Source organism: Zosterops lateralis (assembly GCF_965231275.1).
Source record: "Zosterops lateralis genome assembly, chromosome: 3".
NCBI lineage: Eukaryota > Metazoa > Chordata > Aves > Passeriformes > Zosteropidae > Zosterops > Zosterops lateralis.
The window spans coordinates 3,570,320-3,704,397 of record NC_139764.1 but is presented as its reverse complement, the minus strand read 5'-3'; the positions used below and the strand labels follow the sequence as shown (position 1 = coordinate 3,704,397).

Sequence of the window (134,078 nt, the reverse complement as noted above, 5' to 3'; positions counted from 1 at the left end):
TTTTTGTAGTACCTGAAGAATGGCCATTCCTGCAGTCATGTTGCGGAAAATATCTTGCCTATATGGTGTGTCTCTAAAGGTTGGGGTGTTGTCATTTTCATCCAGCAGCTCTATGTTGATTGTGGAGTTCACCTCTTTGTTAGGTGGCAAACGATCTCTAGCAGTGACCTGCAAGAACGATGCAGTGAGAAGACTGTGTTGTTCAAAGGCATTTTGTGGAAGCAGTAAAAAGGATGAATGAGAGTTACAAGCTGAGGAAAGTGGTATCAGCAGTGGCATTTCCCTCCAGATAACATTGCTGTCAACGTCTGCATTTATTTCTTCAACTAAGCTGCTGATCCATACTCAAGGCTCGGCCTCCTGCCAGGACAGATCAGGTCTCACCTGTTGGCCTCAGGTTACCTTGGGAAAGGAGCAGGCCTGTTTTTAATACCTGTAGGTGAATAGAGGGTACTCTCTCCCTGTCCAGCAGCGTGGAGTTCCTCACAGTTAGGATCCCATCTGGAGTCAGCTGGAAGGGACTGTCCTCTGGAGTGAGACTGAGTGTTCCCTGGAAGCCACCCTGCAAATAGGAAAGACATTTGTTATTAAATAGGACAATCACTGAGCTACTCCCTTAGGATGCTTTCTTCTTATTTTTAACATGGAGAAGATGAAATTTCCTGGTTTAATTGGAACACAGTTCCAAAAAACCAAAATTTAAAAAAGATAGAGAAGCAAATAACATGGAAGAAATAACATGCAGGCTGAGAATGACTTGCAGCTTTGTGTTCATTTTGCACTTTTCAGCAGTTCCAGATTTGGGACCTTATGCAAACCAGAGGAGTGCTAAAGAGAAACAAAATTTATTCTTTATGTGCAGTACTCTACTCCTTAAAGAAATGAAACTAAGTTTGTTTTGCTTAAGTATATTTAGGTAGCCAGAAAAAAAAAAATCCATTCACAATAGCTGTATAACACAAATGCATTTTATATTATATTTCAGAAGTGCAGTATTTGTAGCAGTCATAAAACCACTGTCTTTTTACCTCATCTTGGTCAGTAGCTGTTATTTGAAGAATTTCCATCCCATTTGGGAAATTTTCTGGAAGTGAGATATTGTAACTTGGTTGTGACAGTACTGGATCATTGTCATTCTCATCTCCAATAGTGACCAGAACTACTGCATCAGCTGTTTTGAAAATCTTGTCTTGCTGAGCTGCCTAGAAAACAGTTTGCAGCTGTAAATTCCATGCCCTGATAACAACAAATTTAACACAAGGATATGACAACTGCCTGTTTATAGTTGATTCATTTTTCTTTTATTTTGATTTTTAACTGGCAGGATGGAGCCTTGATACCAATGACTATGAGAAATACTATTAACAGCAACTTGGATTTATGTATTATTTTCTGAAATTGAGACAAAAATACCAAAACAATCTCTACCTGAATGCCCACCACAAGGTTTGGACATATTTCTCTGTCAATTGAGGTCTTGACTTCCAACACTCCAGCATCATTGATTGAAAAGCTGTTGTTATAGGCTGAGGGGTTCACTGAAAAGCAACAAATTGGGAAGGGTTAATGAGAATGAACCAGAACTGGAAATCTGATCTGTCCTTTGTGTGAGTGTTAACTTCTCAGCTACAGCAAAAAGGAACATGAACGTGAAAGGCTATTTTTCATACACTCTGTCCTCAAAACAATTCCTAGGAAATTCTCTCACACTTCAAGGGCCTCAAATCAATCATTAAATAAACTGTTGGCAATTTCTTCAGGAGGAGGAACAGCTCCTGATGGAATTCTCTCTCTAGATGGTCCTGAATGGAAATTCTTTGATCAAATTGAAGCCTCTAAAGTGGCTTCCACTTGAAATCAGGAATCGATTTTTGTTCCTTGGAAGGAGGGTAAGAACATCCAAACATTTTAGAAGTAGCAGGACCCTGAAGAATGACTGAGATCAGGCTGATTTAGCCCATGGAGTAGCACTGCAGTGAAGCTGTGGGCACTTTAAGACATCTAAATGGACCCTGCACTTTCTTATCAGTCCCTCCAGTAATAGGTAAATGAATCATCCTGAATTACTGTGTCAATGTCTAGAAGAAAAAAGGCACTTACCTTGTCTGATGCTGTAAATTATTTTTTCATTTATACCTTTGTCTCCATCTTGAGCCAAGACCTCTGGGAGAACAGCCAGAGGACCCACCTAGAAAACATACATTAACCTGAATATCTTGAAAAAGATATTTGAAAAAAACGCACACATTAACTTCAAATTTTTCAGTAGATAAATGACAGTTGTGATTAAAGAAACATGTATTTTAATCAATGTGATCCAGAAAATAAATCTTTTTTTGCTGTATGTGCTTTGCAGAGGAAAATTATGACCAAGATACTTGATGGGTACACCATGTTTAAGAAACACCAGATTATGAAGCTGCAGTCATAGATGGACTTTATGTTAAGAACATTGACTATTTCAGTTCCATTTCTCTCCTGGAAAACAACACACAAGTCTATACTGCAGGCCACAGAAAAATAGTAATTTAAAAGATAAAAAAAATTTAGAAGGGCTAAAATTATTCCTTTCAGAGAATTAAAGATGAACAAAAGGGACACTGAAGGTGTAACTCTAAAGGTATTTGAGATTTAAAATACATGAAGATAATGACATAGAAATAGGGATAATAATGAACATTTTTAATTTTAGTGGATTACTCTGATAATACTATACTGTTTCTTTTCCTTCATGCATACAGAAACCTGAGTCCAACAAATACCTTCCACCAAGAAATCTCTACTCTATACAGTAAAAGAAAGATAGTAAAGTAATAAAAACCATGGATTGCCATCCAGATCCTTATTTTTGCCTACTTGATTGTAATGCTGTATGAAGGAATTATACTAATTAAAACTAATTTCAGGATGGATAGCCAGTTGCCCTTTGAATTTTACATTAAAAGCCCTGTTTAAACAGGAGTTTGGGTGGGTTTTTTTCCTATTATTTCTTTAAAAAAAAAAATCCCCCAAAATATAAAATTATGTGTTTCTATCAAAAATTCTATGTTTCTTATAATACATGGCCTGTTTATCTTGTAGTTGGAGATCTACACCTGACATCTTTTTCACTGGTCAGCACAGAGGAAAGCAGCTCCATCCACCCTAAGCTGCTCAGGGAGGAAGAATCCTTGGAAGAAAAGCCCTATGGATAGGGTTAACCTATTCACAGCAGCATTCAGTGAAGAGTTTTTACCTGGTTTTCACTGATATACCCATTGTACATGGATTGACTGAAGTAGGGGTTCAATGTATCATAATCTTGCATATTAATTATTAATGATGCAGTGGCACTCTGGTTTCCAAATTTTTCCTGCAACCCAAGGGAAAGAAGAAAATAAGAACCACTGTCATGAGAAAAACCCCATATCTCAGTGGAAAATACAGAAGAATATTATTACATATATTTTGCAGCATTTTTAACCTGAGAACTCTCAGCCAGTCAGATCTTTCCATTTCTGGAATCCAGTTCTAGGAACGCAACTATCAACAGGTAATATTTCTTTAGTTTCTCACTTTCTATCAGGTAAGTAGAACATGGAATAGAATATTTGCTACAGCTGTACCATTTGCTAGACACCACAATAATCCTAGCAAAACTATTTCTTTTTAGATTTAAAAGGAAATAAAGGCAAATACATACTCAAATCTGAAAAAAGACAAACAAAAAATCTAGTAAGACACAGCACAAATATGAGAGATCTGCTAGGATGAAATGGTGAATATGTGTGTTACAATAGTTACAATGGATACGTACGTATTATACTTGGAGAAATACAGAAAGAAACTTGGGCTGGTATTTGAGAAGAAAGAAACAATGGTTGAAATATTAAGAATGTGCTACTTTGTCTCCAGTATAAACCAAGTTGCAGACACAACTTTTGGGTGGGGATTCCCAAAGCCGAATATTTGTAGAGACTGGGATGCTATAAAACAAAGGAACTGTCATTGTGGGTCTCATTCTTCCTTTAATTTGTATCATACCTTTGCTTGGACTGTTAAATTGAAAAAGTTGACCTCATTGTAATCCAGTGTTTTTTTCACCATGATGTTTCCATCTCCTTCCCTTATAGAAAAGTAATCAGAGTCTGGGCCCTATTAAATGGAAAAAACAAGTATTTTATATTATTGATGATGAAATACATTTTTTTCTCTCTTTTTTTTCACCTTTATTATTGGACTGTTTTCATAAAGGTGCAGGAATGCCTCAACCACCACCAATGGAAAGAAAAAGGCTGATCCTCTTCCACACATTCTACTGCCTCCCCTGTCAGTGCAAATAGAATTTCCATCTCATTTATCTTGTCCTATGGCACACAGGGGAATGGCATCAGCTTCTCTTCACCAGCTATAAAAGGAGCAGAGACAAACTCAGATGTGAAGATTTCCACTGCAGATATCTAAATTTAGTTGAAATGATCTTACTTCAGTTGGCTTGAGGACTGGAGACCCACAGCAAATCAAAAACTTTTAAAAGAGGGGAAACAGCTCTCCCTCCTGCTACTGCAAAGGACTACTGAGTTCCTTAGCTGTAGCTGAAGAGTGCCATAGATCATTCCACAAACGTTAAGAAACAGGATTCAGGTCTCACTGCATGCCAGGCTGATCCTGTGGTATAATCTGAAAGGTCCCTTGGATGTTTTGCAGATTTTTAATCTTCACAGTGCAAGGGAGCACGCTGGGATCAAGTCCCAGCCTATGGATCTATGAAATTCAATCTGTTGTTCACAGCTCCCAACTGACAGAGGGCACTCACCCAAAGACTGTAAGTAAGGAGGCTGAATTGTGGTGAAAGGTCCTTATCCTCAGCTTCCACTTTTACCACCGTGGAATTAATTTCAGCTACCTAAGAGGAAATAAAGGTCATCAAATACTCAGTGACAAGCCCCTTTCCACATCCTTCCTAACTTGGGGCAGGAAAGTTGTGCCATCTGCTCAGCAAATCAATTCCCATTGCCATTTTTGGCTGGGAATGTTTCTCCATCACCCCACACTCACAGCTGCTGGTGCAGCCCAGCCTTTCTTTTCCACATCCACGGGAAGCATCAGGAAAGTCCTGTAAGGCTGCAGGTAATGAACTAATCTCAGAGTGATCACATTAGAACCGCCCCAAAAAGTAATTTAAAAGTATCCCAGGAAAAAAGTATCAGCACTTGCCATAACCCACCTCTGATACTGAAGCACTGTAGTTAGCTTGTTGAAATTCTGGAGCATTGTCGTTTACATCTATTAATTCTACGTTCCGGATGTTCTCTATTGCATCAACCTTGGTAGTGGAAGAAATGACAACAGTGAGGTGGCAGCATTCTGCTAACATTTAATTTCATCTAAGATGAGGTCCTCAAAGAGAACACCCTTCATTAAAATACCCTTTAGAATTAGAGAATAGAGGGAATTAGACTACCAGTCCTAAAATTAACTTTTTAAATTTTATCTTAGTTTTCTGTAAACAAAAACACTCCTTTCAATCAGCATATTTGAACAGATTATCTTTTACAAGGTACTCTGAACTCCCTGCATCATAGTTTTCAGTTAAATAGTATTGCAGAAAATAATAATTTGCTTTAAATGAGACAATAAATACAATTAATAAAGCATGGTGTGTACTCACTGCTCCAATCCTTTGGCAAACAACAGCATACCAGATCATGTTACCCTAAAATTGAACAAATAAGCCCATAAATAATATAATTGGTGAACTAATAATATGATTATCAAAGACTATTTTTGCCACAATTATACAAAATTACTTATAGTACTTGAATCCTCAGGTGTGTTGTACCATAACAGTCTGCTTAAAATTAACACTTTGCAATTACTTACATCTATATTACAAAGTTTGACTGCCATTTCTCTACTACTGATACCCACCCATCCAGATCTCACCATCCCCCTGTACCTGACTGCTCTCCCCAACAAAAAGTTGACAGAGAATAGAGGAGAACATGTGCAAGAAGCATAAAAAGGTGTTTTCATCCATTTGTGAAATGTCCAAATGAGAAATGCAAATGTAAAAAAAAAAAAAAAAAACAAAAAACAAACCACCACAAATCGTAAGCACATTTTCATCCATTACAAACACTGATTGTAACCTAGTGCAGGTGGCTCAGGTACAGTGCTTCTCTGAGATGGCACTGTCCAAAACACAAATCCAGTGCTGCTCTGAAATAGCACTTGTATGATAAATTGTCTCCATTTACTCTGCAGTACTACAACATTTTCATATTCAGAGGCAATTTCAGCCAGGAAAAACACCAATATTGCTTTCTAAATTCCTGGCAATCCTCCAAAGCCAGAATTGCCTATGAAGAAGGAGCTAACCCTTTGTGCATCAAGCAATAGAGACCCATAAATCCTTTAGTGAGTGAAGTGCTTATGATTAAGGATTATCTTCTACCAAGTTATATCTGCTCAATCTCACTGATGAAATAATTCATGCTCCTGAGAGGTGAGTTGTAAGGCAAGTGGCACCTGTCCTAATGCATGTTTACAGCTCTCAGTACAACACACCACTAGGGAAGAACCTTTCTGGCTGTCAGATGACAGGAGAGTTTAGTTATAGGAAACTGAAGGCATTTAACAGATATTAGTGAGAGGTAGATACTGAATTCTATTCAGACAAATAATTTTTTTGAAATACCAACCTGTATTGAGAGAGAATCAAAAAATTAAAATGCATTATCCTAATTCTATTTCTTTTTTACTTGTCAAGAAAACCTTTCTCTCTAGGCTTTATATGCAGTAAAAACAATACCTCAAGAGCCTCAACATCCAGTGCCATAGTAGTCCTCACAGTTGCAGTGCTAGCTCCAGAATCATGTACCAGCTGTACATAATCCAAATGTTCAGGGAATACATACTCTTGTAATTTCAGGTGCACATTGGGTGGGATACTTGTAATCTGTTCTATATCACCTGTAAGAGAAAATGCAACAAAATTAGTTTGCTTTATGGAAAAGAAATCCACAGGTTCATTTCTTATGCATTGACAACTTAATTACTGGTGACTTTTGGTTACATTTTATATCATTTTGGCATTTTCAGCTAAACTGTAAGATCTGTTAATGTCCCCTTAAATACCCTACACAAGCGTATTTATGCGTTTTCAAAACCACATAATCCCATTTTTTCCAATATATTCACACAACAAGTATATCAAGAATTAAAAAGCTTGGCATAATTTACACCTAAATTTCCACCTTTTTTTTTAAAAACAACTTTATGCTGCAAAGCCTTTTATCCCCACTTTTACTGTGAAAATATAATTAAAGTCAGCCAATGTAATCAAAATCATCGAGAGGCTGGATAGGGATCATTTCAGTATTTTCCAAACAGAAGGGCCTTTCATATATTTTAGATGGATCTATCAGGCAGTTGAATCCAGTGTGAATCTCCATTCAGATGAAAAGTAATGTGGCCTTTCCCTTAATGAGTTTCTGTTTCTACAGAACACAGACACAAAACCCGGCAAACTTCAAATCGATTCTTATGAGACTTTCTACAACCAAGCTTTTAGGAACTATTCTCCTGAAAAGAAGATGACTTGTTGTTTGTAATGATCAGGATTCCTGTTAGACTGAATGTGTACTACTTGCTTGGTTAAACACCAAATCTGTTTGAAATTGCATTGGTGCTATTAAACCACCCAGCATGGTGTCACTGGCAATTTTATTAAAGTTGTCTTAGTCACGTCACCAAGGCACTTGTGTTTATGTAATCATACTTATCTTCTCATGGAACACATTATCTGGATTGCAAATCCATAATCCCCTCTCCTTTCCAAAGTCTTTCCTGAACAGCCCAAATATTTTCCATGATCTTCAGGAAACTTCCAAGCTCTGTTTCTTCCTTATCCACTAGTTTTGCACTCCATCACTACTCATTTAAGTTAGTAAATACTTTCTGTAACAGTCCCATCTCTAATCTCTGTGCACAGCCTTGTACTCTTGGTCTCCAGTTGCTTCAGGAACATAACCTTAACTTCTTCCAGCAGCTGGGAGTGTCTGGAATGCTGTCAGCTACCAGCCCAGAGACACTGGACTTTATTTGTGTGTGAGGAGAAAGTCCAGGCAGCTGACAGCAAGCAGAGAACCTCAAGGCTGGCTCTCAGAGACACAGCTTTGTGTGGTACCACCCTGCTGCCTGCAGTGCTGAAAACCCTTCAGGAAAACAAAATCCAGCTTTGCCTGCTGCCATAGGCTGTGCAGTCCTCCATGCAGAGCTAGATACACTCAGCCAAGAAGTATCAAGGAGCAGCCTAGGAAACAGCATTCCTTCCAGAGGAGAAAGCCCAATAAAAGAAGTAATGAGGAAAAATTAAAGCTGGTTGCCCCTCTTGATTTTTCATCAGATATGTCAGCAGGTTCATTCACACATACAATGCACACAGAAGGCCAGAGTTCTTGCTGGCTGATTAAAAATCAAATGGAATCAGAGTGAAATGTAGTTATCTTCTTTTCTAACTCCATGCAAGAGTCAGACACAGCAGCTAAGCTTCCACAACTCAAAAAGAAATGTTTCAACATCGATTGTAAAAAAAATCACTGCTCTGGATCATGTGTATTTTCTGTATGTTGTTGAAAGCCAGAAGAAGTGAAGTTTGCCTGTGGACAGTCAGCATGAGATCCTAAGGATTATGACATATCCCAAAGGGAAGGCTTTGGCCATAACTTAACACTTTTCCTTGTAAAACTGCTGGTTATCCATTAGGGGCATCAAATATTGGCTGGACAAGGTGAACTGAGAACATTTTCTGTACTTGTTTTCTTTCTCATTGCCTGATGTGTCTGTTCAGATAATGAGATCCTTGGATCAGGGAATTTGGGGGTTATATTTATTTATTGCACTAAGTAGTAGTGGAATAAATAAATATAGTTTCATGTAGGCAGCTGCTGCATCCAGCCATGAAGACTGTTGTAAATCAATTAATAATACAGACTCATTATAAAATACACTGACTACATGAGGCAATAAAGTGCATTTGGGAGACCAGACAATTCTAGGTTAGAATCCTGATTTTACCTGTATATCCATCCAAAAAGCTTGAGATCACCAGTGGGCTGGGCGGTACATCACAGTTGATAGTTGTGGTTTCTAAAAAGAAACAGAAATGTCATGTACAGAGAACACAGAGGGACTGTGTCCAGAAATAGCAGAAGGTAAATAAGCTGACGCTATGTAAACCCAGATGCACACAGGGGTTCAAATTAAGCTCCAAGATATTTATCATGGTGCCACCTTGAAAAGTTTAAAGCAATACACAAGGGGAAGTAAGCAAACATTGGTGTCCTGGAGCCTATCTAGGGCTTTACTGCCTGACAAGAGTGAGTCACTGCTCAGGTGTCCTGATGAACCGCTTGTGGAAATCATAACCAAAACTACTCTTGTACCTTGGCCCTGAGATTGTTTTCTGCTCCCAAGACAACTAGAAACACAAAGCTATTCCCCACAGAAACATTAGCAAGAATCCAGGAGCTTAGGGTGAAGGCACATTTACCTAAAATTTACTCTCAAACTTTTAGAGAAAGAGCCCTTTGGGAGTACATTTTTTTTTTTCATGAGAAGTGGCTAAGTGGTTTCTTGTATCTCAGTCACCTCTACATTTTCTCTGCGTAACAAAAGTGACAGTTTTTGGGGGTTTTTTATCATTAAGATCTACAAACTATATACACAAATATCCAGAAGTCTACCAAAATTTCTCCCCCTTCTCTGACTAGAATTCAGCAGCAAAGCTTCCAGAGTGCAATCCATGCTCTTACCTGTGCAACTCTTGTGGTCTTACATGGGTTTCCACCAATGTTGAAAATACCTCCACTCCTCATCCTTGCCATCCTTATGGGTGTTCAAAGGGACATTTGGTATAAACGAGTAGTGAGCTATTTTTCCCTAGCTAGGTAGATGCCTTCGTGTCTGCATCACTTTAGATGATCTCATTTAGAAGCAAGCAGTGGGTAGATTTCTACACAAGTCACTGAATAGAATCCTAATGACTATTTCTAGTCAGAAGCTGCTGGTTATAGGTTTCATTCATCACCTCCATCTCTGAGTATGCTAAAGGCTAGGCTCTGAACCAGGGAAAAAGATAAAAAATTGGCAGTTTTCACTTTCTGGAAGCCTCAATACATCAAACAGAATTTTAGTGAAGTACTTATCGCCGTGAATAGCAGAAGTAACAATAGTAACTACTCCAATCTAATTTAGCTGAGCAGCAGTGCAAGAAATTCAACTGATTCCAACTTTAAAATTATCCATCCTCAGACTCAGCTTCAGCCTAGGTATTTAATTTATAGACAACTGCAGATATAAAATAATCAACCCCCAAAAGTTAAAGAAGACTTGTAAAAACCCTTATATATACAAGAGCATGGTTTTCACCTGTTGATCACTCAGTCCCTGAAAGCCCACACACCACTTCCAAGGGCACCAAGATTCCTTGTTTAGATATTATTTTATCAATAAATCAAAGCATTTGAAACTTCTAGATTTGTGATTTGTATGAATTTAATAAATTTTATTTTGATCCATTTCAATAAAAGCAGTAAAATACTCTGACATTTGTAAACATAACAATACTCACGCTGTGCATCGAGACAGAGGAACGTGACCCAGCTGACCAAAGCAAAAACCAGAGCTCTGGAGAGAGCCATGATCACTGCAGGAAGAATATCCAACTCAAGGCAAAACCAGATGGCTGTTTCTCATATAGAGTTCTTGCAAAGAATCATTTCATTTGCCATATCATAGGTTAGTTATTATCCTGACAAATGCTTCACCAAGAACGAGGCAAAACACAGGAATAAGCCTCTGAGAGCAACCCACAAACTATATAATGTGCTTATCATTTTCAGCTTGTGAGATCAAAGTCCTTTTGGGCAATAAAAAAATAAACCAACAAGGAATGCCACGTTTGTGCTGTGACACAAACTGTGACAAGTGCATTTTTATTTTATCGTTCCAACTGAGAATAAATTAGCAACATGTCCTGGCCAATGTGAGAAATGTACCTATTCCCTGGAGAAGAAAATTAATGGGCTGTGTCAAAAGGCAAAGGGACCAGCACTGCCCCTTTTATTTCATAGTGATGGCTGAGTATCTTCACATAACTGTTCCACAAGGAATAAATCCAGAATTCCTGTTTGACAACTGGTTACTATTTGATGTCATGAAAGCAAACACCTCTGAAGCATGCCTAGAATTTTACAAATACTATACACTGAAAATAAGTTTAGCAGGCAGCTAAAATATTTTACCTCAGTGAAGTTACCAAAAAAAAAACCCAATCCAAACCACCAATATTTTAGGCTTGTAGAGTACTTCAAAGATTACAAATGATGGAAAAAACCCTACATGATTGAATGTATCACTTGTAGGTAAATATACCTTTAATTGGAAGGAGCAACTGATTACACAACAAGGAAACTGCTGCCAGCAGTTTTTGTGATTGTGCCAGCATGTTTAGTCACCATGGACACTAAAGTAATTACTGTAGGCTGAATGAGAAGACAAAATACAATAAAATTGAATAAACCAACTAAAAATAAAATTACCATTATACTGTCATAGCCTTGAATAAATAAAACGTGGAAGCAACTCAAGCAGAAGCAATTAAAGAAATCTTAAAAGAAGTTCAAGCATGGGCACTGTGTTTTCTGAACAAAGGCCACATGCAGCAGTGATTATGCCTTCAGTGGTGTTATTTATTGCTAGTGCCAATCTCAGGTAGGGAATTTTCCTCCCTGATTTTTCTCCATGTCTACAATGGCCAAGCTTTTGCAAGTTTATATGGCAAAGTAGGAAGGCAGGTCTGTGCACAAGATGCCTCCCGTGAAGAAGGAAAAGGAAAAAAAGTTCCCTTACCTAATTCACCAAACACCTTGAGGTTATCACAGCCACACCAGAGCCCTCACAATCTGATATTTGTGCCAAAAAATTCTAGCAAATGCTCTAGCAAATACTTCCACACAGGAAGTATTCTTGTGCTAGATACCTTAATCCACTAATGAACACCTACTTTTGGATATCCCAAACCAGAGGGAAGGCAATGCTGCCTCAGTTCCCTGGGAGCTCTCTCAGCAAGAGGCCTCCCAGAGAGCTGGAAGGTCAGCCATGAGAGGTGGGCATGAGACCTTAGAGGATCAAACTCAAGCAAGATCTCCCACATTATCCATGGGCAAGCAGCCCAAAAGCTGAAGGAAGAAGGCCCCATGTGTACACAACCCCCTACAGGCAGGTGTAGTAGGATGAAAACTGCTGCTGTGATGCAGCACAACTCTGTAAATTTTCTTTTTGGAAGTTGCAAGAGTGGTTGTGCTGCGAGGGTCTTGGTCCAAAACAACAGTAGCACCTCCCAAAACTTAGCATTCAATGCCCCTGTGATTCCCAAAGTAGAGGAGCTCACAGTCCTGCTAAATTTTGCCAGTTGCTGTAGCCTTCCAACGGGCTGATGGAGCCTTCAGCCTCCACCACAGGAGGAGACCCTGGCTTCAGACACAGCCATCCTGTGCTGCCACTTGGCCTCAAGCCTGGAAAAGCCTTTGGCTGCTTTTATTTATAGATCCAGCCAGAAGGGGATTCAGCAGTGAATCTATTCCTGTGATAGGATAAATTTAGCATGAGTCAAGTCTTCTTTACCTCCTCAAAAATGGGACTTGATCATGCAGGTCTTTTCCAACCTGAAGGATTCTGTGATTCCCTAATTATTAAGAAATAGAGAGAAAAGCTCAGAAAGCAGTGGTATAGTGCATGAATGTTGGTTTTCATTAGGCTGCAGGAGAAATGTCTGGAGGGTCTGTGTGTGCTGCTCTCTTGGACATCAGGAATAACTCAAGGTGTTACACTGGCCTGGAGTGGGGAGGGAGGTGCCTAAATGAAAGAAATTTCATATATTGGCTCAAGAAAACATCTGATGCACAGGAGCAGTTTCCCAAGACAAACTTGTATTTCTGAGCATTCAACAAGAACTGGAAACAATGTTTTTTTTAAAAAAAATTGTTTTTCCTTCTGGCCAAGAGAGAGGTGTTACTCAGTCACATCAAACATGCCCACGCTATTCATAGACTGGGACAACCATATGTCCACACTTCTCCTAACATAACATCTTTTTCCCTTGGAGCCATCACTGAATTTGAAATTCTGTCCCTTTCTCCAAGATTTCTGGGCATCCAGGAAACAGGCACAGCTCCAGAGTGCAGAAAGTTCATGTATACCCACATGTGACAGCAAGATGTACACTGTAAGCCTTCCCAATATCCCAACTGTGCATCCAAGACATCCATATAGCAATTCCCAGAAACAGAATCAAGGAAATTAATTGTATTCACAGATTCACCATTTAAACAATCTGCACTGTGGCAGTGCAAAGCAAAGTTAAATGTTTTTTTTAAACATAGCTTAGTCTGACATTTTTTGCATACTTGGGTCAGTTGTAGTACAGCTCACTGAGGAATTTTTAATCCAGCTTCAAAATTTGATGCAGATAAAAATTCTTTTAAGTTCTTGTAGATTTGGAGTAACTCTGCATTTAATGATATCCTGTTCTTGACAGATAAAAAGACTGTATGAGGAGGCTGCAATTTAATCACAAATACACATGCATGATTGAGACCATCAAACAACATTTATGCACATACTTAGCTCTTAAAAGCATCTATAAAAACTCACACACTTCTTAAATTAATTATGTTTATTTCCATTAAATCAAGACAAATTTTCAAAATTAATACAAGATAAAAATTCAAGGTGGTTGGCATGGGGAAAAAAGGTAAGACTGCACATCATGGATATTACTTTTGCTCAAAAATATTTTTGAGCAAAACAATATTGGCATGTAGAACTGGCACTTTCCCACAGAACAAAACCAGCAGAATTTTCTTTTCTCTTCTAGTCAGTAGTTCTATGAAAACTAAACACACACACATGCAACCTGCAACTTTCATAGCCAGATTTATCATGAGAATTTGGAACAACCCTCTATTAGAAGTCACAAAATTGTAGCAAAACACTTTTTCTACTGCATTTTCATACCTGATGGGTTTTATAATACTTTCAACAAACAACAATCAGTTTTCCAACATTGACCACAAGTGCTTCAAACTGCATTAGTACGTGCAAGCAGGCCTGAGGCATTCACAAAACCTTATTTATTTGATACAGATTAAAGCACTCCTGCAAAGTTACAGCTCCTGCCTGAAATCAAAGCCACCGAAATCCAATTTTTCTTGTTGGTTTCATTAGGCTCCAAATTTGCTACAGCACTGGACAAAACACACATGTAACACTGATTTTAATTGTTTCAATAAAAATCTTCCACCTCTACAGCAGGATTTTCAAGTATTGCTATCCTAGTCTTCTAACGCCTACCAAAAATCATGACAAACAAAAAAAAGCCAAAATGGAGGGAAGATAATTTAAACAAATCTCCCTCTCCTTACCGCACCCCCACCCTCTCACCCAGGAACTTGCTGACTTAATTCCAAACTCAGAATTTACTGTATAGCCAGGAGTTGGATTAAGCTTTCCCTGAGCTCTCTTTCCACCTGTTTCAAAAAGTCAGAACATGTTTCCTTGAATTCACTATCATAATCATTATTATTATTATTGCCATTTTCTTTGCTAATATACAACATATTCTCTAGGCAAGTTATTTCATTTTGGTAGCCCTGGATTTGTATTTTATTGTTCCAAATACAGAACTTGAAAGTGCATCTGACTTCTAAACAGTATTAATCAGGCAGGTTTCAGGGAGTAACTAGACCCAGAAGATCTACAAGCCTTTGTAATGATATGTGTCTGTTGAAAGATGCAGAATTAATAACAGACCTTCTCAGAAATTTAGTGGCATAGCATCAGTTAGAGATAGAACTGCTTTGCATCACAAGGTTTGGGGTTTTAGAAGGGAACAAAGCACTGTCCTGTGCAGGAGGGGTCAGGAATGGGGATGGGTACAGATTTCATATACAAGAAAAGCAAATTGTTCACACACAAGATGCAATGCTGCACCATCATGGCACTGAGAGCACCTTTGGAGGTCTAGTCCCTACCTGCTACCCACCTTTAGAGGAGGGGGAGTTGTGTGATGTACACAAGGAAGCCTCAGAACTGCATGAAAATTTTGCTTAAACTAAGTAGTCTAAGGTATTGTCATGGACCTTAAATGCAAATCCCCAGAAGACTGACCTAAAATGTACCATCAAATACAACACAATATAAATACACAAGGAGACTTGGGTTAATGCTGCTGACTGCATTCAGAATTCAGTAGTCTTGCTTTTCCCTTTTCAGTATTTCTAGCATACCAAAAGGCATATTTGTGTCTTCCCCATAAATAAAGTTAGTCTGATAATTTAATTCTGTAGATTTATAAAATATTTTCTATGCAACTTAACACAATAGCCTAAAAAAAGCAATTAAATTTAACTTTAGGAAATCGTATATTTACAATTAAAATAAGTACAGACCTTATTGGGTTTGCATTCATTTATAGCACAAAATAATTTACAAGGCCTAAAGTAATAAATACTGGAAAGCTTTCAGAGACATGCGTTCTCCATGTGTCAGAGTGCAGTGGAGTTTCAGGATGCAGTAATGAGTCCTGGCTAAAGTGTATCCATGACTCCTTATGCTGGACGGCCTTGACCAAAACGGGCTTTTGACCTGGGTTAAAAACACATGAGAAACACCTTTACATTATTAATGTAGAGTTTTTTACATTATTAATGCAGCTTTTAATGTGTGGGGGTTTCCTGGTTTTGTTTTACAAGGTGGACAAAGAACAGGCTAAAAGTATTGGCCAACACTTTCAGTTTTCTGTAATTTCACAAAAAAAAATGATGTTGCAGCTGTACTGAACCTCCCCCCAGCATGGCTCCAAGGGTTTCACTCTCCCAGCTCTACTGGGAGACAAAGGGAAGCTTTCACACCTCATATGGCTTAACCTGGTGGAAGCTGATCCATAAGAAGTGTGTGAAATGAGGCATGTTTTTCTTTAAAATATTTCTTTAAAACCCACCACCCCAAAACCCACAAGTTTTTCTTGCTGTTGTTTTAAATTCTTACCTGGGATTCTTCTCAGCATTGCTCTGTCGTGCACTGACCTGTGCTGAGGCTTTTATCTGAGCTTCAAGTCTAGAATAAATGCCTCCTGCATACTGAAAGCCAGAAAAAAAATCAAATTTTGACATTATTTCAGTGTAATCAGTGACTTTCCATAAAAATCAGTAATATTCAGCACAATCTATGGCATACTTTTGTCCATTATCACAACCCAGTACCGAATTTTTTTTTAAACCCATTCTATTTTCCATGAGCAGTTTTTAAAAGCTTTAAATATTATTTTAAACTCTGATCCTCAAAAAATCATGCTTGGAACAAAATGAGGATTGGTAAAATTCGTTCTTTAGCTTAAGTATTGAATAGATGTTATTTTCGTTTGTGTTTAATGTTTTTATTAACCAATTCACTTCAACTCTGCAAAGACTACATTTTGCCAGGACAAATCTTACTTCTTTGCTGTCTTTGGACTTGACTCGATCAAGGTCTCCCAGTCTCAATTTTATTAAGTGCCCTGTGATCTCAGACATTCTTCTCTGATCTGTAAGAAATAAGGAAGGATATTTAGAACAAAGGTTTTCATTGCTACTGAACACAAGAATGATTAGACACAGACTTTAGTGATACTGGATTTGTAATTTTTTTTGGTTCATATATAAACCTTGAATAACCAAGATCCTAAATCCTGATGTAACCTCAACAGCCTTGGCAGATACCAGGATCAGCCTGAGGGACTAAACTGAGATCAAAATCTCAGGAAATGGTTTTGAGGCAGAGGTTTTTAAAACAGCAAAATCACACAAGAGTCCCAGGAGAGATTTAAAAAGGGAGAACAAATTAATACAACTTTGAGTATTTTTAGTCAGAGTGACTGGGAAAGAGATGGAAGTGGATGTTTCTCTGTTTATCTGCACAGACAACAAATGCCACAGGGATGCATTAAAAAAAAGTGTCTGCATACTTTTATAATCATGAGATGACAACTATAATCTCTGTAGGTTCTGTGCTGACATCCCAAATAAAGCACATAAATCATACAAACACCCCAAATCCCATTGCTGCATCTGAGATTAAATTCACCCTACAGGGGGTGTAACTAACTAAATTTTAAGAAAATTAGCTGGATCGTTTTCTTTGCATAATATTAACTTTATGAAAGCTAAACTCATGCAGGAACAGACCATCTTCTCTTTGAGCATCTTGGTTGAATCTCAGGGACCTGGAGGCATCCCATTTGTTCTGCTGCATGCTCACACTGCAAGAGAAAGGTGCACACATTCCTGTTAGCAGGGACAGCTTAAAAGGGGGTTTTAAAAGGGGGAACAGCTAAAATAGATTCCCAAGGGCTTTGAAAATTACTTACATGAACGGGGAAGCATCTCGGGAATTTGACTGTTGAAGAAAAAAAAAAACAACACATTTAATGTGGTTTTCTAAGTCCAAAATTTAGAGAAAATTCCTCATTATTTAAGCCAGCCAGAGAGCCTGGATTCACAGCTGTGATTTTACCTTATCAGATGGCTTCTCCCTTTTCTGAACACTAGGTGAAGAAACTGCTTTCTTTGGGTGCCTGTAGGATTTCTTTAATTTCTCCTTTCTCCCTGCTAAGGAAGAAATATCTATTCATACCCTCAGATACTTGGAATCTCTCAACTACAGAGCTGCTAAAAGTATTTTTTCCTCTCTTGCTTAACAAATAGTGTAAATCAACAGGGTTTTTTCCTTTTATTAGTGTTGCAGGCATGCTAACACACATTACTCAAATGCTTTTCTATGAGAAATATACGGAAACTCAAGTATGCATTTAAAATATAGAGTGATTTCATAACAGCACAGATTTTTTACATTTAAAAATAAGTGCACATACAAGCTACATTTTTGATTGTATTAATTCAATTACTAAATTCTGAGCAGTATCAGATCAAACAACTTTAAATTTAAATTACAAAAATTTTCTTTCAGAATTTATATTCTTTTTTTAAACTGGTACAATTCCAATTGCCCTTTGAGTAAAGACAAAAAGAACAAAGAACTGCCTCTCTTCCAATGGATCATTAGTAGGGTGAAAAGGAGAAGTTGCTTTTTGACTTTCCATGTTCCTAAACCCATAATCACATCAATAAATGAATAAAAGTCTTTTTAGATCATATAAAGCTTAGCTTCAATGCAGACACAATTTTAGCTACATTAACCAGTCATTCCTCTATATAATCAAAAGACAAATCTGCAATTCTTTTTTTTTTTGCATGTAAAAGTAGTCATGTAATTGCTGCCTTTTCTTCCAACATTTATTATGTGAAATTTCATTAATTTGAGAGTTTCCTGCAAAATAAGTGCTTGATAATTCCAGGGACTTCTCACACATGAATAGTTGCAGCTTTTCTTGTTTGCCAGTGATTTTTGATGGCACTGAGCAGTGGGGTAATTTGTACCTAACCACAGGAAAACTAGGGATAAAATCCAAATTACTTAGGGTTTTATTTTTGAAACACCTAATATTCAAAACCTGCTTACAGAGGACTTCTGCTGCCTCAAATCCCTGTCTGATAACTCCAGAGAGGAGGACTGTAAAGGATTGATGTACCTGGTTTCTTGCACACTTCTTCTTCATCCCCCACTTCATCCTCAGTGACCTCTGAGCCCGTGGTGTACTCCTCCTCCTCAGACAACAGCGATTGCTGCTTCTAACCAACACCAGGAGAAGTCAGAGATTAAAAGTCAGGCAAGGTTTCTATTAAATGATATATTAAATCTGTTTTGCAGGAGCTGACATCCAGCAGAGTTCCCTACCTCAGTGAGGAAACAGTGAGTAATTCCTAACAGATTAGGAATTACTAATAACAGCACAGAATTATGTTAACGTTCAGTAATGTGATGTTTACATTGTTTGAATATACACATATATCTAAATTAAGTGATAAGTGCCTTGTAATGAGAAATGATGAAGCTTAACAATGAAGACATGAAGCACCTCAGACCAGCCAAGAGAGAGAGAGCTACTCAAAACCTTGGATTTTGATTTATGTTTCTGCCAGCCTAAAAAACTATTAATAACTGATGCATGCAGTGCTAGTGTGGCTTGTTGCCATTTATAAAAACATTCAAAGGATCTTCTCATTTCTATTAAGGCCAAAGTAGTACTTCATACATATCATACTTTCTTGTAAAAACTGTTGCTACACTGCAACCTCCAAGTTAAAGCAAAAAATACATTTTTTGTCTCAATTATTAGAAAATAAGACAAAAATCAAAGCTAGTTCTTTGCTAGTACAAAAGACCAAATATTTTAAATCAGTAAAATATTTTACTAACCAGCTGCAAAGTCCAGTTCTTCAGAGACAAGAACTGTAGTCACAAAGAGAGAAAAAGACATATAAGTTAAAGAAGTAATAATAATTAAAATAAAGAAGTCAGAGGAATTCTAAAAATAGGGGTGGTATGTTACAGTACAGCACTCTACGCTGATAACTCCTCCCATCCTGAACTCTAAATTTTGGTGGCATGACTAAACCCAAGCAGGTTGAAAACCACTGACCAATTAAATGCAGTCAATTAATGTGTTAGTGAAAGTAAGCTTAGCATTAAAAATATCTACACCTGATTTTTTGATCAAAAAATCAGTCCAGGGCAGGAGGGAAGTTATGTACTGAAATATTTCCAGCAGACATGGGAGAAATTTTGCCTTTTCACCAACCAGGTATTTTGTACCTATCCTATCCTACAATGCTCAGCCAGTCTTTATTTTTAATAAAAGTTGTTCAAGAACTTTTTCAAAGGATCGTCATTATTAGAGAAAAAGAAGGAAAAGCATCAGCACTCACAGCATTGATTTCTCCAGTTTTGGGGCGCCAGGCTGTATTTGGTTCTACAAGCACATCACATTCAAGGCCCTTGTCATCACCAAGCCCAAAAACAGAATCACTTCAAGAGAAATACATAAACCAAAAATATTTCTATTCCACTACTTCAGAATCAGTCTCAATTTACTCAACATGTGTCAAGAGAGCAGACCGACCTCCAAGTCAGCCACATGACATTTTGATAGCAATAGATTAAAATATAAAGATATCAGTGAATGCTTATGGAGGTTGAGTGACTAAAAGCCTGCTTGAAAAGTAAAAGGAAAACGTACTTGTTCTTCACTTCCCAATTTTCAAGTGAACAACCAGAAATAAGTTACCCTTAGAAAGTCCTATGACTCATTTTGAAATTGGAGAGAACTCAAATATAACAAGCACATGTGTTCACTGTTGAAGGCTAAATTATTTCAGTAACACAATACAATGTTCTTACCTATTCTCATCCTTAGTGAAAGGAACAACTATAACATCCCTATGATGCAGCAGATCATTCAAGATCTGAGCAGTTTGAGATGGCAAAGCATCCCTCTCTTCACTTTGAGATAGCAAAGCATCCCCATCTTCACTTTCTGGAGGTAACTCCACCATGTGATCCCTCACTTTGCAGCCCTGCAATACACAGAGGCAGAAGAGCAAATATTGGAGTTAATGAGAGGAACTGATTTCATCAGTATAATAACAAAAGTTCTACAACCCTTACTTTGGAAAAAGATCCGTTTTCCTAACACACTGCTGCCCACCCCACCCATGTGTTTTGCTTTTTTCAAGGAAAGCTGCAGTACCTTTGGCAGGGTTGTAGGGTCAAACCGAAGAACTTTTTGGTTACAGCAGGGATACACTCCTGTGCCAGTCGAGCCCAGAGCACTGGCTACGCCTGGATAAAGAACTGGCTGCGGATGGTACTGGCAGTGGGAGAACTCAGTGCACAGGAAAGACTGCATTAGCAAAGAGACAGAGAACGAGAGGTGAGATGACCTGTGGAAGTAAAAATTGTGCACTGTAAAGAATATGCGCTGAGCTTTATTACCACATATTTTCTAAACTGCTTTAGTCCCTGCTTCACCCTCCAAAAGTCACCCCCCCACAAGGCAAAGTGAAATCAGACTCACCTGGTTACACCTTGAGCAGGTCAGCCAGTTGACAGTCCCCCAAAGACGCCAATAAACATCCCGCCAGGATTTCAGCTCCTCGTGAAGGCCAATTAAATACTCATGCACTTCCCAGATTTTGTCTCTGAAAAAGCCAAAAAATCAGAGTCTTGACTCTCTGTTTTGATCCTCCCACCAGAAACACGACGTGGAGAAAGAGCAGAGAACACACTGGTGAAATGCCTCCAATAGTTACAACAGGAGGGATACAATGTGAGACAATGATTACTAAATTCAGAGCATGACAGAAGAGCCTTTGTTTTTTCAGAACAACCTAAACTCACTCCTAACAAAGAATTAGAGCTTGATTCATCTCAAGATCCATATACTGCAAATTTATAAGCTAAGATAAACATCTTCTATCTATCTGCAACATAACAATAATTACTTAGCTAAAAAATACAGTTTGAAAGCTCCTGCCCTTTTGATGAAAGTACATACCTGGCAGTTCTAGTATTAAAATATAGGACTTTGTTCCTTCCTTGCGGTCAAATGAGACACACTTCAGAATTCAAAAGAATGCAGTGGGGCATGTTATCTTCAGAAATAGCAGATAAAATTTCTTCCCAATTTTAAGCCCTGGCCTGAACCATTTTTGTTAAATATGTGCCTAACCTAGGCTAAGCAAGCAGTACTTCCAGTTGGAAGTTAGTTCTAGGCACCACTAGAGGACCAATAAACAGAAACTTATTTTAAAATTACTAAAGATAGAACTGTATTCGCTCCTGAGTCTGAATTCATTAGTGGCCAGCATCACTTCTCAGTAAACATATTCTGTGCACCAAAGCATCACAAGTAGCACAAGGCAAATAATTAAAATCTAGATAATCCTCTGAGTAACTTGAAAGCCCTGCGCATTCATCTGCTGGGAATTGCAGAGCAGCCACATACACTCAGCTTAAGTGAAGTAACACAATTAATGAATTTCATGTGACTAATCACCAATGATCTTAAAATAGGTCAGGACAGGGGCACAAGATTTGGTTCTGTGTAGATGTTAATCAGATCTTAACTCCACCTTGGAATAACTGGTGGGAGCTGATATGGATCTGTTTTGGTTGTTCTGAACAAAATGGATCTGGCTGAGAAAAGTCTCCTGTCATTAATCTCCCACCAACCTCCTTAAAAGGGGCAGGAGGGGAGGGAGAGAACCGCAGTTGATCATGGACTGATCTTCATTAACAGGAGAATCCAACTGTTCACAGCCATTGATCAGACAGACAGAATTCAGTTAAACATCTGTGCCAAATGAATCAGACTTACAAAGGGAACAGGTCCTGCAAGCTCCTATGACAATTACTTCAGGAACAGAGAAACAACTGGTAAAGTTTATTTATAGCAGTCTTTAAGCAGGTTGAGCATTTGATTTGACAGAAGAAAGTCAGACTAGAAAATACTCTTTAGCCTTTCTTTGCTGGTAGGGTGGGGTCTATCCTTCACTAAAAAACCTTGCAGAAATGCAGCATTTAATTCAATCTGTCATCAACTGCATACATCTTAAAACCATCTGATGAAAGAATTAGCTGAGTATTTTCTATTTAAAGAAGTGCAACCCAAAAATATCCCTCTCAGTAATCATAGCTGCAGTTTTCCCATTTCCATTCTGCAGCAGCACTGCTGAATGAATTTCAGCAGTATACATCATCATAATCACACTCTCTCTGTTTTTGTTTGTTTGTTTGTTTTTTGTTTGTTTGTTGTTTTTTTTTGCTAGGTAATACAGGAAGTTGAGATGCTTCATACACTCTTCACATATCTGTGACTTAACTTTGTCATGTATCTGAGTATGTAGTACTTCTAAAATCACCCAAAATCAGAGTTGAAGAAACATTTTATATGTGTACATACTCACTACCTTATATGAACATAGACAATATTCCCATGTTGGTCTATGTTGATTTTTCCTGGTACACAAGGAATTCTCCTTTCAGTTTCTTTGGTTAGCAGCTTTTTACATAAACAACACCTAGATGAAAAAGAGAAAGAAGGAAAGAAAGCACTGGAGTAAGAGCAGGACTTCTAAACACAGGGATTGTCCTTGCTATTGAAGCAGCCATATAAAAAGACCATACCTGTATAAAGTTGCTGCATTTCCTCTAGAATCTGGATTTACATACTCCGGGTCAAAGAGTCTCTCAATCTTCTTGCAGAAAAGTTTACTATTAATGACAGCAACACAGCTCACCCATTAGAAAAACAACTGAAAATTGCTTTATGTATAGTGAGATTAACAATCACATTCTGATAAGCAAAGTCACTCATAGAATCCAGCTTTTAATATAATTTCCCTTTACATTATCCTGTTCATCTCATTTTTACACAAGTGTGACAAAAGTGATACTCTGATTTTTTCTTTATTAAAATGCTTGCCAATATTAACTGCCAGCTTCTACCTTGACTAAAAGACCTTTTATTAGTGAATATTGCTGTGAAATTGTATTTCATTCTAAAATTAAGCCTTCATCCCTACAGACTAAAATCCTCCCTGACTTTCACTTTGTCTGTCAGTCTGCACTCCTATAATTGGCCCCTTATCTTGATACTAAGCTGGGGTCCTGATGTATGAAAGAACATATCATCACAACTCTTCAGCCTCCCAGTCATTCTGAATTGTAAGTCCAAACATCTGGGTTCACAGGATGAGGCCAAACCATTCCCTACCCACTAGAAGCATGTCATCCCATAAAACATTTCTCACCCTAATCCTGTCTCCCATGTGAGAATTCATGAATTATTCACCCATGCCATGCTCCTAGTGTGGCCTTTCCTTTTGCTCATTTCTTATAAAAGCTCCTTCATTTTGCTCATAATTTTAATATAAAATTCTGAAGTCACACCATTATGTTCTGCATTAAAAATACATTCCATGAGAATTTATATAGCATATCATTTCAAACTGCACAGTCTTAGCTGCTATGAAATATGATCCCAAAGGCCAACAGCACTTCAGAAGTGTATTACAGGGCAAAAAAGTTACCTCTTAAATTTGTCTCTTTTGTCTTTCAGCTCTTCCACCTCATTGTGCCTGAAGAGATCAGCAATGTGCGTAACAAGATTAGCGTTGATACAGTTCATGTTACATGGCGTGGCTACAATGGCATTCATATTTTCGTAACAATAATGAATGCATTTCTCTACCTAGGAAAAATAAATATGAATGTTAAGGAATTCTAGACCACCCCCACTCCCAATTTTTATTGTGGGGTTTTGGAAAACTATTTCATTTTGACATAAAAATAAGAAAACGAGCCTCAGATTTGCCAAAAGGAGAAACTGAATTAAAGTGATTTAGTTTATGTTCTCCTCCAAAAACTTCAGTAACCTTCCAATTGCTTGTTAAAATAGAACCAAAAAACACGTGGATCTCAACTTCAACAGCTGTGCTTTCCTGTGGGTTACCCCAATGACAGAACTTTTGACAAACATTTTAACAAAGTCAGCAGGTATTCCTTATGCAGAGCTGGAAAATCAGATCCTAAACTGCAGACATATCATTCATGTATCAAAAGATACAAAACAAGCACCCTAGATCACACTATCACATTTAGAAATAAGTTACTCCACATTTTATTGCATTGAGATTCTGCAAATATTGGATTACTGCACTGAATAGGAAAAGTGTTAAAAATCTCAATGTTCTCATTGCAGCACCTGTTGATGTAACAGCCAAAGCACAACAAACAAGCTGTTCAGACACCTGGTAATTAACTGTGCCCTCATGCCAGAAAATCAATATTTCTTACTACTTACTAATGAATCCATCTTCAAAAACTCAGAAGAAATAAGGATTGAGATGACATTTGATGGTTCTAGAAGGCAACAGAACAAAGGCAGGGTTTTTTACATAGATTTTTTTGTAATTTCGTATCACATCCCTCCCTCTTCATATTTAGCATCTGCGTTAGCTATTATTTTAGCAATCAGCTTGTCATTCCATCTGCTAGTATATAGAACCTTTTAACCATCTTCAGAAATAAATTTTTGGTTTATCATTTCAGTGACCAGAGTACAACTATACCCTGGAAAAATTATTAAAATTGGAAAAGGAGACTTCACAATTACACAAGATTAACTTCCATCTGTAGCCATCACACCCAGCTGAGGTTTTTTTTCAAAATAACCTTCACATTGCAAGTTATAAACAAACCAAGAGAATAAAGTTGTATTTTAAGAAGTGGTAGCAAAGACTCATTAAAAAATTAAAAATTTGCCTCAAAACCTGCAAAGGCTCTTCTACAATTGTAATGGATTGCATTGAAATTGTAGAAAACATTGCAATTGTACCAACAGGGTGCAGAGGAGAAATAAACAAACCAATCATCAGCATGTAAAATCTACCACTGTGTCCTTGGTCAGATGAGGTCTGAACAGTCTTAATTAAAAACATCACATCCCAAAATATATTAGGGCTTTTTTATTGCTTCAACTTTCAGCATGTTTCCTCAAGGCTGTCAGTGCTGGCAAAGCAGAGCCATCTGCTGAAATGACCAGAAGATCTCTGTTGCAACATTCTTCTGACAACTGACAACAGTCGGAAACAGACTGGAGCTGAACTGCATCAAAACCATTCATCTTCAACTAGTCCAGAACACAATGAACCTAAAAGAAATGATCTGCTTTTACCTAAAGTGGGCATTTCGTTATCCTCAGACTCTTTGGAGTTCCTTTTGACGTATCTTATCAGCCAGTCAAAGATGTGAACATCACAGTGCACGGAGATGTCCACCTCCTCCCAGCGCTGGGCGTCCACTGACAGGTACTCAGCAAAGTATTTCATCTCCGAAATCAAAAGGTCTCGGGGACACACAAAATCTTCCCTGAGGTTTTTGGCTTCGTCGCACACGTGGATCACCATGTTCGGCCTCAAAAGAGAAAAAGCCACAAAGCAAATTAAGAGCCGAAGCCAATTAGGACATCAAAGCCCAGCGACCTCATTTCCAACTCTGGGTCATGCATTGCAACACTGATGTCACCAACAGGGTTTTATTAACAGAGGGAAAACAAATTGCAGTTATTAACTACTAATAGGAACTATAGTTGGATAGGTGAAGAAGACAGAGGCACATCCTCTACAAATAATCAGAGAGATTAAATTAAAGGAGCAGAAATAGAAAATTTCTAGCTCCATTCCCCAATTTTCTCAGCTGTTTGTTATAGGATACTACCTGAATTATATGGAGAACTTATTCGTTCTCCCTTCTTAATTTTCTTCAAAGAATAACCAGATAGAAATGCCTAAATCACTGAGGCACCATGTAACAGCAATTTTCATCAGTGGAAATTAAGATTTGGTTTATTGCCTATTAAAAATCTCTATTTCTTAAGAAATGCTCAAAGCTAGAATCACTAACTGCTCTCTCTACAGAAAGGTGCTTAGGTTTCAAACAAACATTATTCTATGTGTAATTAAATAGTGTGGAAAACAGGGAATAAATGCAATGGAATAAAGTGACCTGGAGGGTTTTTGGGATTCATGGGAAACCTTTTCATTTACAGCTTTCTGTTCCTGCTTTTACATAGGACAAATCTATGTTCAAGACTATTTTTTAAAGTGTAATTGAGCATCAGTCTTGTTTCATTCCTTTATAAAACCAGGTATGTTCCTCACTCCTGCCACAGCAGTGATCAATCACCCAGAGGAACAGTATGCACAGATTTATAAATATCTTACTGCACACAACACATTCTTAAACCAACTCCTTGAATTTCTGTAGCAACAGAAGGTTTCCAGATTTCTTACAGCAGTTGTTAGGCTGTTTCCAGCTGTTTTCTTTCTGGTAGTAGATAAATTTCAGCAATTTAGACATCTTTCTGTCAACTTTACGATCCCCTAGACAACAAACACACAAAGCTCTTCTTACCCCTGGGTTTCATCAGTGCTTTCTCCACTGTTATGTACAGGACCCTTCTCAGATTCTGAAGAACAGCTCCTTGTGGAGGCTACACTGGGCCTTCCTTCAGTGTAAGGGAAAAAGGCTGTATTAGAACAAACTCCTGATCTTCTGCTCTTCAGCATCTTGGAAATGCAACTGAAGTATGGCAGTCATGGTGGAGCAATGGCACACCTAGCAACAAATCTGCTTCCATAAGGGCTACTAACAATCCAGATTCCTGCTCTGAGTGCCACACATGGGAACTCACAGCAACACCACTGCTGGGCTGCCCAGACTCTTGGCTACAAACCCAAATGACTCCTGGCTGAACACTGAGCATGAGACTCACTGCCTTCAGCACTCCCTTCTGAGAATGTGACCCATTCCTTTACTCTTCTGGTCTGCTTTGTGGGATGTGGCTCCTGAGACCCCGCCACATCAAAGCTTCTGCCAGGACATGACTTGAGACCAATCCCCCTCCTTACCCATCACGTGCCAGCTTTGGAAATAAGCAGCTTCCAAAGAGAAGCACAGAAGACTCTTAGGATGTGCTTGTTTTTCCCAAATTTCTCACACATGTGGCTTAAATCAGCTGATCATATCAAACAAGGTTCAGAGAGAGCAGACCATGAAATCTGCCTGGTCCTCATCAGTGAGGTTGTTCCAGGAATAAAGAACAGATGCACTTCAAATAGCTGATCTTCACAAAGGTGCTACAAGCAGTGGAAAGTGCACACAACAACCTAGTGAAGTTCAGTCACCAAATCCACTGAGTTCTGGATCGAGGGTTAGAACAATGGATGTCTTTTCCAGCTGTGAATAGATTACTGCAACGTGAAATTTCAATGATCTTGCTTGAAAGTTGGAAAGATCATTATCTTTTTTTAACAATGGAAGGGCACATATCTGTCTTTTACTGCAAACCCATCAGGTGGTGATTTTCCATGATTATGCCATTCTCTCTGATTTCTGGGAGTTCCAGAAACATCATCTCCCTCCTGAGTAATGTAAGAGGCTGAAGAAAATTAAGACAGACCTCTTCATCTAATGGCTAAACAACTACAGCAGGCTGACAGCAAAAATGATATATAGTTCAGAACACAGCAGTTATTCCCTTCAGGAAAGCAAAATTACTGCATGGGAGGCAGAAGAAACAAAACTTTCTCCAAAGGTGCAGCCAAAGGCCTCGCACAGTTAAGTCTTAGTAAGGCCTTAATAGAGGGAGCACAGTTAAGAGAAGGGGAAGATTCACTCCCTGTAAAACCTTGGAAACGGCTGGCTCCAGCTTTCTGGGCAGCCATTCTCACTGCAGGTGAGGTGGGAACCCTGGGTTGGAATCAAAGGTGTGAGTTTTAAAAGAAGGGACTGTGGAAATATGTGGTATGAAAGAGTTCTGCCTGCAAGCATATTAACAAGTTCATTGTGAACACGGTGATTTATTGAAGGCAATAATGTTGACAACAAGAATATGCAACACAGCCAAATTAACGGGGACATCTGAACTTCACCATACATTTCTTCCTACCTTTTTTTCCTCCCAGCCAAAGCTTACAAATTGATTAACTTTTGAAACCTTGTAACAAATACTTTGGGTAAAAGGCTATCCTCTGTGCTTGTTCACTGTCATGAGATGCAATCAGAGGGACTTACCAGCAGTTTCCCTTATAATTAGCAATAAAGAAAGTAATAAAGCTTTTATAACTCAGCCAAAACCAGAATCCAGCTCAGAATGAGTATGGTCTGATTTGCTTTTTCTTGCTGTAACTCATGACTACAAACAAATGCAAACAGGCCCAAAATTCTTGATCCTGGCAATAAGCTAATATGACTAAATACACTAGGAAGCAATTAATTAAACAAAAAACATTTCCAAATAGGATTGACTCAAATCCCCAATTCTGAAATGTAGAAATGAAGCAAATACTAAGGTGAGTTCACCCAAACCCGTGAGAAAAAAAGATTAATCACTCTAATTCCATATCAACAAATTACACTCAAACAGGGCAAATGATTTATCCAAAGTCACAAAGAAAACAGAGAATAATCTCAGGCTGGGATCTTGTTGAAAATAACATTACATTACTGTACTTAACTGTATTAATACTCATTACATGTATTACCCTGTTAAAAAGAAAACATGCACTAATTGTCTAAGGCATTCTAGAAGCAGAGTTAGCTCGTTAACTGCCTTCTGGGAAGCTGCTAATCCTGTAAACAGGGACCTGTGGGTGCCAGCAGCATTTATCCCACATCAGGCATGGAACCCTAAAGTTGAAAGCCGATGGGAAGAACTTTCAGTCTTGACACTCCATATACAGTTTTCCAGTATCATCCCTTGATTAGAATTATTAAAAATGCTTTATTCAAAGTTCAAACAGCTGCTCTTCTGCTGCAAAGAGGACAGTGAAAGCTGCAGTGAAGGACATTTTAACAGAGAACATGTTTAAACACTTCACTGTCATCTTAAGTTTTAACACAGAAATTACTTATTCATCACTGAAGCAAATTTCTCATGCAAACAAATTTACCAACTTCTAAAGTCACTGGAACATCTCTGTACTGAAAATCAGAGAATAACACTCACAAATTTAATTACAACTTCTGACAGAAGTAATACCAAAGGAATTGTTAACAATATTTAATTGTGCTATGATTGAATTTACAACTATTGGGTTTGGTCCTCTTCTGCCCAATAATTACTGGGACATGTAATTGACTAAGACACATTTTATGTCTTATCAAGACTGTCTTGAAGCAAAAATTAGCTACATTTTGCTCTGTACCCATCCATGGCAAACACAGGGCTTGCAGCTGGGAGAGGAAGGTTTGCCTTTGAGGGATCACCTCCTCAGCTTCCTGCAGCTTTTCCTCACAATATTCTCCAGTTATTTTAATAACGCTGCTTAACGTGACTTCAAATGGCTGTAGGGTTAATAGCACACCACCAAAAATGCTAAACAGAATTCAGCAGAAGGATTTATGCCTCTTGGAAGGACAAGTTACCAAAAATACCCAAGCAAACATTGATTCTTAAACTAAACTAATGGCAAGTGCCTTGTCGTATGCATTAAATCCATACTTAACTCTCCAAGGATGAATGACTGTTATCCCTGGGTGGACTTAACCACTCAGGACAAAAGCATGCACATACTGATTATGAAAGCCAATATATTTCAGAATGACTGAAGACATACCAGTTATAGTAATGGAATCCTGCCCAATAGCAGGCTCCTGAAACTCTGTCTGTGAATCGAGCAAGGAGGATTTGATGTACGTAGCTAAAGATTCCACAGGACTCCCACCAGCAGCCATCAGGGAATTATATTGGTTGTCAACAGGTGAACTTCCACTGCTTTTTAGTTCATCAAACCTTTTTGCACACTGTCACAAGATTAAATGATAGGACAATGAAGCAGTAGCTTTCAGCACATTTTTAATAACTGTGATTTGATGGACACTGTATTGCACATTTTTGCACGGGAATAGTTACTGATATCAAACTCATAAATGCTTCCTATGTAGTTAGTGGTACCAGTATATAAAAACACAGTAAAATAATAGCTACCATAATTATATATTCTAACACAGAGAGAAAAAAATTAAGTAGAACCTGTTTCAACTTTCATTTCCTGAAACTCTGTGATTTTGAGCCCAGTTTTCAAAGTTACGGGGATAGTTTGAATTCTCGCTTTGTAACTAGTTATTTTACTATAAACATGGTCAAATGTTATTAAGGGTGGCTATAGAAACCAACTCACAATTATTATTATTTTAGTTTATGACCTCCATTCCAACATGGACAAAAGGGACTGCTGCTTTCTACTGCAATTCTATAAACTTCTCATTCCCTGTTTTGAGGAACTAGACAGTCTTTCCATTTTATAAATTTGTACCAACACAATCCTAACAAATAGGTTTGGTTCAGCAAAGTCCTACACAGAGGTAACTTGCACATACAAATAAATCTACTTAAATTCTACAGGTGCTCCTTCTGTGACACAGGTGTTGGGCTCCATTGAGAGCTGTTTTTATTTATTTATTTGGGGTTGAGTTAACAGACACTGCTTGGTGGCAGTGCCCCTTTGGGCCAGGGGCACACAGGGCCATCCTTCCGATATTCATTTTCTCAAACTTGTGATGCCTGTCACACACATACAGGAGATAAATAAAGGGACATCTGTACTTTTGTGTCACTGCCTTAAACGGGGACTCCACATATTTGTGACATTTAGTTCTTTAAAAACAGAGTAGTCAGACACGCACTAATTAATCCTATGAATTAATATGAGGAGAGGGCTCACTGATGTTGTTATTTTAGTTGCTTAACAAGCACAGTGCTGTCTGCACATTGAAAGGTGACCAGTAGAGACATCCCCAAGCATTCTTGAAAGGCAGTAACATGCCACAGAAGCTTCTACACCCAATCCTTCATTTTTATGTTCTAAATACAAGGTTACAGCACCACCCAATAGCACTGCTATAAATGTGAGCTGACACACTTGATTAGGTTTGCAAGAAAGTCAAGACCACTGGCTTTTCTTTCAGCTTTGCTGAATCACAAGGGTAAAAGACATTTTTCTTTTCTTAGCTTACAGCCTCTCAGAAATCAAAAAGTCAAAATTATTACTAAAAAAACCACCCAAAACCAAAAACAACAACAACAAAAAAAACAAAACCAAGAGCATTTCATCAGGAAATTCAGCAATCCAGAAAGAGAAGTAAGTATACAGAGGTTCTTCCAGATCTATTCCAACCAGAGAAAGAAAAATCCACATCTTGTAGGATCAACAAAGAAGCAACTGCACTCTTTACCTAATAGAGATCTGCAGCCCCTCCTTGTTTAGAGTTGTTACGGCAAGTATAGAGTAGAGAGTTATTAGGTTCCCTGGTAAGGATACTACAGGGTTAGTGGGTATGGCATTCTTTCCATCTAAGTCTTAGCTATGGAGTATGGAATGCAGTAGCACAGCTACCTTTCTTAAATTCAACTTTTTAATTTTTCCTTTCCAGAAACTTTAATTCTTATTCTGTATAAGTTCTAACAAAGTACACTGGAGAATGTATTTCTCAATTTAAACACTCAGGTTCTGTAGAAATAAAACAAAATCCCCTCACCTCTTTTCAATCTACTGCTCATTTAACATTTTCAATTAGGTGCAAATTACTTTAGGTAAAAAACCCGAAAAACCTTAATTTCAATTTCCCTCCCTCCTCCCTGAAATGTTTTCTTCTCCATAAAGCATTGCTTAGAGCATACAAATTCTTTCATTAGTGAACTCACTTCTTTGGATGTATATCTTGGAACCAGCCTTGCCACACTGTCCCAGTTGATAGGCTGAGGAACACCAATTAGGGAACACAGGATCATATCCAAAACCATCTGGTTGTTGTCATAGGGGAAGTTATTGTTTTCTGAGAATCCACGACTCATCTTTGGCTACTTAAGCCTAGAAGAGAAAGAGTTTTTAGCAAGTCTCACTGCATGGTTTACTAAAGCTTGATCTACTTTACCTGCAGCACTCCATAAATTACTGGGAGAAGTGTTTACCACAGCATTAAAGTCAAGTACTGTGGCTTTTTTGAACAAAATTTACATATACTCAAAACCCTGAGGGAGAAGCAGACATGCAAAACACACCCAACCCAAGAGCAGCAGGTATTATCCCCCACTGCTCTGAGCTGCCTCTTTCCAGAGGGGAAATCACACCTCTGAGGCCTCTAATACAAGAGAAAGGCTTCCAGAAATCTCAGAATAAACTGCTTAACTTACAGATGGGCATTTTAATGTAAATTTACTTATATTCAAATACAGTTGTCTGTTCTCACAAACTACCTACTCTCAGCTTTGCTGGCCTCTCTCTCAGCACACCTGACTACCATTATTTAGAAGCCAAGACAGGACACCAATTTAAGGGCCATCAACATTTAGGAGCCAGGAAACAGCACTGGAATCTCGTTCAACTCTCATCCCAAACACCTGACATTCCCAACTCCTTATTAGCCAGGATGAACAATTACAAAAACCTCTTACTCTTCAGCTTCAAGCTGAACACCAGAACAAAGCATATAAGGACAGCAGAAAACACTTTATAAAACAGGATTATATTCAGGTTTTCTTCTTTTTCCAAATTGATTTTGTGTATAACAAACAGGGAACAGAGTAAAAGTTCAAAGTACTGATTTAGTTTATGCTGGGAAAGAACTGCAGGCATTAATGGAGACTTTCATGTTCAAGTGACACATGGCCAAAGAACTCAGGAGGGACTTAGAAATACTTAATAAAAGAACTTTAAGGCCACAAGCAAATTTTTGACTTATAAAGCAAGAATTATAGGGAATTTGAGAGAAAATACACCTAGATAAGACCTGATAACTTGTTACTAAAAGCATACTATACATAGATGTTCCTTTTGCACCACCTTCTTTCTAAAAGAAAAGATGCTTAAAATACACAAAATAGCTCTGACTTTTTTCCCTCTATAGAAGCTGTCCCAGCCCTTTTTTCTGCTTGTTTTGTTGGTAGAAGCAGAAATCACAGCAGCAGGTAACTGTAAGCTTTCATCCTCTCAAAAGAGTAGCTGAATTAAATCAGAAGGAAAAAAAACCCCAGAACTCACCGAGAGAATTCTTTGGTTTCCCACAGTCATGAGATTTAAAAAGAAAAAAAGCCACAAAACAGAAGTCCTATAGAAAATTCCATACCATTGTAGCAATTCTATCTAAATTAAATCCGCTGCAAGACATGCCAAATAGCCTGTTCTAAAAAATAAAGGTCCTCACAGACAACACAAGCCCAAAATTCCAAGTAAAATAGATGCCACAATCAGGTAAAAGTGGATCAGCCCCCAAAGTCACCGTGTCCTTATCCCTCACCCTGAGAGCACTTCCAAGCAGTGTCACTGTGGTGATTCTGTGCTGGAGACTCCTCTCTGTCAGTGTGCAGACAGATGTCAGCAGCAATCACATTTCAGCCCCTGAACCTCTCCTGTTTCTGCTCTCAGGAGGAGGAGAAATAACCAGGCCAGAACGGGTCAGCACTGGTGGCAAAGCCCAGCAGTTATGAAACAACACTGAGCGGACTTCTCCTGCCAGCTCACACACATGGTTTAAAAATATGTTTGGATGAGATAAGTAAATGATGGAGTATTATAATCCCCCTGGTTTCCCACCATAAAATAGGCTTAATGTGAGTAAAATTACCAACAGTGTCAATATTCCATAAATCACCCTTCTGAGGGCTAGTGCTATGGGATGGTTACACTGGGCAATCAAAGAAAGGAAGAGAGAAGGAAAACCTTTTATTTTGTGAAAAAACAGGAGTCTGTAATTTACAGGGAAAAAAAAAATCTGAGTGCTTCAGTGGTAACAAGTTTACTACATATCAGCCCTGTGGACCATGAAAGGATGACAGGTGCTCTAAAACGTGATGACACATTCAGAGAGAATCAAGTCTTTGTCTCTCATACAGGTCCCTTAATTTGCTTACTCTGCGCATCAAAAGGCAGTTCTGTAAATGCTTATCACTGCAAAGACAAATGAAGGAGGAGACTTAATTACAGGCATACAAAAGTATTTTTATTTATATTCTAGAAAGAACACGGGACTCCTCTTTTGTAGCTTTATATGTGACATGCAATATTTGCCTTTTCGTCCTTTAGGAAACCCTGTTGGAAATATAAAGACACGTGTGCAAGATTCTGTCTCGTGCAAGAACTCTCTAAAAGCAGCAACATAAAGCCTGTAATAAATCACATTCTTAAAGAGAAAAAGCAACTTCTACAGTTCTCCGCTCTGCTACTGCAAGGAAAGCTCAAGTTAACCCCCTTCTTCAACTATGAAAATTGGAGGGGGAAAAAAAAGTTTCCAAATTATTAAACTCTGAACAACTCTTTGAGACGCATAACACAGAAAGAGACGTGCGAACAGGAATTCCTATCCATACTCAGAATTCCAAATAAAGCGGTAAAAAGGATTCCTAAGAGTGAATTCATTGTGGAAACGCACGATCTGATTAGACTTTTTTATGATTTAGAGCAAATCACTAACGTAGAAATGAAGGATTACCGCCCCTTGCCTGCGCAGGGCCTGAGGGAAGGTGAAGATGGTGGGATGGGCACGAGGTTTTCCATCCACAGCCCCGAACGCAAGGAAGTGATGGTGCAAAATGAGCCGCGGGAGAGGAACAACAGCAACTTTGTAGCTTCCCCACGTACCAGCCAGCATTAAAAACTATAAAGCGTTAAAGTTAAAAAAAAAAAAAAAAAAAAAAAAAAAAAAAAAAAAAAAGACCCAGTCTAAGATACCCTACAAGTGCAGCAGCCTCAGAGCGGGGACCCCGCCGGCCCCCCTCGGGCGCTCTCCGCCGGGACCCCTCCCGGGTTTACCTGGCGGTTCCCAGGCCAGCGGGACGGGACAGGACGGGCAGGGGCTCCTTCGGGGGACGTGCCGGGGCAGCGGAGGGACGGGGGCTCGGCTCCAGGGAGGAAGAAGGGGCGCCCTCGGCCACTCGCACCGCGCCCGCCGCGCCCTCATCTGCCGGCGCCGTCCGGCCCGACCCTCAGGGGAGGGGAGGGAACTCCGCGAGGGGGGGCGGCCCCGGCCAATGGGTGCGGGGCGGGTGACGAGGCCCCGCCCCCTCGCGCCGGGCGCAGCCAATGGAGCGGCGCGAAGCGCTCCCGCCCCGGGCGCGCAGCGGCCCCGCCTTGCCGCAGTGCAGCGGCGGCGGCGGCGCCTCCCGCCCTGCGCGCGGCGTCCGGTCGCCCCGGCAACGCCCCGCCCCGCGTGCGTCACCGTGACGTCACGGCACGCCCAGGACAAGCTCTTTCGGTCCCACTCGCCGCGCGGGGGGGGAGGGTGCCACAACGTGACGACACGGCGCCCCTCTCCCTCCGCTGCTGCGTGCCCATGGCGCCCGGCTCAGTTTTCCGAGCAGAGCCCGCGGCAGTGACTCGGCTTTCCGCAGACACAAAGTGACCGCAGCGCTCCCGCCCGCCGGAACCCCCCCGCAGGGAAGGAAAAGCCCGGCCGCGAGAAGTTCTTACTGCCCCCCAAAATAATGTACCAGACACTAGAATTAGGCTCGCGATGTAAGTACAGCTAATTAATTAAGCAGCCATGTGTTAATGCGCTCCGTGCTCCTACCAAAGACGAGCCTCAGTAAGCTTTTCCCAGGTTTTCAGCTCATGTAAATATATTCCATACACTGTTGGCCATAAAGAACCAATAGGAGAGCATTGAAATTAGAGCTAATTGCACAGAACAGCCCAGGCACTGGGAGTGGTTCACCAGAGTTACTCTGCAAAGGCTCAGACAGTCCCAATCCTGTTATTTCACCCACACAGTTTGATTCCTACTGTATCAAGTATTCCCAAACATTTTAAAATTACTTCCTGTGGGAAGCCACCCGCGGCTGATAAAGACCAGCCCCAGATCCCCATTTCCCACATAACAATCCTTCCCAATCCCTCTGAGTAACTTCTGTTCCTTCGTGGTAGTTTGGCAAAAATCAGGGATATTAATAATTTTCTTTTCAAAAACCCCACCTGTAAACTCTGGAATAGTACAATGAGGACAGAGAATGAAAAAAAAAAAAAAAAAAAAAAAAAAAAGCACAGAAAAATTCAGGAAAAAAAAAAGATTCCACCAGTCTAGAGAAGTATCTGAAATCTACATTCTCTAAGTCAGTCTGAAAGCTTCCTTTAGGTCTCAGGGAAAGCAAAACACACCGATTTCATACCACCCGACAGCCACCCACAGAATAAACTAAGGCTGGAATATTGCTGCATTTTGATGGCATCCACATATTTCATGATGAATGGAAATTTGATGGTATGTCAAGAGAAAAGGAACATGTTTTTTTCATTAATCTGTGCTGACAGGCAGAAGTTCAGTTCCCACTCCTGTTTATTTTTTCAAATAAGAAAAAAAAAAATCAGTATTTGAGAATAAACAAAAAATCACTATCTTAAATTTTACATATTTGCTGTTCTAGAGCCTGTGCTAGATCAGTTACAATAATTCAAAGGTAGTAGAACTGTCTCTTTATAGTTTTCATTTCTAAAACCACAAGACTGTGTTTATACTCTGACAGCATAAATAATCCCTGTCACTTGCTGGAGTCTGATAGTTTTTGTGACTATTGTGAAATTCAGGGAATTGCTCAAAGCAGGTAAGAAGGAGCCAGGTGTGCCCTGCACTGACGTCATGCCTCTGTCACCAGTCAAACCAGTTACACCAGTACACTTGCTCCAAGGAGGGATTATCCATCTGTCCAAAGGCTGAGCTCTACATGGCCACAGAACTCAGGGGACAGATTTATCAGCCCAAAGCTGCTTCCAATTTCTCTGCAAAGGAACCAGTCCAAGACATGAGGAGAAGAGAACAGGATGTGTCTCATCACCTGTGGGCACACACAATTACTACTTTTCTTTACAGCCCAAAAATGTTCACCAATCTCAACACTTGGGCCACACCTGCACGGATAAAAATCTGGAAGGAGTTACATAAGAAGATAACTTCTCTGTTATGTTTTGTAAAATGAGTACAGTTCTGCTATGATTGCACACATGAGTATTTCTGCACCGGTCTGTCAAGAAATCCCTGTGCTGGTTTCCAAGTTTGCACCTCTTCTGGAAGGTTTTCATTACCAGCAGATGAGATTTCTAAGAAACTACATTTGCCTTGTATTTAGCTCAGTAGCAAATTCCACCAAGACCACCAAGTGAGTCAGAACAACCTTAATATCTCAGATGGACCCTAATTCCACACAAGAGTTTTTGAACCTGTGCAAAGTGGCCAATTTACTTCTACCAGACAGAGGATTTTAAATTTATTATTCAGAAAGCTGAACAAAGCTCTGACCCTGTGCATGTTCATGTTCTGTTTGCACCCCAAGAACCACTCAGCAGTGGCATCTGTCAGCAGCTCACATATTCCAGCAGAAAATGGTTGATCTACTCAACAGTATCAGTAAGATTTAAGTAAGAATAAACTAAAATCTTATATAAACAGATGTCAAAGTTCTGTAACAGACTTCTAGCTCTGCTACAGCTATATAAATAATTCCAAAGAATAGCAAAGTTATTAGTATGTACAGACCTCAAAATAAGAGCTCCTTGCCCAATGCTTAGCTTAAGCAGTATTTCAACAACTTTTCTGATCTCCTTTTCTACTCTCCTGTTGCAGCCACACCTGCTCCTCTAGGTCTCCTCCCCTTCCTAAAGTTGTGCAAGTCTTGAGCAGTCTGTCCACCAGCCTCCCTTTCCACCCAGTGCTCATTTAGGTCTTTTTTCTGTAGCCTGAAACACAGACAGAAACAGACAGTGTATTGTAGTGTCTATTTGACTCCAATGAACTTTAATACCCTTCTGCAATCAGTACAATTAATTGTGAGTTAAATAACTGACTTCATTTCCTCAGAGCCTTCTTTTCCAATTAAGATAATTGTGAGATTAAAAGGATCAAAATTCTTGTTGAAATTTAACACATACAATAGTGACTTGTAGGCTAAGTCAAACAAATATAAAGACAACTCGGGTAAGAATAACCTATCTTCCTACTAAATGAATTGTTGTCAAAATAGTAAGACCTGAAAGTGAAATTAAATTTATCTTTCTAAAAATAAGACTTAAAACATTCCAACAAGCATCACGGCATTGTCTTCTCAACTTGTTCTGAGCCAGAAAACGGAAAAAAAAAATCTAATAGCCAGAAAAAAAAATTACCTGAATGGATACTCTTGCAAAAAGAAAAAAAAACAAAACAAACTTTGGGGTTTATTTATTCATTCATTTAAAGACCCTTCCTCTGATTGAAATCTTTCACTGACAGGGGAGGCTGATAGTCCATTAATTACATCTCAGAACAGTAAATTAATTCCCTCCAGGGACACTCTGCACACAGAACTGAACACTTGATACACCCCTCCCCCCTTTTGCCTCTCTGTGTTTTAGATTTCACTTTTTTTTTTTTTTCAACAACAGATATAATTTTCAAATACACATCATTTTCTTCTATGCCCTGGTACACAGGGCAATGTTTCAGGAACATGTTTTGTGTTAAACCCCAAGGTTTTCATGTGCCCTTTAACTACTTTTTCCTTTACATCTGCACTTGAAAATCTAACAATTTACTATAAATTATTCTAACCACCATCTCCCAATACCTGAGAACAACCACTTAAAATCATGTTCTATTTATTAACAACAGGCATTCAGGGATTATTTTACAATCAAGGTTCCAGCATAATATTTGTCTTTTCAGCCACTCTACCTCAATAAAACTGTGCTCATTTCAGGTTTTTTTAGAGTTTTGTTGTGTTGAATAGACTTCTAAGAGCCCAAGGGCAGCAAATGCAATTAAAATACAAATACTGAAAGCTTTGGTAACACATACTGGGTGTTGAAGATCCCTGTAGGAACGGTCAAACTGAAACTACTCAATCAATTGAGCAAAGGCTGGTGCCCTACTTATATTTTCAAGAAACTTTAAAATAAAACAGCTATTTTAATGATTAAGACAAACTTGGTTATTTAATCCACTGATGCAACCTTTAGAAGTTCAACATGTTATACATACATTTTACAAGGGAAAAAAAAAAGTTTTAATTATCTTTGCTTCATTTAACAAAAAAACCAAGACAGTATTTCAAGACAGAATTCTCAAACACCCACATGAAGAAAATACTCTGAAGAGTCTTAATATTTTTATGGCTTTTGATAAACTGGAGCCCTCAAATTTTATGGGCAGATGCAAAATTTACCACCTGAAAGGCAGCATAAAAAATTTGTCCAACTCCAAGGCCTTCTCTAACTGAGACAATTAAGCAAGAAACATTACTTTTTCTTTGATGCTCCAATTACTTTCATCTTCCCCCAACTCAAGGCCTTCCTACTGCTCAAAAACACAGGATAGATATTTTGACACTCATATGAAATTGATAAAGGACAGAAATCAGTTGAGATGCAGATGGTAGCTGATAGGATAGGCAGCTAACAGGCTACAACACAAAATGGCTGAGTGATTAGCAAAGTTAGTTAAGGGAGTAACAACTGATGAGTGCCTGACTGCAGAATACTCTTTATTCTAAGGTCCTTTTAATAAACAAAACAAAACTGCTTGGAACTACTGGTGATGCCCCACTGCTCTCCCTTTGCAAACTCTATTTCTCCTCCCTTCCTCCAAGTCCCTCTTTGCCTAAGAGCTGTCCTTTATGACAGAACCCTACTTCTTAGGAAAAGCAACTTAAACCTTCTAACTATTCAGTTGTGTGCATCTCCTGCAACCCTCCCTCCTTTCAGAGGGAGACAATGTGCCACTACTCCTTTATGGTCCTGAGTGTGAGGTTTTGGAGGACATCTGACAGAAATCAATCCTCCCTTTGCACATCTATTGAAGAGGCTCCATACTCCTATGAAGACTGGGTGTTAATTTGTCTCCTAAACAAGAATGGCAGTCCCAATTTCTTTTTTCCTTTGTTTGCTTTTTTATAAATGCCTCACTTCTCCTATCTCAAGATCTCAGAGTGGCTGCCAGGTGGGTGGGTAGAATCACTGACGTACAGCCTTAGGTGAGTCAAAAATAAATACCACTAATTTGAGCAATCATTTCTCCATCCCTTCACCAGCCAGTAGCAGCAATAACTGGTACAGACCCACCAGTGCTCCACTACAAACCAGATTTTCAACAAACCCTAAGCGGTTAAAGCACAGTTCAGCTGCTTGGTTGATCCAAGTGCATCAGAGTTCCTGCTTCTCCCCGCCAGCCACAGCGGAGTCCGACGCAGCTGGAGCTTTGCTGCTTCCAGCAAAAACAGTTTCAAAGGCAGCCTCCTGCTCCCCTAAAGTCACAGCAGCAGGAGCTCCTCGGACAGCTGTGTTGGGAAAGGCTGGCCGCTGCTCTGGAGCCCTTTCCAGGTCTGCTGTTCTCCTACCTCTCCTTTTGCCCAGGATTTTGATGTAATTAGCTGGCACAAGTCCTGTTGTTTGGCCATCGTAACTAGCCAGAAGCCAACCACGGATCTTGGGTTGTTGTTCTGAAACAAAGAATGTAAATGCATCAAGTTACAAGACAATTCAACAAAATTGGACAAAACTACTCTGTAAGTTTTATAGGAATGCAAGTAACCACTTAACAGGAAGTAAAAATTGGTGTGGATGAGGAATTTGGTTAATTAGGTGGTTTGGGGGCTTTTTTGTTTCAATTTTCAGACTCTTCCACTATAACTTACTTCACGTGTGGTGAGAAAATAAACAGAAAATCCAAAGTTTACCTTTGGGTGCTAATCTCAGCATGTCACCAGCACGGAAAGAAATTTCTTCTTCTGAAAGAGCATTGAAATCATACTCTGCTCTTCCAACCACATGGTCATCTTCTCCACTCGCCCAGTTACTAGACACTGTTTTCAAACACAAATCACAAGTTCATCTGCTTTCAGTTACAAAGCTTGGTGAAGAAAATATTTTAACTTCCTTGCTAACACTTTTCCAATACAGGAGTGACAGAAGTAACATGAAAAGCAAGATTTGCTGAGTAAATTCAACTAATACTTGTCCCACCCAAATCAAACTACCACATCTAATAGGAAAGAATGAAAAATTGAGAGGAACCATGATTCTGGAATCACAGAAAGCTTCAGCAGGAAACCACATCTTAACAAGGAGTTATTTAAGCAGGCTGTCACTTGCATCACATGCTTAAAATTCAGTACTGTGCCCCAGTATCTATTAATTACTACTGCTGTAGTGTGAGATTAATCACTATACAGGCAACAACAAAAGGAACAATACACACTGCACTTCTCATCTTTACCTGCTTCTTCATCACTGTGTGTAGAAAGCAGCTTCCAAATCAGGTAGGGGCCTCCCAATATAACAGCAAAGAACAAGAAAATGGGCCAGGACTTTGCAGAGTTAGCCACCTTGTCTTCAAAGCCGGCACGAGCCACTTTGCCCTCGCTCTCAGCCCACAAATCCTCGTTCTCACAGCTCTGCCGCAGGCCCAGCAGGCGCTGCAGGCGCTGGTAGAGGTACCTGACAGTCCTCACTAGGGCAAAAGCCGAAAACACCTTGGTGAAGTGGACCTTGAGGCGGGAGAAGTGGTTGGCCACGTCCAGCACGGCCCTGAAGCTGTTGTAGACGGCCGAGAAGGTGGCGTCCATCATCATGCTGACGGAGGCGAAGGCGTGCACGATGCTCTCGATGGACTGGAAGGCCCCCCTGCTGCTCTCCTCGGCCTGCTGCACAAACCTGCTGGGGGGGATGCCCTCGGCGCAGAAGCGGTTATAGCCCAGCCCGCCGTAGCCGTAGCTGTAGGGGCTGTAGCTTCCGTAGAAGGAGGTGCCATAGGAGCCGTAGCCCGGGGAGAAGGAGCTGCTGTAGGCCGGCCTGAAGGCGCTCAGGCTGCTGCTCGTCGTTTGCTGGGACGGCCTCGGCAAAATGGGCGGAGGGATTCGCGCCACCGCGGGCTGCCCCGGCCTGGTCAGCAGGTTGTCGCCCAGGTCAGCAGACCTAAAGAGATTCAGAGAATCAAGATCAGCACCCAAAGTTTAAGTTTTCCTTTCCACAGAGCCCTTGGCTAACTGCATAAACACCACAGAGAGTTCCAGCAGTGCAGGGATAGGGAACATGGGAGCCCAACACTCAGTACGCTGAACAGCATAAAAAATCTGGACAAGAAACACAGAACCTTCAAGGGAATAAAACCCCATAATCAGATATTCAGTGTAAACATGAAGCTGGAATGTAAACATGGAAAAACTTGGTCTATTTATTCTATCATTTATTGTGTGTTTAACGTATCAACACATGAAATACACAACCCAGAGCCATCAAACCTGCTGCTTTAACACCCAGGTCATTCTTCTGCACATGAAACCCTCTCACACGCCCTAACACAAACTCTTGTGAACTTACCAGTCTAAAAGCTTTATTTCCAACCCTTGTTCCCAGCTTTTCTACACAATGAGCCAATGATACAGCAAGAAGAAAGCTTGAGAGCTCCTCTGAATCCACTCTTACAGGGTGATATGACCTAATTAAGAATCTAAGTAATTATGCAACAATATGTGCAAGGGCTTTGTTTGGGGACCCCAATTTCCCTCTCTACCCAAACTACCTGATTACCCCTGTGCACGTTGTCAAAGGGTGAATCTACTGCTGAGGAGTGTTGGCAGAGAGAGGTCTTAATTTAGTATTTTTAATTTTCCTTTGAATGCCCATAAGTTTAAATTGTGTTATCAATGCCCTTTGTAACAAAACTCTGGAAGTACTCGACTGGCATTTGAATTCTGTCAAGCAGCTTTCTGTCCAACTTCTGCCAGTCCTGCCAATAAAAATGTGTTTCATTCACACATCATCACCCCAAAAGTCAAACATTTTATTTTCCATGCTTACTGCCTCGTCCCATGACTTCCCACTTCTGCAGTCCACAAAAAAAAGAAGGAAGTCAAACTGGAATTGCTATGGAGCTGCTGCTTGCTGTACTATTTCCATACAAGGTAGGGAACAGCTTCTCAGCAAAACTTAAAGGTTTCCACAGCAAAGAATAATATTTGTATCTTTACACTGCTGCTTTTTCCACTGCAGACTGTAACTCTTTCAGCAGTTGAAAACATGAGGAAAAATAGGTTATTACCCCAGCCAACAGAGCTGCTGTAATTCGGTTAGTCACATTACAGTCTCCTGTCCAGCAGCCAACTTGGGACACCCCACTTCAAAGCTGCCTGAAGCCATTTAAAATGGGGTAAACAAACCCAGAATGAAAAACCAACACCAAACTGCTGGCTCTGCACGCTGCAGAAAACACAGCGAACTTTCTGCTCAATGTTTAGTTTCGGGCCAATCTTTCGCCCAGTTTCAGCTCCCTCCAGCTGCAATCGCCAGCACCCAGTGAAAAACAAGATGAGCATTTAGCAACCTAGCGAGCCTTCCTTGACTTTCCATTAAAAATAAGGAGCTTACAAACGCTCTCTGTGCATCCTTCCCCACGAGCGGGCTGGGTTTTCTGGGAGAGCTCCCAGAAGACGGGAACACACAGGACACCGACAACACACAGCGATCCTTTCCAAGTCCTGCGGGTGACAGCAGCTCCCCCAGCCAGCCCTGCAGAGGCTCGGGGGCTCACGGAGCTGCACAGCCCCGGGAAAGGACTGCAAAAGCCGCCAGGAATGGACTAAGAATGCCACAGACGAGGACTGTGAATGCCACAGACGAGGACTGTGAATGCCGCCAGACGAGGACTACGAATGCTCCCAGGAGTGAACTGTGAACTCGTTCACCACCGGTGACAACACAGCTTTCCCTTCCCTCTGACACCAGCGGGGTTTGAGCCCGCAGCCCCGCACGCCCAGCCCAGCCCAGCCTGGCCCAGCCCTCCCGGCCCGGCACAAGCCCCTCACGGTGCGGGGCGGCCCCGGGCCGCGCTCAGCCCTGGCCGGGCCTGACCTTTGAGCCCGCCCCGGGGCAGCGGGCCCGGCCGGCCGGGAAGGGGAGAACACCCTCGGCCTCGGCGGCGGGGACACCCGGGGAGGGACGGCCGCACTCACTGGAAGGCGGGCGCGGCGCCCGGCAGCCGCCGGGACTCCCAAGGCTTGGGGGGCGGCGGCGTCGCCGCCATCGCACCCGCTCGGCTCCGCTCGACCCCGGCTCGGCCTCACTCGGCCCCGCTCGGTTCGGGTTCGACCTCTCTGTGCCCCGCCCGCCGGCAGGCGTCACGCGGGAACGCCGAGCTATTCCACCAGCCGCCCTGTGGGCGCGGCGCCCCAGCACGCCGGCCGAGCGATGCGCTCTGCCACTCTGCTGAGCGAGCCTGTGCCGGGGTCCGCGGACCACTGCGTGAGGGGTGAGCGGGACCGGGAGCGGGAATAGGAACGGGAATGGGAATGGGAGTGGGATCGTGAGCGGGAATGAGAGTGCGAGTGAGAGCCGGAAGGCGAATGGAGCGGGAACGGAGGCGGAAGGGGGGTCCCGAGCCCCCCTGCCCTCAGACGTGAGGGGTGCTGAGCTCCGCCCTGAGGTGCTGGGCCGGAGCGGGGCCTCGATTCCTCCCCCAGCATCGCCAGCAAGTGTCGGGAATATCGCCACCTTTGCCGTTACGTGTCACACAGCGCCGGTATTTAAGTCTCATGGAGATGAACTGAGGTTGCATTTACCTAAAAGCGTGTTTTTTCGTGTTTGCTCTTTCTCTCTAAAAGCAGCTTTGGAGTTTTCCAGGTAGCCTTGGTTTTTTACAACTTATCATAAAGCATCCGAATCCAGGGCTAACGAAATTAATTGAATTAATAACCTTTCTGTGCTGTGGAGGTTTCCCATGGCTTCAGTATTTCTGTGCAAGGTACTCCTGAGCAGGATTGGATGTGGCATGGAACACATGGATACATCCCATCCCTTGGGACACGAGAACTAGGAGAGCATCAAATGTTGCTTACAGGAGCTCAGCCCAAAGCAAAGTCAAGTGGTTCATTAGTACTGTGGAATTCCTTGCTGAATTTATTCCTGCTTTGAGTGGCAGTGGACTCATTAAACCTTTGGTCTGAACGACTGTGGTTATCCTTATTTGCCTCCTGAAATTTCCTAGATGTCCAGTAAGGGTGAGCAGTTCACTGGGAATCTCTCTTCTTCTGAAAAAAATTACTGAGTTCTGTCACTTCACAAAATTTTGGCAAAAAACCCACAAAAACACTGAAAGAACAAAAACAAAACCCAGTCTTTTCTAAAGTTCTGGGCAGAGAGAATGACAGGAAACCAAATTAGCCATGATATTTTAGGGGTGAAAAAAAGCATTGTGAGATTTCTCACAAAAACTTGAGTCCTATATAGAGAAGGGAAATAAATCTTAAAAAAAATTGTGTAACAAAAGCGAGTGACTTGAGGCTCTTATTTTTTTTTCCTTGTGATTTTAACACACTGATTCTTTAGTCACTGCAATTTTAGGAGGAATTCCCATTTTAAATTTGCCTTAATGTGTCTTAGCTCCACCTTCCTTCCTTCAGTAAAGATTAGCATGTCATGTACTTTATCCAAGATAAAACTGGGCAAAAACTCAGCATTCCCTTGTCAGAAGGAATTCAGTTTTTCTAGGAAAAACCTGAGAAATGGAGAAGCTTTTCCTCCAGTCAGGGGTCTTTTTGATTTGGTCTTCCCCTTCTCTCCTGCCTGTGATTTAAAAGAAATGTGTCTCTAAAATTCCAGTCACTTTAAATATGGTGCAGCTAAAGTCTCAGCTGAGTCTTTTTGTTATTGAAATGCTGAACTATGTTTGTTCTGAGCTTTTCTTTTCACTTCTGTGTGTTGAATTTTAGGTCTGCCCAGCATGTCTCCACTGACAGAGAAGGACAGGCCCATCATTCAGCTCTTGCTCAGCACTGGCACTTGCCCACGATGTGTTCTGAGGTTCTGCTGTGTGGGGTCACAGATGCTCTACAGACATCCCCACGAGGTTTGTCCTGTGTGGTGTTCTTGGACTCTTGGCCTGAAAGGAAAAGGAGTTATGTAAAACTGTGCTTTTTCCCTTAATGTAAAGGGAATTTACATGGAATTGCAGAATTGGCAGGGGGATGCAACTGAAGAATTGCAGAGCAAAGGTTAAGGATAAATCAGAGTAACATGGTGTTGTCAGACATCCTACTTAGCTTGCTCTAATCCCCTGTCTTTGTGCTTGTGTCTGCTGGTGTCTCTCTGGATTGTTTTGTCTTTGCTCAAGTTTAGACTCTCCAGAATTCATTTTCAACATCTTTCTTCCCTGTCCTTTTCCATTTCTTATCAATTACCTGAGGACTGTTCATTCATTGTGTCGTTTTTTATCCTTTTGCCTGTTTTCCTGATTTTCCTCTGATTTGCAACAACACAGTAACTGCTGTCTTCCTTACTGAAAACCTTTTAGTGAATCCTCCTTCCTGAACTATGTCTTGTCTCTGATCCTTCCAGGAATCAGAGACATGCAGGTAATTCCTAATTTTTGGAGGTTTCTCTCCTGACACAAAGTTCTTACCCTGTGTGTTTAATTTCACTCCCACCTGTGTCTGTTCTCTTTTCTTTTTATTATAGTGGCCAACTCTCTTCCTGGGCTAGTGGAGTTGAAGGAATTAAATTCTGATATAATCTAAATTACAAGAAAGCACTAAATGTCTCTTTCCATGGAATAGTGATGGGGCAAAGATAAATGTCTTTCTGCAAGCCAGGTCTGGAAAATGTTTTGGTTCTTGGATGAGAAACAAGTCTATTCAGCAATATTTTCTCTGGAAATTTCTCTTTTGAGAGAAATGCAGCTTGGAGCTGTTGAACTGTGTCTTAAAGATGTCTTTGGGTATAAAGACATCTTTAATTAACAACATTCCATGTCGTTAATTACCTACACTACGCCTCAACTGGAACAGCACTGCCCTATGGAACTGTGTCTTTTAAAGAGGAGCAAACAATCACAGAGGTGTGATTCCTGTGTTTGTGTTAGGAGCTGCTGAAGGACTTGCAGAAGTTTCTGAGGAACAGTCATGAGGAAGAAGGCTCAGTCTGTCTGGATGTGTCTAACCCACCGTGTAAGAGGCTCAGGCTGGAGCCTGGGGAGGAAGGTGCCAGTGACCGGAACTGCAACGTAGCCATCCCACAGCTCCCTCCGGCTGATGATGGGAATGCTGCCACCCAGAGCTTGCCTGGGAACATTTGCAACGTGTGCTTGGGAGTTCTCCAGGAGTTCTGCGAGGCTGGCTTTGTTAAAAAGGTAAAGTTTTTGCCTTTTGGGGTACTTTTCTGGAGCTTGCATATGTTGGGGCCTACGGGATAGAGCCGATGGCTAAAAACACTGTGCAGGGTGTTTTTTTTGTTGTTGTTTTCTCAAAAGAAATGTTTTCTCTTTCTTTTGAAAGAAAGAGTCCAGGCAACAAGCCAAAACATTTGCCTCTTTTGAAGATTTGAAATGTAGATGGCAAAATCCTATTCCATCCTGCTTCCAGGCTGTGTCTGCACACCTGTGCATCTGTGGTGGGACCAAATTTTGCCCAGGTTTTGTCATAGTGGCACTTTCTTTAAAAATAACAGTGCAGGTGCAGTGGAATGACTGCAGGGAGCACACTTTCCTAAGAAAAGGACTAACAGATACGTGGTTACATTAATTTAGGAGATGACCTGAGGTTCAGCTGCTTTCAAGGAAAACCTCAGTGGAACTGGTGAACTCTCTTCACTTTTTTATGTGACAGGAAGATGAGGAGTCATCGAGTGCTGTTCTCTGAACTACGTGTTTCTAACACAGCATGAACCTGTCTTTATGAAGTGCCACAGGGGAAGAAAACATTTTGGTGATGCAACAGATTGTGGATAATAGAGAAAATGCGAGTTAGTAGAGAATGTGGGCACAGAGTCTTGCAAATGCCATCCCTGAGCAATTGCATTGCTCGTGTGACAAACTGAAATGTGAGCTAGAAAACTCACACTGTCATCTGAGATATTTAACAGAGCTTTGATAGAAAAGGATTTGATTTAATTGCAGGAATGTATCAAAAATGGGAATAGACAGAAAGCATAATATGCAGTTTCTGTTGTTGCAGAACATAATTCTTTCTTTTTTGTTTCCATGGGCAGAATATGTATCTTTTTACAGACTCCACTGCTGAGATTTGTTTAAAAGCTACTCTCTTTAGTAGCGATGGAAAATCTGACAGCATTTGTTAAAGCACCACAAAACATAATTATTTGATACATAAATTTCCTTATCTGAGATGCTGATTTCACTTAAAATTTCAATATACAGTTGGGCCTGGCCTGAAAATAGTGAGTTTGGATGTTTCATAGCACCAAGGGTGCTGTTGACTAGTAACTTTTTTTAACAAGACAGAAGGGCTTATATTTCAATAAGTTGTTAGTGATTACTGTGATTTGTATGTTGGACATGAATTCACAGTGGTTGCTCTATAGCAAAAATTATCATCTCAATCCCATTGCTGTGGTTTCATATTAAGCTCCTTCTCTTACAGGTGTGCCAAAAAGTGAATTCTGCTGACTACCAGTTCATCAGTTTTGTGTTTTCTGTGTCACTGCCCCCACAGCTGTCTGTCAGGGAGGTAAGTAACTTAAATATAACTTAAATAATTAAATATGTATTTAAGAAAGTAACTGTGGAATGTATGAGCTGGAAGTGGTTTGATTTTTGATTGTTATTATTTAAAAAAACCCAAAAGCCCATGCTGGAAGTGAAGTCTGCTCTCCCCTTCCTTGTGAGTATTATTGTAATTAGTAAAGAGCCTGGGTCACTTCAGTTTTCAGTTAGCCCAGGAATTAACCTTCCATGTGAAGACCTAAAAAGAGTTTGTTGAAAACCTCAGTGAATTGTTTTTGATGCAGATGCCAGCCCTGCTTTGTGGACCTTCTTGAAGATAGAACTGGCACAGTTGGTGCCTTTCCAGGGATAAATGGTAATTGGTAGTGCAGAATGCAAACGAAGCAATTTGAGGATGAACTCTTGAAGTGTTCAGCATTTCAAATGATGGGAAAATGCACTTAGTCACTTAGTTGTGAGATATTTTGCAGTCTTCCTCTGCTTTCTGATACAAAATGATGCAAAAGTACTGTTCTAAAATTGATGCACAAGTGGTGTTCTGAAGGGCAACATGTAAATCTGTACAAGAGATGCCTGCTGTAGTTGAAAGGTGCTGGAAGCTTCAGTGAACATGGCAGAAAGAAGTGTAGATGGTTGGATTTCTGTGTGAAGCTGTGGTGAGGTCTGTCCTGCTCCCTCACAGCTTGGTAAATAATCTAGTGCACATGTAGTGGTGTTAGTGCTGTTGGTTGTGGCATCTTGGGCAAGTGCCACTGTCATAGCTAACAAATATTCCACTCCTAAATCTTCTGGAGCACAAGATTCTCTCCTTCCCATCTTAAACTGAGCACAATTGTTGTGTTTGCTCTGTCCTTTCTGGCTGGTGAACTGCCCAGTTTCCCATTTTGGTTTTGGATGCTTCCAACAATTGAGGTCTGTCAAAGGGCACTTTGAGGGTAGGTGAGTATTGGGATGCTTTGTGATGCTGCGGCAAGCCCCAAATGAAGGTCAGTCAGGCTTTACCAGGTTTTACTGCAGCCCCAAGCCTGGAGTGAGCCGAGGATCCCAGAGCAGCTGATGTTTGCAGGAAGCCTCGGTAGAGGGTGGTGTTGCACTGCAGTTCGGGTGAGGGAGGGATGTCCTCACTGCCTGGGGCTGCTGGGGACAGCCGAGGGAGCCAGAGCTGTTCTCTGGGCCCACAGATCAATAGATGGAGTGACAGGAGTGAGTAGGGAGCTCCAAAACTGGAGCTGTTCCCTTTGGAAGCACTTTTAGTTCGACTTTGGATTAAGAAGTTTCTGCTGTCCCTTCTATTCCATGCCTCCAGTCTTGTGGAATGCTAAAGCAGCTGTTTGCTCCAATTGCAGGGGTGAGAAGGGGCGGTGGTGGAGGAGGAAGAACTTTAAAAATCATGGGGATTTATTTACCTCCTATCTGTTTATCACTTAAAAATAAATAGGTGAGAACCTGTTTCACAGCCACAGAAAAGCAGCAATACAGTGTGTAAAAACGCCTGAAAATATCTAAGTCGGATATCAGAATATCTCAACATGCTTTGTGCTGAAAAGAGGCCATTTGTTAAATTCTGCTTTTAATTATTTGACCTGCTGTGTACAAGAACATATGGAACCCTATCATCAAAGAACACCCAAAGGCAGCCTCTCTCCCACTGCCCTCTGGTGTGACACACAGATTTTCCCCATCATCTTTTTTAACAACAACAAAAAAAATAAATCAGAAACTGCCTTTCAGTATTACCTTCATCTCATTTAATTATGACAGTTGTCATCCTGCCAAGTCTAAAATGTATGAGAGGAGCTGGAAAAGAGCGGGACATAAAATCTACATTTGCATAGTATTTGTATCTGTGATGCAAGGAAGCAATTGCCTCCTTCCACCAGGAGGAGATTTGATTGAAATAAATCATAAATCCAGGAGTCCCAAGTTTATGTCAGACAGCTCTATTAGAATATGAAGTGAGTCGTGCCCTTCAGAAAGGGGACTGCTGGCTCTGCCCGTGGTCTCACTCATGATCCATCATCCTGGTGCTTGCTACAAGGACATTGATAAAAATACCATCTGTAGTCATTACTCCCTGTGGGGCTGCCTGTGCCTCATCCTGGAATTCCCTATCTCCAAGCTCTCTTCTAATGCACTGAAACATTGTTGTGCCTGGTATTTCAGCTGTTGCCACTGTGCTCCCTCAGATGGCACCAGAATAATATCCTGCAGCTCCTAATCAATACAGTGCCTGGGCTGGTGTGTTCCAGAGATGTATTTGCTGCTGAGCATTGCCCTGCAGGCTTCAGCTCTGTAATGAGCATTTTTCATTTTCAAACCACTTCACAAACATGAAGTAATTACGAGGAAGAGGGATCTGATCCCCTGCTCCATGTTCAGCTGGGAGAGAGTAGAGGGGTTTGGCTGGCTTGGTGGTTGGATGTGGTTTGGAATTTGGGATCTTTTGGCTTCTGTGCTTGCAGTACCCTCATCTATTGTTTCCCCTTAACTGAAGGGGAAAAGTAATTTCTTTAATTCTCTGTTAACTTGGAAGTCAAGATAGAGAGGGGATGAAATTTGACCTCTGGTCTCATTTTAGCATAGCTGCTCCTGTGCCGAAGTTTTGTAGTTTTATCCCAAGAAAACAGGGAAGAGGAGTGAGATAACCCTCCCCCTTAATCCCAAACATTCCCAAGCTGCATGTACTCTAAATCAAGCCATGAGAGAGGTTTCCTTGTAAATTGGCATTTGTCAAATGCAGCTTCCTAGTCCCAGTTCTGTGGTTGTCACATCCTCTAGTTCAGAGATACACTCAAGGAATTTCAATTGACGCTATTTTTATTTATGATTTTATCTGGGTTATTATGCAAACAGGATTACAGTATACTTCAAGTGAAGCAGCCTTACTCACACTCTCTTCAAATGCAGGATATTGAATTGCAGTGGATTTGAGTAAACAGGATTTCATCACTACAACTGCATTTGTTTTGTTCAGCAGTGCGTGGGTTTGTGTATCATGGATATAACGAAGTTTGTGTCCTCTCCCCACCGTTTCTCTTCCCTCTTAATTTCTAGCACTATTTTTAGGGTTCCCTCATTCTTATAGATGTACCAAATGAAGGATAATAGACTTATTTTGTTGATTGAGTTCCTTATCAGCATGGAAAAGGGATCTGTGATGCGGTTCCTTCTGATATCCATGTGATGCTGGCCCTGCTTCCTGGAGTTTGAGACCTGTTTTCAAACCTCTTCCTTAGAATTATTTCCTTGAGAATGCACAATGATTCTTTCAGCAGAGTCTGGGGGAGGTTATTCTTTAAGTATATGAAAAATAAAAGATGGGGAAGGGATTTAAAAGTCTGCAGCCTACAGACTGAAAACTGTTCCGTTGTGTTGGTTTCAAATCAAGCAACTTGATTTTTGGAATTCATCTTCAGTGAGGATAGTGACCCAGACTGACTGAATTACTTAGTGGTTTCCTGCCTGTTGTAATGTATTTTGTAGTTGTTGTTAGTAGAAAACTGAAAATGTTGTGCCTCATTGTAGGAAGTTCTGAGAAAAGTTTTTCTCTTTTTACTAATTGTTAGTGAACTCGAGCATTTGTACTAAAAGCTCCCTCTGATTTCTAGAATTATTCCTTCTGTTCCTCACCTTTTCCATATTTAGCCTGTTCCCCTAAACTAAGTGGTGTGTTTTAAATAAGGGGGCAATTCTGTGATTACCATAAGATAAAGTATGTTTTTTATTTCAAATTTTAATAATGGATAATAACTGAATTTGGGGTTTTATTAATTTATGTCAAACAGTTTTCAGATACCATTCATTTAGACACTTTTTAAAAATTTCTATATGGAAGATAACTGATGACTTAGTGTCTTTTTGTAGTTACAGTATTAATAGGAAGTTTCAAAGTGTTTAATGATGCCTCTTTTTTTTTTTTTCTTTTTTTTTTTCTTTTTTTTTTCTTTTTTTTTTTTTCTAAAGCCAGATAGGATTTGAGGTGAAGGGCAAAGTGATGTCTTAGAAATAAAAACTCACAGCCAATTCCATCTTTCCACTTCTGAAGCAAAAGCTAAATTCCTGATACTTCCTTTTAGTAATGAGTTTTTAAAACACTTCTTTTGCAAAGAGTCTCTCAGATTGTTGGAAGTTCTGAGCCTTGATTTCACTTGCTTTTATATTTTTTCCTCTCTTTTCTCTGGGCATGGCTGGTGACCTGCAGCGTGCTGCTTGGCTGGGGGTGAAGCAGCAGATGAGGTGAGCCACAGCTTTTGCTGTCAGTCTGACAAGAACTCTTCATACAGATACCATTTCTCTATGGAAATGTTGATTTTGTAGTCCAGTTTACCTGATGCTTACAGAGAATAAGGTGGCAGCTGGGTTTTGTGGGCTTTGTTTTTTCCTTTTTTACCTGGTTTGATCTTATTTGGGGTTTCTTGTCTCTTTTGCTCTCTGAGTTCCCAGACAAGAGGTTTGAAATGCATCTCTCTTTGTCAGCTTTTCTCTGGGCAGGCTCTGGAATGACTCTTGCAACTTTTGATCTCCCAGGAAGCTCTGGCATCAGTTTCCTCAGTGCCCAGAAAAAATTGAATCTGTTTCACTTGGCAGTAGTTACTTAAGTTCCTCTTGAAATATTGTATGTCATGTATCTATTTTTGGCAGACCCCTCTGCAAGTTACTATTTCTTTGTGATTCAGAAATCTGGGCCTTCCCTTTCCTGAGGATGACATCATTCAGCTGAAAGAAGCTTATAAGTGGATTATTCATCCCCAGTTGTCAGAAGAGTTGGGTGTTCCTGCTGATGGAAAGGTCTTGTATAAATAGCACTTCTTTTTTGATACGTGTTTGTGTGTGTGTATTTATACACTTATACACATGGTGGGGAAATAAAAATGTATCTTTTTTTCCTTATTAAGGGAGAAACGAGTTGAGTGGCTCCTAAATTCATTGTAGGGAAGAGCTGGAGAGAAGTTCTTTTAACCAGAGATCTCCAAGTGAGAGTCCTGAGGGGCCCAGTGTTCATTTTTGTACACACAGATCATTGCATCTTCTGAAACCACCACAGGCTTGTGCTAATCTCTTGTGCTGCTGTCCTCCTTTTGTTAATGAGGCTTTTCTAGTTGTCTCCCATTCCAGGATCCCTGTTTTGCAGAGGCTGAGGAAAGCTCACACATTCCTTTCCTGCTCTCCTGTCACTGCCAACACTTGGTGCTGCTCTGGGAGCTCAGTTGTTCAGATTCTGTGGATAAAATAGATTTCTGAAATGTACTGAAAAGAGAAAAGACTGGTCCTTGTTCACTTTAATGAACACTAGAAATGAGCTTGTTGGGACCTGAAATATCTCTAAGTAGGCAATAGAAATGTTTTTTTTTTCAAACTGTTTTCAACTTGCAGATTCTGATCAATATCCTTAAAATCTTTCTGAAAGGCATTGACTGAACGTGACAATGAGGTGTTGCCAAATTCAGAAGCACCTTGAATCATCTTGAATGTAAATTTTCTGCAGTCGTGGCTGTCTGTAGGTGTTACTTGTCACCAGCCATAGCACTGAGCCCAGGACTAGATTCACTTAGTCTTTATGTTGATTTGTCAGCTTCCATAACAATTACAGTCTGTGTTTTTGCAGGAGTGCTAATTGAAAGCATCCCTTTTGTCTTAGTGAAGAAAAAACCCACTCAGTTACTCTGAAGATGGTCTAGGAAGAAGCAAACTTCTTACAAACCAAGCTCCACACCACTTAGGCACGGAGCCACTCCAGACATCCCCGTACCACAGAAGTTGTTTTCCTAGTGCCCTTTATCTACAAGGCACTTGAATATTAGCCAGTCTTTTCAACAGCCCTCCTGAGGTGTTCTAGTATCTGAGTAACAGAAGTAATGAGCGTTGTTTGCCCAAGGCCAGAGAGGGAATTGGGGGAAGAACTGAGATTACACTGGAGTTCCTGGGCTAGCTGTCAATCCACCAGGACATGTTGCCTTCCTTTGCCCCAAGGCCATGCAGGCATTGCAAAGGAAGCCCCTGACAAAATTTTACAGTGGTGACTACTGCAGGGTTTTTATCTTTATTGCACTCCTGGGAGAGCTCTGGGGTTTAGTGACCCTAATAGGCTTTGAACCTTGTCTGCCTCTGCCTTGGCCCTGCACAGGATGGGACCAGTGCAGGTCACTCATGACTCTGAAGTGCTCTCACATCATCATTGGTGACTTCAGAAAGGCAAATGCTGCTCTGGCACACCTTTTAATGTCTTTGAACTTAAATAAATGGGTTACTGTCTCTTTTGTCTCTACTGTTTTCTTAAAACTGCAATACGGGTGGGTGCTTGAGAATATTCTCCCTGGTGTTTAAAAAAACTATTACCGCCTCCTTGTTCTTTTTTCCTTTTTTTTTCAATTTAGAGTCTATTTGAAGTTAGTGTGGTCTTTACTCACCCAGAAACAGATGAGGAGTGCCATTTCCTGTAAGTTTTTCTGCAAGTAACAAAAGATCTTTATCTAAATGTTGTGCAACGTTGTTGGTTTGGATTTGTTACAGAGCACAATATGCAGTGTTTATAAACTAGAATGTGGCCTGCATCTAGGTTTCCTCATATCCACATGAAGTTGAAGAGCTTGAAGTTACACCACCTCTAGCTAATTCTGTTCTTTAATGCCAATTAGAAAAATCGTCTGGAATTCTGATTTGAACTGGAAGGAGAGCATTCAGATAAGTTCTTCAATTTCAGCTCTCCTCAAAGTCATTCCTTGTATCATTTTTAAAAACTTGAACCATGTAATTGCAGGTGGGGAAATCTTTTGAGGTCATGCCTAAGTTTTCCTGCTCCTGTAGGACACGTGGACAGGAGGAAAGGCTTTGAAATGAGTTAATCCAACGTAGCTGGTTGATGAAAACAAGCAGAAATTCCCTGGCTGCTCACACAGCCTCTGGCCTGGCCCAGTAGGGCACCTGCTGTACATAAAGAAGCAAAATAGTTCTGTGAATTCAGCTGCCATTTAATCTGATTTCTTAAAATTTAGCTGTAGTGTATTCTGGAAAATTAGGGTCACTCTTCCTGTTTGTTGATGCTTCCTGAAAATCAAAAGTTTCACTCAGTGAATTTGCATCTACTGCAAGTTAAATCTGAACACAGAAGGAAGTTCAGCAGAGACGTCTCTGCTGAAACGTGAATTTATTTCTTGGGACTGGAGATTTCTCTTGCAGCCTTTATTTATTTCCTGATTTCTCTTCTAGCAATTAGTGATCTTTGAGTGCTTAATCCACCACCTTCTTGGTTTTCCACAACTGCATCTTTTTTTTGTCTTGAGGCAGGGGATGAGGGAATAGAAGTTTCGGATGGAACCAGTGTTAGGAACAATTATTACCAGTGTTTGCTGAACAGCTTTCCTTTCCAGCTTCTTCAAGACTGGGCAAAAGAGGGATAAAATAAAGGCCAAACTACAGTTCTAAATAATGGCTCCTGCAATCCTATAAAGAACTGAAGTGTTTCTGCATCCTGCACCTTTTTGTTCTAATTTATTTAATTTTACTTCTTTCCTCCGAAACCTCTTCACTGGTATTTGCTGCTCATCCTCCCATCCTTTTTCTGGCATTTCAGGAATATTTCTGTTGAACCTGTTATGGTGCCAGTGTTAGTGCTCCAAGCAGAGCAGCTGTGGAGGTGAAAGCTGTAAAGAAGTTCCATTCCACACTCCAATTACTCAGGTTTATTCCGTGTGACCTGACAATATCCCTTTATTTGCCTTCTCTTTGTAGCATACTTAAACAGCAATTAAGGTCTGAGACACTTTCTGAAGTAACAGCACATCAGCTCATTTAATTACACAGTAGTTCCTGAGGTGCCAAGGCATTCTGCTTGAGTGAGTGGCTGGCTCTGGGCACATTCTCAGGCAGTGCTTTGGTTTTCATGTAAATATGGTAAATTTGGGAATTATCACAGGAATAGTGACAGTCATGATTTCCGTGGAAGCAAAGTAAGACTTTGTCTCAACCTGGAGAACTCCAGGTGTGCTTTTGGATTGGGTTTCCAAGCATGGCATCTGCAGTTTCTCACCTGTTCTTACACAGTTGTGTGGAGGTGGGTGTGCTGAAATGACCCATGGTTTGACATGGAAGACTGAATTGGCTCTTGGCAATTCATATTTAAGGATAAGGTGATACTGAAATTTTGGAAGAGGGAGTTTGCATTGCTCTGGGTCACAGACTGGCCAGGGAAGCTGTTTGTGTAAAAACAGCAAAACCTGCTTCCTTAGAGTCTGAAGGAGTTACAGAGGTGTTGAAAAGCACGAGCAAGAAATGATAAGTTGGGTTGGAGATCAGAAACATCTCTGACTGCATACACAGAAATCCAGAAATCATCTCTGACTGCATACATAGAAATGCACTGATAGGAACAGCAACTTCCTCTACTCAGAAAAGGTGTTTCACTGACTTGGCTTTCACTTTCGTGAAACAGCCAGTAGTTTCCTTTCAAAGAGGCAAAGCACAAGTGGTGGTGAACACCTGGGGTTACTTTTTCTGTGGGAAATTGAACTTTCCTCTCCAGAAGGGACAGTTTGAATCTCAGGTTTGTCATGGCCGTTGTCTAAGAGCAGCAAGTACAGAATTCAAGGTGTCAGCAAATCTTGCCTAGAACTTAAAATATCAATCATGATCTTTATTGAGAAGGATGGGAAAGGACTGAAAGCTAAACTTGTGTGCTTTTCCATCCCATCTCAAATCTGAGACATGATGTTGGTCAGAGCAGAAGAGCAGAGCTTTGTCCATGATTTCTCTGGATCAAGCTATGCACATCTTGCACCATTCATGGTTTAGGATAAAGGGAATTTGAAAATCTGCTCTGAGCTAAGCTGTGGCAGTGAGACACTGGATGTATGGGTACAAAAATCATTTACATGCTATGCTTGTGAGTCTGTCTGTTTATTTCTTTCTCTGTGAGAGAAGCAGCTAATTTTTATTTCTATGTTTAGAGCCACAGCCTGCCCAGACTGTTTCAAACCAGCAAAGAACAAACAGGTAAGATCTCGTCATTTTATTTCTGCTCTGACATTCAGAATTTTGCAGCAGTGGCTACAACTTACCTGGGTATTCAGTCAGTGCTCAGTGTCTGCTTTTCCCTCATCAAAAAGCTCTCTGGTTTTCAATTGCCTGAAAATAAAGTTGTCTCTTTTATCCACTTCACAATTCTCAGCATAGGAAAACCAAGAACTTGGTGCTTTTCTTTAGGTCGTTCGTTTTCCAGACTGTCTAAAGGCTGTAATTTTAGGCAGGTTCTCTGTAAATACCTCCCTTAAGATCTAGGAATTTGATTGTCATGCATTAAAAGTAGCATGAAAGATGAACCTCAAGCTCTCTGTGGGTGAAGCAGTTCAGATAAGTCACATTGTGAAGATGAGACTTGGCAGCCAAAAGGGAAATGATCACACTGCAGTTTTCATGTGCTCTGATCTGAATGAAAGCCAGGATACCTGCAGGATGGTTTTATCCTGTCTGCCTCTGGAGAGGGGGGGAAAGGAAAGGGACCTTGCCACTTGTTGCAGACCCCGAGCACACACACACAACCACTGATGGAAAAGGGGATATGCAAGGATAAAAAACCGGTTGGAGGGAAACTGATACGAGTGGGACAGTTGATGTGATCAGAGGGAGAACAAGTAACTCCTGTCAGAAGCCATTGCAAGGCCTTTTATTGTTTTTGGTGAAGAGTCTGCCAACATTTGGCAGAGGCAGAGTCCAGCCCTGGAATTCTGCTGAGTCTGCTCCACCTGACCAATAAACGCCACTCATTTTTTTAGCAGGGTTGGACTGTTACAGCTCACTGCTTGCTGCATGGCTGTCCTTTAAAAGGGGGGAAATCCCACATAAGGAGCTAAACCAGCAGGGCCTAGCTGTTCAATCCACACAGGCAACAAAATGTAGGGGAATCTAAAGAAAAATACCAGCTCTGAAGAGCTGTCAGAGGTTTGTCCTCACAAAGAAGCTGGGCTTCAAGGGCTGTGGTAATCAGAGAAGTGGTATAAAAACTGGCTTGTGAGGGAAAATTTCTGTGCTGTCTCTGTTATTTAAACCTGCTGCTGCTTTCAGGGCTTTCCTGCTCATCTGTTCTATGAGGAAGGGAAGTGCTATTATGTCTAATTTATGCTTAGAAGGAGAAAGAGCAGCTTTCCTGAAGACACCCAGGTACTCTTTGGAGCCAAGATTTGAATTGTCCCAGTGACCCAGTATTTTTTTTTCCCCCAAATCCCCAATCCAGTTTGCAAAAAAGACATCATGAAATTGGAAATTCAGCAGACACCCATCAGGGCAGTCCAAGGGAATCTGGACTTCTTCAAGGTTCTTGGTGAGGGCTTTGGGGAGGATCCAACTGAATCTCCTCCTAGTGCCAAAAGAGATTATTGAGAGCAGGGAGCCAGGCTGTTCTGCACAGAGCGTGATGGAAGGATGACACACAGTGGTAATGTGTTGAAATGAGAAGCTCAGAGGAGACACAAGAGAAAACATTTTACCTTGACGAAACTGAGAGTGGAGCAGGCTCTGGAGAGAGGGGGTGCAGGCTCCATCCATCAAGACCTGACCATGCTTGATTTGAAGGTTCATTTGGAGACCTTTTCCTATCCTCAGCCTCCCTAGAGCAGGATTTCACCTCAGCTGTTACAACACCAGCTCCTCCTGTCCCAGGAATGTAAATTGTCACTGGAGTGAGCCCAGCAGCAGCTGGCTGTGCACAGAGCTTGGCAGTCAGCTCCTGCTGTACTAGCATTGCTGCTTTTGCTGCAGCTTGGGAATGGGAAGCTGCTGGCTTTCCACAGGAGGAACTTCCCAGCCCCACTGTTCAGAGCCCTTAGTTCTGAGAGGCAATCAACTTTTAAACTTTAGAAACAGAGTCCTAGTCAACAGGCTTATTTTCAGCAGAACTACCTGCCTGCTGTCACTGACATAAAAGCTGGCCTTAGGTACATTTAACTCCTGTAAATGAAGCTGGTTCAGGTTTCTGTTCATGGATTTAGGATTCTGGTTTTAAACCGTTTTGCAAATTTGCACCTGGGCTCCCAAATGAGCAGTGGCAGAACTGCACATTGTAAGTTTCAGTGCTTTTTTCTTCCTCAGGCATATCCTTTCTTTGCTTTTCTTAGTTCTTGACTCATTGTTTTATTTCACTCTGCAGTCTGTTTTCACCAGAATGGCAGTTATAAAAGCCCTGGAGAAGATAAAAGAAGAGGATTTTCTCAAGTAAGTATATACTGAAATTATTTCTTAGTACTGTACTTTTGTAGAGAATTAGGGAGGAGAGGAAAATATTCATTGTGTAAGTAGAGGTAGGATGGCTTTAAAAAAACTTTTGATTGCTTAAATTCTGTTGTTTTACTGGTTAAAACGTGTTTTCTTTCTGGCAATAGAAAATGACTCCTGATCTTTTAATCAAAAGGATTATTTTGAACTTTAGAGTTTGTAAGGTAAGCTTCCTTTTGCAAGAAATATTCCCATATTTCCAAAATGCTAAGAGCTGAGTTTTAAGAAAACAGCAAGTGCTGTTAATGTGGTAAAAATCACACACAGTGGGAAGCCAAAAACAGGCACTTTTTACTGCTCTGGTGATTCTCCATCATGTTTCTGGTATTGATAATGTTTTACTCTGTTTTTACTTTTAATACAGGCATTTTCCATGTCCCCCAAGTTCACCAAAGAACCACTGTGATGCTCTGGAAATTCAGTGCAATAATGGTGCAGTTTTTGTGGCTGGTAAAGTGATCCCTTTCTTTGCTGCTGTGTTGTGTTGAAGAGAACTTTGTAACCTTGCCCTGACACCAAGAGGATTCTTGCTGTTTGTTAATTCCTGTAATGAAGTGTAAGGAGCAAAGAAATAAATCCAGCTCTATCCAAGAGTGGCTTGAAAGGGGAAGAAATTATATTTGACCTTTGTTGAAGGTATTATTTTCCTCAAAAGTTAGAAATTACAGATCCCATCAGAATAATGGTTTGGGAAAGGCACCTTCACACCAGCAAACTCCCAGCAGTGCTGTTCACTTCCTTGGGTTTTGATTTGGATTCAGAGGTTTTCACCATCTGGATTTCTCTGCATATTATCCCATTCAAAACTGCAAATCTTAATGGGATTTATAAAGGTTTGGGTGAGACAGGCAGTGCAGCAACATTTGGGTGTCCCTGAGTTGAGATGATTTAATTTTTTTTTCATCTGCCTGCCAGAGTATCTGCCATTCTTCTAGTCCTTTGTATGAACAACTTATTTAAATACATGCAAACTGGTTATTATTAAAAAGAACACAACCTGTAATTTAAATCCAACATGCTGTGATGATAAAAATCCTGAATATAAAGAAATGGAAAATGAAAAAGTGCAGAAGTGAATGGCAGGGTAGTCCATGTTCTACATATACCCATTCCTTGTTTTTAATTACTGATTAGACAGTTAGATGTACATTTTTGTGAATCCAAGATAGCCAGTTCCTTTTAGGCTATTCCAAACAGTTTTATTTTAAGTTGCTTTATTGGATAGTTTTATCAGAACTCAACAGAATGAAGAGCAAAACAGAGAGTTTGCTTTCTGCTTGTCATTTAATACTGGTCTTATCACTTATAGTTTATATCTTGCTCCAACAAAAAACCAATCCAAGCAGGTGTTTAATTTTTGAAGAACTAAATCCAGAATAGAATTTATTGAGTACAGTGCAGATATTTTCCATTTAATAAATTAGATGGGATCTTAATTTGTAAGCACAACATTGTCCTCTTGACCTTTGGTGTTTAATGATCACTTCCCACCCTAACCTTTTTTAAGGATTCAGGAACTGTCAAACCAAGAAACACCTTCTGTTTTTTTAAACCTACTCTTGTTCAGATCAAAAGTTAAAATTATTAGAATGGGAAGCTGAGAGGACAAAAAAAATTGTATTTTATGGAAAGAGAATTTAGCAGTGTGAGGCTGTGTCTGAATGATGAGTCATCCTACTTTCATTCTTTGCCCCAGTGAAACTTGTTACTCAGTTTCCCCATTTGTTTGTGTGGCTTTTTCTGCTGCTCAAACTGCAAAAGGAAACATTGTTCAAGATAGGAAAATATGATATGAAACCCCAAACCCCTGAGATGTCAGAGGCCCAAAGCAATGCACAGAGCTGCTCTGAACTCTATTTTCTATTTGCAAGGTTTCAAGTTGAAGGCAGTTTAAGCAGGGGGCTGCTGCTTGGCCTTTATGAATTATTTCCTTGCTTTGGGAATATTCTCAGTTCTTATCAAACTTGTCCATAAAAAAGTTCATTTTGGTCATCCAAGTCAGGCTTGTTCTCTTGAGGTGCCATGAAAACATCACTGGGACCATCCAAAGATGCCAATCTATTTACTTAGCACCTTCTCAAGATTCCTGCCATTCCTCCTAATATATTATTGGGACTTTTTACCCCTTGTGTGGTGCTCCTTGTAGTGAGCCAAAGCATTTTAGTTTGGGTTTCTTTTCTCAAGCCTTCAGACAATAGCAGAACTGGCTTGGAACCTGGATTATTTCATACAGGGGGGTGATTCCTGGAGGCAGAACTGTAGCCACAGGCTTTCCAGGTCCAGCCCAAGTGGCCACCCTGGCTACTGCCACTCTCCTGGATGCAGCCACATGTGTAACACTCCTGCCATGAAACAAGCTCAAGCCTGTCAATTTATTTTCACAAAGCTCCCATGGAAGTTCAGTGTGCTGTGCAAGACTGCAGCTTTCACTCGTGGCTGCAGAATGATTAGAAATACCATGGTTGTCTTTTACAGGAAGATACAACAAATATTCCAGGAACTTACCTCAGACTCCCTGGATTATTGATGGGGAAAGGAAGCTGGAATCTTCAGTGGAAGAATTAATTTCAGAGCATCTAATGGCACAATTCAAGGCAGACAGTAAGTATTTAGGAGATTTCCTACCATACATAGTTTTCATTACTACTGGAAGATTTTTTCATGATAGCTACCCACTTAATATGGGAGCATAATGGAAAAAAAATGTTTCTTCATCCCTTGTTTCCTTCCAAGTTAAAGCTTGTAAACTTTATTTAGCTGTGATCTGGGAGTAATTAGATCCTTTTATCCTGCTAAAGTAGCTCCTCAGTGGATCTGATGATGCAAATATGTTGGTTTCATGTGGTGGTGTTTTTGCTTAACCAAACTTCTTAACAGCTGGAAATTCATAAAATGACTTGTACCAAGAAGGTTTTTGCCACAGGATAGGATTTATTTCATAAGATTTGCCTGGTCTTTGACTTCTTCATATTTCTTACCTGGATTCATTTATTTTCCTCAGTGCATAAAGTTCCACAAGCTAAATGCTTATCCAGGGATTATCCAGATGAAATTATCACTGCCCATCATTTGCCATCTAACAGATGTGGAATTAAGAGACATAGAAGGGCCAAGGAAAAATTGCATTAAATATTAGTTTGGAAAAAAACCTGCTACTTCCCCTTCCTCTCCTCCCAGTGGATATGTTAGTCTGGTTGTAGCAGTCTTGTTCAGGCCAAGGAACTGGGAGTGCTCATCAAGAAACTTGGGAATAAATAGGAATTCCCACAGTTTGTGAAGTGCAAGCTCCAGTTTGTAAAGTAGATTTGAAGCAGATTTTGCAAACAAGTTTAGAAAGAAAATATTTCACCTTTTAAAAGCTGTAGTGACTATTACAAATGTAAAATAATAGCTCACCTGCCTTGTTCAAATCTGTTACAGGCTTTAATTTTAGTTCCTCTGGAAGAGAAGATGTGGATGTAAGGACACTAGGCAATGGTAAGACCCCTTGTGAAACACAGAGATGAAATGGGTGCGTGGAGCTCCTCTAACAGATCCTGCTGAATTCCAACTGTGTAACTAGGCTTTGGAATTTCATCTGAGAACCGTTTTAGTGAAATGTAGATACTTATTCCCAAAGACCTAAAGCTTCATAAAACCGGCCTGAAACAGAAGCCCTTTTTCAGTGGCCTTGGCTGCATGGAAAGGCATAGTTAGTTAAAAGTATTTTATTTTATTTTATTTTATTTTATTTTATTTTATTTTATTTTATTTTATTTTATTTTATTTTATTTTATTTTATTTTATTTTATTCATTCCCTACTTTTAAGCCATTTATGTCAGACTGATTCCTCTCTTGTTTTCTGCTGGATCTTCCTAATTCCCTCACTGTGACTGTGGAGTGGGGGAGCCTTGTTTTCTTTTCCAACCTGAGTCCCTTACAAAATTCAGCTGCTTTCCAACATGCTGAAGCTGCTGTAGCCAAGGGAGGAGGGAAAGAAAAAGTAAAAATGAACAATTCTGTGTTTCAGTAGCTGTCTGATTTGTAGTGTGATTCTTGGCATGGCTTGTGCTGGGGATTGTCCTGGCCCTGAGCACAGAGTTAACAATTCTGGCAACAGATGTTGAGCTGAGGGAGTGGGATTCAACATTGCCATGCACCTGGGCACTGCTGTAGGTGATAGAAAATAAGCTAATTAGCTTTTTTTCTTATTTTATTTTTTAATTAGCACGCACTTGTACAAGATGTCTTCTGGGAAGTCATAATTTGCACTTATTGCTGATACTGGGGTTTAGTAGCCAAAAAAAAAGTCCCTTGTTTCTTCCCTTGCATCTGATGCTCCAGCCCTCGGCCCGCCAGTCCTCTCCCTGTTTGTGTAACAGCAGACAACCTTCACACCTTCCAGCCTTGCTGTGTAAACCCAGCATTAATTTAGAACAACATGTTTTTGTGTTTTATGCCCGTGCCTGTTGCCAGGAAGGCCCTTTGCGATCGAGCTGGTGAATCCTCACAGGATCCATTTCACCACCGAGGAGATGAGGAGGCTGCAGCAGGTAAATCACAGGCACCTCACACAACTCATAAAGCACTTGCTGCCTCTCCAACCCAGCAGCTTTGCTAACTGATTGCTTTTTTAAATACCACAGGCAATTAATGACTCTTCAGACAAAATACAGGTTCGAGATTTACAGCTTGTTACCAGGTCAGTGTTTATTGTCACCGGCGAGGGATTTCAAAGTGACACTCAGGGAGTTGGGAGGTGTTCCTGCTCACAGCCTTGTATAATTATGCTTATGTTAAGTGAGTAATTAATTTCTTTTGTTTAGAGAGGCAATTGGTCGTATGAAGGAAGGTGAGGAGGAGAAGACAAAGACCTACAGTGCCTTGATATGGACAGACAAAGCAATACAGAGAGAAGACATCACATTTCTAGATGATATCAAGGTAGCAGGAGCACTTGTTGCTCATTTAAATTGTACCTGTCCTGGTGCCCTAGGGAAGAGTCAAATACAGGCCATCCATGGGCCCATCTCTTGCTTTGTGCTTGGTTTTTGGTTTTTTAATCAGGGTTTCTCTTGCTTGTAGGGATTTCCACACCGCCTTTGCTTCCTTCGCAAGTCACTGCAGCAAGACAGGGGGGGTGGCTGTTAGCAGAGACAACAAATCCTTGTGGAAAGTTCACCTTCCAGGAGATCAGATCCTGGGAGAGGAGGAAATCTGGCACCTGCACCCCTTTTTTTACTTTAGATAGTGTCCTATGTAAGTGAAAGGAGCAGAAAAGCTCTTTTGTTCTGCTCTAAAGACGTTATCCCACAGCTGCAACATTTTGGAGGTGGAAATGTCTATGTCAGGGTGCAAAGAGGCCTCAGGAAGGCTCAGCATGTGCAGGAATGAGAACTTTCTTCAGATGTTGGCCTGATGGAGAAGTGGGTTCAGTTTTTGGTGTGTTGTCCCATTTCCTGCAGGTCTTGCTCATGAGCTCATTCTCAAAGCCATTACAGGTCAGGCAGACAACTGTTGGGAAGTTCTTTCTTTAGCTTCCCTTGCTCCTGAGAAGTTGCCTTTTAAACTGCTGCCTCTCCTTTGGGAAAGGGAGTTGGAAATGAACTTTTTAAAAGACTTCTGAGATCTAATCTCATTTAAGGTTTTTTCCCTTCACTTTTATTTCTAGGGGCTTGGCTGTAGTTTAGACAAAGCATTTTGTAGGTGGGATTTATTTTTTTTTTTCTGATTGCCCTGAGGCTCTGAGTAAGCTGCTAAATCCTGGAGTCATTCCAACAAAGGGCTATGGAGATTTCAAGGTTATTCCTCTGTATTTGTGATTCCATTAGTTTGTGTTCATGCGAGGCCTCCTTTGGCCTTTGAGAGGGCTGTCCTTTTTCCTTTGATAAACTTGGAACAAACCGGTCTTGCCGTGAGATTACTCAGCTGCCAGAACACAAGATAACAAAGATGGGACTGGTTAACAACGTACACAATTCCTACAATCTGTGCAGCATTTCCACATCTCCTTCCTCACATTTTTGGTCACTTCTTGTCCCAGGAGCTGAAGCTGGACCAGAAGACCCCCTTGCGGGTGCTGCATCGGCGGCCTCTGGCCGTGCGCTGCCGGCTCATCCACACCATGAGGTCCGAGTACATTGACGAGCACCACTTCCGCCTGCACCTCAAGACTCAGGCAGGGACGTATCCTTGGGTGCCCCAGCTCGAGGCAGATGCCAAACAGCCTCCTGGTGGGAGGGATTGGGATAACGGGAAGATTCCTGCTCAGGCGGCTGCAGTGTGTTGAAATCTCCGCTCTCCCGCAGTGGTGCCGCTGCTGCACGGTGTTTGCTTTTAGGTCACAATTTCACAGTGGAATTTTCATTGAGTATGTGACAGATGTAAAAAATGTGCTGGTTAAAATACACTTCAGCTTTTTCTAATTTAACTGAAAACTTTTCAGCTCCAAAAATGACCTTTTCCACAGTATTTAATGCACTTCGGTGCAGACTGGAGATCGCTGCTATGTACAAGATACAGTTTTGTCCTAAATTCACTACTCAGTTTGGAATGAAACAAAATAAAGGTCAGCAGTGCAGTTTTTGGTGCCTGAGTCAGAAGCCAGGAATTAGGTGCTCTCCTAAAGATAGGTATGGGCTTAACAGGATATTGACTAAGAAATTACTTTTTTTTTTTTTCCCCTTTTGATTTCTTTGGTGTGGAATCCACCTCTCCTTAGCCATTATTTCCAGCTATATTAAAGAGTTCGTGCACGGAGACTTTGGGAGAACAAAGCCCAACATTGGGTCTCTTCTGAACAGAACTGCTGACATTCTGGAGCTGGATGTAGAAGTAAGTGGGTTGCTGTTTGTCTTTCCTGGAAATTACTAAGGGAGTTGCCTTGGTGAGATGCTTTCCATGGAATTGCTCTATAAGTGGATCAACATTCCTTACCACAGGAGACATTTCCTACTGCTACTCCTTTGTAAATGCAGCCCAACAGCAGTAGCAAAAGGAGTTGTGATTCCTTTGGTATCTGTAAAATACCAACTCTGCTGCCTTTTTTTCCCCCCTCTGCTTTTCTAGTCTGTTGATGTTGACTGGCCTCCAACTCTGGCCGATTAACTTCTGGAGCTGGGATGAGGAAGCAGCAGCTCCTTGGCAGCAGCTGGTGACCAGACACTGTGCAGTGTTACAGCCTGGGTGCCAGGGGTGTCCCTGGAACATTTGGATCATGTTGATCTGCCAAAGGATACCCTTGGGCTCTACTTTTACACATGCTGGACCAGGTAGTGTTGGTTCAATCTCTAGCTTTACTTTTATTCCTTCTGGACATAAAAAGATTTTGGGGAGCCAGTGTATATAACCCTCCATCGAGCCAGATTTTATTTTAAACTCTTTTTGTATTGGATACTACAGCTTTCCTTGTGTGGATGCATGTAACATGGAGTTATCTGAAACCCAGTCCCAACTTTTCCTGAGCAGTTCATGCAGGAAATCCCAAAGCCAGGGAGACTGCAGCCAGCAGGAGTGCCAGGAGTGCCTGTAGCAGGTTTCCCTTAGACACTGACTGCTTTTTGGTCAGTGGCAGTAGAGAGGAGCAAATTTCTCTCTCAGAGTGCTTTTCAAAGGGGAAAAAAAAGTTTTCAGAGGAAAATTTTGCACTGAAAACCAAGTTTTTCTCATTTAAAAACACTGGGGATGCTTCCTAGAAACAAGAGTGGAGGCCTCTTGAGTAGGAATTCCCCAGTGAGTCACAATATATAGAAAGACTGGGAACTCCTGGCAGTGGTGCATGATGGGAATCTAAAGAAAAATAGGAATACCAAGAATGTCAGAGTGCAGGCAGAAACAAAAGGCACCACAGCATGCTGGTATCGAGAGAGAGAGAGAGAGAGAGAGAGATAAAAAGCTGTGATTTAGCAGTACAACACATTTTTTCTTGTACCTCTCCTTGGATGGATGCCTGGAAGAGTTGAACACAGCCTAGAACTTGGCTGGAATAGGGCAGACCTGACATTTTCTTTGGTTATTTTAAATGTTTCTTACTAAGCACCACCTACATCTTTAGGAAGTCATTTTTAATACCTGTATCATGTTACTCCAATAGGGAGGTGATTCCCTGAAGTACAGAAGAGAGTTAAACTATCAACAAGAAAGTAAGGCTTGGGATTTCAGAGCTCTTTGTTAACATTTTGGGAATAAAGAGGGTAACATTTGCCAAGACAAGCCACTGTCTGGGGACAGGGAGGATGACTGGGATGTCTTTCCCTTGAATTCAGTGATGCTACAACAGCTCCATGAGAGCTTGAGCTGGAGGTTCTAAAAGTGTTAATTTTAAGGAGCTCCCTTAAGGCTCTGCCTGTGCTGGGCTGTCAAAACTTGTGTCTGTAACGTAAGTAATTCAGAAGCTTGTGTTTTTCTAACACAAAAATTTGATTCAGACAGCAGTATTATTTTTTGTTTTAATATTAAAACTCTTATGAGCAACAGATTCCATTAATAGTTCTCAGATAATAATCTGCAGCTAGGAAGGAAATGTCATTAATGATGGAAAACCAGAGAAACTGAATTCAGAAAACAAAAGAGAATTTCGTATCTGTGTGATATCTTAAAACTTCCAGTGAGCTAAAATGTGATTTATAAATTCCATAAGCTACAAGGAAAAAAAAATGTCAACAAAACTGTGCTCTCTGGACCCAACAGGGATGGGAAGAGCTGTTCCAAGGGGAAATGGAGCCAAAAGGGAGAGAGGGAAAGGGCTGCTGCAGTAGTGCCAAGGACACAGGAGGCTCTGCCCTCTGCAGTTCCTGCTGCATGTGGGGATCCCAGGCAGAATCCAGGATGAACAGGGCCATAAATGTGACCCTCAATGTGCTGAGTCTGAGCTCTTCCCTGGGCAAGGCAGAGAGCTCCTCCCAAAATCCCCAGGCTGTTTATTTTTATGGTAAATCTGAAGTATCCCAACAGGGGGAGTGGAAGCTGATATGGAAATATCTATGAGCTCGTGAGACAGGTCCTGGGCACCTATCACCTGCAAATATGAAACTGAGAAATGCCACCTGGGGATCTGAGCTTTCATTTCCAGTCCAGTTTTGGAACCATCATGTACTGAATATTGCAGTAATAATATTCACATTGTACTTGGACTTCCACCTGATTTTTAGGAGTATTTTTGTGAGTGCTCAAACTGGGTGTTTTTTGAGAGCCAGATTTCATCTTGTGTTTCCCCAGACAGACAGCTCTAATGCCTCCCCCTCTGCATTTGGGTTTTGATCAGCTCAGCCAAAAGCATCTCTGCCCTTGTCCCCTTTGCCTAAAAACCCAATAGCTCTGCCACAAAACCTGCTGAGGCAGATGAGCCCTCACATGCTGAGGTTTTACAGTGGCCACTAGTAAAAGAGAACAGAAAATACCCCCAAAACCCCCAGGATAAGCAACCAATAACCTACCTTGTCCCTTTTTCCTGCCTTTCCCGTGGCAAGGGATGTCACGGAGCCGAGGAGGTTGCAGAAGATGAGCACTTGGTATAACCAGTTTTTTTTAATTACCAAACCAACTCATTTACAAAGGAAAACAGAACTTTGAAAATATTTAATTATACAGTAAAAACAAATTGTACTATAAAGAGCTTTCTATGAAGTGAGTAAAATGTTTACATTTAATATACTTAAATTGAGAACTTAAAAAAATGAATAAACAACACGTTTCAAACTTTCTGTGTATTTCTTTGGTCTTTCTATTGGTTAAGACTGTGGAAAAGAGGTGCAGAAGTGAGGGAAAATTGCTTTAACAGGGAGAGTCAATTCATTTTGTTGGGCACCTGGAGTTAGGGGAAGCAGTTTCCAAAGTTCACTTGACTGTCAGGGCTGTGTGATGGAATTCCAGCAGCAGCCCCAGAGTGCTCCTTATGCAATGGATTCCTGCTTTCCTGTAAGCCACAGAGGGGTTCTCGAGCACCTTTCCTTGTCTACAACTTTATATTTCAAGTGGCTTTTTTGATCTGGGGCAATGGGTTTTGGACATTTTATTGCTTTTTGTGTTGCTGCTCTCATTGTGCAGTTTTATGTCACCAAAAGGTAACAAGGGAGACCCTTAAGCCTCATCTGCCCTGAAGAGCAGCTGTGTCACTTAAGAAATACTCAGACATTTCTCTGTGTTGCTTCTTAAAAAATAACAGCATAATAAAGTAGCCAAGGCCAGAGTGTCTTACCCAGCCAGATACCTCCAGCTGGAGGTGTCAGAACAGCTCCTGCTCAGGCTAAGAGCAAAGACGGAATCAAGTGGGAGGGAAGAAGTTCTGGTTCCTGATATAGAGGATAGAGGAGTGTTTTTAATTAGTACTGGCTGAAATGGCTTCAAAAGTTGTTAATAGAGGTGAGGCTGCACCAAGGCAGCCTCTGGCTTTGCCCTCCTGGGAGGGGGTGGTGCTGGGGAGGCAGGATCTGAGCCTTCTTTGAAGCAGTCACTTGCATAGCAGGAAACTGCCGGGATACCTGAGGAAAGTCAGTGGATACTCTGGCTCCAGAGATTTCTGCCTTTCCAAATCTCACTCACATCGCAGCTACACACTCACACGGCTTGCAGAGCAATAACAGCTTCATTCCTAAAGCAACAGGGGCATGGCCTTTAAAATAGTGCACTCTGTGAAGTGCAGACAAGTCCTCACTTTCTGTTCCTTCTCTTGTGCAGTGATTTCCTTTACAACAGAGCTGGACTATTTAAAAACTCAAACCTTCCGGTCTTTTTAAATATATCTAACAATGACATAGTCATTAAAAAAAATTTATGAGTAAATTTGCCTTCAAAGCAAATGGAGGTGTCAGCGTGGAAAATCAATACATGTTCTCATTTTAGGAGAAGAATATTTATAGAAAGGGGGTTAAAAAACCTAAACCTTTCAAGTAAGTTGAGCAGAACTCAGATGTCATTCCTTAGATGAGACTGAATTAGAGTGCTCATGAGCAGGGTTTTTTTTTCCCAGTTTCTGTCCTATCAAAATTTAAATTAATTTCCATAGCAAAAATGGCTATTTCAAAACAACTTTAACCCTGTGAAGTATTTGAAATTTTAACCCTTCTGAAGATGCCAGCTTTTACAGTCCCCAAAGGTAAGGAAGCTGTAAGTGTTAACAGTTCCCACTTCCAACAGTGCAAAAATACATCTACAAGGTACTCTCAAGGTACAGAAAACTCAAACCCTACTCCCACCTCCATCTTTACGGGCACCACTATGGGCTGCAATAAATAACCTTTAAGTTAGACCATGAAACTTGCACAGCAACATTCTGAAAGAGAAAGCAGGGACTCCAGAAGGGTAAATTACTCCTCTCCACGCAGCAGCACCCCAGGAGCTCTACGTACCCAGCGCCGGCTCACGGGTTATAGCTCTGTAAAATGTTATCGAAGGGGAAGGACTGATAGAACTCCTCAGCGTGGACACCGTCGGCGTCATAGAATTGGCCGTCCGCCAGGCCGCCCTGGGGGCCGCTGGACAGTCCGGGTTCGCTCAGCACCTCCTGGTCCAGGAAGCTGTAGGAGGGGTGGGCCAGGCCGGGCTGCGAGGCGAAGGCAGCGGCTCCGCTGCCCGTGGCCGAGGAGAGCTGCAGCTGCTGCCGCTGGCTGCTGGCGTTCAGCGCGGCGTTGAACTGCAGGCTGAAGCTGCTGCAGTTCCCGTCGTCCGTGTCCATGCCGACCATGCTAGCGCTGGAGGCGGTGGCGCCGCCGGCGAGGCTCTGCAGCTCGGCCGACACCACCTCGGCTCCCAGCTCGTTCGTGCCACCGAAGGTCCGGAAGAAGCTGGAATCCTTCTCGTCGGGCCAGGCCAGGGCGCCGTCGTGGAAGGCCGGGAGGGAGCTGCCGCCCGCGGCGCTGGGCTGGGGTTCGGTGGAGAAGCCGCCGGTGCGCGGGTGGGAGCCGAGCCAGCACGGGGCCAGCATGTCCTGCTTGCCCGGCCCCACGGCCGGCGTGTGCGACAGCGGCGGGCAGCCCGGGAACAGCGCGCTGGCGTTGGACAGGGCTCCCAGCGCTGCCGGCAGCATCAGCGAGGAGGAAAACACGTTCGGTTCTACGGAGAGAACGCCGCTGTTCAGGGTTTGGTTTTTTTTTTCAAATCACAAATGGTAAAAAGCAAAGGAAAGGCAGCAAGATTGTACATGTATTTCCACTGTCTACTTGCTTCACTGCTCTCCAGAATGGAGCCCAGAGCTCTGGGCAGCAGCAAGAGAGCTGCCCCACCTCACCCCACTATGGCCCATACTGAGGGTGACACCCATACTGAGGGTGACATAACCCATAGCTTCAAGTTTGTACAGTCAGAAGGATCACTATCTTACAGGAAGAAACCCTCAGGAGATTAGAATTTCGAGCCAAGAGAAGGGCACTATTTGTTTAAACCATTGACAGATTGCAGGCAAAAACTTACCTTTTTTAATCATCTTCCCTTCAGGAATGACAGGGAATGAGGGTACTTTGGGCCTCTCCATTGTGTTTGATCCTGTGATGGAACACAACATGATGGTGCAGCATTTAGAGGAAAACAGCTCCATCTGAATGTAAATTCACTCAAACAAGAAAAAGACAAATATTTTCCTTACCACAGTCCTGTATGAGCTTCTGCCAAGCCAACGTTGATCTTTGCCTTTTTGCTTTGTTGCCATATGGATCTACAGAGAAAGGAGTGGAAGCAGAAAGTGTTGCATTTCTCTTCAATGAACACCTAAAGGAACTTCCTAGTGGCACCAAGTTGTAGCAGGAATTATTTAAAGAAAATACTGCAGGCATGGCAGCACTAACAAACCATACCATTGTTACCCAACAGTAATTCTGGTATTTTCACTGAAAGAGGGAATAAACTGACCACTGTAACTTTTAAACCCCAAAACTCTACTTTGCTGAAGCAGCACTGTACATTTTTTATGAACTAAGCCACTACCACGAGTCCTGCACTGATCATGGCTGTTCAGAGGCTCATCTCATTGGAACCATACCCTTTTCATCTGGCAGGTATCTGAAATCCATGGGTTCACTGACTTCCTGGTCAGAGGGCCTCCTCAGCTGCATCTTCACCGTGACGGGCTCGGTGATGTCCCTGAGGAACGGTGGCGTCCTGAACACGATCGCGACTTGGCGGTGAACATCGGCTTGGGAGAAGGAGCCTTTGGCCTCCCAGTTGTCCAGGACAAACCTGACTTCTATGTCATCTAGGCCATGAGAAACAGATGATGCTCGTTAAGCTGGAAAACTGAAAACTTGCAGCAGGAAAAAGGAGAGCAAAGCGAGGAGCCTGACTTAGAATTCAGGTGCAAAGTAAATGACTCAACTTTAAAGGCACAAGAGGTGCTGAGATCCTGAAAGCTGTTCCACCCAGCTACAAAACCAAACCACTCTGAGCTGTGTGCTGAAGGGTTTCAGCCCCCCAGCAGGAAAATGGTCATGGAATCTGTCCCTTTGGGAAAAAGGGAGAGGAAAAAACCTAGTCCAGGTTACCTTTCTGAACTTTGTCACACAGCAGAAATATTTCATCTCCTCCTTTGACGCTTCCACAGTTCTTGTTCACACGACAGATTCTCAATTCTGCAGTGTTGGGAGCTCCTGGAAGCAAACAGGGAAATTTAATAACAGGATTGCTGTGGCTTTGTCGCTGTTAGACAGGAGGTGCTGGGAGTTCAGGCGTTATGAAGGGAAGGCAACAGCTGGAGAAGTGTGACACCCTGAAATCCACACAAAGCAAGTCACTCCATACAGAAAATTCAGTAGCAGGGTCTGATATTCATTCCATGATGCTACAGTTTATCTCCAAACACAAGACACCAGCCCTGCTGTGCTACACACTCTCTAACTACTGTAGAGCAGTCTCAGATAGTTCCCCCACTGATGTGGTTGTGCTCAGTCTCACTGCCCTTCAAGCTGCAGAACTCAAAGCAGTTCTGTGAGTGACCTGGTACAGTCACACTTCTCTGGAAAGAGCTGGGCTAGCAAGTCAGGAGAATTCCCCTCTCTGAGGGTCTGGCACAGAGGTCCTTGGCCATCCAGCCTCTCCCCTGTTCCCCTCTGCAGGTGTCCAACAGCAACTTTAGGACTATAATTTCACATCTTCACTGAGAGCAGCAGGTTTCACCCCAAACCACTCAAATTTCAAACTCCAGACTGTGGCTGAATGTGAACAGCCCTCAGGATAGCTGTGGATGGAGAGCTGCCTTTCACCATGAAGCAGCCTCCCCTGAAGGCTGCACATTGCATTCCAAACAATCTCATGGCTATGGGTGACTCCAATGGGATGGAGCCACACTCTGCCTGGTGGTGTCTGGCTCTGTTCTGGAGCAGCAGCTCCAAACACATTTAAAATGTCTGGAATGATCCAGACAGTGTTGCTTTGACACCATGAAACTGATCCTGCAAGAGGCTCCACCACAGGCTTCCCATGTCAGACACAAAGAAGAAATATAAAAACCAAAGCTCATGGTGCCTACCTCAAAAAACAAACAAACAAACAAACAAACAAACAAACAAACAAACAAACAAACAAACAAACCAACCAACACAAACAAACAAAAACCTAACAAAAAACCAAACCAAACAAATCTGCTTTAGACTCTCAGTTTGAATCAATTCCTACCCAAGTACAGCTACAGCACAACACAGACTACACCTAGAGCTGAGTTCCTGATAACCTCTCACCAGTCCCCAATTACGTAGTTACCATCTGCAGTTATTACTGTCATTATTGTAAGTGGGAGCTACAGCCCCATGTACTACATAATAAACACCACTTCATTTGCTGAATAAATCAGAACCCTTCAAGGGAGGGGAAACCAAACAAACCCAGAAACAGCACAGGGCCATGTGATTGACAGCGTCATAGTGTGCTTTTCACAGGAAGGGTAAATTAAGTATTGTGAGGAAAAGCCTAATTTTACCAATGTTTCACTTCTGTGTGCTTGAATGGCACTCAATAGCAGAGAATCACAGAATGATTTGGCTTGAAAGGGATGCTAAAAATCATCCATTTCCAACCCCCCTGCCACGGGCAGGGACACCTTCCACTATCCCAAGTTGCTCCAAGTCCTGTCCAACTTGGCCTTGGACACTTCCAGGGATGGGGCAGCCACAGCTTCTCTGGGCAACCTGCCCTCCCCACCATCACAGAGAAGAATTTCTTCCTAATATTTAATCTAACCGTTCCCATTCTCCATTTGAAGCCATCACCCCCTGTCCTATCACTGCATACCCTTTTGTGAAAAGTCCCTCTCCAGCTCTCCTCCAGTTGCCTTTAGGTCCTGGTGACAGATTTCTGGAACAGTCTCCTTCACTGGAATCTGCTGTTTTGTCCTTAGACAAGGAATTCAGAAGGGAAATCGACACACACAAATGCCAGCAGATGTGGATGCACCACTGTGCTGTCAGCAGGAGCACTGAGCCCAGCACCTGCCTCAGAGGGAAATGTTCCTCATCCCCTGTCACCTCAACTCCTGCCCAATTCCTGTTCCTCACTCCTCTACACCACATCCCTGGTGATAAATCCCCAGAGAAACAAGCTTCTCACTGAAAATCACATTGCTTTCAACAAGGGCAGGATGACATGTTCTTCCCAACCCCATTTCTCAGAAATGCTGAGCTGCCTCATCTGACTCTTCCTAAGAGTTTTTAATATGCAACCTGGGAAATTTCTGTTCCAAACCAGTTAGCTTTAGAAGCATCTGGAAACAGAAGGTGCTGAATTTGAGACACTTACAGAGCCTCTGCTAATGGGGTTGCCTGTGTGATGCCAATATGATTCTTCTGTGTCTCACTATCCAAAGCAAGTGGAGACTACGAGGGACGGAAAAGTGAAGGAAACACTGGATTTGAAGTGTCCAGGCTGGTTTTCAGAGTACCTTTTTGCTCCTAATCTGAGCAGATCTGAAGGCTCAGATCTCAGAGCCCAGGGTTGCCCAGCCTGCAGTCCCTGAGGGTACAGCCTGGCCGTAGGACAGAGCACTACCCACGCTGACACTTGTAAAAGCAGCTCGGATCTGAAACTGAGCGGGGCCGTTTTTTACGATCTGTGGTCACAGCTCTACACGGGTTTATTTACATGGCTGCTACACTACAGGGAGGGGTTTGGGTGCCTCCAGGGCTGCCCACAGACAACCCTAGCACCTGCCCCTGCTTCCCCTTCCACGCTCAGCCCCGGCCCCTCACGGCTCCGCCAGGATGACGTCAGCCCAGGGGACGAGTAATCGTGATTTGGCACATTTCTAAATGGCAGCCGAGGCAGAGCTGCAAATCTGTACATCAGTTTTTATCTCGGCCCTGATTATTTCGGTGCAAGGGTTCTCAGTAACACAATGCTCGCGGCTCCAGCTTCTAGATCATTCTAGAGGAGACTCTAAATATATCAGAGCCATCTGAGTTCATGCTCAACATATTCAGAATGTTTATGCCCACATCAACACAATGCTAACAACTTTAGGAAATGCAGATGCCATTTTATTCACTACTTTCTGCTAAAATGAAGATGTCAGATATTTAGCATGGAAACACTCATGGTGCAGAAATGAAAAACACTGAGGGAAAGTTTTCCAGGATTAAGAGTTCTTTTGCTACTCTGCCCTCAGAGAGAAGTCCAGCACATACTGGGGGCTAAAATTCTCAGCTGCCAATGCCCTACAGATGTCCACTTTTGTGGAATGTGAAAAACAGTGCCAAGAAGGGGTGTCCTGTACTTCTGTACCTTCCTAGAGCATGACCAAGCACTTCTCCTTCACCTGTACAGTGAAACAGCCACCAACCAGGACATAAAAGGCCTTAAGACTGTTTCCCACTGGGACAAATCTCTCTTGCAAGTCCCATTCCAGAGCCCTCACAAGCCAAAGGCAAGAATCCTCAAGGGCACAAACAGGCTCCAGAGGACTCCCTTGGAAAGCAGATCAGCCTCGAGGCAGCCATCCATCTCACTACTATCACTTTAATCACTTGGCACATCAGGCATGAGCCTTTCCTTGCAATCACCACTGCTGTGTGTGAACAAGGGCTGGAGAAACACCTGAGTGTGCGTCCATGAATGCCATGGACAATCCTTACTCTGGCTGGCCAACTCTGGGATCATGGTAGAATGTATGCTCACTATGACTTGCCATGTGACAGTCACAAGTCACCTGGCAGTCCCAAGCCACAGCAGTGACCCAGAACTGCCACAGACCTCAGAAAGTTGGCATTTGTCATCCTAAGTTAAAGAGAAAAAACAAAAGGGACAAGAAAGGAAGGCCATTTGGCTGAGCTGGTACTCACTGTTGTCGTAGATGGGGTTGGAAATGAGAGGAGGAAGGGCTATGGTGTAGTTGCCGTGCTCGTCGGGAAGGAAGGCTTGGAAGCAGAGCCGGACGACGTTGAGGTCGTACTCGTCGATGTTGTGCAGCTGCTCCTCGGGCACTGAAGGACAGACAACACTGAGGGTCAGCCACAGAACCAGCACAAATTCTTTACCAAACTGAGGATGAATCGTCACCAGCAAAAGATGGTGCTGCCCAGACACACGTGCCCATAGCCCCTGGCAGCTGGACAGGGGCTGCCGGAATTATTCCTTTGATCACAACAAATGATACTGAAGTCTTTAAGGCTTTCCCTGCACCCAATGAGGCTCAACTGGCAGAGTTCTCCAGCTGTTTCTTGTGTCTGGGTTCCTCACCCTGCCTTCCACAACAGTTTCAACTATGTATAGTTTAAAAGTAATTTTTTATTCTTCTTTGTGTGTAATAAAATTTACAACATTAATGTTGCTGCCCAAGATAAATATTTTGGTACAAAGGGATCCTAAGATCTCATTAAAGATTTTCTGCAGTGCTTAGAGACTTTGGCTATGTGGTATCATAATTTTCCTCTAGAAACTGAGACAGAAAAAGAGTCAGAAGGCAGTTCCTAGGGCAAAAATGAAGCTGAAACAACAGAAACCACCTCCCCACCCCATCACCACCAGTGTCACAGCTGTACCTTTCAGAGCAGGATTAGTGGAGCCATTAGGATACAGATTTGTAACACAAGAAGGAAAGCCTTGCTGGAAAGGATCCATTTACATGCATATTCCTCCCAGTGTAAAACCCAGCAATGCATTAACCCAAACTCAGCATTTCAATTTTGTTCACTCCTTATTTTAATCACAAGACATAGGGCCTGGGGTATCATTACTGAACATTTCATGTATTCCCAGCTTAATGGACAATTCTGGGAAGAGCAGCCCCCTCTGAATTTGACTTTCCTTTAAGGTGTGACACTAAACCATTGTATTCAATGCTAGTAAAAATGAGAAACTGGCTTAATTTCACTGAAGTGGAAGTACTGATGATTAAAATCATTGCAAGTGTTTCTGTTTCCCCAGCCCCTCCAAGCAACAGTTCAGCTGTTTCACACTCCTCACAGTTACCCAAAGCCAACATGTGCCAAGTCACCAGATCACCAGCTCTACATTCTCCTCCCCTCCCTTTCAAAGTGCTCTTGCAAGAACAGAAGATTAAACGTGGCTGTGATAAGTCTGGGGACCACGCTGTACTGATAAGATTGCCCGATCTGACCTTTAGCATTTATCACTGGCTTGGGTCTCCACCCTGCCACGAGTGGGATTCCACAATGCCCACTTGAGTGACTTCTTCCTTTTACCTTTTGATAGTGTGAAATAGTAAGTGTGATGAGCTCAGAATACTTTCCACTGGTCTCTACTGCAAAGGGAAATCAAGTCACCTTTCCCCTTTACAAGCCTGTGATCGGCAATATTTCAAGGCAAAAAAGGCAGCAAGTACAAAACTAAGCAACAACTGTGTGAACTTCAGAAGTGGTGAGGCCCAGGGGAGTTCTCCCCGTGAGCACTTTGCAGGTTGGTGCTGACTGTGTCACCAGATACACAAAGTTTTATGCTTTAATCCACTTCATTAGTTCACCTGCTATCCTGAAATAGGATCTTTAGGAAACAAGTTTGGAACAGACAGCTCCTCAGCCTGACTTGAATTTGGCTGACTCTGCAGCCCAGCTGCCTCTTGATACAGCCTGATTCACAGAACACAGAATGAAAAGTGCATTTTCCAAAGTGCACCTTGCAGAAGGGCTATCAGGAGAGCAGCTCTAATCCATGCCCTGACAATATGGCCAGCTCCCAAGGACACCCTGACATCAGGGTTTATGTTCCTGTGCTGTGCTAACCATTGGCAACCATGTGGATCCTTCCAGAGACCCAAGGGGCGGTCAACATCAAACCTCTTCACAATTAAACTAAGCATAGAGACTCAATACCTTTGCCTGAGTAAGCTGTGGATGTAAGCTGAGCATGAAATCTGGATCTGGCTTCTGATCAAAAGCCCTGAATCAAAAGTGAGGTCTCTGTGGTTGTGCAACCAAGTCCCCCTCTCACGCTAAAGGAGCCTCAGTCCCGCTCTGTGCTTTCCACAGGGAAATGTGTCTCTTCCTCAGAAGCATGAAATAGCAGACTAAAGCCTAAGAGTACTCTATAAAAGCAAAAATACTCTAGATATGGAGAAAATTAGCAATGCTAATGTTCAAATGACATCATTTCCTATGCCACAAACTTGCGCAAATTCCCAATAAATCTGTTTAACACCTGACACAGGAGTGGTGTGCCAAGAGTGGCGAGGGACACAAACACTGTGCTCTGTACAGCTCATTCTATTGCAGCAAAACCACTACTCCTGATTTGCAGTGTTTTTATTTTCAGATGTTTTTATAAATTCACAGAATTTTAAAAATCAGTAGTTTGCAAGAGGAAGTGCTCAGTCAAGAACGATTCCTCTTGGGCTATTTTTAACCAGACAAGAAGAACATAACAGTGCAAAAAAAGGAGAACAAGACAGCTGCAACTCCATCTTGTGATGACACACTTTTAAAAAGAGAGAGACCAGATTCCATGTGCATATGAAGAGGCACACAGCTTTCACCAATTTCAAAACAAGACAATCATCCAAACAAAACAAAATGTTATTTTTAACAAACATCTAATTCTGCTCCCTCTGAAGTCAATTTGAGAGCAGCCACTAGCTTGGAATGGATGCTGGCTTACACCCTGGGAATATTAAAAGCAAACAAAGCTGAGGCAGACAAACACCCTGAGTAATGCCTGGAGTGTGGCCGGATGGAGGATGGTCATGTCATTCCGTATTATTCCACCAACTTCTGTGCAGAAGGACAACAGACGGGCTTAAACCTGACAAACCTGAAGTTATTAAAGTTAGAAAACACTGTCAAAGATTTTGGGAATGCTATGTACTGGAGAGGAGGAGCAGCCACTCCGTCAAGCCCTGCAAGCTCTGCACAAGCAGGACTGAAACCGGGGGCACCGCACGTGTGAAGTAAAGATGTCGCCCAATGTGGCACCTCGAGGTCACAGGTGTGGCAAAAAAAGGCTCCAACACTACACACCAAAAAAAAACAAAGAAGTTCTCTGGTTTTGGCAAGGGTTCAACTTCTTCTTCTGCCTGCTGTGTGGTACCACACCTTAGAGTCTTCATCTGGATCCAGGCGAAAGAGCTGGAACCCAACCAAAAGCCTGGGTATGTTCCTGTGATGCCTAATCACAAAGCATAGCCTAAACTTGGCAAAAATCCTTTAACTGTAGTTATCTATGCATACAGGAGCACATGAAGGACTACCTGTAAGCTTTATAAGGAGCTTTAAGAAGTAACTCACAGAAATTAAAATAGTAGTTAAAAAATAACTAAAATTCTAAGGTAAATGTGGAATATGAGGTCAAAAAAAGTCCATAATAATACCAGCAGCACCATGGTAAAAGAAATCCAACCCTGCTCACCAAGATTCTGGCTACAGGGTTGCAAAAGGAGTACCTGGAGTTACAGTCAAACCTGAGGAGGATTTGCTGTTCATTTGGAAAGGCACTACAAGAACCAGTAAATAATTTCATCATAGATCTGTTTACAGCTCTTCTGAACAAAATCCTGGTTCCTCAACTTTACTAAATAATTATCTTGGAAATAATTCCCTAATCCGTTGTCTGCTAATGTGGGAAGAGACCTATATGGTACCAGTGTGGGCAAAATTATGAGCTCCACATGAACTAAATTATGAACTCCCTCCAACCTGAGCTCACTGATCAGGGCAGCTCCCAGGCATTAGGTTTGGGTTGTCCCTGTCTCCAAGATTTTGTCTCTAAAATCCAGAGAAGCCCCACTGGGATTCCACTGAATTCCACTAAGAACCTGCTGGATTTGCTTCTGTAACACAAAATTGGAGACTTTCTGGGTTCAACACACCAACGTGCAAGTCCAAGTCTGGACACAAAATTAAAGATGCTGGTAATGTCAGGCCTCCTGTTTATTAATTTCTGATTATAGTTTTATAGGGTTTTTAGTATTTCAACAGCTTTCGACATCCAGCAAGGCCAATAAAATGCCATTTATATGATTAAATTAATGGGGGATTAAGGGCTCTGATGTTCACTTATAAGGTGATGTTTCAAGGAAAGTGAAAGTTTATTCTGAACACTGAAGAGAAGTGATCAAGGGCTTGGTTTTTTCACTGATAATGTGACACCAATCAAACAGCAGATCCCTCACATAGAGCCCATGACCCAGCTAATGATGTCACCCTTCTGGAGTGGGCAGAGCTGGAGGCATCTCAACTTAACCTGCATGGAAACTTCCAGGGCAAACAGTGTGGTGTGACACAGAGGGGAGGGCTCTGTGGAGAGCACAGCTCACCCTGCAAAGGGACATCCTGTGACTTTCCCCTGTCAGTGAGGGGCTGCAGGGGCACATGAGCCACGTGAGATGTCAAAGAGAATGACCTTCCACAAGTTAAAACACCCCAGAGATCACACATCATTAATAATCATCATGGGTTGTTTCTCTCTTACGCAGATGAGGGTTTTTAATTTAGGGATATGCTGGGAGCTCAGTTTCATTTAAGGGATGACACAGAGGTGGTTTGCCTCCAGGGTTTTGCTCCTGGAGTACAAAGATACCCCCCTTGGCCCTGATACCGACTGGGCAGTCTAACTTGGTCCATGCCAGAAGTTTTGCTGCAAAAGGTGTCTCTGCCCAACCTTTCCAGCACTGCTCAGGCTGGCTGAGCTCTCATGTGGTGAATCAGATCAAGGAACTGGTCTGGCTCAGAACTATCTTGCCAGAAGGGAAGATGAAAAGGCTTGTGTTCAGCCAGCAGGTTTCCATGACAGGCAGCGCTGGCGCAAGGGAATCAGTGGAAGGAGAGCTTCTTCCAGACCTGGTGCTGATTTACACCAGGTTCAACTGGGCAGGGAAAAGGGCTGCAAGTCACAGGTCCCTCTTGGTGCCCAGGATCATTTCGGATCCAGCTTATCCCCCCTGCCTGTGTCCCTGCTGCAGCTAGAGCTGTGCTGGCGTAGCCTTTTACTAACACTTCCCAAGAAGTAGGATCATGGAATGGTCTGGGTTGAAAAGGACCTTAAAGATCACCCAGATCCAACCCCTTGCCGTGGGCAGGGACACTGTCCATTACTCCAGGTTGCTCCAAGCCCTGTCCAGCCTGGCCTTGAACACTTCCAGGGATGGGGCAGCCACAGCTTCTCTGGGCAACCTGTGCCCCACCACCATTAAAGAATTTCCTTTGTTTATCCAACCTAATTTTCCCCACTTTCTGTTTGAACCCATTACTCCTTGTCCTATCACTGCAGCCCCTGATGAAGAGTCCTGGTGAAGCTGGGAAGAAGGGGAGGGAAGGACTGTGGCAGCACTCTGTTCTTCCTCCTGATACACCCACACCTGTTTTCTTACGCTGAGACCCACAAAGAGGTAATTTTCAATCAATTCTGCAGAAAAAGAGAAACTTTTACGTGTATTTTGAAACAGAACGTGCATCAGCAGCACCCATTTTTCAAAAAGCAAAAACTCAGGGAGTTGATGAGTGCAAACAACTAAAATTCAGATGCCATTCTACAGTCAGTAAATACCCAAACTTCTATGGATACATTGCCCTGGTTTACAGAAGAAATAAATGCAGGGAAGGTGAATGGCCTGGCCAAAAGAAGAACTGGAAATACAAATTAAAACTTTCAACACTCTGCATTTTTTTGCCTAGACAATGTTTCTCTGGCTTCTTTTCCTGTTTTAAGTTCAATGTGAAAAAGGTATAGCTGGAACAGATTTAAACAAGTGTATCCATCAGCTTCTGTACATTCCCAATACCCTTCTTTAACAGTTTCTGTTTCTATCATAAAAAAAATAAAGAAGTCAGCATTTTTGTCTTGCTACTTGGTAATTTTCCATTTTAAACAATTTGAAAGGGGGCTGTCCTTTATATTAACATACACATTTTGGAATAAGCAGAAAAGCGTATTTGCATGAGAACAGAAGAACCAAAGGGCTTTCCAAAGCTAAGTGCTAAAGCCATGCCAGGATCAGGACACGCAGCTTCCCTTGAGTGAGTTTGCTCTGTGCCTCTTCAAAAGCTGGTGGCTTACTGCTAAGATTTTACACTTCAGGATTTAACTGGTTTTGAACTGGACTGCACATCTGTTTCAATACAAGAAAAGAAGCTTAAAGTTTCTTGCGATATCCAAGGAAATCATTACAATGGACACCTTCGACTCAAGAATTCTTGCCGAGAGCAGCTCCCGTAATCCGCGGCTCCACAAAACTCCCCACGGAGCCGACAGAGGTGGAGAGGGGGATCCTGGGGCAGAGTGGCGTCAGAGGAGAGGGGGGCTCTCATGGAAGCAGCGCTGGAGGAAGCTGCGGAGAGGGCACTGTGTGGGCAGGACACGAACACGGCGGCGGGGGCGTCACAGCACAGACGGTGACGAGCGCGGAGCCGCCGCGGGGTCAGCTGCTAGTGGGCGGAAAGGGGAAACGGCAAAGGAAACAACTGCGGAGGCACACACAGATGCCTTTAGGTGTGGGGTGCAGAGGAGAGCCTAAAAATGAACTGCACGCTCGTACGCACAGCTACTTGCAAAGGAGCAGAAAGCTCAAGCCTGTGGCAAGCTCCAGGAAAAGTCAGGTTATCCCTCTCTGATAAGAACTGCCTGGATTGACGATTCTCTGGGGTTCTCACTCCGAATCCGGGGTTTTCATGTCATCATGCATCTGGCTAGAAAAAGGTCAGTCTTCTGTAACACTGCACTGAGTACAGTTTTTCCCTAATTTAAAGAAAACACTTAGGGCTTTTCCTTATTGACAATTAACTCGAGTTGTTATTAACTCAACTGTTGTCTCTATGTCAAGTCACACCCACTCACAAAAGGTCTTAACTGAAAACTGGCTCTTCTTTTAATTTGAGTTGGCTATACATCAGACAGTGCATGGGAAGACAAGGATATGGCACAACTCAACAGCTCCTAAAAGAAAACAAACACCATAGAAAGCAGACATGCTCCACTGGAGGAGTAACTCTGCTCCTTCGATGATGTGCTATTTGTATCATCATCACCATCACCGTGCCAAGGAGTCCTAGTTACATGTTAGGCTGACACTGTGCCCCATTTCCCTGGAGTGCTCAGAGATGAGAGACAAAAGGGATTTCTGGAATTCTTGAGATTGTTGAAGGACAAAAATATATGGGAACACAACAGATCATGAATATGGTGTGGAAACAGCAATTCCCTCTCCCTCAAACAAGGCTAACACAAGAGGAGCAACCTGATTGCAAGTCATCCATCCTAGAGAATGCACATAGCTCCTACAGCCTGTGCTGAACTTCACAAGGGATAAATGCTGCCAGCAAACACTGGGAATTCACAGGGAGGCAGCCTTACACAGGCACACTTACAGAACGACTCCGATGCTGACACCTCCAGCTGGGCAGTGATCTGCAAACAGATTCCAGTCACCTGGTCTGAAATAGGCATCAATTGTTTAGGGTCAATACTGAACCTCTCTTCCCCAGAAGGAGGCTCAGGACAGGGAATGTTTGTTCCAGAAGAAAGTGGGAAAGAAAAAGAAAATCCAACCAACACACAAGCACCCCAAGGGCTTGTTTTCCATGAAGTTTCTTTGATGATGTCATACAAGAAATGAGTAACACCAACTTGCGACCTGCTTAGAGGATGCACAGCTCCGGAATGTCTCTAAACAGGGAAGTCAGATGCATTTCTGAAGACACAGAGGTAAAGCACTATGCAGGATGGATTCAGCACAGTCTGCACAATCCTGGAAAATGTACCAACACTCCTCTGACCTTAAAAAACAAACTAAATCCACACATAAAACTCTCAACCTTATCAAGCAGCAAACACTGTAGTGACTGATGCTCACAAAACCTTGTTCTGATCAACTAAATAAACACATAAAATATTCCTGTCACCAATCCTGTTTTATTAGACCTTGGTCCCAAGCCTTTCCAGGCTCTGCTCAGCGTGGGACTGCCCTGGAGGCCATTCCCAAGTGGCTTGGCTTTGTGTTGACATGTTAACACGCGCCGAAGGGCAATGACGCAGCTGGGGATTGCCAGCGGCCCCTTCTCAGCACAGCCCCTGCCCAGAGCAGGCTGCTGCCTTGTGTGTCACCCAGACAGGCTCTCCCCTGCTGCCAGGGCAGGAATGTGGCCTCCATCACTGCTGGACTGGCAGGAAGCAGCCCAGGATCTGCTCGGATGCTACCAAGCACAAGCAAGCACAATCATCCAAAATTAATTAGTGGAAATGGAGTTAAGTGCCAACAACTGTAAAAATCTACTTCCTTCAACAGAAAAGTTCCCCTTTTATTGTTTGAAATCAAGGTAGAGCTAGCTGAGTCAAGGCAACATAATTCAAACCCTGAAAGTGTTTAAATTGTGCTGATAAACTAAACTCCTGTCAAAATACTGTGTGCATATATTTTCATAATTAAAGTATTTGTTCAGATAGATCATCAGGGCCATCAACCTGACTCCAAACAGTTGCTCTAAAATTAAGAAAAATATCTAGCACATTCCTTATTCTTTGATAAATTCAACATCCTTCTTTTTGTCCCAATTCAGGGACATGTATTTTCAAGCCAGCCAGAAATCCAGCTCTCAACTCTTCATAAAGGATCTTACCTGAATATAGCAAGAATTCTGTGGGTATTAGAAAACCTATGGAAGTGTCTGGAGAAGCTCTGAGCTCCTGCCACACTTAGGGAAATACATGACTACATTGACATTGCTTGGCTAATAATTTGAGTATATTTATGCTCTTCATCTAACTCCCCCAGTAATGCCTGCATTCTGGTCCCACTCCAGCTGGCCCCAAAACTTTGCAGTGTGCTCTCCACTGCCTCTGTGCAGAGAACTTGGCAGTTAAATTGCTGTGAGGGGAGTTGGTTTAGCAAGTTGATTTGAAGGGAAACCACTCCTTTTTTTTTTTCTTTTTTTTTTTTTTTCCTGTTTTCAAGTTGGTTTTCCATTGGAGCAACTCACTGTGGGGCCATGCAGCCCCTGTGTGTGGAGGTGTGAGGAAAGTGGTGGGAGTGTGCGAGCAGGGATGGAGGGAAGAGCAGGATGACTCCTTCTTAGAGCAGCCCACAGATCAGTCACATCAAACAAAACTTTGTGGACAAGCCCTCACAGGTGTGGTTCTAGGTCCTGCCTCTGACCTTGATGAGCCCAACCACAGCATCACAGGATGGTTTGGGGTGGAAGAGACTTGAAAGATCATCTTGTTCCAACCCCTGCCATGGGTAGGGACACCTCCCACCAGACCAGGAGGCTGCTCCAAGCCCTGTCCAACCCAGCCTTGACATTGCAATCCTGCTGTGGATTTCTGAGTTTCCATGCTGTGAAATCAAGTGAAGGGCAGTTCCCAGGGGACTATCAGCCCCCTGACCTGGTCACAATAAACACAGCAAGAGAAGAGATGAGAAAGTGGCAAGTGAGATTTGTATTGGCTTAAGTTGTTGGAGAGTTATGCTAATTCAGTCTTTTACTCTCATTGCTGCCAAAACTGGGGAAATCCAACTCCCAAGACACTTGTAGAAGTTTCCAGGAAAGGTTTCCGCTGCTATCCCATTCCTTCTGTCCAAGCAGCAACTCAGACTGCTGCTGGGAATTACAAAAACTCAAAATAAAAAAAAGGGCAATTATCCAAATTGATTCATCACATGATAACTGGGAAGAAAGACTGGGAGGGACACAGAAGGGGAAGACTGTTTCTCAGAAAGAGATTTTTTGGAAAAAAAAACCCACAAAAGCAAAGGCAGGACAGGACAAAAAAACCCATCACCCTGCCAAGAGAACCAGCTGATTTCCACTCACCATTGAAAGGGTTAATTTTCTTCGAGATTCGTAAAGAAATGGATTCCTTCAGGTCTTTCTTCTTCACACACTGAATGCCCAAGTTCTGAAAACTGAAGCATATGTGGCAAGATTTCAGCAACTAATAACTTCTTCAGTGTCGACTATTAAATAAAATATTAATTTTAATTAGTGTGATAACATCCAGAGTAAGAAATGAAAAAAAGCTTCTTTTGAGAAGGGTGTACAAGACCTGAAGAGGAGAGATGCTGTTTTTCCTAAAGTAAGGGCAGACACAGAAGCAAAAAAAACACCCTAAAATAAAATCCTAAATCATTTACATTATTAAGAACATATATTTCGTATTATAAATTATTACTCTGCAGTAAACCTACAGTGATTTAAAAGTTAAGATACTCAGTCTTGGGTGATTTATAGTGACAATCATTTTTGTAATCAATAAACCCGGTAATTTGCATTAGTTAAAGGATTTGCTCTCCTGCTCTTATCAGGGAATGTAAATCTAAAACACTGTTATAAGGTGGTTTTTTTTACAGGTCAAAACAGGTTTTTAAAACATAGTTATGGAAAAGTTCTGAAGAGCTGCAGCTTCTCCTGATTTGCATAAAAGAGCAGGTCACCCTGATGCAGGAGGTGGGGGGAGTCCCAGGCAGGCTGACTCTTTCCCACATGGAAAAACCATGACATCATCAAAGCTGACTGGATGTAAAGCAGGAAGTTAAAAAAAAAAAAAAAAAAAAAAAAAAAAAAAAAAAAAATAAAAATAAAAAATCTGTGTTTCGTGATGTTACAATAAGCTCTGAAGATGGGTTGTGTCAGGAGGCATCTTTCTCCAGAAGTCCCAGCCATTTCCCTTCTTTTGAAACTCCACAAACCTTCCTTGCTTTAGCAAAAGAGCATCTTACTGTACCTAAAGATACTCCTTGTTCCTACCAAATGCTGGTACACTTCTGAACAAGACTATCCTAGCATGATATTAAGTTTAACTTCCCTAAACTCCCTTGCCTGTGCCCAACACGCTCTGTTCAGAGGTTCCCAAACCCTCTGCCATCAGGCTCCACTTCCAGAACTCCTGCTCACTAGAGGAAGGCAGAGGCTTCCTTTGCAAACTGAACATGACATGACCTAGGGGAAAATAAAACACAGCAGCATCTCATAATTCACTAAAGCACTTTGCCTTCACATGGTGGCTACTGACATTCAGATTGGGACTGTACCTTGATGAGCAATCCTATTTCTGGAGAAAGTACTTTCTTTAGGGCTTGATCACAGCACACTTTATTTCTCCCCCCCCTCAGAATACCCACTGTATTCCACCCACTGTTTGAAGCACACTTCAAAGCCCACAAACGGGCAGCTCCCAAACGAAGCCTCTCATGGACTGGAGGCTTTTCAGCAGCCTGAAATGCTCAGATTATCAAAGTCCTCTAAGTCTGTGCTGCCACAGTGAAAGTGGGTGTTTAACCATGCCCAAGCAGAGGCTGGGTCAGAAGAGGAACTGCCGAGAGCCCCAGCAGGGCTGTGGGGTTTTACGTCGATGGGCGCTGACAGGAAGCAAGTGAGATAATGAGAAGAGAGAGGGAGAAGTAGGAAGAGAGAGAAAAAATGAAAAACATCTTAAAGAACTATGATATCATCCTCATAGAGAGAGAGAAAACTAGGAAGTAAAAATCTGAGTACATAGGCAGCCCCACAAAGCTCTGATTTTCATACTCTTGCCTTGATGTCTCGGCCAGGGAGGGTTCTGATCAAATCTGGGCAGCGGTACAAAGATCATTGTACCACAGGCAGAACAAAATGCTTGGGAACTTCAAAACATGGGGAACTTTGAACAGCAGAAAGCAGAGTAATTACTCACAGCAGCCCAAAATCTGTGATTAATAATTCCACTTCTACTGAGGAAAAAAAAAAAAAAGTAGGAGTTTTGCTCATTTTGGGATGCTCAGCAAGAGTAGAGAGACAGAAACACTATTGACAGGACATCTCCTGCTCACTAGTACTGGATGAGGCTTTTCTCCAACATGGACTCGAAGAGAAGAATGTGAAGATTGAGTCACCAGCCACAAAAAGGAAAATGACTTTAAACATCCAGATCCAATTATGGATCATACTGTTCTTTCATCTTAAAGCAATCAATGATTTGTTAAAAAAAAATGAGTGTACCGATGCTGGAAACATTTCAAAGGGAATGTGTCAAGCCTCCTCCCATCAGGATCTCCAATGTCAAACACAAAGCTCACAGTTTCACATTATCAATAAAACGAAAGCAGCTCACTTACTATTCTCTGGGAAACTGAGAGGCTCATATCCTAAAAATATTGAGAGGATTTCATGGATGGAGCAAACAAGCACAAGTGCCTGAAGTGAAACAGAGGCATGGCATTATGCCAAAGGACAGGATTTGATGGAAATGTATAATGGAGATGAAATCACAATCTGAAAATAACTATTTGCAGAGCATCCCAGTGTTTCCGGGCGTGACATCCTGTAATGGCCTCTCTAACAGGCTCTTGTCTTGTGCCTCCACACTGAATCTTGTGCAACCAAATGCCAAGAGGAGAAACAGTTGTCAGTGTCTTCCTGCACTCAGTGATGGCAACACAGGGCCAGGAAAGGTGTTAAGCAATCAGGCTTTTCTGCTTCAGATCAGCAGGCACAGAGCTGAGGGGAGGAAGTGGGATGGGCCAGAAGAGCAGACTTCCTTTGACCTTGGCTGAGGAAGCTTGATCTGAGAAGACAAAGGGGAAGCTGGTGAATGGATGGTCAGAGGAAGGTGCAAGGTCCTGTTAGAGTTGAGGATTTTTGCAAGTCAGCGTGCCCCTTGCTGCTAGAACACAGTGTAGCGCATCCGTGATCCCTTGAGCCTGGGCTGGATGCTGAAGCAGCATCTCCACTGCTTATTTCACCATCAGGCAATCACCACCTTCAAAACAGATGTGTCTTCAGCTCTCCTTTAATAGTGTCTTACTGACTAAACCCACATAAACATGGAGTAATTTCACCAACAGCAACAGAATCCCATTGGCCTGAGAACTGTGTGTAAGAGCTACTTATACACTGAAATATTTACCTGATTTTCTTCCCAGCTTAGTTATGCTTACCCCAAAGCAATAGCCTACTTCCATATTTCCTACATTACAAACTGGGAACCACAAGCAGCTTGCCAGTTCTAAATTCCCCTCTCCAGCAATAATCACTCCATGTTTGCTGCAGCTTATTCTGCTGTTGTTTTATTACACGAGACCTAGTAAACTTAGAGTAAACACTGTCAAATATAACTGCATTTGAGACATTCTTTATAGCACTGAGAAATGTCTTGTGCACATCCTGAGTTTTCCTCACTGCATCCACAAGCAGATCCTTCCCTGGCACACCTACTCTTCAGAGCTGGGCTGGAGCAGAATCTGTATTTTCACAACAAACCCAAACAACAAGCAACAGCTACTGACACATTTCTAGATGTGTCACAATCACTGTCTTCTAAACTACATGATACTCAGCCACTACAAGCTTTCTCCAGAAAGTCCAAATATAATTTCCATGGAAGATATGAACTTCCCTCACCACCATGAACTATGAATTCTAATGCTGTTACCCTTTCTATTACTCATCATTTTTACATGTAGGAAAGAGTCATGCTTAAGAGTAAGATGTATTAATGAACAAGGCTAAAAAAAGTAAGTGGGAGAAAGGAAAAGAAGACAGACATTGGGAGAATGGATAAAGGAAAGAAAAGGGTGACAGGAAAGAAAAAGCACAGGTGTAGTATTGAAAAGAGAAGGAAATACTTCCAAAGGAAATTCCCCGAGATGGATTAGTAAACTACAGCAAAGACAGCATTCTAATTGTTCTTTTAATCATTAATATGAGTTTTACAACACAAGATTAGCAAATCAGTTGCATAATTAATCAAACTCCCAAGCAACACCATTACTCACGACAGGACTCGCCGTTCTGGCCCGAACTCGGCTTCGTAGTAACCATCTCTGCAGTCTTTTCCAACCAGATCGTGAGGGTGTGGCTTGTAGGGCTCATTCTTCGTTACCAATGTAGTTCTTATTTTGACTTTTCCATAATAGTTTAGAATCTACAAGAAAAGGTGGGATGTTTTCAAGATTTTAGGTATCAGTCCCCACCTGTTACAGGAAATTAATTTTATTCTGAAACGCTCTAAGGAAGGAACGCCAGACCTACATAGGTGACCATACAGAAATGCTGCTTGAAGAACAAGTCTACTGCCAAAGATTTTAGGGAAAAAAACTCATAAAGCCTCAGGGATGAGGATAATACCTTGTGCACAGAACACTAAGTAGTGAAAGAGGACCTTAACAGATAGAGCACGACACAATCCCCTCTGAAACTGTTGGGTTTTTTCCCAACTAATTCTCAGATGAGTATTCAATCTTACATTCAAGCTGGGGAGTACCAAATTCTCAAGCTCCTACCAGAGCTTTCAGAGCAGTCATCAGCCTAATTCAATGCTCCTTTCTCAGGTGCATAAAAGCAACCTCAAGCAGATGGCTACCAGTGAAGTCACTGAGTGTGAGGGATGGTAAAAAGAAAAAAAAAATAGGGCAAAACCAAGTTTGGCTTAAATTGTTTCATACATAAAAACTTGAAAGCAAATACAAGACTTGGTCAAGCACACATCTGTGCAGAGGTGAGCTCTCCTCCTCCACTTCCACAGTTCCTCTCCTTCCCTTTCTTTCCTCCTCCTGAGACTCCAAGGATCCATCACAATCCTCTTTAGTCAACACTTCAAATCTTTAACTTGAACTGTACTCTTTTACCTGTCATCATCTGTTTGCATCCATCTCCAATTTGGCTCCATTCAGCCTTCAACAAGCCACTGTTACTTTTTACACTTAAAAAAATACTTCCACTGCTTCTTCACTTTCTTGAACCATTACATCATTTGTCCCTCACTTCACACCCAGCCCCATGAACATGAAGCCTGATCTAGTTGCTTTTGGTTCTCCAGTTGCGCCTTGATGTTCATCTTCATAACCACACTATGAAATTTAATCTCTTCCTGGCTCCTCTCTTCACATTTCCATCTCTAGAGGGGACTCCCCTGGAATATAATCAGCACTAAAGCCTCCCACAGGCTTCAGGGAGGCAGGAATTCACCTAGAAATCACCTGCTATCAGTACAATCAGCTCTGTCATCAATAGTCACCTTTCAAAAGAACAAACTTGGCCAGGCTTGTGTAGTCACAAATCCATGTCCCATCTCCCCTTTGGGTTTTGTGCAGCACAGTCCAAAAAAAGAGGAATCAAGGCTTGATTCAGCCCATTCAGCTTGTGCCCTGACATAGATTTAGGCTGAGAGTCTGTGCAAACCGCTACTCTCGCCAAGAGCCCACACAGTTCCTTGTTCAATTGGCAGCGTGCTGAAAAAATGAGTCTGGCACCATCTCCATTTCCTGCATTCCCTAACCAAATCTGGCACTGTGATAGTCAAAAGGAAACCTTCTTTGCTTCTTCCCTTAGTAATTCTGGCTCCAGGGCTGGACCAGCTTCCACAGTTGCTTTATGCAAGAGACTCACTCTGCTGCTCAACACACAACTGCCAACATTCTCCTTCTCAAGCCCTCCCTCTTAAGGAGCTTTTGTGCCTCAGCCTAAAACATCTCATATTTGTCACATTTCACATCTTCTCTATCTGTTTGTTTCCTGCTGTGATTCCAGAGACCCCATTTTGGGCTCCACAAAGTTTTTTTTTGTACTTGCACACTCTGCCAACACAGATATACAGCCTCTGTTCCTGGGCAGGAAGATGGCAAGTGCTCTTAACTTCCCATTTAAATTTGAGTTTTCTTCTCTAATCTCAGCTCTGACAGACTTCCTCCAAACTGAAAGAGATCAAGGAAACACAGGCAACTCTAAACATCACATAGGGGACCAGAAATTCTTTTCTTACCCTACCCATCTAGGATCTCCTTTGTCCAACCTAGGAAAGCTACTGCCCAAGTGGCTCCATTCCAGCTCTACTGTCTCTTTGTTTCTGCTTTGATCACAGCTGTAAGAGTTCCTCTGAATCCCTTTGTTCTGGATTTCCCAACTCATCATGGCCAGAGATGCTCTGAGGACACAATCCCACTTTCTCAGGTCATTCTTAAGTTCTGCCTTCACACCCTCCATGCTGGTGTTGTTTGCAGGGCCCACTCGCCGCATCGCGGGCGATTGTTCGCTGGTACAAAGCGCCGCCTTTCATGTTGTGCCCAGCAACATTTCAAAGCCTTTCCACATTTTGTAGGCAAATTCCTTCAACGCTCTCCTGAAATTCGTGCTGCAGTCCAAACCGTAAAACCAAACCCACGTCACCTAACTAAATGTGCGTACAGAGAAAGCTTCTAATGAATGGCTCCCAGACCTTGAGTCTTCACTGCGTCCCCTCTAGCAGCACTTTGTAAACCACCTCTGCACCTTCTCCTCTTTTTGTAAACCAAATCTTTTCGTGACCAGGAGCAAGTAACTCTTTTCCCACTCTGCTGCAACTCCATTTGCATGCCAAGGAAAGAATCCCGGAATGTGAGATGAAAAGCGTTGTATTTACTGTGCAGAGTTCAACACATAGCTACGAGTGCCATGGTAATGTGGGCAATGGTAATTCCCGGATAAAAGTGGTATTTACCTGGATGGAAGGGAAGGTCTTATTGTTTTCAGTACTGTGTTCTCCTGGAATGCTGCCTGCTGATCTTCCCTCACATTTGTATCTGAAACGCATGCCCCTTTGCCTGGGTTGCTCAAATATTTCAATGTAGGGCTCAGGGCCACCTTAAAAATAAAATATTTTCAATGTTAGGACACAATAGAGCTTAAAAAGCAGCAGAAGATGCAAGAATTAGAATTTCCAGACTTTTGATTTACATTACCATCTTTCCACTGGATCTACCTTATCAGAATATCTACTCTTTATTTTATGTACATCCAGACGTTGAGGGTGGGGTACAAGGGAAGAGAACAGATTTGGATGAAGCATCCATCAATACCATGGAAGTAATTAGCAAAAAAAGACCCTTCCCTCCATCTAATCTAGAACTTAGCTTCTTATAACCATCATAGAACATGCGTCTGATGAAAGAAGATTTTATACAACAAAACCCAAATAATTATTTTGAGGGAATGGTTAACATTTTTAGGAACAGTACAGTTTTAAGAATAGCTGTCACCTCCAAGCACTGGCACTGTCAACTGCTGTGTTCTCTTTACTGTCCTCTGAAAGTGAAGATGTTTGCTCAGAATTGATTGATTTAGTTCCTATCACAGTGCAGCAGAAACTATTCAAATTATGCAAAAAATCCCCACCCTACTGGGTGGAATACTGTCACTGTGAGTTCAAAAAATACCTTATTGCTGGTGTTCAATTCTACATTTTGAGCTGCCTATCTCCCACAGGACTGGTTTCTACTTGCAGTATCTCCCCAGAAAAGCTATTGGGCAGTTGTCAGAAGGGAGGTTTTCAGGAAACACAGAGTGATAGATGAGAATAAGAGACAGCAGAACTCTTAAATGGGGGGTTAGAAAGACATTAACTTAGCAACAACCTAAGTACTTTTCAAGTGATGTTTTATTGCCAGACAGTAACAAGCTATTTAATATATCTCACTAAGAACATCAAACAGGACAGTCAATCAAACAGTGACAACAGTGAGATGGCATGTGAAAAACAAACAACAGAGGCTAAGTAAATATTGTTGAAGTTGAATCATCACAGTGCTACACAATCAGGAGAACGTAGCTTATGGAAATGTCTACTGAGCTCTCTGTCATATTCATATAATAGCATCCTCCTCAAGCAAAGCTGAGCATCACAAACAAACAGGACAGACAATATCCTGTGGCACAGCATTAAAAAAAGAGTGCTTGGGCTTCAACATAATAAGCAAAACAGTTATTAAATATATTGAAAGTGCTGAAAGGGTAAAAGAACCCCTACTTCCTTTTGCCCGAGGTCTGTGCTGCCTGTGAGTCCACAGCACACGGGTTTTGGCAAAGAGGTGGATTCCAATCCCAACTCCATAGGAGTTAGGATTGGAAGGTTTCTCTTTTGCCGCACCTACAATGGTTTGGGCGCCCCTACCAACGCAAGGCTTGAACTTTATGCCTGGGATTTGTTGATCGCAAAACATTTCCAGTGCTGCAGCACTTCATACCCAAAGTAGGAAAATATTATAACCTAAGAGATAATAAAGTAATCAAGAGCAGCAGCAAAGGGATGGATGGAAAAAAAGACATCTGAGACGTCACCTCAGTCTGACCTGAATGCACATTTATCTGCCACACATCTACAGGCAGTGGTGGAACTGCATCCACCACTGCATGAGAGCAGCTCTTGTGCTGGGATGGTCTTCAACAACTACAGCCTCTGCAAAATCTTCAAAAGCACAATGCACTTCCACTTCAGACTGTGTTTGGGGTCAAAACCTTTGAGAACTGTGGTTTAGGACTCTCTATAGACCTTTCTAACAGTCAGTCAAAATGCAGTTTCTAAAATTATCATCTCCCATCAGGTAGATTTTAAACAACTTTCTGATCACCAGCCATGAGCTGTCACATTAATACACAATAGCCACTACTCCAGGTGCAGTTACAAAGGAGGATGGTCCCTTTTTAGACACTCTCCAGCTCTTTACCCAACTCTCCTTTAGATAAGCTTTGCATATTTTCTCTCTATGGAAAACAAGCAAGTCCAGCAAAAGGGAAGGGGAAGGCAGGCATTGATAACAAAAAAGCCTAGAAATGATGTAAAGCTGGTTTCAGAGAGAGCAGAAGTCTGAGCTTCTCACAAAACCATGCTCACACACCTGTGTGTGGCTATTTTAACTTTCACACTTCAATTTACTTACGCTATTGCATTGATCAGCGCAAATACAGACACGTATCCATATACCAAATTAAACATCTGTTTTACAAGCTAAAATTACAACATTACAGCAAAGTGCCTACTAATCTTCTTACTGGGAGATTCTTATGCTTACATAGCTGCTAACCAGACATGCAGGACACCCACAGACATTATGTATTTGTCAAAACTAGTCAGAGCCTCACTGCTCGAAACTACAAGAGCACAATCACTTGAGGTCCTTAACTCTTGCTGCTTTAACCAACAACTTCCCTTCACGTTCTATTAATATTCGCTTGAGAGGGCTATTTTCTCACCTCTCAAGAGCCCTTTATTTTAAAACTTTGGGCTCAGTGATCTTTATAGGGCTGTGGTCGAAACAAATGTCACTGAAGGTAAACCCACCACTCAGCAGCAGGTGTGTTTGTGGGAAAGTAAAGCTCGGTGACGCGGCAGCCTCCAGAGATTAAACATTAAACTTCATTTTGTCTTGGCTGCCTCTCTCTTTATTCAAGAATCATATTATTATCTCTGCTGTGAGATTATCAGTGTCATCATATTTTGTGTAGAGAGGAAACACACAGAAGTGTTTGTGTGAATGAGAGGTATTACCAGCACTCTGCAGCCAAGTGTCCAGTGTTCCCCATTTCTGTAAATCAGCAGTGTGCTTGTGAAGTGGCACAGCTTAACTATTTCACAATCTGCTCTTACACAAACACAAGCACAGAGTTCTGTTAGCTCCCACATAGTCACTACAGACCTGTCCTCCTCAGGTCTTGCTTTGCTTGTCAAACAAATGCGAGATACGCCAACTCCTGAACTCTCACTACTTCATAAAGCATTTGAAATGGAAGAAAAAAAAATCTAGCTAATCCTTCATCTAAGTTCTTAAGAGTTTAATTTGTCTTTGTAATTAATTCTAATTGTCCATACACAAGCTAGAGATAGAAACATTGTGCTACACATTATAATCTGCCTGTCGTTCTTTTTGTTACTGAATTGCTTTTTCCCCCTCCTGCCCGGAGTACAACCTGAATAATTTTAGAGAGAATATAGGAGATCAAGTGTCCCAATTATATATGCAAGGAAAAGAGGTAAAAGCAATGACAGTTCCAAGAGTTCAGCAAGCAAAAGAGGCAGAAGCAGTGGCAGCTCAGAGAATTCAGCCAGTTATGCTCATTCAAGAACTGAAGCGTATTTTATTCTCACATTTTGAGCAATACAAAGAGGAACAAAAGGACAACCCCTAAAACTCGGAACATACTTCCATCAGACCTCTCCATGACAAGAAAGCTGTGATGGTTTAAAGTTTAAAGTCTGTGCCATGAGGGAGGAAGTGTGACATGCTGCCACCAAGCAAAGTGACAACCCGATCAAAGGTTCTGTCTCGCTTCTTTGCTCCAAGCAAGCGGGCTGTGGAGGAATTGCCCAATTTGTCATTTTCTTGCACAGCCAGGAGTGCCCGGTGAACAGACCCTCCATCAACATCTGCGTGTGAAAGCAGAGCAGCTGTGGGTCTTTATGGCAGATGTGAAAGTATCACCCGAAACCCTCCGGCCCTAAGTGACTGCAATGAAACACAGATGGGAGAAGTGTCGCCGTTTAACTCTGATGTCACTCCTCTGAACAAATTCCTGGCGGCCCTGTCATTTCTAAAAAGCAAGAAACTATCCACTTGTAACCTTCTGCAACACCTCAGGCAAAAGAGGGAGGATGGTGAAAGGTTTGTTACAGCCCATCCCACTTTAAGCCGAAGAACTGGAAACATAACACGATTTGATTTGATAAAGCAGTAATCTACCTACGGCTCCATAAACGGCACAAATTCTAACAAGGACCAAACGACACTAATGAACTTCCTCTTTACTATCGTGTTACATTACAAAACGGCAACTAAAAGAAGAAAACAAAACAAAACAAAAACAACAACAACAACAACAACAACAACAAAAAAAAAAAAAAACAAAAAACAAAAAACAAAAAAAAAACCAAAAAAACCAAAAAAAAAACAAAAAAAAAACAAAAAAAAAAAAAAAAACAAAGACAAAAGCTAGCTAGTACCAGGAAGTTGTAAACTTCACCCGCTGAAAAAGTTCCTTATCTGGTTCCTAATTACACTGGAAATACATAAAGACATGAAGGAAAAAAAGCCCCGAAACTGCTCTTTCCTGCTTCATCGTTGCCACTCTAAAATACATCACAACAACATTTAAAGCACAAGCCCGGCTGTTTTCCTTCCATGCTGACAGGACATCTATATATTTATCAGGATTGAAAGTTCATACCTTGCTAACAGAACACACACTCAGGTTCTGAAAAGCAGCTTTGCCTAGAAATACTATTCTAATTAGTATTGCCACGTTTTGAATTTAGGGTTTTTTTTTTTACCCCAAGAAAGATACCAGAGAGACGCCTCCCAAAAGGATGACGAACTCGGTTTAATTTAGCCTCTAGAAACTTAATTGTGCTTTTTGTTGTAATTACTCAAAGCACGATCCCTTATCTGCATTACTTTGCATCTGTGCCATCACTGTTTCTCATTCATTTGCATTCTCACAGACGAGTTCCGATGTGAACGGGATCCTGACGAGCATCACCCAACCCTCAGCCTGTTGTCTCCAGCCCAGACACGAGACTCGCTTACTCTACACCTAAACGCTTCCACTCCACAACTTTAACAGATGCATTTGAAACGGAACGGCCTTACAAAATCTCATCCGAACGACCCCACCGCTGCCCCAGCCCGGCAGCGTAAACACCCAGCGCGACCATCCAGCGAGGGCGGCGAGTGCTCGGAGCCCCCCGGGGCCCCCGCCTGCGCCCCCCGCCCGGCCCCGCCGCTCACCGGCCATGCTGACAGCTCCGCTCCGGCCTCTGCGCCGCGGGGCTCCGGCCCGGGCCCGCACACCTCGCAGGGACGCACGGACGGCCGCGGCTGCCGGGCTCGCCGCCCTTTTCAGGGGGAATTTCCCGTGGGGCGGGCGGGCGGACGTGCGCGCTGAGCGGCGGGGCGGTGCGGGGCGGTGCGGGGCCGCCCCCCGCCCGCCCTCGCCCGCCCCGCCCGGCACCGGCGGAGCCCCCGCGGCACAGGGAGACCCCGCTCCGGGACCGCAGCTGCGAGGCTGTCCTCACCTCCTGCCCTGCCCCGTAGCCCAAAGTACAAAGTTCAGCTCCGCCGATTTCGGAGCGGGGCAGATTTCACCGAGAGCCTGTTGTTTCCTTCCATGTCCTCGCCCTTGCAGAGCATCGCTTCCGATAGCCCCGCTCTGTCAGCCTCGAGGGACCAAGCGCTCTCCTTATCCGTCTTTTTCTCGGTTGCATGGAGCCTGGTGGTCAGCCCGGAGACAGGAAAACTTCAGGAAGACTGTACTGCAACCTTCCAGCACCTACCTAAGCCCCTTTTGGGGTTTATAAGACAGACAAGGATAGACCTGTACCAAGGCCTGCAGCAACAGGACAAGGAGGAATTGCTCTAAACTGACAGAGAGCAGGGTTACATTAGATACTGATAAGGAATTCTTTCCTGTGAGGGCGGTGAGGCAGTGGAACAAGGCTACCCAGAGAAGCTGGGGATGCGCCATCCTTGGAACTGTTCCGGGTCAGGCTGAATGGAGCTGGGAACAGCCTGGTCTAGTGGAAAATGTTCCTTCCCAAAGCAGGGTTTGGAACGAGACAGGCTTTGAATGCCCCTTCCAGCTCATTCTGTGATTCAATAATCAAGCTGTGTTTGCTAGGGATAGACCAACATTGCAGGTAAGGTAAGAACTAATCACCAACAAGCTGACTCAGTCACAATTATCAACTCTGAACCTACCAAACCTTTGGAGCATCCCAGATCCTGGATCTCACAGCTTGGCCCCGACAGAGCAAGATGAAGCCAAGGAGCTGGACATTGGGAACAGCCCCACAGCCCCATCAGGTTTGGATCAGGTGGAGAGGTCAGTAACAAACATCTGAGGGGGAATTAAAAACTACCCGAACAAAGAGGAACACGAAGGAACAGGAAGGCCACACCTAGCTGTGGTGTAAGACTGCTTAGTTAACAATAAAATTTAAGGTTTTTTCTTAAATCTTTAATCTGGGAGTGGAATAAACTATCCCATATGAAAATGCAGTTAAATCAATTAGTATCCCTTGAAAAAGGCAGAATGATAAAGCAACAAGAAAAGCCTGAAAGAACATTCAAGTCAGGTACAAAACTGATAGTTTTTTGGTTTTTTTCCCCACTATCCTATTTCTAAAACTAAGGTCATTGGGATGTACAGAAATGAAGCACAGCTGAAAATGCTGTTCTCTAATCTTCAAATTCATACACCAAGCCATGTAACTAAGCAGAAGCGGCTGCCAAACACTTATTATTCTTCCTGCTCTTTAGTTCATCCCAACAGGACTTCTCTTTATAACCTTAGTTTTGCTCAACTATCCTCATATCTCCTATAAACAAAAGTTATCTTTCTCTACCCCACAAAAAGATTTTTTTCTTCCCTTATTAAAGATTCATGGTTTGTCTCATGGTAGGATTGTTGCACCCCTGTCCAACTTAAAACTGAAATTGGAGTAGAATAATCCTAGAGAGAACACAGGATAATCAAAATGCCTGTGACATTAGCCTTAGATTATTACAGAGAAGAAAAACTATATTATTCAGATGTTGTAATAAAATAATTCCATGGCTGTGGGTTAGTTTCTTGCCAGAAGAAAGTAATTTCTCATTTTCTTTCCCACAAAAAAACCAAAACACAACAACACAAAAGATATAAACCAGGAGTGCCCTAAAAGTATAAGCAATTCAGACTAGACTTTTACATCTTCAGGGATTTCTTAGATTCCCTACGATTGATAATGTACAATAAAGCAGGCAAGTGGGTCTAGTATTTTAAATCAGCTTAGACTTTACCTACACAAGTACACATGACCCCAAAGCACAAACTGACAGAGAGACCACAAATAAATTTGTGCTGCTCTACAACAAAGGCAGCAAACAGGAAAATACACAACCTGAATTCTCTCTGCTAAGTGCCCCCTCCAAACAATCAGCTCGTCAACACCTCATATTAGGAGATACTTTATTTTTTAATTGATCACCTGGTGGGGCAAGTTTTGTACAAACCTTTATTCGAAGGGCTGAACAGCCAGAGAAATGCTCCCAATTTGAGGGCATCCCTGCAATCACAGGAGTGAACTGGACAGGATTTTTAAAAGGAAAGGGGTGCATTTCCTGTGGGATAGCTGAAGCTATAGATGTGAATTTTAAGTTTGGATGTAAAGGAAGTTGTAAGTACAGATGCATGAAGTGACTAAATGCTTTCCCTTACTTACCTTCAAGCTGATTTTCCAAATCTCTGATAGTAAAAACTGTGACATCTCAGAAAGAATTAATTTACTTGCTTACTAAATACAGTTTATAACCCTAGATCCCACCTATTTCTCCAGCCCATGACACTACTGAGTAGACACAGACCAGGCGACCAGGGAAACTGTAGCTCAAAACAGTAGTAGCTACTGATTTCTTCAGAAGGAAAGTGTTACTGTAGGGTACACAATCTAAACCGATGTGAAATTAAGGGCAGTATTCCAGGCAATACAAATACCATGTTATGACTAAAACATAATAAACATTCCCTAATTTTCCACAGCTCTTTTGAACTCTAACTCTTGGGGCTTGCAGGAACAGGCTACTTAGTGATAATCCTTAAGATTGCACGTTTGAAATTGAGGTGGTATCTCAGATACACACCAGTGTCTTTGGTACAAAATGCTCCTTCATATTATTTTTAAGAAAAAATATGAATGGGTTGCACTTCTTATAGCATCCCAAAATCTTTATCTCTCTTCCTTCAAATGAAAATAACTTGTGATAAGAGGACAACCAACCATGTGAAGAATTGTGTAAAGTCTATGAGCTCCCATCATCAGAATACACAGACTAGATCTGGCTCAGGAAGATCCTGAACAAAGTGATTGGAGGTAGGATAGGGTGGAAAGGAGATGTTTTCTTGATGGTTTTTCTCTAGCAGTAGCCATAAGCTGATGGCCAGGCAAAAGCACAAGAGTGGGACAAAAGGAGTTTTTAGTCTAAGACCAGCATAGCTGTTTTATAAAACATTCATGGTCCTAAACTCTATGGAAACCAGGAAGGCATCCCAAGAAAAAGGCAAAAACCTAAGCAAATGAAAGAGGCCTTACTCAAAGTCGTGCAAGCATGAAGATATTCCTCTATTCCTGACTACCCCGTATGCAATTACTGCGATCGGAATTCCTGGCACAGGGACTATCCTGGGAGAGTGAGGTGAACTAGAGGATTGCAGTATAGCTTTGGCAATCACAGAAACCTTGTCAGCAACAGCCATGAAGTGTAAGAACATGTCATAGCTTTGGGTATATGCAGATCTCTGCAAAAAGCAGGACGGAATTCCCCTCCTGCAGCATTGCATAACAAAAGCCAGGTGCTTCACTATTATTTTTGTCAGCTGACTTTGGCTATAGCCAGAGGCGAGATACCAGAATTCTTAGGCCAGCCTGATCCAGTGCTTCACTTCCTGTCTTCCGGTTAAAGCGAGTGTTTTAAGATCCCATTTCTCTCCACGTATCAAGTCCTACACTCCTGCTTTTCACTGGCTGCTGCGCTAGCACAGTTAAAACCTACATTGCTATATGGACTAAAGCTCTCTGTTCTGGCAGGGAACTTCATGGGGCAAGCAAGGAGAGATAAAAAGCCAGCACTAAAACCTTCTACAGCAATGGACTAAGTGTTTGATATGGTATTTGTCAAGCCTAGGACGATGGCTCTTTAGTGGTGCTTAGCACAGGCATTGCCCAGTGAAGCCTGCTGTGACAGGAGAGCAGCACAGGCAAACTGTTAAGTCTTTATTTCCTGTTTCCAGCTATCTGACTTCGATCACAGATAAGGCCCTTGTCACTGGCCTGGTTAAGCAGACACTAAGGTACTTTCAACATATGGTTCTCCTAATAAGGTACATCATACTAGGAGTAAGAATAATATTAATAAAATCATTCCCTTCTCTCCTTAAGGAATTAAGTCCTGTTTTCTTGTCCACTCTATCTCAAGCCTCGCCTACTGCCAGATAAAAAATTTCCAATCCTCTATGCCTTAAGAAACCTTTTGCTGTTTGAAGCATGTTTTTTAATCTCAAAGATGTCTTACTTAAACACTGTCAGACTTTTCAGTGGTTAGAGCTTTTGTGGTTATTGGTCCTGAAGAAGATTCCAATGCGGAAGCCATTCCCAAAAAACTCATGGCTTCCAGATTAATGATAAACTCAAAGGTTGTTCAAGTCATTCTGCTGGAAGCGTTCCTGTACCACACTTCGAGTTTGTTTGACATAGAACAATGCTACTGTGCCTCCCTCAAAACAGGGTGGAGAGAAAGGAAATGCTAATAGAGAAAGGTTGGTCTGGTGGATAAGGCACAAGGCTGTGATTCAGGAGACTGGAATTTGGCTCTTGGCAAGTCAGCCTTTCTACTCTTAGGCAAGTTGTTTAATTCTCTAAGCCTCGATTTCCCCAATAAAAATCAGAGAAGATACTTCCTTGCTCCCACACTTCTGCCTAATTCATTCATGATGCAACTTCTTCAGGGGATGAAACACTCTCTTAACATTAAAGTGCCAAGCACAAAACAATGACAGTTAAATGAACACTGGGATAGTGTCAGAAAAAGACAGTGTTCCCTCTCTGTCTCCTTCCATCCAGGTAAGTCACTCCTGTGTGTTTCTACATTGTTCCAAGCTCTCTCTTCTTCATGCGTAGAAGTAACCTGCAGGGAACAAGATTACTGTTTTTTTCTCTGCTGGAGCCAGTTCCATGTGCAATCACAGAAATGACTCTGCCAGCAGGAAGGAATGTGGTGGCACCGAGGCTAGAACAAGTTGCTGGAAGACAAATTTGGGCAGAGGTGCCTGCTTCCTGACAGAGTGCTAATGTCATGGAACTGTAGAATAACACTGTGTTTTTAGCCAGAAAAAATTGATAAACCTCCCTGAAATTTCTAATTCACACTCCTTCCTTTCCAGAGTTAGTATTCAGAGCAGAACTTCTCAGGCACTTTCTCCCTCAATCCTCTCAAGTGTTTCCTATTCCCTTCTACTCATCCCAGTGCTATAAACACATACCACAGTTTGGGAGTAGTGTTATTTAACAGAGAAAAACTTTAAATGTTTGTTTGTTGGCAGGCAAAGAAAAAGATGGAGTAGTGTTTTCATTTTCCACTGTGCTACATAAAAGCCTCTCATTACAGAGAAGCTGATTAGTGACCTCTGAAGTGGTCACACAGTCAGGATTCATCTGATGCAGTAGAGCTGTAGGGAGAGGACTTATGGAAGAGCTCAAGCTGAGCAGAAGGAGCTAAGTCAGCAGAAAACAGCCTTTTTCTGCTCAGAATTATTTTTTTCAGAATAGATTACCTCTATAAGCCAGATCACTCTGGCTGCTTTCAAAGGGAAGCCACAAAACATAAGGAGGCAGAAGGAAAGATAGGAATCGTCCCTTTGGCAACAGAAAGCTGTTAGAGTACCTTAGTTTATAATGAAAGCTGCATAAAAATAGACAGGCAATGTATGCCTGAAGTAATTCTGCTGCTCTCCAAAACTCCAGCATATACCAGCCAGTCATCATGCACTGCATCCACTATGCAGAGGATAACAATCACTCATCCAGGTTTTTATTACAGGACTTCGCTTTTCTTCAGGGCTCACAAGGGCTTTAAGCTACTTAACATAACCTTGAGCTTCAAGAATCTCAGAAGACTGTATCTACAGCCAATAACCAGAATCAATTAGGTTGGAGAAGACCTTTGAGATCAGAATCCAATCTTTGACTGCACATTATGTTTTCAAGCAGACTATGGCACTGAGTGCCACATCCAGGCTTTCCCTGAACACCTCCAGGGTTTGTGAATCCACCACCTCCCTGGGAAGCCAAATTCAATATCTAATCACCCGTTCTATAAAGAAATCCCTCATAATATCCAACACAAACATCCCCTGGTGCTTCTTAAGACTGTATCCTCCTATCCCTATGGCTGCTTGCTTGGGAGAAGAGCCTGAGCCCCACCGGGCCACAACCTCCTTTCAGGGAGCTGCACAGAGTGACAAGGGCACCTTAAAGAGGTGAAAAAGGTACCTCGTTTCAGTACAGCCCCACCAGATATATCTCCTCTTAATTTGAAGTATCACACCTTAATTTTCAACCTCTAATGAATGACTGATCTGTACAGTTATAGGATTACATTCAGAAATGACAGAAAGTGACACCACTCTTCAGGCCAAAGGTAAACAGGTAACACCTTCTGGGACAAAGTTACACATCAAGTCCTCCTACATATGCAAAGCAAACCTGCAGCTTGTAAATTGGCCACTACACATCTTATCTGGCCCTGCATTAGCCCTTTCCTACAGATTGCCTGGGGCTGTGTGTCACAGGTGCCACCTCACCGTGCAAAGCCTTACCGGCAGTAGTTGGCCACAACCAGGCTGTTCACCTCGCTGCCGTCTACACTTCCTGCCTGTGCATCCAGTTTACTGCCATGCTGCAAAAAAATAATTCAGATTTATTAATGAGGCATATATCTTAGTAAGGCTACCATTATTAGTCTTTCTGAATGACAAGAGTTGAAAGCCCTTGATTTCTCACCCAGAACAGTGATGAATTTTGCTATTTCATTATCTTGTTCATTTGGCAGTTGCTACATGACTTGTCAATTTTGCTTTTAGGACATTTGGGGAAAGTTTGACATCATTTTTTTGATCAATGTTGTGGTTAACCGCATATAACAATGAGTTTGATAGATACTCACTCACCTGCACAGGATTTCCACTTGTGAGCCTTAATATTGTTGAAAACAGATCAAATCCAAACAACAACCTCTGGGTTTTTGATCAGAAATACTGAGCCTTAGGTATGGTAAATGTGTCAGGCACCATGAGATTCAGAATATTTTCAGATGCGTGAAAAAAATACCCCATGTACCTTACTCACTGTAGGCAAGTAAAGAATACACATGTCAATTTGAATTTCTCTTTATTAAAAAGAACAATAAGCCAAGAAGAAGACTACTTCTTCAAGACATCTCTTGTGCAATACAAATCAAAAAAAAAGGGAACAGAACTGATTTTTTATTCTGTGCAGTGGAAATAACAGCTCTAGACACAACCTGTTGAATGGAAACACAACAGACACCACAAGCTGCTTCTGGCAAGTACGTGCAGGAACCAGAGGAGGGAGAAGGCCTAACCAAAGAAAGAGCTGACAGAGAGCAGCCAGTGGCAAGAAGGATTAATTAGAACAAGAGCTAGTGTTGGCTACAGGGGCAATGTCATATATAAAGCTGAATAAACAGAAAAGGCAATTGCTTTATGGAAAGGTTTCTTAACAGGATGATATAAAAAAGACAAATTATTAAACTCACAGATGTCCCAGCTCCAGTTCTGATTATTCTCCAATGAGACCCTGGGGTGCAAGTCAAGTCAGCAGTGCTGAAAGTCAACCTGTTCAGTTCTCTGTTTCTCAAAGGCTGAGGACAACAGGGACCTGCTACCTCCACCTTCCACTCCAGCTCCATGGATTCTAAGATAAGCATTACAGACTCCAGTATCAAAAGAGTAGAAAGTAAGGAATGGAGGGCATTTGGAATAAAGTCTCTGATTACAGTCCCACTGGCTTTACTCCTGGGTGTCACAGCAGCTTATCCCTTAAGGGCCTTGATACCATTGCCTCAGTGATGGTGAGTAACATCCTTGGCTTTGTGGTCTCTCAAAAAAATGCTCCCTCATGGGTGACCACCACAATTTCCACACTGGGTACACAAATCCTGCTTCCCCCACTGCTCCTGTACTCTGGGTTTACTTCTTCTCCCAGAACAGGAGGGTCACAATTTACACATGCAAAGCAGAGAACTGTAGTCTGTGCACTATCTTGGGCTCTCATCTCCAAGAAAAGCAGCCAGAGAGCTGACTGTGCCTTTTCCAGGAGTTTCTATTAAAAGGAAACCTGCATAAATAACCATCTGCGTAACTGAAATGAAACTGAGACCAATGTTCCCACTGAATTTGAAAAGCACTTCTGTCCATATACATAATCATTTGCTTTGAAAAAAACCCCCGATACAAAGCCAAATCTGTAGGTCTAAAGAAGTTTGTTACTTTTTAAAAATAATACAGCTATCTTATCACCTTCTCTTACCCTGTAAAAGCAAAATCCTGAGAGTTAACTAATCCAGATTTAATACCACTTCAAAATTCTAGAGATACTAGAGACTCATAGTTCAGTAAGAGAGAAACCAAATCTGTTCCCAAAGGCATGGATGTAGAGAAGAGTTCCCAAAGGCTGTAGAGAAGTGAATTCTGTAGCTGGCTGATTCCAGGAGATTCAGACATGGTAATAGCAGAGACACTTGCCTAAAGTAAAACTGGCTACCACACTTAATTAATATTCATTATGCTCCACACCCCCTATAAACAGCCTGCAGAGAGACTGTTGCAATTGTGAAATTGCTAGCGAGACCTGATTCACATTTGGAGAGTTTTACTGCCCCAAGCCTTTCAAACTTACCTGACCCACCAAGTGAGAGACTATGGCTCTCAGGAGAAATCTGCTGCTGCAAGGAAAGCTTTAATTCTACCTTCCCTTAACTCCTTCTTTAATTCCAGCTTTCTTTTTCCCAGTGTTAGACACTTTTGAGATTCAGCTGGAAAGGGCACTGGGCCATCTTGTCTAGATTGTGCTTTTGCCAAGAAAGCTTGAACCAGATGATCTTGAGGTTCCTTTCCAAGATAGTATTCCATTCCATGACAGATGCTGTCTTGGGAATTGCTAGTGCTACCCTTTTTCACCATTTTCACCTGTTTATTTGGAAACTTCCAGGGCTCTGGGAAAATCGGGGGGGGGATTTTTCATCCTACCTCCAGAGCACAGCAGGGTGGTCTAAGACTACACCTCCTTGGCTGCACAGCAACCCAACTCTTACATGTAATGCACTGATTTATTTTTGGGGTTCCTGAGCTCTCTTATGCTACTGCTCCTAATTCTCTTTGCCCAACAGTGGGCAGTGTCTGTACTCTTGGGGTGCAAAAACCCCATTAGGAAACAGATCTGAAATAATGACATTAATTCAAAAATTCACATTGTTTAGCTGCTGGATTTTTTTAAACTAGAACTTATATTCCTTCTATGTATCTTAATTACATAGTATTGTTTCTGCCTCCTGAATATGCATCTCTAAGTTTCAATGTCAACATAAATACTGGTACAGCTATGCAATTACAGCCCTTTTGCTTCTGCAAATATTCCCATGACCTACATCACAAAAAAACTCTGGCAGGTGACCCAGTTACTACAGACTTGGTCAGTTCAGGACTTCACACTTGCAACACGGTTAAAACCTTATTTGCAAAACATTGCTGCTGTAACTGGTCAAGTGGAAACCATGTGACCTGACATGTTTTTAATTGCAATGTAGACAGAACTTTTAATTTACATAGCCTAGGATGCCAGAGGATACCGGAAACGTAGGAAGTGAAAAAAAAAAACCAGAAAGGCGGCCACTTGGATAACTTACTCAGACAATTACTGTCTCATCATTACAATCCCTGCTTAAAAGAATGTTTACCAGTGCCCCTAGAAGAAGAATGAGAAAATAAAATTAAATATATAGCTGAATGGAACCACAGAATAAATTACATTTAGCGCAGCAATTACAGTTTCTCCCAGACTGTATGCATTGTGAACAGCCTGTATTTGTGTGGTCAACAACCCTGCTCATAAACACCCCTGTAATTAATTTGAAATAACAAAAAACAGGGATAAATAAACATGGTGTTCCTTTTGCTCCCTTTGCCACTCTTTGGCTCCTTACCTACACACAGGCAGTCCATTCACTGCAGCTGATGAAGCAGAACTCTCCAGCCAGGAAAGAAGAGAAGGACTCAAGTGTGCTGGGGATGAAGGTGGCAGCAAGAACCTCCTAAAATGATAAAACCCCAACTGATTGTGGTTTATAAAAACAATACATAGCAAAGTAGCTACTGCTTAAATATACGTTACTAAAGGGGTTTTTTTTCTCTCTCCTTAACAGCCATTCTATGCTCCAGCAACCCTATCGACTTCTCTTTCGCAATATCCTCCCCTTCACAAGCCTCTAGCCCACCATTCTTTCAACTTTTGCAAAAGTTACTGGCTGTCTTCCAACCCAGAGCTTCCCAATACCATATGCACAGCACTGCTCTATGAACAGATGTTCGGTATCTTCATAAACTCCTGGCCTGGGCTCAGTAAGATGGAGGGGAGCCACAATTCTCTGTGGTTCCCTTTACAAGAGAAGCTCCATCTTGGCTCGTAACATGCTCAAGCAAAGAGTGCTCAATGGCATTATTTGGGAGTTTCAGAAAATTCGCATTCCTAAAGCTGGAAGAGTGAAGGGGTATTTCAACTTCTCTCAACTGAGTGTTTTTCCAGCTTTATTTGAGGGGCTTTAAGAAACTCATGAAGCTGTAGCACATTCTTGGTGCTGGAGATACGCTCATTGGGTATGTTCACTGCACTAGACAAGTTTGGTTCCAGGAATAAGTTTATTAAATTTGGGGTCAGGCAATAACACATTCACAGCAATACAGAACAGTTAAGAGTCAAGAACCCAATCACACACCTCACTTTCAGACAATGCTTCCACTTGAGTTGACTGGAATTTAGTGATAAAAGTCTGTGGACCTGTGAACAGAACATTCATGTAAGTATTGGAATATTGTAATGGAGATGGATTCCAAACACTTGCTGTAAACTCTGCCACTCTTTCAGAAAGATACAGCAATATGCCAGTTCACACTTGTAACATAAATCATGTTTTTAAACAAATATGTACACTTAGCATCCATTCCTTTTCTGGAGATACTCCTTAGAAAATAAGTCACTCTATTTTTTTTTACAGTTTTACTATCAAGAATTATTTGGATTCCTCTTTACCAGTCTCACTCACCCCCACAATATTAGGACATAAGAACTTACCTATGGGCACTTAATAAGGTGTTAACTTGCTTCTGGCAGTCCTGTGGCACTGCAGGTTATGCTAAAACTCTTAGTGAAATTTTTTTATGGAGAAACAAAAATAAGCAGGAAACAAATTTTTGGGGATTTTTTTTTTTTTGTTGTTGTTGTTGTTGTTAGGGCAATAGTCTGAAAGGAAAAGTTGTTTAATTTGCAAGCTTATAAAAATGCAACAAAAAAGAATAATGGGCTATCATGTAAGTAGTGGCTTAAAAATCAATAGCTGGCATCAGTAATCACTAGAAATACAGAACTCTTAAAACAGTCCTTAGCCAGATACAGTATGTTACACACTGGGAATCCCCACTGTGGGCATAGACAACCTGACTAAAGAAAAAGGGTCTCACACATTCAGGGACCTTGGCCTCAGTTTCTGGTCCTAGCCACAAAATTTCTCTCTGGCCCTTCATAAATGGTTGATCTCTACACCTTAGGTTTGTCTTTTAAAGCAGAAGGAAAGCCTTGGGAAAAAACCCCATAATATTTAATTTTAAAACATACTATAAATAAGGAACTTTTGGTGGGCACTCTGTCCAATTATTTTGGATAAGAAGTCATCTTAAACATTGGTGTTAAGGGTATCCATTGCTTAACAAACAGATCATCCCGTGTTTGTCAACAAAACATCTTAAGAAGTGGTTGAAAACCAAAACAATCTAAGCTAAAGAAACAGAGACTGAGAACAGTCTGAAGTTCTCATAAAAGCAGAGCTGATGAAATAATGTGGTGTTGCTTAGAAGTCACTGAGAACCTGTGGTTAGTTTCTACTCTGTAGCGTTAAACTTTTCTAAGTATTGGCTTTGCTTTTGTTTGACGTTTTTAGACCTTTGCACCAGAACAGACAAAAGTGCAGCAGGGTTTCCCCACTGACATCACAGCCACTGAAATCAGGAGTGACCTTTAAGGTTGAACACAAGATTTGAGTTTGAACATACAAACCTCTGCTTGAGCTCCATAGCTGGTCTGCTGGACAACCCATCTCAGCTTACTTGTTACTGAAAGGTGAACTCAAACCAACTTTAAATAACCAGAGTCTACAGAAAATTGAGATATTACCTTTACTGAATTTTCCCCATTTGAAGCCACAACATGTATGAATGGGAGAGAAAATTAAGATGCTGCTGATTACTCATTTCTGTAAGAGGAATAGTATTTAGTAAAATGATTGATCATTTTACAGGCATGTAACAAACATTTACCCTGAATTACAGCGAAGTGAACATCTCTGTACTTGCACAATTTACCATTTGGTGTAAGGCGGGATTTATTTAGTGGGTGAACAGAGGAACAGAAACAGGGGATTCCCTGGCCTTCGCATTGCTAGTATTTCACTGCTTGCAACATAATCATTTTCCTCAAAATACGATTCCCAGGGGTATATTTTTGTTTCATTTGGTTTTAACTAAATTACTACAAACAATTACTCTAGAGAAAATACTGTTTCTATGATTTTCCAGCTGTTCATGAATTGGTAAATTTGATAAATGCTTTACCAAGTTTTTTACAGACTCTCCCAACATGTTATCCTGCATAGCAAATAAGATACAGTATTAATTAAAGACCTGTAAAACCATTCAAAATGAATGGAGAAATTAACATATGCTATACCATCTAGACAAAACCAAAAGTGAATGTAATGACCAGTTACAAGTCTTGCAAGAAACAGACTTCAGTTTCAGAAATACAGTTCAGAGCCAGCACCAGCTTTCAGTTTCCTGACAGTCTAATGCCTGTTTCATTTGAGAGAGCAGAAAATGCAGAAATGCAAAATAGCTGGTATTTCTTTAGCTTAGTTATTAGAAATCTCTGTTGGATTGCTCATTATGACAGGTTTATGCCTTTCTGCTTAAGGCTGTACATAATAAAGTGAAAATTCAGTATCAAATAAATAAAAAAGGGAAAAACAATCTAACAAAATCACAACAAACATCATTCCAAAGCAGTGCTGAAGGCATTTAGCCAAGAACTACACATGAAGTGATTCACAAAACCTCAGCTTATTGTCCTTGCATGCACGCACTCAGAGTAGGTGGGATAACTTTCTGTTCTGGCCAAGTAACCACTGGAAAAACAGAGCAGAATTAAAACTGCAGGGATAAAAGAAATTCTAGCATGACCTAGCTTTAGTACCTACTTACTACAGCCTTTTTTTTTTTTTTTTAATCATATTATCATCAACACACATTGTTGGCTATGGCTAGTCAACACTTCCTATTTTAAGGCCACATTTTCAGTTACTCCCAGTTTGCCAACACCTTTTCTTCACATGATCACATATACTGCTCCTTGAGATGATTTTTTAGGAAAAACAGAACAAATATGACTCAGTCATTTTTCTACGAATGACCATAGGGAAGATATACTTTAACTATATTCAAAGAACTCTTAAACTTTTAAGAGAAAGTTCTCTGCATTTCAGAAACAAGGACATGAAATTTAGCAAGGAGGCCATGCTGGTGTCACTACTAGGATTTTTTGCTCTTCCTTGGAAAAGATTGACAGACAGATTGCACATGCTTGCCAGACTTGCTTTTAGTAGCCAAAATTTTCAGCTTTGTCTCCACTGCACACACATGCAGAGAGGAAGCTGGATGGTGCCTGCAGTACGCAGCTGATTGCCAGGCTGCCACAGGCTGAAACTGAAACAGGGTTAGTTATTTTTCCTCTGGTTTCAGGACTCATGGGAGTTTTACTCATCACCATCAAATAATGTATTACCCAGTTCAAATTCAGAAAGAGGGACTCAGGCGTGAGACAGAAATGGGAATTATCAGAGAGAAAAGGAAAACGGGCAAGAGTCTGAGATCAGAAGAAAAGAAAAAGAGATGCGGTGTGAATAAGAAACAAAGTTAGGAGAAGACAGCAGGAGGATTCAGACAGTGTCTTCCCAGGAAAGAGGAACTGCCTAAAGATGAGCAGCTCATATCAATTTCTTGAAGGTCAGACAGCTGGGAGTTTAACAGGCTGTATTTTCCAGAATAAGAGAAAAATCAGTCCCCAGGTTATTGCTTTATCAAGACTCTCCCATAATAACACCCTGAGCCCTTGGGCCACGATCCAGGGCTCAGCACCGCGGGGTAGTAGATGATGGTTGAAGAAACTCTTATCCATGGGAGAGCCTACACTGACCAACACGATGTAGGCAGCAAGGAGTGCCCACCACTGCTCCAGGCTGGACAACACCCCCCGGCACTCTGTTTAGCCCCGCAGGGCTCAGGGCAAGCCAGGGCACGGCCGGGGACTGTGGGTGTCACCCCAGGCCGGTGGCCGCAGCCCAGCGCAGGAGTGACGTTCCGAGGTGGCCACACGCGGCACTGTCACAGCACACGCCGCCCTCGCACCCCGCCCGCCCCGGGCTCCGGGGCAGGAAACTACCCCGGGCGTGGGACGGCAACAGCTCCCCTGCGAGCCCCGGGGAAAGGGCACGCAGCCCCCACAGCCTCCCCGCGGCAGGTGGAGGGAGGGAGAAGGCAGCAGCCGGCTGGGTTCTCTAGAGGAAGAGGATTTTTTCCACAGGAACAAAGTCCTCCTTGCCCTTGACCGCTTGATTTCCTTTGGGACAGGGCTTAGGCTGAGTATGAGCCCTTTGCCTGCACCCTCCAACCTCGGCTCTTCATTTACTGGAATAATGCACAGGATCGCAGTCTTTAGAAGAAGTGTGATGAAGTAATTACAAAAATACAGCCAGGAGTTTTTGCTGGTCTTTTTAGGCTCAACAGCTTATGTCACTAAGCATTACATAAGACGGGGTTAGTAAGCCCCCTTCTCTCCCACAATCAAGTTTAACAAATTTCAAGATACCTTTTTTCCTCTTTACTTTTTCCTCATTAAGCCAAAAAGTAAGTATTCTGTTACTGTCTCTCACTTTCTACAGGAAAATCAATTGCTACAGCCAAAATGTAGGTGACTTCACATTAACTGCTTCTTTGCTTGTACCTAATGAGTAAAACTGCAGATGTTAACTCTTACAAAGGAATTTCTTGCTCAAAGTTACTAATCAGACACAATTTTAATACAGAGCTGTTCCTCTTGGAAGAGACTGATATGAGGGACTCATGCTCAAGCCAGACATCCAGCAATGAGCTAAAAAAGCAGAGAGAAAAGAGCAACATTTGGAGGAAGTCTGCTATCGAAGAGCTTCCCTCACTGAGTCCTTATGCAGGAGTAACTTACTTCCCTTTCAATCACTTTAACAGAGGAGAACACCCAACTTGAATAAGTTTGAACTTTATTTACAAACAGCTGAATTCTAATCTGCAGAGTCCTGGGGCAGCATTGAACTTCTGCAACATCCAGGGAAACTCCAGAACACTGACGTTACTTAACATCACACTTGACATCTTATATGTCAAGATATATTAATATAAGACGTGCAATTCATCAATGGATCAAGTCTGAGAAACTAGTAACCTAAATTCTTCCTGAATGTTCTTCTCAAAACCCTGAACATTCTTCTTAAAACCCTAAGAGTGAGGAAGAAGATAAAAAAATTCATAAAGAGCAATTAGAAGATAACCACAAAGCAAGAGTAAAATAAAATGACCTGTGTAAAGGTATATCCATTAGCTAGATTACTTCAGTTTGAGAATAGCTGCATAAGCTGACATAGAGCCTATGGGAAGATCATCCCTTATGGGAAAATAATCTCTTAAACAGTCTTTGAATACCAGTGTAGAAGAATTTAAAAGCATGGGAATATAACAGAACTGTAGTCTACTACAAAATGCTTCCCGTATTAGTTTTGCTGTTTATCACCTACTTCAGCTTTAGTGCCTTCAGATACATGAAGGATTTGTATTTACACAGGTGCTGAAGTCGTATACCTACTGTAACTGGGACACAGAAGTGACAATGTTTGAGCACCACTGTTTTAGAACAGGTAACAAAACTGAGGTATTTAGACCCACAGTGTAGTTCTGCTAAAACCTAAGTAAGTAATAGGGGTACTGTTTCTTAATTTTAACCTAAATCAAAGCCTTGTAGTCTAAGTTTTGGGGGTTTCGGAGGGTAGAAGGAAGAACATGGCCTCAAATCCACTAAGATCCATTTCTAAGGGAGAAGTTGCACTGGAAACAAGCTGGAAACCAGAAAATAAGGTAGATTGTGATAGATATAGCCATGCTTTCTCCATAGGCTTGAGATACTAGCAGCAGAGGGAATGCTAAAGAGTTAAGACATGACAAGAGAGACATCACCTCTCATTTCTTTACAGTTCCTTCGGCCTCATCACTAAGATGGATACTTAAGATGTTTAGAGCTCAGATTTGTTCTTTAAGACAAGCAAGTCATTTTAAAACAATTGAGGGGTATCGTTGTCCACACATCAAGCTGGGACTTCAGGTGAGTCATGCAGTTTGCAAACTGCACAATGCAGAGGGCATTAAATCAAACCCAGATCCACCAGAAGCAGGAAAGCAATGCAGTGTTCCTGGTCTCCTCAGATGTCCTCTAGCATGGCAGTTTAGTGGCTGACTTAGCAGAGTTAAGATTTACAGCTGGACTCTAACTTAAAGGTTTTATCCAACCTAAATGATTCTATGACATTGCCATTTTGTAGAACACGTTTCTGGCACTGCCTTCCTCCCATCCCTTTAGAGCTGGTTTAGATGTTTAGATTTTTTAAGCAGATCCCATTAGCACTAAAAAAAAAAAAAAAAAAAAAAAAAAAAAAAAAAAAAAGACTAAAGATTTTAAATTTCACTTTGAAGATAGTTTTTTACAGTACATACAAAAATACTCTGGAAAAACAACTTACAAGTTCACTTATGAAACCACCAAATGATCAAGAAATTACAATAGAGAAATAGCATAATACTTGTTTCGTATAATCAGAATTTCTCCCCACCCCCCAAAACCCCTAATGCACTTAGCTGGGTAAGCAGTGTTATCAGTTTACAGAACCAGACTCAAGACTACATCAGGTTTTTATGTAAGCATTTAGAACAGCTTTCAGGGTTTATCTGAAACCACTTTCTGCATGCAGCTTGCAGGTGGGCAGTAGTGTCAGGACAGACTCAGCTGTTGCAATGTTTCAGTGCATCTTCAATGTGTGTTCAGAGTTGGGCTTTAACTACCCAGTGACACAAAAAAACCCCTCTCAAGTCTCATGCTGGAGCAGTCTTGAGGCCAAAAAAAGTATCAGATAACACAGCATGGGACATGTCTATCATCTCCATACCTTGGTAGCATCCTCTGCTGCATTTCCTTCAACACTGAAATCATTTATGGGCCTCCATGGGAGGCAATACCTGTGTAGTGCATGACTGCAAGGCAGTGGAAAGCCAAGGAAGCTGAGCACCATTGTGAGAGGAGCACAGGAGTGCGTGTGCCAAATGGGAAAATAATTGGAGATAAGAACAATGCACGCAAATGAATTAGGCAAGCACAAAGGAGTACAAGCACATTCATACACACTGGAAAACAGAATGTGGTTGCAGCAACTAATTAACCCTGGTGACATACATTCTGAATCCAAGGAACAGGACAGGTTGGTTTTTGTAGCTGTTTCAGCTGGTGACAATTTGGACTTTTTGAAAACTCCTAAAGGTAGCTGTTACAAGCACATGCAAAAAGCAGTTCAAAAGGAAGCAAGCCATCTAACAACAGTATAAAAATCAGACCAGGATTTTAACTGGTCAGTTACAGTATGGCCACAGTAACCTTCTACCTTGTTAGTAACTACAACACACATTTGGAGTAAGGACTGATAACAAGTGATTATTCTCTTCACCTGAAGATCTACCACTTACCCATTAAGGGTAAGTTTGATGGATCTTTTAATAATACGAATGCTATTTGTTGGAACAGGAGATGAAGAATCTGGCAGTTCTTTACTGGGAAGCCTCTGTAACACACAAACAGATGCCACAGGAAAAAAAAAGAAAAAAAAATTAATTACTGATTTAATTTTAAATTCATTAATTTAGAAGTGGCAGCAGAATTTTCCTAGCTGAATATAACAAAGAATACATTCTTTATGTACCAAACCTGTATGGCCCAAACCCATTATCAGAGAAGCCTTTTTTTTGTTTGTTTTTACTACACCACTTGTTTAATTACCACCATATCCAGAGGAAGAGCATTTTCCCCTCTGCACAATTCTTCTCTTGCATGAACTAAGACAAGTATATCCCTGATGGGGGGAAATTAGCTGTGAGTTGCTCAAGAGCATAGTACAAGAAGATTTTTCTCAGATTCATGGATCAGGAAAACAGAGTCTCTGTCTGGATCACTTCCAGTCTTACAGCCCCGAATTTCACAACATTCTACATGACACAGAGCAGTTAAAGTCACCTATAGACTTCAAAGCTTCCAAGCCTCATCACAGAAATCAGTATAGAAGTACTGATAACAGTACAAGAAAACCAAACCAGGACACAAACTCAGTGTCTGAGGGCATGGAAACGTGGTTTTCCAAGTTCAAAACTTGGAAACTTCAGCTTTGCTTTTGTGAAGGTCACTGTTCAGTCATTTAATTTGTTGGAAGCACAACAGGCAAAACCCTACTAAATCTTCAAATCACCAAGTATAATGGTACATAAATCTTGGAACACAAAATGAAAATGCTAGCTCTGCTTTACCTATGAATACAAAAGCACAATAAATACCTGTGATCTTGATGTGATCACTGGAATCTGCATGGATTTTCCATCAAGAACACCCTAAAAAAGCCAGAAGGGATTTGTTAGGCAGTATTGCCAGGTTCCTGAATGAGAAGGCAGCAAGTTCTGGCAGCTAGGATGCCTTAAAATCATACATGCATTAACAACCTCCACCCCATGGAGGGTGGGTTTAGGAATCCTGAAGCCCTAAAACCACACAGACAGTGGTTCAGGTATTTCAACCTTCAACAAGAAGATCTCATCTTGATTTGAGGGTGTGCCTCAGTAACAAGCACCAGGAACAGCAAAGCTCTTTATCTTCCCTTTAAGAGGCCAAAGGATTTAGTCTTTATAGCAGTTTTAATTTACATCAATGATTCAAATAGTTTTAAAGAGAAAATTCAATATTATTTCAAGCATGGCAAGAATTAGACACTACCAAACCAACAAATAGTAACATTTAAAATACAGGTCACACAAGTGTAATATTTGGGAAATGAGGAGTGAAATAAGCTAAACTAAAACGTGTATTTTTGTTTCCATCAGTAAACATGCAGCGAGACAGTCTAGGCACTAAACTATTCAGCTTTTCAGTTAGTCCACTGAGTAAAATCACTTAAAAATTACATTTTTTGTAGCTCTCTTCCTCCCACCTTGAGGGTATTCGCTTTCTGTGAAATCGGAGTCCCACACACTTAGCTGGAGGAACAAAATACACAGACTCAAAATATTTGCTGTGCTAAAATTGTCTTATTTGGGCACAGCTTCCAGTCAACACATTAAATGTATTAGGGGCCATTCTTAAAAGAATATTTATACAAGTCCACCATTATTCCACAGGAACATCAAGCCTCTGAAAAAGCCCAACTGCCCAAACCTTGAAACCTGTACTTGCAATATTCAGTACTAGATAAGAGTTCTACAAGATGATTCTTTGCAAATGTCAGAACTCAGGGTTCTTCTCCTTGTTCTTTGCTTGTGCCTCAAATCAGAGGTCAAGCTCCAGGAACAGCTACTTAAGGGTATTTATACATAGCAATAAAACAAATGAAATATTAATCTAAAAGTTCCATAAGCCAAGAATTAACAAGCAACTCCACACTATCGTTTGGGAAGTAATGACCTCTTGAGTAAGCTGCTGATTTCTAAAGCAGCAAAACTATCAATAGGCACTGAAAAAGCATCTGCCAGAAACAGCTCATACTTTTACACTCATAACATTCATCTCTTCTTCATTTGGAGATAATTTTTTTCTGAATTAAGAACTGCTTCCAGATGAGAGTTCATTCATTGGTCACTGCAGTGACAGGTAAGTGCAGCAGTGTTCAGATACCTTGGCACCAGATGAGAAGCAGTCATTAAGTGCCAGATCCTGAAAATATGTTAATAGTTATATTCATTACGATTTCTCACATCTACATTCTAGTACAACTAGATATGCTTAAATTTAGATTCCCAAATCCTTCAGGGATGTATAAATGCATTCATTTTCAATTATTTCATTTGTTCTACATTAGTAATTAATACTACTTCAAACCCTCCTTGGCCTAGCCCCCCCTTCTTGCCTTTTCTCCATCTATGGCTTTTTGGGGGCATTCTCCTGCTGTAGGTGGACGAGATACTTTAGAGGTTGGTGAATAGTGTTTCTTAGGTGAAGCACTCTTAGGATCCGTGATTAGAGTCCCACTTAATTTATGCTGTCCTTGCACAAAACATGTTCTGAGTTGACAAACCGTTTTATATCCTGGAATGGTGCAACCAATTGGAGGTCCCGATGTTCTTAGTGCAACTGTAGCCTCCATTTCTGTAGGAGACACCTGGCTTTTAGAGTTTGGCCACGAAGTTAAAAACTACATTCCACCTACCACTTCAAATACATACTTGGATCAGTCACAGGAATGCAAAGTCCCTTAGACGTTGATGGCTCAGCTACACTGTTGGCACCACTACAACTCTGACATTCAACATTTCTATAAAAGTCAAACACTGGAGTTATAAAATGCTGGTTTGAAAAATACTGTATAAGTCATTTCGAGAAAGTGCATGCAAGACAAACATTGAATGCCTTAGTTCATTGTCAGAGCTCTATTAAACAACACAACCTCCCAGGAAACATAGCACCAGACCATCCTTTTGCTGAACTTCAGACTGCAGATTTAAACTCAAGCATTTTCTTTACCGAGTCTCTATGTGCTGGTATATTTTCCCAGATTAGTCCAACCAGCACAGTGTGCTGCTTTGCACCATTGTTCTGTTCCACCCAGATGTGCACACAATTTTTTTGGGTTTTTTTCCCATGAGACTCCTACAGTATCAACCAGCGTGAACAGAGCAGGTAGCACACATTTGGTAGGATTAGGCAGTTACTCTCAAGACTTCGTATTCTTCCTGTGCTTAGGGATAAACAGACTTCCCAGGAAGTGACAGATACTTTTACTGCATGAGTTTTCATACCACTCCACTAAGTCAGCAGCAGCTCTGGTGTTTCTGAGACCAAAATCAGTATGTCATTAGAACTTAATCCACTTGGCATAACAGTGCTTTTTGTTAGAAAGAACAGTTACTTGCACATAAAATACTCCAGCTTCAAGTTACACACTAGCCTGTGAAGATTTACATTCCAGACTAAATAATTTCCCTGGTGTCAAGTTCTTCATTCCTATGTGTTCGTGGATATTACTTAGTTTTTCAAGGATTCCTTTAACCTGGCCTCCCTACCATGTGACCAATAGAGATTCCAGCTTTGTTCCTGAAGCTCTTAGAGCCCTCCACATGCTTATGATCCACATAGATCCAAACAAGAAATCCTAGACTCATTTACATGGTGAGTCAGTTATAAGCAGCTTCTCCACAGTTCCAAGGTTATGGCACTAACCTTTCTGTCTCTGCTGTAGAGATGTCCAACTTAGATATCTTATTTAACGAGGAGGAATTAGAGGGTGTTCTGGAATCTCTGTCTTTGGAACCATCCGAACAGCTTTCACCTAAAGAAGACCTTTTGCACTGAAGTCCACTATTATTTTGACTAATATCTGACACCCTTTGCTGAAACGACAGTTAAAAAAATAAAAGTCTTCAAGCAATTATTTAAGCTTTTATTAAAAATTACCAGAAGCACTGAAATTTTTATTATACCTTCTTTCTTTTCTGTAAGGTTCCTGCTGGCAAAAAACAATGGAGTTGCTTTCTCTTCACATAAGTTGCCTCAATCTTCATACCTTCCTTTAAGATGTTGAGGGCACTGGCCTGCCTGTAAACTGGTATCAGTGTTGTAGCTTAGTGAGGATGTTTGCATTAGTGCTTGCCAAAGTTATATGTGATTTCTTTAGAAACATGTCTGCCCAGCCCAAATGAAGAGTTTCCAGCTTAAGCTAACACAAAATGACACACAAGAAGATGAATGTGACCTGTGATGCCCATTTCACATTAACTACAGACCAGACACAACAGCTATTTGAATTCAAATATACATTTATAAATTCTATCCGTCCCAGAAAGCCAGACTGGATTTTAGGGACATCTGATTTAATAGACTCACTACAGTTATTTAAACTTAAAACTTTAAATTTAACCAGGCTTTTCTCAACTGCCTGCAAACAGCCTTTTATACAACTGACAAATGCTATAGCAGTGCAACAGTTATTGCAGAGTTAAGTCAGATTTAGACCAGCTTATCTAACTGGCCTATCATGAGCGTAACTGGAAATAGAGATGAGCTTACTCACATACAGAGTGGGAATCAAGCAAAGATATGCAACTTAAAGGCTTTCTATAGGAGACCAGAAGTGAAATAAAAGCACAGATATGAGCACACACACCAATATGGACAGTTCCTTCAAATGAAATTCAATAGTATGCAAAAGAGAAATAAAGTTCACTGAACAAAAACCCTCCAAACTGAGCCTTCTATTCTTGAGCTCATCAACTTGAAATTAATCTTACCCTCCAAAGTTATTCTCTCCAAGTCAAGGCACACAGTAAAAGCTCTCTAGCACAGAACTACTGGTCATCCCCTGTGTGCCAAAGGATTCCCACCTCTCAAGGAACAGCTTTTCTGCTCAATTCTCTCTGGATTCACACCCTGCATCCACAGCACATACCACAGGCTGTGCTTCACTGAAGTAAGAGCACAGAGCCATACTAACAGTGTTTGTGCACAGAGGATTTGCCATTAGCTCTGGCCTCTTCACAGCACGTAAATCTCATTAACAGAACTCACATTTGCCATTGAAATGTAGTGCCACTGGATGTAACGTGCAAATACAGATAACAGGAAATCACCCCACCTGGCTTATAACTCAGACAAGAGTTTTGATGCATTTTCCTGTGCTTTTTTTTCATATCCCAAGCATAAGCTAAGAAGGTCAGACTTGACTGCTTTTACTCATGTTGTCTTGAGCAAAACAACACAACTCATGCAGGTACTGGATAAATTCCCAACAAATATTAAGAGGATTTCACTGATTAGAACTCTTCATCCAAACACACTTGTCACTCAAAAGAATAGCTGATTTCCTTATTATTCTAGCATCATCTAACAACACTTGTAATATTATTTCTACATCTATCAAAAGTAGTAACAGACTATGAATATGAAAATTTACATGCAGGATTGCATGTAATTACAATGTGACAACCCAGCGACTTTCCCAGTTCTGGGATCACATTATACACAAACTGTCTTGGAAAAATACCATCAACAGGCATCAACAACTCATTTCTGAGCTCGACACAGTCACTTCCCACTTCCAAAATTCAGCAGCTAACTGATGTTTGACAAGTATAGCTACCCCAGCAAATGGGCATCTCTGGGCTTTACAGCTGACTGTCCCCTACAAGAAATGCAGTTTTGTGAGGACTATTATTTCACGTATGGTACACTCCCTCTATGACTGCAACACTTTTGTTTCAAGACTGTCTTACTTTGACAAAGTGTCAACACAACATGTTTTTCAAGCTAATCTTTTGTATGTTGCTATCTACAGGGATATCCAATAACAGAAGGAAGTACAATTCACTTCCTGAAGCAACTTCCACTGGAATAAAAAGAATTACACACAAGAATTACCCTACAAGTCTAGAGCAAAATTAGAGCCTTACCTGTATCTGTGAATGACTGTATCCCATGTGTTAGATCAACGTTAGTCTTTACTGCACTTTCTGCCTTCTTAAATACAAGCCCAAGAAACCACATTGATACATATCCACTCCTAAAAAAAAAAAAAAAAAAAAAAAAAAAAAAAAAGATTCACAAACCTGAGTTGAGCACAGATACCAGTCATTTGGATTCTGGTATATTTTTTACAGCCAGCCCAGACTTAGTTTCTCAGAGCACTTGTCCCTGAACTTCTGTCTTTAAAAAATGCTCAGGACCCTGCCAGAAGTGTACCGAACCTCCCTCACCAGTGAGCTGAGGGGAATGAAGATGCACATTGGCCAAACTGTACTTCAGAAAAGTAATGAAACTCACTGTTTATAGAGAACTTCGTTGCCAGGGAAAGACTGTGGCTGCACATGTGCAATAGTAATAAATTCATTCCTTTCCAAGTTTCCAACCAGCACACGGATTTTAGACTCAACGAGGCCGATCCTAATAAACAAAATAAAAAAAAAAACATCAGCTCTTACCACAGCCAGAATTTCCCTTGTCTTTATTGTGAGGTACAATAAGCTTTGTTCACTCAAGAACATTTCACATTAAAAATTATTTGGCCCTTTGCCCATACACCTTGTTGTACACAACTGTGACTGATATCAAGCTGCAGCTGATAAGATTTTTAGGTGAATACATTAGGAAGTTCAGATAAAAGATATTACCTATTAAAACTATTTTCGGCTATCATTTAGAGATGGCACAAGAATTATTTGACTTAAAGCACAAGCCAAACTTTGAAATTAAAGGTGCCCTCAGAATGGGTGTCTGTTAAAGAGAGGAGTTTTGCTTCCTTACTTGAGAAAAGCAAGCAAAGTACTAAATTTCTTAACAAAGAAACCCACTGGAAAGTCAATAAACACACATTACAGTGCCTTAATTCCTCACCATTTCCCTTTATTTCAAAATTCACAGTGACTCAGCACATTCACATTGGTTAAGTAATTATTGGAAAATCTCCCTCCATTGAAGAAAAGTAGGTCTGGAATAGGCTGACTACACACCAGTGCAATCTAGCACTAAGTGCAAGCTAGTCCTTAAATATTACAGTAAAACTCTTTATGAAAAGAAGTCTATGGCTCTAGAACAGTGGACTTCAAAGCAGGGAGGGAAGGGGGTGCATTCCATGCCTAGCTGCATGGTTACAGACTATATTTGTTAACACAATTAACAAAAATATGGTGAAATGTTGAATTGAGTTTCAGTTTTGCACTGGGCCCATATTTAAAGCAGCACTTACCAGTTTAAGTGATGCTCTTCTGTGAAGGCACTGGCAGTCAGCACGATGTAATGTCTAGAAGAAGAAAGGAAAATGAGTACACTAGCTCAAGATTTTATTCTACATTCTATTTAGATGAATAAATCTAAATAGAATAAATCAGATTATGATTTTTTGGGGGGGTAGGAAAAATGGTGTGAGTGGCACAAGACAGCTTTTCCTATCTTGTCTCTGCTTATACATACCAAAATTTATATCACTACTTCCAGTTTCTTTAAAAACCCCTAAACTGAAACACATCAATACAATTTTCTATTTAGACCCCAAGTTAAAACTCATCATGCTAGCCACTAAGTAAATAACTTCAAGTTCAGACAACAAATTTCATACATACTTGTACTTCTGAAAGAAGTTCAGTGGTTCAAAGAGCTTTGACCAGTCTGATTTTCCTTTGAGAATCTCATCTGTAACTTCAAGACCTACAAATATGGTAGAAAATCTTATCACTATTTTTTAAAGATTACTATGACAAACTTTAGAAGATTGTAACAGTAACTGACAGAAAAAAAAAAGAAGCAGGAATTCCCCTGAAACAATGCAGATCCTACAACAGCTCATTGGAAAACTGGTCCCTTATTGCCTGCAATGGGCCTATTTCCCAGAGAAACACCTCACTGAACAAAACTAATTCAGATACCATGGTTTCACAGAGCAGGAATGACAGTGTTTAATAAGCACAGAATGTACTTTACCACGTTGGAACTCCTCTACCATGACTGCCCGCGTTGACACGGACACATTGTACGTGGAGTTCTGCTGTGGGTAGGCCGGGGTGATGATGGGCATCACATGGTACCGGTCTGAGGGGTTCACCTGTGAGGTTACAACAGCTTTGCTCAGCACCAGCCTAGGTCAGAATGAAGTTTTAATGCTTCTGATCTCAGTGGTTACCTACCCTAGGGTCCCAGACTGGTAAATTAAGAAAGCTCTCTTCAAGTCGTTTCAGCAATACTGGCTTTGGCCAATCCCTATGGAAGAAAAAACAGTAAAGTGTCCATTTTAAACTCTGCTCTGCAATTCTGGGCTGCACAGGATGTTGTCAATGTACATCCTGATATAAATAATTACAAGTGTTACTTCTTTATGCAAATAAAAATAAACAGATTTTACCATTTTGAAAAAATCAAGAAGAACTTGTTAATGAGAGTAGAGGCCAGAGCATTTGGGTAGAGTTGACATATTCTTGCTACCAGCATTGCCCAGGAGACTCCGCCAAGAAATCCCATGATGTTGGAGTAAACACCACGTCCTAGAATGGATACCACACAGTTAGTCTGTCGTCTTTCAAATCTGCAGCACCAGCTGCACAACCTATAGAATACTTAACACATTTCAGCCTCTATGTCATTTATTTTTGCAGTGTAATGAGGCCAAATTGCTGCTCCTCACAGCAATAGGAAAAAGAATCAGTACAACACCACTTCCCAAAATATTGCTACTGTGAAACTTGCTTGTGCTGCTACACCTACTGCTTCACTTCAATTCCCCTTAAGAGAAAGGTTGTGCCATTCTTCTAGTGCTTGCTCTAGCCACGTGGGCAAATGGGACTTCCTCATTCCCTTTACACTTAATTGGGAATTTTTATCATTTGTAGTCAGGTTCCTGATAAGCAATGCAACAGTGTCTCATAAGTACTCCCCTCTTCTCCAAACTCCACCTCCACTTAAACACACGGAATTTACCACATGGACAGACCATGAACCTAAACTGAAAGGGTTTTAACATAACAACTGTCATTTAAATAGCAATCCAAGGCTGAGGTACATCCAACAGCGAGCATGAGGTGCCTCTGAAAAGTTTAAAGACCACAAACCACCCCGCCACTCACGTTTTGCCCACAGTTTAACTGCCCGGAGCGTGAGCCGGAAGTTCTCCAGGTTGGGCACCAGACGCAGTATCTCATCTGTAACCCTGCTGCCTGCAAGACAAAAGGTGAAGCACAGGAGTTCCCACTAACAGGCACAAGTCAGGTGTGCCTACATTGGATCAAGAGCTTACAGCTTATGGTTGAAGTGTAGGAAAGCAGGTTTGGATTACTTGTTTTGTATTAAATTATAGATCACACGTAACATCTCAGCTCCGCTTTAGGTAACCAACGCCCTGAACAGTTTTTTCACAGTTTAGACTACAACAAAATACTTTTAAATAAAGCCTCTGCATAAGATGTTTTGGCCATAAACTACAACACAACAAGCTCCATCTCAGCATGAAGAGGAACTTTACATTGCAGGGTGACAGAGCACTGGAAGGGGTTGCCATGGGAGGCTGTAAAATGTCCCTGCCTGGAGGGATTCAAAACCCACCTGGTCACATTCCTGGGTCAGCTGCTCCAGCTGACCTGCCTTAGCTTGGGGGATTGGACTGGATGATCTCCAGAGGTCCTCTCTAATCCTAACTATTCTGATTCCAGAAGCTAGGTTTCTTTTGACAGCCAGCAACCATTAAACCAATTGGTGATAAACACTGAGCAAGTCAGACTTCAGGTATTTTAGTTACTTTTTTTATGAACTACCTTGTTTATCATTCATGCATTCTTATCAAGTGCCCTACTTAGTCATCTGAATTTCTGGGGCAAACTGGAGCACTGCTCACAAACCAATCAAACAAACATGACACACAAGTCTGTGTAAACACATAACTCCTCGAAATATCTAAATTTAGGCCCAGTGGTTGCCTCCTCAGAACTTGAGTACCCTGGAGGTCAGTTTCTGCATCCTGTACAGAAATGTGGGTTGTGTAATGAGCATTCTCTGCCAATTTAAATGTCTTTATAAAGGCATGCAGAACAGGCTCACCATTTAAGCTCCGTATGCATCTTATATCCAGGCTTTTGAGGCACGAGTCATCCCTGAGATCAAGATCATCAGAAACCGTTGGCAAAGACAACTTTGCAAACACGAGGTCAATCTGCAAGAGAAAAAAGTTTCAAATGTGACTTAAATGCAGCACTGTTTGCAAACAGGACACCAGTGAGGGACACTTGGTCATTCATGCTGTTAATATTTATATTTAGGATTATGTGACCATAGATATTCATTTGCCAGAAAACGAGAAACTTGCTCTAAGATCCCTATTTGTTTACAAAACCACCTTTTTTTTTTTAAGCTAGGGAAAGGAACAGGGTTTTTTTCAAAGTTGGAAAGATTACTCTAAACTTAGAATTCCTATTAAAAGGAAATTTTAAATTAACTATAAAATTAAGAAAAAATTCAAATCACCTCAACTATACTTCAACAAATGAGAAAGCATTTTCTTTATGCTCTAAGGCCTTAAGCATCTGGTTTTTAGTTTAACTTGAGGCAAGCAAATTATTCTGTGAATGTCTGTACCAGATAAAGAAAACAAAGAGGTCATTGACTAAGTGTCTTCATGATAGTAATACCAAGCAGTAACTTGCTTAAGCAAGTGGGTATTTATTAAAGAATAAATATGAATACATGAAATGTATTATTGACAGAAGGATTCCTGCAGCTGATAAACTGAGGCAGGAGTCTCATGAGTTGTTTTACTTTTCATTTTCCATTGTTTTTTGTCTCACAGGGATTTCATTTTTGATTTGCAACAAAACACCAGCCGATTTGTGCCAGGAACCACAACAGAAACACCCCCTGCAGAAAGGGAGCTCTTGTCAGAGCTCAGGGGAGTTAGCAAGGACACTGCCTCTACTCCCACTCTGCACATCCTTGGGAGATAAATGCTACCCTGCTCTGCAGCACAGGTTTAAAGAAAGATGTCCCTCATGTTCCCACGCTTGCCAGGCTAGCTAGGGGCTTCTTTTCCTACAAGATCCCATTTTACTTCTGAGATAGGTTGTGGTCAGGCTGTTTAATTTCCTAAACATGCTGCAATGTACCAATAACCTCAAAAAACCCAGCAGGATCATAAAACCCTGAAAAAGTTATCCTACTCCAAAGCAAGAAAAAAAAAATCTCACTTAAAGGTGAAAAAAAAAAAAACAAATCAAAATGAAAATTCTTACCTCGATGCCATCAAACTCAAATTTGATAACTGGTACATAGGCATCCTCAATGGCCTGTGAAGGAGAGGACAGCTGTAGTAAGACATCCTTCTGCTACTTTAAAGGTTTCCCTATACTATGATAAAATAGAGAATTTAAGCTGAACTACTCAGTACAAAGACTGAGTTCCTTCCAAACAAAAAATGCTAACAACTCTCACAAGATAGCACTACTATGGTACCAACGGTAGATTTTATTAAAAGATCTTATTTAGCCAAGAGATTCAGAGGCTGATGGTGTCCTGTAACAAACAGTGCACAACAAACCACCACTATCAGTGGCTCTAAGCCATTACTACATCCAAGGTGAAAACACAGCTTCCAGAGACAACCTTGTTTTTTGATACAGATGACTCATTCCCAAAACACAGGGAGGGGAGAGGGACCACAAAAACTCTTAAGTGATATAGTCACTGGGGGAAGGAGCCAAGAGCTGGACAGCAACATTCTCATACGGCATAAACCAGTATATTAGAGGGTACTCAAAACTGATTTAATTTTGGCTTGTAAGACATTCCCTACCAATTCAAGTTTTTAGCAGGAATATTCTTACTGTAAAACACAATTTATCAAGCAGAGTGTTTACTCACTCTTAGGTTTTTTACTTCCTCTTGATTCTTCAGTTTTTCAAAGAATGACTGAAAAAAATCTGATCTTTCCACATGACTGGGAGCAACACAAAGGGCATCTATGTCAGAACCTGCAAAGAGATTCCATTCCTCCTGTTACTGCTGGAATTCACTTTCCAACACCAGAACTGTGACCAGGCACTGGAAGTACTCACTACCTTTGGTGTGTACACCGAGTCTGTAGGAACCAAACGTAAATATTTTGCCACCAACTTGTTCTATTATTGAAGGGGGAAGATTCTGTGGGTAGAAGAGAGAGTTTAAGATGCACACTATGCTCTGTGCAAGTTTAACTTGCATGTAAGTTATTTAGAAAAACTGTAACAGCCTACATAAGCAATGTTTTCTCACTCCTTCACATTTTAGTTTACTAGGCTCTGATTCTGTTTTTCTGAAATAAGTTGACCTTGCAACTCCAACAAATGATTATAGGTGATGTACAATACTTTTATTAATTGATACAAATTAAGACCTATTATTAGACTTCCCTGCAGCAGAGGCACATAAATTAACACAACCTAAGAGCCATTCAAAGGGCATGTCTAGAATCATAATTTCAAACTAGACTGAGTGCTGTAGGCTGTTTGGGGCAAGATTAGTGCCAATTTTACCATTTTTCTCATCCACAATGCCTTGTTTTGGCTTTGTTAACAGCTCTGAGTCAACTGATTGAGCCAATGCAGGAATTTATTCAGTTCCCCAAAGACTCTGAGATCTTGAGCTTGAAATATCTTCTATAACTTATTTCAGTGGCAGTTACTACAGCTCTACTTGATATTTAAGAAGTTAAAAGTTGAACTTTAGCACAGATCCTAGTAGCATAGCCTTTAAATCAAAAGGCTTCAGCTGTTTTGACAAAAACAAAAAAAAAATCTTACCTTGCTTTCAGCAAGTTCTGAAATCCATTCTCTGACAAAGTTATTCAGTTTACCAAGAACAGTTGTCCTGTAAAGAAAATTCATGCTAAGTTTGCTTTAAAAATAAAAACAAGCAAAAAGCCCCAGAGGTTAACAAGTTTTAGCCTTCTTATACCTGTGATAGAGTTCTTCCTGATCCTCAAACACCCCAAATGGCTTCATTGCTTCAATCAGCTTCTGAGTATGAATGTGGTCTTTATCACTAGGAGGAGCCAAGCTAATTGGAGAGGTAAGTCCATAGTGCCCTTGAGGCTGGTTGTGCTGCCTGGAAGTACTGAGAGAAAACAAAGGAGTGAGTACATTAAAGAAGAAAATCTTACAGGAAAACACCCTTTATCTTACCCTTTACAAATCCATCTCTGCCCTTTTACCCAATGTTGACAGAAATGAGAAAAAAAATAATCTTGCTTATAATTTTTAGATGATTGACCTCACTTAGAAGTCACAACTACTTAAAAAATAAAAAAGCATTTCTGGATGTAAGACATGATCCAAAATGCCACCATCTTGACACAATTTATTTGTGTTGCTCCAGCCCATCAGAACTAATCACTAGGAAATGAAAATGTTTGAAACCCACCACGGACAACCCTACAGACAACAGAAGTTCTGGACACATTTCAGTTTCAATTTAAGAATACTCCCAGTGGTTTCCTCTAACACCAAACAAGACCTTTAAACTTCCTTTAATTAAATGTTTTTGTCAGGGCCTACTGATTCAGGAAGGGCATTACAGTTGACTGTAAAGGCACACAGGTCTGTTAGACAGAGCTGGTGCAATATATTCAGTATATTACTACATAAACCCCTTGCTTTAGAAAGAGGAAAATGGAGAAAAAGCACCTTATTTTGTATTACCAGCTGAACTCAGGAGAGAGAAGGGAATGGGACAGGAGGTAAGAATGCTGCTTAATCCATCAAGGATCTCTACAGAAACACCAGCAGCAAAAGGGGGAGACACCCCAAATGGTCTCATCAGGGTCCAGACCCAGACCCTAAGGCTCAAAGGATTAATTGTGCCATTATTTAAGCTGGATATTTTCCTCCTTCACATATGTACAGCTCCAAGGATCAGCTGGGTTAGGCAAGAGATATTTATACCTATTTAAGGTACCTAACTCTATTCTGGCTGGAACAAGACTAGGAAATGCTCAAAGGCCAGATTCACCACTTGATTTTTAAAAAGTCAAGTTATTACACAGCTCCTTGGTTCCAATTGTTGCCTTTATTCTCTCTCTTGAAGAGATTTCCCTCTCATACAGAGCTTGTAGTCACCTAGGGTGTTGTTTTTTTTTTTCCTTTTCCTCTCTCCAAGCCTGTTTTTCAAACTTTCTTCTCTGTGCTTTCCAAAAAGCTGGAGGGAGCAGGTATTAGGACTGCAGTACTATCAACTGATGTCCCCAGTCAGAAAAGCTGTTTACTTACAAGCCTCACCAGGCCTTGACCTATATTACCTTTGTAGACATTGACAATTTCCATTTCATAAATAAAAATATCCATAATGAATATTTTCCTTTCTGTGATATCATTTTCATAACAAATACAGGAGGGAAGCCTATGCTTAATTGCTGTGCATTACAACTAAATTAAGACACCTACAGCAGCAAACTGCTTCCATGTTTTATGCATTGCTTGCATTGTACTTCATTAACTTTGCACAAAACAAGAACAGGATTTAGACTGCACCAGCATTTAAGACCTTTCCAAGGTACAAAAAGGCACCACCTGCCTTTCATTGCCTCATTCTGCCTACAGATAATGTAACTGGAGATTGACGTAAAGCACAATATCAATTAGATAAACCTAACCTTACTAACATCAAATATACTTATTATTAATTAAATATGGTTAATATAAAATGCCTCTAGTTGACAGCAGGTATTTTTCAGTTGCTTACACATATTATTGATAGTTTGACCTCATAACTTGAGAGGTGAGGGAAACAACACCTGGAAAGTTTCACCGAGTTAAACACCATAGAATTTGTTGCCCTTTTGGAATAAAAAAATAACTAAGGTCTTACTTTGATCTCTCAAGCATATAAGCCCATAATTTCGGGATCTTATGGATCCTGACACACATGGCACATCTCTTCACCCATCATTTTGCCAAACCTTGTTACAACCTGTGCACCACAGCAAAAACCTCCAACGCGTGTTTTACACAAAATGCCAACCTAAACGGATTTATTGCGAATTTTGCTCCTTATTTACAGCTCCCCAAAGCTGCAAGGCGTGTCTCTCCCACACCCCAAGGCTCCAGGGGCGAGTTCACACCCCGTGGGCGGGGCAGAACTACCAGAGAGCGGCTCCTGAGCCACCCAAACCAACAGCAGAAACCAAAGAGAAGGAAAACAAACAAACAAACAAAACCAACCAACCAAACAAAACCAACCAACCAAACAAAAAAACACCCACAAGGAAAGAGGAAAAACCCCACCACCTGGGACCTTCAACGAAGGGAGCCCAACTCCACCCTTCACCGCTGCCGCACCAGCTCATGCTGCGCGGAGCCCGCGGGCGGCGGCTGCCGGCTCAACGCTCCCTGTCCCTGTCCCGGAGGCTCGGGCAGTCAATGCTCCGCAGGGCTCCGCGGGACGCGCGGCCCCAGACCAAGGCGCAGCCCCGTTACCGCCGTTCCTCGCCCGCCATTGCCGTTGCTTGGCGACGGCGGCGTCGCCGCCACACGCGGTGAGAACCCAGGCGAGGCAGCCCCCGCCACCCGCACTCCGACCATTTATTTCAACTGAGGATTCCTCCCCGTCGGGCGAGGGCGGGTTCGGCCCCCTCGGCCCGCCGGGGCAGCTCCGGCGGGACCCCCCGTTTCCCCGCCGCTGTCCCCTCAGGGCAGGGCGGGAAGGCGCGACCGCCTCACCCACCCGCGCGTCTCCTTCATGGCGCGCGCACAGCCCGCGCCGCCGCCCGCGCTTCCCGCCCGTCTGCGCCACCGCCCCCTTCCCGGCGGCCCCCGCGCCGCCCGCCGCGCGCTCTCTGGCGGTTGCGGCGGGGTGTGTCCCCTCACAGTGCGTCCCCTCACGGTGTCCCCGCCGCCCCTTGGAGCCGCCGCCAGGGCGGCTCAGCGCTTTCCGGGGACGGGGTCCCTTCCCCGTGGCGCTGACAGACCCGCCGAGGCTGGGCTAAGCCCCCGGCATGAGGCACCTACCCGCTCCTCCCTTCCACAGGACGTTTGTGCTCTTGACACCCCCTTGCCAGAGAGGAAGGGTAAAACAGGACGGGAATCGGTCTCGAATTAGGCTCCTGCCAACCTCCTGACAGCCCCTTCTAGAGAGGACGGGTGAAGAAAACCCCCAGGAATCGCTCTTGGGTTGGTTTGATGTCATCCAGTAAGTGCAAGCGCAGCGTCCCTTTTGACTGCAGCTGGTGCCGGGAGGATTTAACACATTAACATAACACATTAACACAGCAAACAGCTTTGAGTACCCACCGCGTATATAATGATCACAGAAACACGGAGTGGTCTGGGTTGGAAGGGACCTTGAAGATCATCCATTTCCAACCCCTTGCCGTGGGCAGGGACACCTTCCACCATCCCAGGTTGCTCCAAGCCCTGTCCAGCCTGGCCTTGGACACTTTCAGGGATGGGACAGCCACAGCCTCTCCTGTCCCAGTGCAGGGACAGGAACATGTCCCACTATCCCAGGTTGCTCCAAGCCCTGTCCAACCTGGCCTTGGATACTTCCAGGGATGGGACAGCCACAGCCTCTCCTGTCCCAGTGCCTCGCCGCCCTCACAGTGAAGATTTTCCCCCTAATGTTTAATCAAAACCTACCCTCTTTCAGCTAGAACCCATTCCCCCTTCTGTTACTACGTGCTCCTGTAAATAGCTTTGCCTCGTCTTTCCTCAAAGTCCCGTTCAGACCACGATGACAATAATTTTGGGTCAACACTGTCTGTTACAAACTAAATGTTAAATCAGCCAAACTACCCTGAGAATATGGCATTTAGTTGACAATTCCCCACTCACATTGAAGTTTAAAAAATCAAAAGCGTAATGTTTCTGTAAAGTTGAATAGATCTGTGGCAAAACTTTTGCTTTCTGCTGCCTCGATGTCTTGTCACATTGCAGACTTTCTCTGAGATTAGGACATGATTTCTGTGCTTTTCTGAGTTGTCTGTAGTGTCTCTTTTGAGGTAATTTATGTA

General features: G+C 41.8%; 5 protein-coding genes across 10 annotated transcripts; 1 reads left to right on the top strand and 4 right to left on the bottom strand.

The window, feature by feature from the left end:
- Positions 1-13,738: 13,738 nt before the first annotated feature.
- On the bottom strand, positions 13,739-35,799 carry SANBR (SANT and BTB domain regulator of CSR). 3 transcript variants are annotated; one of them, XM_083857824.1, is made up of 21 exons: positions 35,352-35,799; positions 32,249-32,414; positions 30,162-30,348; positions 26,956-27,049; positions 25,718-25,956; positions 24,845-24,903; positions 24,072-24,232; positions 23,167-23,253; positions 22,950-23,060; positions 21,056-21,179; positions 20,729-20,881; positions 20,380-20,555; positions 19,908-20,007; positions 19,399-19,431; positions 18,671-18,770; positions 17,596-17,690; positions 17,450-17,478; positions 17,268-17,341; positions 16,539-16,627; positions 16,093-16,184; positions 13,739-15,690 (listed from the first exon to the last, which is right to left on the bottom strand). In XM_083857824.1, exons 2-21 carry the CDS (start codon positions 32,396-32,398, stop codon positions 15,654-15,656), a joined length of 2,190 nt encoding a protein of 729 aa, XP_083713950.1. In that variant the 5' UTR covers positions 32,399-32,414; positions 35,352-35,799; the 3' UTR covers positions 13,739-15,653. The 3 variants fall into 3 exon arrangements, with proteins under 3 accessions (XP_083713950.1, XP_083713951.1, XP_083713952.1); XM_083857825.1 differs by having other exon boundaries at positions 17,596-17,687; XM_083857826.1 differs by lacking the exons at positions 30,162-30,348; positions 35,352-35,799 and having other exon boundaries at positions 32,249-32,344.
- A 42-nt stretch (positions 35,800-35,841) lies between these two features.
- PUS10 (pseudouridine synthase 10) lies at positions 35,842-67,435 on the top strand (the record flags this gene model as incomplete). Of its 3 annotated transcripts, none has more annotated exons than XM_083857422.1 (18): positions 35,842-36,053; positions 46,265-46,401; positions 47,413-47,679; positions 48,929-49,015; positions 53,213-53,247; positions 53,688-53,799; positions 55,386-55,447; positions 57,954-57,999; positions 60,149-60,213; positions 60,638-60,723; positions 62,749-62,874; positions 63,694-63,750; positions 64,730-64,806; positions 64,900-64,955; positions 65,080-65,197; positions 66,297-66,439; positions 66,988-67,087; positions 67,322-67,435. In XM_083857422.1, the coding sequence occupies 18 exons, from the start codon at positions 36,023-36,025 to the stop codon at positions 67,358-67,360; spliced, it is 1,644 nt and encodes a 547-aa protein (XP_083713548.1). In that variant the 3' UTR covers positions 67,361-67,435. The 3 variants fall into 3 exon arrangements, with proteins under 3 accessions (XP_083713548.1, XP_083713549.1, XP_083713550.1); XM_083857423.1 differs by lacking the exon at positions 35,842-36,053 and adding an exon at positions 44,774-44,805; XM_083857424.1 differs by lacking the exons at positions 35,842-36,053; positions 46,265-46,401; positions 47,413-47,679; ... (2 more) ...; positions 53,688-53,799; positions 55,386-55,447 and having other exon boundaries at positions 57,946-57,999.
- PEX13 (peroxisomal biogenesis factor 13) lies at positions 36,462-44,580 on the bottom strand (the record flags this gene model as incomplete). 2 transcript variants are annotated; one of them, XM_083857425.1, is made up of 4 exons in its annotated part: positions 36,462-40,999; positions 41,237-41,362; positions 41,776-42,473; positions 44,510-44,580. In XM_083857425.1, the coding sequence occupies 4 exons, from the start codon at positions 44,578-44,580 to the stop codon at positions 40,704-40,706; spliced, it is 1,191 nt and encodes a 396-aa protein (XP_083713551.1). In that variant the 3' UTR covers positions 36,462-40,703. The 2 variants fall into 2 exon arrangements, with proteins under 2 accessions (XP_083713551.1, XP_083713552.1); XM_083857426.1 differs by lacking the exon at positions 44,510-44,580 and adding an exon at positions 43,926-43,957.
- Positions 67,436-71,595: 4,160 nt separating the features above from the next.
- REL (REL proto-oncogene, NF-kB subunit) lies at positions 71,596-99,183 on the bottom strand. Its single transcript, XM_083857421.1, has 10 exons — positions 99,111-99,183; positions 94,055-94,197; positions 91,356-91,504; positions 87,418-87,509; positions 77,506-77,646; positions 73,723-73,827; positions 73,224-73,436; positions 72,831-72,899; positions 72,659-72,730; positions 71,596-72,301 (listed from the first exon to the last, which is right to left on the bottom strand). The coding sequence occupies exons 1-10, from the start codon at positions 99,115-99,117 to the stop codon at positions 71,610-71,612; spliced, it is 1,683 nt and encodes a 560-aa protein (XP_083713547.1). The 5' UTR covers positions 99,118-99,183; the 3' UTR covers positions 71,596-71,609.
- Positions 99,184-116,950: 17,767 nt separating this feature from the next.
- Positions 116,951-132,416, bottom strand: PAPOLG (poly(A) polymerase gamma; the record flags this gene model as incomplete). The annotated part of the gene is made up of 22 exons (XM_083856497.1): positions 116,951-117,164; positions 117,928-117,981; positions 118,549-118,620; positions 119,487-119,725; positions 119,803-119,891; positions 120,797-120,966; positions 121,057-121,178; positions 123,022-123,131; positions 123,392-123,511; positions 124,314-124,367; positions 124,687-124,771; positions 125,045-125,165; positions 125,248-125,320; positions 125,463-125,601; positions 126,181-126,270; positions 127,148-127,259; positions 128,332-128,385; positions 128,960-129,069; positions 129,157-129,238; positions 129,877-129,943; positions 130,031-130,189; positions 132,358-132,416. 22 exons carry the CDS (start codon positions 132,414-132,416, stop codon positions 117,066-117,068), a joined length of 2,280 nt encoding a protein of 759 aa, XP_083712623.1. The 3' UTR covers positions 116,951-117,065.
- Positions 132,417-134,078: the final 1,662 nt, after the last annotated feature.

Excerpts from the sequence above, each read along its gene's own strand:
- SANBR (XM_083857824.1), bottom strand. The coding sequence starts at position 32,398 with ATGAGTCGTGGATTCTCAGAAAACAATAACTTCCCCTATGACAACAAC. Across the intron at positions 20,008-20,379 it reads TTCACTAAGGATGAGAATAG|TGATTCTGTTTTTGGGCTTG; the intron begins GTAAGAACATTG and ends TTTCTCTTGAAG. Across the intron at positions 18,771-19,398 it reads AGAACTGGACTTTGCAGCTG|AAGCAGCAATCGCTGTTGTC; the intron begins GTTAGTAAAATA and ends GGTGTTGGTTAG.
- REL (XM_083857421.1), bottom strand. Across the intron at positions 91,505-94,054 it reads AGACCTTCCCTTCCATCCAG|ATTCTAAACTATTATGGAAA; the intron begins GTAAATACCACT and ends CTTTTCTTGTAG. Across the intron at positions 73,828-77,505 it reads CAACCCCATCTACGACAACA|GAGCTCCCAACACTGCAGAA; the intron begins GTGAGTACCAGC and ends GTTTGCTTCCAG.